Source organism: Pyrus communis, chromosome 1 (genome assembly GCF_041283825.1).
Source record: "Pyrus communis isolate YQ-2024b chromosome 1, ASM4128382v1, whole genome shotgun sequence".
In the NCBI taxonomy this organism is placed as follows: domain Eukaryota; kingdom Viridiplantae; phylum Streptophyta; class Magnoliopsida; order Rosales; family Rosaceae; genus Pyrus; species Pyrus communis.
The window spans coordinates 8,759,502-8,900,762 of record NC_142565.1 but is presented as its reverse complement, the minus strand read 5'-3'; the positions used below and the strand labels follow the sequence as shown (position 1 = coordinate 8,900,762).

General features: G+C 37.0%; 11 protein-coding genes, 4 long non-coding RNA genes and 1 pseudogene across 25 annotated transcripts; 10 read left to right on the top strand and 6 right to left on the bottom strand.

Annotated features, from left to right (window-relative positions):
* Window positions 1-11,499: 11,499 nt before the first annotated feature.
* Window positions 11,500-14,472, top strand: LOC148699100 (uncharacterized). 5 transcript variants are annotated; one of them, XR_015963792.1, is made up of 3 exons: window positions 11,500-11,904; window positions 11,990-12,230; window positions 13,206-14,472. It is a non-coding gene; the product is annotated as an uncharacterized LOC148699100 (long non-coding RNA). The 5 variants fall into 5 exon arrangements; XR_015963793.1 differs by having other exon boundaries at window positions 11,990-13,552; window positions 14,174-14,472; XR_015963794.1 differs by having other exon boundaries at window positions 12,044-14,472.
* Window positions 14,473-15,293: 821 nt separating this feature from the next.
* On the bottom strand, window positions 15,294-17,347 carry LOC137721176 (isoflavone 3'-O-methyltransferase 4). Its single transcript, XM_068460282.2, has 4 exons — window positions 16,848-17,347; window positions 16,159-16,469; window positions 16,002-16,066; window positions 15,294-15,822 (listed from the first exon to the last, which is right to left on the bottom strand). The coding sequence occupies exons 1-4, from the start codon at window positions 17,285-17,287 to the stop codon at window positions 15,526-15,528; spliced, it is 1,113 nt and encodes a 370-aa protein (XP_068316383.2). The 5' UTR covers window positions 17,288-17,347; the 3' UTR covers window positions 15,294-15,525.
* Window positions 17,348-41,605: 24,258 nt separating this feature from the next.
* On the bottom strand, window positions 41,606-46,052 carry LOC137719498 (protein DMR6-LIKE OXYGENASE 2-like). The gene is made up of 4 exons (XM_068458548.2): window positions 45,622-46,052; window positions 45,239-45,486; window positions 44,574-44,895; window positions 41,606-42,028 (listed from the first exon to the last, which is right to left on the bottom strand). The coding sequence occupies exons 1-4, from the start codon at window positions 45,829-45,831 to the stop codon at window positions 41,771-41,773; spliced, it is 1,038 nt and encodes a 345-aa protein (XP_068314649.1). The 5' UTR covers window positions 45,832-46,052; the 3' UTR covers window positions 41,606-41,770.
* A 2,730-nt stretch (window positions 46,053-48,782) lies between these two features.
* Window positions 48,783-50,413, bottom strand: LOC137719374 (protein LATE ELONGATED HYPOCOTYL-like; annotated as a pseudogene). Its single transcript, XR_015953733.1, has 2 exons — window positions 49,170-50,413; window positions 48,783-49,073 (listed from the first exon to the last, which is right to left on the bottom strand). The product of XR_015953733.1 is annotated as a protein LATE ELONGATED HYPOCOTYL-like (transcript).
* A 4,104-nt stretch (window positions 50,414-54,517) lies between these two features.
* Window positions 54,518-56,448, bottom strand: LOC148699099 (uncharacterized). Its single transcript, XM_088699793.1, has 3 exons — window positions 55,765-56,448; window positions 55,484-55,563; window positions 54,518-54,560 (listed from the first exon to the last, which is right to left on the bottom strand). Exons 1-3 carry the CDS (start codon window positions 56,446-56,448, stop codon window positions 54,518-54,520), a joined length of 807 nt encoding a protein of 268 aa, XP_088555919.1.
* Window positions 56,449-59,617: 3,169 nt separating this feature from the next.
* LOC137720306 (isoflavone 3'-O-methyltransferase 4-like) lies at window positions 59,618-73,050 on the top strand. The gene is made up of 6 exons (XM_088696164.1): window positions 59,618-60,085; window positions 60,780-61,090; window positions 61,307-61,371; window positions 61,468-62,158; window positions 62,801-63,426; window positions 72,846-73,050. The coding sequence occupies exons 1-4, from the start codon at window positions 59,682-59,684 to the stop codon at window positions 61,762-61,764; spliced, it is 1,077 nt and encodes a 358-aa protein (XP_088552290.1). The 5' UTR covers window positions 59,618-59,681; the 3' UTR covers window positions 61,765-62,158; window positions 62,801-63,426; window positions 72,846-73,050.
* Window positions 66,691-69,170, top strand: LOC137720307 (isoflavone 3'-O-methyltransferase 4-like). Its single transcript, XM_068459357.2, has 4 exons — window positions 66,691-67,264; window positions 67,958-68,268; window positions 68,521-68,585; window positions 68,682-69,170. The coding sequence occupies exons 1-4, from the start codon at window positions 66,861-66,863 to the stop codon at window positions 68,976-68,978; spliced, it is 1,077 nt and encodes a 358-aa protein (XP_068315458.2). The 5' UTR covers window positions 66,691-66,860; the 3' UTR covers window positions 68,979-69,170.
* A 16,296-nt stretch (window positions 73,051-89,346) lies between the features above and the next one.
* On the top strand, window positions 89,347-96,855 carry LOC137721155 (protein LATE ELONGATED HYPOCOTYL). Of its 2 annotated transcripts, none has more exons than XM_068460264.2 (9): window positions 89,347-89,716; window positions 90,070-90,101; window positions 90,327-90,534; window positions 90,667-90,778; window positions 91,027-91,088; window positions 94,216-94,449; window positions 94,542-95,834; window positions 95,960-96,169; window positions 96,276-96,855. In XM_068460264.2, the coding sequence occupies exons 3-9, from the start codon at window positions 90,496-90,498 to the stop codon at window positions 96,687-96,689; spliced, it is 2,364 nt and encodes a 787-aa protein (XP_068316365.2). In that variant the 5' UTR covers window positions 89,347-89,716; window positions 90,070-90,101; window positions 90,327-90,495; the 3' UTR covers window positions 96,690-96,855. The 2 variants fall into 2 exon arrangements, with proteins under 2 accessions (XP_068316365.2, XP_068316366.2); XM_068460265.2 differs by having other exon boundaries at window positions 89,440-89,716; window positions 90,330-90,534.
* Window positions 96,856-98,232: 1,377 nt separating this feature from the next.
* Window positions 98,233-103,231, bottom strand: LOC137720730 (serine/threonine-protein kinase ATG1a). Of its 2 annotated transcripts, none has more exons than XM_068459842.2 (13): window positions 102,463-103,231; window positions 102,246-102,363; window positions 101,868-101,926; window positions 101,655-101,722; window positions 101,025-101,115; window positions 100,853-100,933; window positions 100,544-100,655; window positions 100,322-100,376; window positions 100,008-100,168; window positions 99,586-99,926; window positions 99,097-99,388; window positions 98,929-98,999; window positions 98,233-98,817 (listed from the first exon to the last, which is right to left on the bottom strand). In XM_068459842.2, exons 1-13 carry the CDS (start codon window positions 102,706-102,708, stop codon window positions 98,581-98,583), a joined length of 1,932 nt encoding a protein of 643 aa, XP_068315943.2. In that variant the 5' UTR covers window positions 102,709-103,231; the 3' UTR covers window positions 98,233-98,580. The 2 variants fall into 2 exon arrangements, with proteins under 2 accessions (XP_068315943.2, XP_068315942.2); XM_068459841.2 differs by having other exon boundaries at window positions 98,929-99,002; window positions 102,463-103,230.
* Window positions 103,232-110,203: 6,972 nt separating this feature from the next.
* On the top strand, window positions 110,204-112,330 carry LOC148699098 (uncharacterized). The gene is made up of 4 exons (XR_015953712.1): window positions 110,204-110,420; window positions 110,526-110,640; window positions 111,448-111,520; window positions 111,964-112,330. It is a non-coding gene; the product is annotated as an uncharacterized LOC148699098 (long non-coding RNA).
* A 480-nt stretch (window positions 112,331-112,810) lies between these two features.
* On the top strand, window positions 112,811-116,029 carry LOC137719995 (probably inactive receptor-like protein kinase At2g46850). Its single transcript, XM_068458985.2, has 3 exons — window positions 112,811-113,666; window positions 114,662-114,745; window positions 114,844-116,029. Exons 1-3 carry the CDS (start codon window positions 112,886-112,888, stop codon window positions 115,914-115,916), a joined length of 1,938 nt encoding a protein of 645 aa, XP_068315086.2. The 5' UTR covers window positions 112,811-112,885; the 3' UTR covers window positions 115,917-116,029.
* Window positions 116,030-116,778: 749 nt separating this feature from the next.
* LOC137721331 (soluble inorganic pyrophosphatase 1-like) lies at window positions 116,779-119,925 on the top strand. The gene is made up of 9 exons (XM_068460430.2): window positions 116,779-116,850; window positions 117,215-117,353; window positions 117,480-117,508; window positions 117,600-117,665; window positions 117,773-117,880; window positions 118,713-118,778; window positions 118,877-118,997; window positions 119,124-119,205; window positions 119,666-119,925. Exons 2-9 carry the CDS (start codon window positions 117,215-117,217, stop codon window positions 119,706-119,708), a joined length of 654 nt encoding a protein of 217 aa, XP_068316531.1. The 5' UTR covers window positions 116,779-116,850; the 3' UTR covers window positions 119,709-119,925.
* Window positions 119,926-124,999: 5,074 nt separating this feature from the next.
* Window positions 125,000-126,234, top strand: LOC148699097 (uncharacterized). Its single transcript, XR_015963781.1, has 3 exons — window positions 125,000-125,139; window positions 125,582-125,697; window positions 126,117-126,234. It is a non-coding gene; the product is annotated as an uncharacterized LOC148699097 (long non-coding RNA).
* Window positions 126,235-126,600: 366 nt separating this feature from the next.
* LOC148699096 (uncharacterized) lies at window positions 126,601-127,044 on the top strand. Its single transcript, XR_015963780.1, has 2 exons — window positions 126,601-126,739; window positions 126,885-127,044. It is a non-coding gene; the product is annotated as an uncharacterized LOC148699096 (long non-coding RNA).
* Window positions 127,045-128,215: 1,171 nt separating this feature from the next.
* LOC137721244 (soluble inorganic pyrophosphatase 1) lies at window positions 128,216-130,939 on the top strand. 4 transcript variants are annotated; one of them, XM_068460347.2, is made up of 9 exons: window positions 128,218-128,351; window positions 128,866-128,986; window positions 129,239-129,267; window positions 129,400-129,465; window positions 129,571-129,678; window positions 129,813-129,878; window positions 129,960-130,080; window positions 130,188-130,269; window positions 130,394-130,939. In XM_068460347.2, exons 2-9 carry the CDS (start codon window positions 128,872-128,874, stop codon window positions 130,434-130,436), a joined length of 630 nt encoding a protein of 209 aa, XP_068316448.2. In that variant the 5' UTR covers window positions 128,218-128,351; window positions 128,866-128,871; the 3' UTR covers window positions 130,437-130,939. The 4 variants fall into 4 exon arrangements, with proteins under 4 accessions (XP_088552258.1, XP_068316448.2, XP_088552255.1 ...); XM_088696129.1 differs by having other exon boundaries at window positions 128,238-128,351; window positions 128,870-128,986; XM_088696142.1 differs by lacking the exon at window positions 128,218-128,351 and adding an exon at window positions 128,591-128,721.
* Window positions 130,940-131,396: 457 nt separating this feature from the next.
* LOC137720049 (endoribonuclease Dicer homolog 1) lies at window positions 131,397-140,992 on the bottom strand. Its single transcript, XM_068459050.2, has 20 exons — window positions 139,422-140,992; window positions 139,189-139,302; window positions 138,338-138,548; window positions 137,818-138,212; window positions 137,507-137,738; window positions 137,225-137,397; window positions 136,982-137,104; window positions 136,723-136,883; window positions 136,288-136,521; window positions 136,049-136,199; window positions 135,784-135,966; window positions 135,506-135,667; window positions 135,332-135,427; window positions 134,593-135,224; window positions 134,034-134,134; window positions 133,740-133,939; window positions 132,752-133,663; window positions 132,425-132,589; window positions 131,937-132,307; window positions 131,397-131,752 (listed from the first exon to the last, which is right to left on the bottom strand). The coding sequence occupies exons 1-20, from the start codon at window positions 140,541-140,543 to the stop codon at window positions 131,575-131,577; spliced, it is 5,916 nt and encodes a 1,971-aa protein (XP_068315151.2). The 5' UTR covers window positions 140,544-140,992; the 3' UTR covers window positions 131,397-131,574.
* Between the last annotated feature and the right edge of the window lie 269 nt (window positions 140,993-141,261).

Here is a 141,261-nt window from a genome sequence, read left to right as displayed (position 1 = left end):
GTGAAGGATAAGGTTGAAGAGATAAAGGGGATGAATCAATATCTAGGATAGGGGAAACTGTTGATGAAGTCACAGCCGTAATAGGAGTGGTTTCTTTAAATGGAAAACACTTCTCATAAAAAATAACATGGCGAGAAAGAAAAATGCGACCTGTGGACAAATCTAAACACCAATATCCTTGTTGGTTTAAGGAATAACCTAAGAAAACACATATTTTGGATTGAAATTCAAGTTCGTTTGTGTTATAGGGTCCAAGATATGGAAAACAAGCACAACCAAAAACTTTTAAAAAATCATATTGAGGAGGTTTTGAAAACAATTTTTGAAAAGGACTCTCATCACCTAAAACGTTGGTTGGTAATCTATTAATTAGGTAAGTGGCAGTGTGAAACAACTCATCCTAAAAAGAGGTGAGGACAGAGGCATGAGCAAGTAATGTTAATCCGGTTTCAACTAAATGACAATGTTTTCTTTTGGAAATTCCGTTTTGCTCAGGGTGATGAGGACATGTAAGACGATGATTAATCCCATGATTAGCGAATAATTGTTTGAAATGATTGTTTACAAATTCTCCTCCTCCGTCAGATTGAAACGATTTGATGGTTGTGTTAAACATATTTTCAACAAGCTTTTTAAATGACACAAATGTAGCAAACACATCCGATTTTAATTTTAAAGGAAATAGCCAAGAGTAACGAGAAAAATCATCAACAAACACAACGTAATACTTAAAACCATTCATTGAATAAGTGGGAGAAGTCCATACATCAGAGTGAATAATTTCTAATGGAAAAGAGGAAAAAGAAGTAGACAACCTAAATGGTAACTTATGGCTTTTACCCATGGGGCATGAGTGGCAAAAGTCAGGAGTTACATTACCACTAATTGGTAATTTATTTCTATTAATTAAAAACTTCAAAACATTTGATGATGGATGCCCTAATCGAGAGTGCCACATAGTATTTGACACTCTACTTCCCACAAATGCATGGACGTCACTGTTATTTGATGAGACATTTGAAAAAGGGTAGAAACCATTCCTACTCCGGCCATGGAAAAAGGTCTTCCCCGTGTGAAGATCCTGGACATGATAAGAGGTAGGGTAAAGTGTTAGGGAGCAGTTGTTATCATTGGTAAATTGATGGATTGAAATGACATTGGTAGAAGCATTAAGGCAAAGTAAGGTATTTGGAAGGTTAAATTTACGGTGTGGTGTGTGAATGCAAGAGGAACCAATATGAGTGATACCCAAACCTGTTCCACCCACGACTCCATTAACATGATCTGTACCATTGTAAGGGCGTGGATTACTAACTTGTCCAGGGTCATTGGTGATGTGCGCATTTGCACCGGAGTCAAATAGCCAATTTTGAACTGTAGGAGCTAAGGCAAAAGACAATGGTGCAGCAGCAGCAAATGCTTGGATTTTGGGTGCTAGGACACGTCCTTCATAAGCCATGTTTAAGCGATGGTAGCAGTTAATCGCAGAATGACTAGGACGGTGACAAATTTGGCAGTGTATACGTCCAGAAAAATTACCAGGAAGAGGAAGAGCACCGAGAACTCCATCATTGACAGCACGGAACTGAGCTCCAGGGTGATGACTTGGATTGGCAGGCCTGTACTGATTTCTCATATTTGATGATGAGCCACGTCCTCCACGAGAAGAGGAAGAGAACGTTCCATGACCACGACAGTTGTGGCTGCCACCACGACCACCTCGAGTGGCAACAAGAGCTGTGGTCCAATTCCATGACCACGTGCATCTTCTGCCTGCATTCAGCGCCTAGGAGAAAGGCTTTAAGTGCACTGTAGCTAATGGCTTCCTCACGAGCTTGAGTAGAGGAAACTGTACTTTCATATGTTGGGCTAACATTGTTAAGTATAACAGCAACTAAATCTGAATCGGATATAGGAGCACCAGAGAATGACAATGTATCGGCAAGACAATTTATTTTATCCAAAAATTCAGAAATGGAATAATCACCTATGTGAGTAGTCATTAACTCACTACGAAGCTGGAGAACACAACCGGTGGATTGAGAGGCATATCTCTCACGAAGAGTGGTCCAAGAAGAATAGGAACTAGTCTTCCCAATCAAGGCTGCTAGTATAGTAGGGTGAACGGACGAGTTGATCCATGACATTACCATGGCATCCTATTGTATCCGGATGTCAAATTCAGGATTCACCAAGTCGGTGACGTTGCCAACATCATCTTTCAGGAATGCAGGCAGGCACTTGCTTGTTCCATCCACAAAGGAAACAAGATTTCGGCTTCTAAGTAAGGGTAACATCTGGGCATGCCAAAGGGGATTAGTTCGTATGATCTAATTTGATCGTAAGAAAATTGGAAGCATTGGGTAGAATAGGGAGAGGAGATTGGGTTGCCATTTGAGTGAGGAGAGGAAAAAAAAATTGGATCAAGATTGTCGTATGACTTTAGCTCTGTGATACCATGAAAGAAACTAAACTAGGGTATGAAGATTTGAATTGCATAAGCTCAACTTAGTTAATTATAAGTGAGTCATTGACTTCATATTTATAGAGATTACATGAATATGTTTGTTACAGATTACAAGTATTTCAGATTTACAAAACAACTAAACAGATTACAAAGAGATATGTAGATAAGCTAGGATTGTTCAGATATCATTTGACTGATATTTGAACTGTGGCAATCTGTTTGAATAGCGGGAGCTGGGATTTCAAACATAAATGACCCGGATTGCTAACTTGGCACACTTTTCGACTTGTACGGCTAACATGGTTTATCAAGAAGATGAGGTTAAGGGAGTCAGACTCCACAATAACTTGCTCCCTTCTCAACGTAGGCCCATAAGGCCTCCCTAACCGCCATAGATTCGATGGCTAAACTGGAGGCTGCCCTCACTCCACCACTACCTCCTCCCAATTGGAACCAACCACTGCTGTTTCTAATCACCCAACCCATACCACCAATCCCCGTCTCTTCTCTCTATGCACCAGCATAATTAAGCTTGCATCAACCAAATGCCAGTTTCTTCCACACAAATATCTCCCTCCTTGTATTCTTTTCCAGGGTGACCTGCTCCTCTACACCCTTCATGCATCCTGACGCAAAATCTACTCCTTCCATGGGAGGTCTAGACTATTAACAGCTTCAAATGGGATAAGTTTCTTGTTTATTAAATTGAATTTGAAAAGTAATATTTTTAGTTTGTGGGAAATGTGGAGAGGAAAAATGGAAGTAGGGACGGTGGACGCGAGAGAGGAAAAATGGAAGTGGAATGACATGGGTTTTAATTGGGATAATGGTTTGCTGCTAGAAAAAGAATTGAAAATTAAATTAATTTTGGTTTTAGTTGACATTATGGGCTTAATGGCAATTTCGTAAATAATGCGAAGTTGTATTATCAGAAGTGGGTTAACTTCTGTCAGGGGCAAAACTGGAAGAAAGATTTAATGCTGCATGTTGGGCTTTGTTTCAGCCCGTGGGATTTAATTCATTTCGGCCTGTTTTATTTAACTTTTGTCCTTTTTCATTAAATTCCAAGCCCTTTTTATTAAATAAAAGGTGTAGATGCTTTTTGGTTAAGAAAAGGTTAGTTCAAACCTTTTTCGTTAAAACTCCCTAAAATATATAATGTGGTTGTTGATGAATGAATTATTACTTAAACATTGATTAACGTACTTAATTTCTTTTGATGACACATCACATGATTTGCAATTATAGTCTAAAATTTTGACCTACCGAGCATTACTCATGTTAATGCTTTGTTTACTTCATATCAATAAAATTTTGGTCTGAGTCGCAACACAAAATATAAACAGGTCACAACACAAAACTTATGTCTATATAACTACTGAAATTAATTAGCTACTAAAAATCCCTTCAAACAACACGCAAAAATATCATGTAGAAATAGACTTTTTATGTATTTAGCAAATTCTTTTTCATACATATCAATGTAAAAAAAATTGGAGGTCAGAAAACATTAGGGTCCCTCTTCGAAAGCTTGTTTAAGGCTCCCAAATTCTCAAGGCCGGCCAAGTATCACAACGACTACAACGTTTTACGACTACAATTCAACACCAAATAAAATGAACAAAATGTGAAAGGGAAGAGACCAAAAAATAAAGTGTGAGAGGCAAGAGACCAAGACTGATTTCATGAAGATTGCTGCCGACTTCAAAGCCGAAGGCAGAAGCCGGCGGAAGAGAGTTTTCTATTCTCAATTTCCAACTAGTCTATTTCAAGACTTCTTACATTGAAACAAATTTTATTTTTATCGAGTGCGTTTACTTTGTGCCACTGAGATTTGAATTTTTGTTTTAGTTCCTCTATTTTATACGCACGTCTTTTTCATATGTCACCATAACCCTGTTTGAATACAGTTCAATATTCATGCACTCAAACTTGCCAATATTCACCGCACCAAATATTTTTAATTATCTACCTAGAATATGTAGCACACGGTGATGCAATGCGAATTTCTTTCAAAAAAACAAACATATAAAAATCTATAAGTGGGACTCCTTAGAATTCTACCAAACGTTTGTTAAATTCCCATAGACTCAATCAAACTTCCACCTAAATCTACAAGTGCAATTCTTATAGAAGTCTGAAAAACTCTATCCGGAGTCTCTTTTTTTTTCTTTTTCTTTTTTTTTTCTTTTTTATGGGTCAAAAGTCTACGTGGACTCTGCGGAAACATTCAAAGTCTATACAAAGGTTATAGAATTCCATATTTAATACATGATCAGATATTTGTTCTACGAACAACTACAAGAGTTGTGCGTCGGTGATTCTCAATCGTGGATACATGTGGTGACACACCCCGATCCGAAATGACCACATGGATATCCAAATCGTAATGTGCTGACCAACACATGAAAGGTGACGAAGCCATAAAGTGTAGTGAGGTGGAAAATGTGAAGAAATTAAAACCTAAAAGTAACTAATTTAGAGTGCGCATGTGAGCGGGATTGAACTCATATCACACAAGTGATGTCAGAGCATAGATAAGTTGCAGTAAAAGAAGAGTAAGAACATTTATACCAAAAGCAGAAGTCTCCTGCATAACAGCTTTTACCAACAATCCTTGTCTCATGAAACCTCTGCCACTAAAATCCGGGAAATGGTGAAAAAAAGGGATGAGTGGGTCTAAAAATAAAAACATTTTCGAAAAGTGTAACCCTTCGCTGTAAAACAAGTATGTGGTTTCTTAAAAATATTATAATAATAGTACGTGGTACGTACCTTGCAGCAAAAGTGAGTCAAAGATGTAGGGTACAACAACAAGGAATCTCAACTTTAAATCTCAAAAAATTATTATAACAAAATCAATGCTCATTAATTTATGTAGGCACACAAGTCCACCACAGAGGTATTCAAACAATGGAAGAGGCTAAGTGTAGATTTTACATTCTAGTACTACATCACGTGAGCTACGTTAGTTGCCTCACATACGAGTCCAAAACATCACACAAAAGGACAGGCTAACACCTAACTATGGTTCCAAAGCAAATGTAAATGGTGCATGTGCACTACACGTGAAACTAGTCCTTGACCCAAGATAGTACAAATAACTAAGAGACACCGTGCAAACATGTAATCATAAGCAGGCAAAACGCAAGGATGTCATGCCACAAGTTTATGCTCACAAATAATATTAAAAACATAAAGTGTACGGAAAGTATATTTGTAAAGCTAAATATGGCATGTCACATCATAGTATATATAAGCAGTTGTTGGGAAAAATCGCATATACATATATATACGTAAAAACGAAATGACGCACTCATAGTTACTTGCAATGTCACATCCTTTTGAGTTAAGAAAGTCAGAGTCTCTGATAGTAATCACACCTAAGCATAATATTGGGACCCATTAGTAAAACTCAACTTAAACGATCAAATTTAAGAAAGCGGAGTGCGGATTTGAAATCAGAGTGTCGAAATACACTAAGAGAGGTCCTGGGCGAATTTTTGTAAAAAGTCAACAAAAAGTCAAAGATCAACCCTAAAAGTCAACCGAGACGCTTTGGTGGTCAACTATGTTAAAACTTCAGAATTTTCCAAAATGGACTTGAGACATCGAAATTAGCCTAGGAGGGTTTTTGAGAAAATTTCGTAAAAGTCAACACAAGGAATATTCCAAAGAATATTCTAAGAATATTTCAGGATGCATTTTAGAATTAGGCCAGGTCGGGTAACAGCCCAAAGGTCTAGGCCGGTTATCGGATCAGGATTTTTTTTCTCGGGTCGGGTTGACTCACTAGGCTCGCGGGTTGAACCCGCCGGACCAAGAGAAGAAGAACACCGTAAATTGGGAAATTTAGCTGAAAAACTTCCCCGGCTCTGTTTAGCTTCAAATCTCAACTAAAACTAGCAACCCAATATATCACATTGAAGCCCAGGAAACAAGGAATCGAAATGTACCATTATGTTGCTTGGTCGTGGCCGAAGTTGGTTGGGAAAAGCCTGCAAAGGCTTCGGGTCCGTTGGAAAATCTGGGAAAATTTTTTGTCCTCATTGTTTCTGCATCCCAAACTCACCAAAACGAACATGTCGACTTAGAAATAGAACTAAGCATAAAAATAAAATAAAATAAAATAAAAATAAAAGAGAAAAGAGGAACCTCAAAGCTTATCTAGGCCGGGAATGGCGGAGATTCATTGGGAACGGTGATGGTCTCAGCATCTCAACACCATGAGTGCAAAGAAGGTGTGGGAGACAGAGGTTTAGGTAATGGAGAGTGACAAGAGAGAGAGGAAGAGATGTGGTGATTGGGTGGAACTCGCCGAAGTTGACTGGGTATGGTGGTGCTTGGTGCAGCTCACCGAATTCTAGGAAATAAGAAGCAGTATGCATGCATGTCAAACCTTAGTAATTTTCAGCTAAAAAAAACACATGCATGAATATATTTAGTTACCTAGGATCAATTCCAAGCGAGTCTGAGTGCCACCACTCACGAACTCGACGGAAGTTTTGCCGGAATTTTAATGTCAGGGTTAGGCATGCATATGCAGAGGATGGGCTAGGAACACACAAATTAAAGCTCAATCCAATAGAAACTTCAATTCCAACCCAGATAGGAACCCAGAAATCAAAGAGAAGGAAATAATCTCACCTGAGATTGAAGGTGAGAGCTCAAAGCTCTCGAGTCTAATGGGACCACACTTCACAGTGCTCCGATGGCGCATGCAAGACCATCACTAGGTTCCCCGTGTCCCAAAGATTAAGGTTTCATGATTTTGGAGTTCGATTTGTGAAAGGATTAGGGTGATAGTGTGGGTTCTCTCTCTCTCGATGCTAGAGAGAGTGTGAGTTCGATAGTGCACAGAGAGAATGGAGAAATAAAGAGTGATTTCAGTTGAGGGAGAGAGAGTGTGTGAAATAAAAAAATAATAATAAAGAAAGCTAAAGAAATAGGTGTGAGATAAGAGTGTTAGAGTAAGGATGAATATAATAATGATTGAGTGTGTAAGTAGAGAGAAAATAAGGGGCTGGCTGAAACAAGGCAGTGGTGCACACTGCAGGAGGATGATTTTTAAAGTTTGAACCTATCTTAGGTGAATTTGTATTGTTTCGAACATAACTTATTTGTTATAACTCCGAATTGAGTTCCATCTGCTGCCACGTGTTCGTAAAAATGAGTACTATTCAAAAATAGTAAAATAAGACTAGAAAAGTGAAAGGAAAATTGAAGTCCACATGGAAGGTCAACGTGGCATCTCAGGGTTCTTTTGATAATTTCACTACTACTGAGAATAAAATATGATAAATCTCAGGACGGGATGTCACATGTGGCCTTTATTAGAAATCTATGGTCATGAATTATTGTTTGTGTGTCGGAGAATTGTCATGAGAATCAACTAAATATGACAAGTGACTAGTTAACAATTTTTTTTTTTTTTGGTTACTTTAACTGGTTCTGAAAGTGTTTGTAGAGAAACTTTCCGTACTTGGAAAAAAATGTACATGTATGAGGAGTGCACATCTAATAAAATTTTTGGAGTGTCAATACTATAGCACCAAAAGTACAACTTATGAGGGTTGTTTTATTAATTGACTATTTTAATTTTAAAGACAAATTCCACCAAATTAAGAGTAGGTAGAGTTATGATGCATGGTTCATAAAATTCTTCAATATTTTCTTTGTATGCATCTATTTAGGGGAGTGCTACCAGTAGTACAAAAGCATACTTACGCGACAACAAATTGTGCGACAGAGCAAATTGCGTCGCACAAAGTATGTTTGCGCAATGGTAACAACAAAACGTCACGCAAAGACATTTCACGCAACAGAACTTTGCGCGACGAAGATCGCCATCGCACAAAACAGCTTCGTCCTTCGTCGATCAATGTTGGGAAAAAAGAGGTAAAGGTCTTGGTTTAGTCGACGTAGGTGCACCTATGTCGCGCAAAGTAGTTTTGTGCGATGACAGTCTTTTTTGCACGACGAATGCACACCTTCACCGCGCAAAGTCAATGACTTTGTGGTATAACACAAGATTTTGTGGTATGTACTTCTATAAATATTTTAAATTGACGATCAAATTAGTTCATTATATTCATATAGGATCAAGGAGTGTAGTTGTAAAAAAAACACCAAAATCGAAGTTAAAAGAACCGTAAAATCATGATTTTTCATTTATAACCATCAAAAAGTTTTGTCCAATTACTTTATCTCTGAATGTTTGTTTTTTGTGATTTTTGGCGTATGCGATCTTGAAGTATATACAAACATGTTTTTTGGTTGGATCGTTGAAACTAGTTTCATAGAATGCGTATCCTATCAAAACAACAGATTCACTAACACTTAAAAGTTTATTTATTCTTTCATTAAGTATAACATAAGATCTTGTATCTACTAGTGTAAATATTTTAAATTGACGATCGAATTAGTTCATTGTATTCGTATAGGATCAAGGAGTGTAGCTGTAAAAAATCATCAAAATAGGAGTTAAAATAACCATTAAATCGTGATTTTACATTTATAACCGTTGAAAAGTTTTGCCCCTTACTTGATCTCTAAATGTTTGTTTTTTACGGATTTTGGCATATGTGATCTCGAAGCATATACAAACAAGTTTGACAGTTGGATCGTTGAAATTAGTTTCGTAGAATGCGTATCCCATCAAAACAATAGATTCACTAACACTTGAAGAGTTTATTTACACTTTCATTAAGTATAACATAAGATCTTGTGGTATCCACTAGTGTAAATATTTTAAATTGAAGATCAATTTCATTCGTTGTATTCATATAGGGTCAAGGAGTGTAGTTGTAAAAAATCATCAAAATCGGAATTAAAATAATCGTTAAATTGTCATTTTTCATTTATAACCGTCGAAAAGTTTTGTCTCGTTACTTGATCTTTGAATGTTTGTTTTTAGCAATTTTTGGCGTATGCGATCTCGAAGCATATACAAACAAGTTTGACAGTTGGATCATTGAAATTAGTTTCGTAGAATGCGTATCCCATCAAAAGAATAGATTCACTAACACTTAAAGAGTTTATTTATACTTTCATTAAGTATAACATAAGATTTTTTGATATCCACTAGAGTAAATATTTTAAATTGAAGATCGAGTTCATTCATTATATTTATATAGGGTCAAGTAGTGTAGCTGTAAAAAATTATCAAAATCAGAGTTAAAATAACCGTTAAATCGTGATTTTTCATTTATAACTGTCAAAAAGTTTTGTCTCGTTACTTGATCTCTGAATGTTTGTTTTTTGTAATTTTTGGCGTATGTGATATCGAAGCATATACAAACAAGTTTGACGATTGATCGTTGAAATTAGTTTTGTAGAATGTGTATCTCATCAAAACAATAGATTCACTAACACTTAAAGAGTTATTTATACTTTCATTAAGTATAAAATAAGATTTTGTGGTATCCACAAGTGTAAATATTTTAAATTGAAGATTGAGTTCATCCATTGTATTCATATAGGGTCAATGAGTGTAGTTGTAAAACATCATCAAAATTGGAGTTAAAATAATCATTAAATCGTGATTTTTCGTTTATAACCATCGAAGACTTTTGTCCTGTTACTTGATCTCTGAATGTTTGTTTTTTTGTGTATGCGATCTCGAAGTATATAAAAATAAGTTTGACAGTTGGATCGTTGAAATTAATTTCGTAGAATGCATATCAAGTTCAATGGTGTGTATATATATATATATATATATATATATATATATATATATATATATATATTTATTAAGTAGTTCTAAATTTATTTATTTTGTACGTATAACACTTAAGAAAATAAATGGTATGTATCTTTACTAAGTAGCTTTATATTTATTATTGTAGTTCAGATCGAGTTTTTATTAGAAAAATATATTATTGTGCGAAAAAATGCTTGGCGCTAAAATCTTGTGCAACGCATAGGCCGAGTCGCGCAAACGTCCTTTGCGCCACGTAGGTGCACCTTCGTCACGCAAAGTCAATGACTTTGTGGTATAACATAAGATTTTGTGGTATCCACTTGTGGAACTATTTTAAATTGACGATCAAATTTGTTCATTGTATTCATATAGGATCAAGGAGTGTAGCTATAAAAAATCATCATAATCGAAGTTAAAATAACCGTTAAATCGTGATTTTTCGTTTATAACCGTCAAAAAGTTTTGTCCCGTTACTTGATCTCTGAATGTTTATTTTTTGCGATTTTTGGCGTATGCGATCTCGAAGCATATACAAACAAGTTTGACGGTTAGATCGTTGAAATTAGTTTCGTAGAATGCAAATCCCATCAAAACAATAGATTTACTAACACTTAAAGAATTTATTTATACTTTCATTTAGTATAACATAAGATTTTATGGTAGCCACTAGTGTAAATATTTTAAATTGAAGATTGAGTCCATTCATTGTATTCATACAGCGTCAAGGAGTGTAGCTGTAAAAAAACATCAAAATCGGAGTTAAAATAACCATTAAAACGTGATTTTTCGTTTATAACCGTCAGAAAGTTTTGTCTCGTTACTTGATCTCTGAATGTTTGTTTTTTTTTTATTTTTTGCGTATGCGATCTCGAAGCATATACAAACAAGTTTGACAGTTGGATCGTTGAAACTAATTTCGTAGAATGCATATCACATCAAGTTCAATGGTGTATATATATTTATTAAGTAGCTTTAAATTTATTTATTTTGTACGTATAACACTTCAGAAATTGAATGGTATGTATATTTATGAAGTAGCTTTATATTTACTATTGTAGTTCGGATCGGGTTTTCGTTGGAAAAATATATTATTGTGGGAAAAAAACATTTTAAGTCTTGATTTGGCGCTAAAATTTTGCACGACGCACAAGCCGCGTCGCGTAATCGTCCTTTGCACGATGTAGGTGCACCTTCATCACGCAAAATAACTTTGCGCGATGACAGTCTTTGTCGTGCAAAACTGTTTTGCACGATGAAGATGCACCTACGTCGCCTAAGTTGTTAAAACTAAGGTGGTCCAATTGTAAGAAGTAGGCGCTTATTTTGAATTTTCCCCAATTACATGGACAAAATGGAAAAGAGACCTTCCTCCTCATCCTTCTCGCTCATCTCGCCATCTCTCTCACTCTGTCTCGCATAGCCTTCCTTGCGATTGCACCCAGCCAGCCTCCTCCTCATCCTTCCTCCTTATCCTTCTCGAATGCTGGTTTACCTCCTGTGCACACCCACCCACCTCCTTTTTCTGGCATGGTTACTGTGAGCGAGACTTCGATTCGCGAGACCGTGGATAACAATCTCCAGAGTCGCGCAGCTGCTTCGTTTTCTGCAACAACAACAAACCTCCATAGACGTATTCGTTCATTCCAACAACCCTACCTCTATGCTCTTCTAACTTTCAGCTTGTTCTCACCATATGGGCTCCACTTCCGCCATCTCTCTCTGGTCTCATCCCAAGGTACTCTCTCTCTCTCTCTCTCTCTCTCTCTCTCTCTCTCTCTCTCTCTCTTACTTGAATACTAAAACTCCTATTCGGTTCTTAGATTTTACTGCGGTCTCAAAGGTTTAGGAGTGCTTTTCTGGGCTATCGTGGGCAGGGCGTGGTTTTACTTGCTATCCTACCGCGAAGGAGGAGATGCTTAGCGGTAAAAGCCGCTTCTAGGCCATCCGGTGTTCGAAGAGTGTACAGAGAATCGCAGAACGGAGGCTCATTGTCTGTTGCTCCTGTCAAGCAGCTTGCTTCCTTCGTTGTTCCCGCCGCCTCCTTCTTGGCCGTCACTTTTGGTACTGCTTTTGCTTTCAATTCCTTCTTGTTTTACCGTCTCTTAGGCAAAAATTTAACTTGGTTGAATGTTGGATAGAAATTAGAAAACTTTATCATGGTTAAAATGTGGTAGAAATTGGAAAATTTCAATTTGGTTGACTGTTGGATAGAAATTAGAAAACTTTATCATGGTTAAAATGTGGTAGAAATTGGAAAATTTCAATTTGGTTGAATGCTGGATAGAAATTAGAAAACTTAACTTGGTTAAAATGTGGGGTAGAAATTGGAAAACTTTAATTTGGTTGAATGTTGGGTAGAAATGGTATTGGATTTTGCAGTTTATTCCGGCATATCATACTGGTGTTATTGTGATCATGTATGAAGATTTCTTGACTGATAAATGTGGATGGGTTAATTGGTATCTTGTGGGAAAATTTGTGAAGAAATATTTTTATACATTGGAACTGTTTGAGAAAATGTCTGAGAAAGGTAGTGAAGACAAAATGGAAATATCTCACTAGAGAGACCTCTACAGTTTCGAGAGCACTAATTATATCTGGAATCCCTCTGGTTGCACAATTATTGTTGAGCTTTTAGTAAGTAAATTTCAAGGAATCTCTGCTACTTTTCACCAATATGCTACAAGTATACCACCAATTGCCTTTGCTATTCCCTGGAAGCCAACCCCAAATTATAAATACAAATGGAATGAGCTTTCCCAATTTCAAAATGTGGAGTTTGATCATGTTGCGAAGGCAATTGAGAATGTGGGGGTTAGATGGATAGTACTACCAACTGCTTCAATCTTATTTCTCTTGGTTGATGAAAAATCTAAGAGACAAAGTGAATGCACTATGGGCACCTATTTTGATTTAGCATGCTCTCTCGAAGGTCACCTAGAAGCAATTTTGGTGCCTTGGCTATTGATTTACATGCTGATTTCTATCTTTGGTTCACTCATAACCTTGATTTTTGGCCTATTTGGGATCCGGGAGATGCATCAGAGAAAGCTGTCAAACTGATAAGCTATTTTTAGTACACGGAGGTCAAGCAAATGGGTGTTTTTGTGAATCTATTTTTCCAGAGGGAACTACCATTAAAAGGTATTGATGTTGAACGGAGGGCAATGATTGCAGTTGAACTGAAAACATGCCTTTTCACAAGTTCTCTGAATTTAAGGATTGAGGTCGAGCTTTATGGGTAAGAGAAATCGTTGATGGATATCCAACTCAGAAAGAGGAATCCACATCAGGTGAACAGCAGTTGGAATACCACAGGCAAGCATTTTCATGTACAGCCCATCAAACCCTCCAAAATCTTCAAATAGCATTTCAAATTCCTGGTATGAGAATTTAAAAATTAGAAACATAATTAAAATAGCTATTTGTTGCATGCATAATCTGTTTATCTTTCTTTAGCTACATGCTTGCTTGAGAGTTATCAGATGAGGGGTTTTGTCTCGTATTTGCAATGCGCCTATGTCGTAAGATACACTTTTAGGATTAATAATTGGATTAAGGCAGATTTCCAATATATAAATCATGTGCCAATTGCCAACTATGACGACCTCTTATCCTTTTGAACTTTCTCTCTACCTTAGCTGGCAAGCTATGAACTTGATGATATTATCATGATGTCAATCAATTTAATCATTGAATTACTGCTTTTATTTCAAATGGTAGCTACAAGCCAACCTTATCTTCCATGTACTTAAGCTTTCAATTTGCATTGAGAACTATTAAATGTAACGAACTTTGGTATTGCCTTTGTTCCCTTAATTTGCATATTATCTTTTTATCCTATATCTTCTCTGCAACCTATTGGAGTCTAAGTGAGAAATAGCTCAATTATTACATTTTATCACATCGCAGCTCATATTTAGAACAAAGAGGGTGTGTGGTTTTGGTGTATTGATATTTGTATTGTAATTAAACTTGTGGTTGTGTGGTTTTGGTGTGTTGAGATATGAGGAGTGATGAAGGAGCTACACAAACTGTAGCGAGCTGCATGAAGTAGTGAGATACATGAAGGAGCTATGTGAAGGAGTGATGAAGGAGCTACATACATTGTATGTACAAAAGGGAAGATGCTTTTATCTACACATCTTCGAAAGAATTCAAGTTTGTATTTTTGGAGTTCGAGGACGTGTGTTAATATGTTCAAACACATATCTTAGGTTTGTAATGAATGTATTGGCTTTACCACATTGATCTTATATACGTTTGTTTTTATTACTGATAATACAAAATATTCTTTAAACAATGCTCAGTGGAAATTTTACCAAAAAGCATATATTTTTTGCCTCAATTTCCATTGGTATATTAATTATTGTTTAGAATTTAATTACAATATTTATTAAAAATTAAATAAAAAATATTTTTGCCAAAAAAATTAAGGGTTTGTGCGACGAAGAAGTAACTTGCATCGCCCAAAGTGTCTTTGCACGACAGATAATCTACGTCACAAAAAGTAGTTTTGCGTGACGTAGGGACATGTGTCTCACAAAGACACTTTGCACAATGTAGGAAAATGCGTCGAGTAAAACTACTTTGTGCGATGTAGGTTACTTCTTCGTCGCGCAAACCGTGCTTTCATTGCCTTGGCGCGACAATTGGTGTGCAACGAAGGTTTCGTTGGCCTAATTTTTGCGCGACGGTTTTTGACTTTGGGTAACGAAGGACTTGCGTCGTGCAAACTGTTTTTTGCACTAGTGTACGAGTACTATTTACTTAAATTATGTTCTGTAAAATATATGATGTGGTTGTTGATGAATGAATTATTACTTAAGCGTTAATTAACGTACTTGATTTTTTTTTGGTGACACATCACATAATTTGCAAATATAGTCTAAAATTTTGACCTATCGAGCATTATTCATCTATTAATTAACAACTAGACAACATATATTTTCAATCAAAGGTTATGACACTAAATTTCCAACAGAAAAAATAATCTTTTTTTTTTTGATAGTGCTACAATATTTCAGTCCAGGGTTGGTTAACTCTTAATTACCTTCGCGACGATGTTAATGCTTTGTTTACTTCATATCAATAAAGTTTTGGTCTAAGTTGCAACACAAAATATAAGCAGGTCCCAACACAAAACTCATGTGTATATAACTACTGCAATTAATTAGCTACTAAAATTCCCTTTGAACAACACACAAAAATAGTCCCCTTCAAACGTCACACATACATAAAAATGTATTCTTATTTTGTATGACAGAAAATAAACTTCAGAAGAAAAAGAAAAAGATGGGATTATTAGGTATTTGCGTGTGGGATTATCAGGACCATGAACCTTAACAACACTCCTCTACTTGTAGAATTCCATGATCCAAAGATTAGCAGTGAAACATTCATATCTGATGCCACTAAATCCAGCAGCAGTTGCTAAGGCCATGAATTCTTCTTGGCTCCTCTCCATCCCTCCAGGGGTTTGAGTCATCATATGCAGATCAAGTTGGCCGTTGGTCCTCACAGATAGGTTAGAATCTGGCTTAATTGGGAGAAGTGCCTCCACCACGATCACTTTTCCATTGTCTGGAATTGCATTGTAACAATTTTTCAATAGCTTTATGCAGTCTTTATCCAACCAGTCATGAAGTATGTACTACAAAATAGTCCCAACAAAAATGGAATTATTACTTAAATAGAAAAGCTTCGGTTAATGATATTCATTGGAAAAAAGCTTCTCATGGTATAAAAGATCAAATAAAGAGAAAATTCCAATTTATATTACTACTTTTCTCAGGTCAAACAAAAATAATGCATGAGGAGTTTAAAATTCACCTTCAAAAAAATGGCATCCCCATTTGGAATACTTTCAAACATGTCTCCTCCTACATTTTCAACACCTGCAAAATAAACGACTCCAATCTCTTATTACGCAGAAAAGATAGAATTCAAATTATATATAGGCCATAATATTATAAATTTAAAGTCATACCAGGATAAGAGGATGCATGTTTTATAACATGAGGTAAGTCAAAATTGATGCCCTTAATATGTGGATATTTAGAAGTGATTAGACTAATTGCCCCTCCCAAATTACCACCAACATCAACAAGCTGCGTAACGTGCTCAAAACCTTTGTAGAGCTTGAGAATTCTCTTCATAATTAGGGTGCTATGGTTGAACATTGCCTTGTTGAATATTTCATTAAACCTATGGTCGACACTTGGATACTGAAAGTGGTGCATGCCATGAGCTCTGTCAAATGCAATTCCTCCTTCAATAACTGCATCTTTCACCTTACGCCTGTCGATGTTCACAAAATTAGAGTTAGCTATAGCTACTTTAATGTTGTATTCTTAGATCTAGACTAGGGGTAGTGCTAGTTAGATTAGGAATTTTCGATTCTACCATTAAAATTTCTGATCAAATATAAACCTTTCCATAAAAGAGAGAACTCCAGTTCTAAAATAATTTAACAGTTTCGGATTTGGAAATTTTGATCGGACAAAAATTTTGGAATGAAAATCGTAAACCTTATTTCCGATCTTATCCTTGAACAAATATGGGACACATTCATGTACATACGAAGCTGGGACACATTTTGATCCTCTTCATACATACATGAACATGCCCAATTTTCAAAATGTGGTTGAGCAACAAGTCTGGACGAAAAAAACATACCAGCCTTTTATGAAGGCCTCGTCTTGAACCATAGTCAACACAGGGGCTAAGGAAACACCATCTTCATTAGTCACAAAGTGCTTGGACACAGGGGTAAGGCTGTAGAGCCTCCGGAAACACTTGTCAAGTTTACCGTTAACAACTGTGCAGTCGAGCACGGAGTTGCTGGCCAGGACAGCTAGAAGGCGATCTAGCATCATGGGTCCGTCAGGGGTCTTGGTTCCGACGTGAGCTGCGATCTCAGCTGAAGAGAGCTTGGCATTTGGACCCTCTTTTGCTATGATGTCAAAAACGCCAAGCTCAATTGCTGACTGCATGGAGAAGGACAGCACCGAAGAAACCACCAGCTGCAGTGCATGGCAGTAGCTCTCTTCTTCTTTCCTTGCTTCATCGTCAAGAGGAATGTCAGGAAGGCCTTTTGGTTCCTCTAGAGAAGCCATTGGATTAGTGCTTGTGCATCTAGCTAAGCTGTCTACATTGATTTATATGCTAAAAAATCTTCGATTTATTAGGTTAAGTGTTCTGCCATTTTCATTGTTTATTGTTTTATTTTTGACTGGATTTATTTTATTGTTTTATTTTCATACTTGATATATTATAGCTAACAAGTTGGGATTAAACAAAGTTGTCTGCGGGCATGGATTCCTTGAATAGTCAAATTAAGTAATGGGAAATAATTTTGAATGACAGTGAGCGTAGAGTCTATTACATGAACACCATACAAAGTTGGGATGAGGATCCTATCCGGATCCCTTTTGTAGGGATCCTCACATCATGATAGTTTATTGATACTATTTGTGTTTAATCTTAAATAAAAAATTTAAATAATTTTTAATCGTACGATATACAATAAACAGTTAGAATGTGAGAATCATTAAGATCCCCTCAACTTAGAATTGAATGAGATCCAAATCCACAAATTTGAATATTAAATTGAGTGTTTTTTCAGAGCAGGAGTTAAAACCATTGGTCCAAGTAGCAAACTAAAAGTCTCCAACAACCACTTCAATTAAAGTTGCTGATGAATAACTGATTCATTTGACTCTCTGTACCAATGAATGAAGAGTCGACCTAATGATGCGACGAGTTTTGTACGTTGTTACTGATTGCAAGTTTAAATAAGACAAACGTGCGAATCTTTTAGCTATGGTTATCTTTGGTTAAAATGATGCGCCTTTACACTAATACTGTAATTTGGACTAAATCAGTCAAATGATTAGTCATACTAAATTCTTATTAAACTTATTATTTACAAAATTTGAACTCAACATCTTTTATTAAACTTATTATTTACGAAATTAGAACTTAACATCTTTTATTTATAATAAGTACAACTAAATAACAATATCAAGTGACGAGTTAAATTTATTTTTTTATATTCATGAGACCCGAGAAATTTATTATCAAGCAAGAAGAATTTTTTTGGAAGTTACATTCAGATTATTTATCCAAAAAGGTGTTTATAAGAAGATGGTGGACGTCGTTCCGATTTCATGATAACTTTTGATAAGACATTGAAACTCTCCATAATTCACCAAATTTGACTCCGTTGTTGCTTACGAATTCGTAGAGAAGAGCCATGCATTTTTCAGTTATTTACAACCTTGAATCAATTAAGCCCATACCTGTTGGAATTATTATTTTTCATCAAATCAACGGCATGATTGTTGCTATCTCTGAAATGGTCGGACGCCCTTGCGAGTTAGCTCAAGTGGTTAAACAAAAGGTTTCGATTTACTTACACCACTGTAAGCCAAAAAAAAATAAAAAATAAAAAATATTGATCCAACATCAGTATGACCATATATATTATGAGAAGTTGATCACTTGATCCTTTATTTCTTAAATATTTGATAACAAAGACACAGTACTGGATTAATTGTTACTGTTAACTAGAAGCTCTGAAATGTTGAACATGCAGCATCGAGAAATTGAGGGGTAACAGATGAAATCATTAAGCAGAATGAGAAGTGGTCTTAAAAATTAGAAAAAGCGCACACATGCAGTTAGCGAAGGTTGAAGTTCTACAATGGGAAAATATATACGGTTTCTTATATCGGAACGGCCGGAACCAGCTTATTCCTTGGAGCAACACCACCCCCTCACAATTCCCCTTGCAATTGGGTGATGCAATCCTCTTACCCCAACAAAAACTGCTCCAGCCCACCCAAATCAGTGGGGCCATTCAGTGGCCCAACACCACCCCTAGACCAAGCAATTGGGTCATTCTTGCCCCTTTGTCCGCTTTAGGTCAGTCCAGCATTAGTCACGTTTTAATTTTTTTTTTTTTTTTTGGGCATCATGTGCGTGGCCTTTATGCACGAGTGGGCAGAGTGAGATGACCAAAAAGTGTTGGCAGGACCTGCGCTTAGGCACACTCAGTTTCTGTTCAAACATGGATGGTTGAATTTCTTAGATTTGACGGTTCACATGAATCTACCTTTTTTAACTCAAAAAAAAAAAAAAAAAATCTGAAAAATAGTTGAGCCCACGTGGTACAACATGGGATGTTGAAGTGCACAAATTGTAATCCAACAGTCTATATCATTCATTTGGAACAAAATTAAAAAATGGAAAAAAAAAAAAAGGAATAGAATTTGAAATTAATCATAATATTAAAAAAAAAAATAATGCCAATTGCCCGGGCAATTTATTTCTAATAGAGATGTCCTTAGATAATTACTGTTCATTAAGCCAGTAATTACCTAATAGCACGAGCAATTATCATCCTAAAGAGTAAAGAGTAGAGTTGCTCTTAATAGCTCAAGTTTTCCCAAAAAGTTCAAATCAAGCGTAAAAAGGATAAAGATATGTTAATGCAGCTCAAAATAGTTATAAAGCATTATTGAACATTATTTGTAACTGTGCGCCATTATTAGGAGAGTGAATTATATACATCTGTCCGAATAGTAGTGTTTTAAGTAAATATACAGTGTCATGTTTTTTATCAATACTTCAGTACGATACTGTATTTGTGAAACCTCGCTCCCGGATTTCACTGTTATAATCTACGCATTGTTATTATTGAAATTTTATGTTATTTTCAAGAATTTATATTAATTTATTTGAATTTAGATTTTAATTAAACCAGTTGCGAAGTTTGAAGTTTAGAAATTAATGATTTAAAATCCGTAGATCTTTCGAGGTCACAATTTATATTTCTGAATAGAGCTCGATCCCACAAACGTATAGGCGAAATCCGTTTGCGAGTTTGAATTATAATGGTATAATTATGGACGTTTGAAGTTGGTTATTTAAAGGTAGTTAAATTATTTGAACTCCCACCTTGTGGGAAGACTAACTAATCAGCCTTAAGTAAAGAGAAAAAGGGACCAATCAAATAAAAAGGGGATGGAGGACCAATGAGAAATCAGAAAAGAAGAAGAAGAAGAAGAAGAAGAAAATAGGGGGGGGGGGGGGAGGGGGGAGTAGCCTTCCCATCGACCCACACCCACCGCGAGCTCCCATTTTCCAAGGTCGATTCCGGCCAACTTCGGTGGACATTTTCGACGCCACCACCACCATCTTGAAGCTCTCATTCCCCTCGACAAAACCCACCCATGAACCACCTTGATTAACCACGATATATGGTAATTTGAGGCCACGAAAGTCAACGAAAATCAATAGTACTCCCAGGAGAAAATCCCAACCAACCTTGACCCTGTTGGACCACTGTAGACGACGAATCGACGTTGGGAAGTTTTAGGCACCTGTCGGTTTTGTGGGCAAAATTGACTCTCTTCCGTCCACTTTTGGACTTTGTGGTAGGTATGAAAGTTGTTCATCTCTTTGAGATCTTCATTTCTGTAAATTTTGGTAATATTTGGAAATAGTTGGATTTTTCCGATCGCCACCCACAGTGGTGCGTGGCTAGGGGGCCGTCGATGTCACTCTTAGGCTAAATTAGATGCCTTAAGCTCAGTTTTGATAATTGTATGACATAGGTTGATGGTTGGAACCTAAATTCTCTACGATACGTTAATTGGTAAAAGTATGAATCGACGATCTGATCGTTGGATCGTCACCAAACTTTAATATATGTGATATGGTTATTACCTTGATTTCTTATATTGGTATCACCTGTGAATATGACTTGGTTTTATAATGTGATTTCTATTGAAATGTGATTTTATATATATATATATATATATATTTAGCCATAGACCTATGTTTATTAAATATGATTTGGCTTGTGTACTGATGATGATCGTGATATGTGATTTGACGTGCATATTCGAAAGGTGGTTGATTTACATAGATGGTATGATATGATGAAATGTGAGTGACTTTAATATATGTGAATATGAAATGGTTTTATATTTATGTTTCCTATAAATTGTTAATTTTTATATTTAGCCATTGATGTAGTTATATGAAGTGGGATTTGACGTGCATATTGGAAATATGGTTTGTTTTGTATGATTGTCTTGATTTGATGAAAGGTGAGGGCTAGTGGTGGACCGTTAACCCATTGTCATGGGGTTTGTTGCTTCGAAACATTTTTCAACGCTCGTTTCATTATTTCATTTCTTGTTTCGTTGAGCTTTTATAACTTGAGTAACTTGATTCATGTGTTGTTTCATTGATTGGTTATTATGCATTGTGCTCCACAATTTCGTTGAGTGATGGTCTGTAATCCTTCCTACTCCACTCCGCGATTCCTTTGAGTGATGATTTTTGGATTCCGTTGAGTGATGGTCCGGAATCTTCCTACTCCACTCCACGATTCCGTTGAGTGATGGTCCGAGATCGCATCCCCCTTGGGTTTCATTGAGTTTGGATTGAAATAGTTTCAAAGATGTAGACTTCGACCGAACTTTGTCGCTCTAAGGATTGAAATAGCTTCAAAGATGTAGACTTCAGCCGAACTGTGTCGCTCTAACCCTACTTTTCATTGTGTCTATGAGAATATGGTTGTGAGATGTTGTGATTGTTTCAGACGAACCGTTGGATGTTTGGGTGACTCCTTTGGAGTTTTTAAAAGTTTGGTATTGATTTCTTATGAATGATTTATATTCAAGGTTTATAAATTATGATTGATGGCTGGTTTTATTATTGTATCACATGCTTATATTATTGTCACTCACCCGCGCCTCGCAGCGTATCTGAGTGCCTGAATTGCCAGTGCACCAATCCCATAATGTAGGCATTGACTTTACATATAATAGGTCTGGGTAGATTACGAGAAAACCGCTTGATATTTTGGTTCCGTTGAGTGGTCCGGAACCCGATGTTGTTGGATTTCGTTGAGTGGTCCGGAATCCTTGCTCTTGTTCATTTCCTTAAGGTGATCTTAGAATCCTAAATTCGAGTGGATGAGAATTATCCACAATAGATATTGTGAATATAAATTAGAATTACCATGTTTATTACTCATAATCCAAGTGGGGAATTATATAGAGTTCCTTGGTTAAGCTTAGTCTTCTTTCTTGACTTTATTTTTCCTTATACGATCAAAACAATCTGAATTGTTCAAAGCCACTTTATAATGATTGCATTTTCATGCTTGACTAGTACCGCAGTCTATGCATTGTCTTTTATCGAGAGAAAGACCAACCATTAGTCACGAGATTTCTTGTTCTAATGTTTAAAACGTGCCAATTAAACTACTAGCAAGCACTCGGATTCTTTTGATGTGCAACATTCTACATATGAAAGTTTCTCCCTTAACAGGGGTGTCGTAAGATGCCTCTTTCTACTCATCCACCCAAGTAAGATAGTTCATTCACTTTATCTGATGAATAAAAAAAAAAAAAAAAAAAGCTTTCTAGGATGGTGGATCCACAGGGCTACTATAACTATAAGATATAATAAGTAGAAACAAGCCTACTTGGAGCATGTTCATCTTCCTCTCATACGTTCATGATATTGCTTTCGCATGGCTCTTAAAGGCTCAGCTAAAGGAACTCTATTGGCTAAAAGTTTGCAACTACAAGCGGTCTACTTCTACTTTAACTAATAAAAAAGTGTTTGAATGTATTTTTGTTGGTGGGGGGGGGGGGGTGCAATAGTGCTTCATTTTAGTGCTGCTTTAGTGAAGACAATTGAGCCACTACAATTGTTGCAATAGTCGGGCAACAAGCACTGGTCCTAGCTTGGCAGAAGCCCTTTTCTCATCCTTTTTGGGACCCTTTTGCAATGCCTAATTCTTTTATTCATTATTTTTATAGTCAAACGAGTGAATTTGTCAAAAGGAGAAATTTTCACATAGGTGGTTAGGTCTCTATGTGGAATATGTTAACTATTTACTTAAAAGCAAACTCAGTCTGCAAAAATAAATTGTTTCGCAATAAAGACTCTACTAATTGTGTAAAAGTAAAAGTATTTCAGCAATAAAGACCAAATTATTTTTGCAAAATGAAAATATTGAACCCTATTTGAACAAAAAGAAGTAGAAATCTGAGCCCTAAATATACACAGTTGATTTTTAGTAACCATAAATTGACATAACCTCGAAAGACTTTAGAGGGTTTTAGAGTCGATATATATATAACAACTGTGTGCTGTTTGTGGATTTCCAAACACTTTAGAATTGCATTAGGAAGACAGAACCCACACAGTTTTATAACCAATTGCGTGCTGTTTGAAAACCTCAAAACACTTCAGACTGGTACAAGTACCTGGTTTTAGGAAGTAAACACCCGCTTAGTTGTCACTAAGTACTACGGTCTAGTGGTATTCCTCTTCATTTGTAAGTGAAATGGCTTCGGTTCGATCCTTGTCATAGGAAAATTTGAACCACATTATTGCAAGCCCATTGTGAGGTTGAGTCACCCCTTCCCTAGTGTAGATAATATTTTTTTTTTTTTTTTAAAACACCCGCATAGTTGGTTTTTTTAGTAGCAATAAATTGTCGTAGCCTTCAAAGACTTCAAATACTGCGTGCTGTTTGTTGAACTTCAAACACTGCAAAATTGTACAAGTAATTGTTTTTAGGAAAAAACACCCGCGCAATTGATTTTTAGTAGCCATAAATTTATGTAACCTTGAATGACTTTAGAGGATTAGAGTCAATGAATATATGACCAAATGTGTCTGCTTGCGAACCTCTAAACACTTCAGAATTGTATGAGTACATCTTTTTAAGGACGAGGAAAGAAGAAAAACAGATTCCAAACTATAATTCTTATTACATTGATCAAAACAAAGAAGAAGACTACAAATTGCCAAGACGACTACATATTAAAACAACCACATTTTTCAAGCTTTATTCCGCTACTAAGTTATGAGATACATTTATAAGCACCTAATTATTAGTTCATCAGATATGTACGTAAACATGTTGCCATGACAAATCTCCTTGTGGTTTTAAGAAAAATACTTTCTTGATCATGCTCACATACATAGGTGTTTTTGAGAGCAACTCCAGCGGGAGCTGGAGCCCGATGGACTGGCGACTTTGAAGACGCAATAGCCCCAGCAACAACCTCCAGCCCATGCGGACGTTTGGGGAGGGGGGCCCGAGTGAGAGGTTCGGCTCGAATTGGTGGCCTGAGAGCTCGAGGGCTAGGTGATGCAACGCTGACGTTAGGGTGGCTTTAGCCACTATTTAATTATTAGGAAAACTAATGAAAAAGACTTCAATACTTTGAATTTTAATAAAAAAACCATGTAATAACTTTATTTAATGATTAGGGAAAAACACAATATCAAACCAGCCCAATAAAAACTGGCCCAAATAAATAATTTATTGAGCTTCCAATTTTACCCTACCGTCAGTATTGGCAGTTTATGTTCTCCGTTTCCATCACGGGTGTTCTTCTCATCTGGAGATCGTCTCCTCTCTCCCTGCCTGCACTCCTCCTCCTCCTCCATGTCCGCCATGACGTCATCTCAGTACCTCATAAACCCACCGTCTCTACAACCACAAAAGCCATCCACGTCTTCCAAGGCGCTCGCATTCACCATCTCTGGCAACCTCAAGATCAAACTCAATTTCCTGATATCCACAAGCTTTCATCTGTCGATGATGGCGTTATATTTCAGATGCCGCATGATGCTTTATAGCTATATGGACGGGTGGACGGATCCATGGTTGAACTAAAATCACGTTTCGAGAAGACCCCGTCAGGTTTAAGAGCACAACTTGTTTTAGTGATTATTATTATTTCTCTTATATATGTCAGTCCACCATCAATATCTAAAGTTCATCAATCTTTCCTATGGCCACCAAAATTGATTGAAAATTCAGAAAACCTTATCAGCTTTGCCTTTGGTTGTGAAGTGTGAACTGTTATCTCAAAATTGCCAAGAGCTATTTGTGTGAGGCACGGCTCTGCATTTTGTTTTTTGTGTTTTTCTCTCTATTTGCGGCCTTTCGAGTTATCGAAATCGAAGTTTTGAGTTTACATGCATTAGGGTGACAAAGCTTTTGCTTGATTTTATATATTCTGTCAAGCTTAAGTGAAACTTTAACCAAATAACTATTATTCTTTAAGCTTTGGTTTGGATATTTCTTATTATTTCGAGTTTAGACCTTCAATTAACTTCGGTTCATCTTGCTAATGTCATTGCATTTAGTAGTATTCATGTTTATTTGTAAGTAAAAATTACGTGCAACAAATATATTATTTTAAAGGTCTCAATGGTGCAATAGATAAATTATCATGTGTTTATATAGTACAATTTGCCCATTATGTACTTATCAAGTAGTGTCACCGATTACAAGATAGTTTTCTTGACTCTTATAATATTTTGGTTGTGAAATTTTTTTTTTTGGCTGTTTGAAGTTTCGGTTGAAGTTGCCAAGAGAGGAGGTTCATGTTATTATAAACTTTGATTTTTATGTGCATACATTTTATATTGATAGTACCAATATTCAGTTTCAGAAATAGTATATGACTCGAGTTCAGTTTCATAAATAGTTGGCTTCATAAATAGTATAATACCCCTATTTAGTTTTAAAAATAGTGTAGTACCCACAGTCAGTTTCATAAATAGTTAGATTCATAAATAGTGTGGTACCTGTGTTCAGTTCCATAAATAGTGTGGTACTTGTGTTCAATTTCAGAAATAGTATAGTACTCGTGTTCAGTTTAAAAAATAGTGTAATATTCGTGTTCAGTTTCAGAAAAAGCGTACTACCCATGTTCAATTCAGAAATAGTCAGTTTCAGAAATAGTGTAATACTCGTTTAGTAACTTTTTTAAACCCACAACAATCTCAAACTGACATTGTAAATAACTTAAATGAAATTTATATTAATCTTATTTTGATTCTATTATTTCAATAAGCATTTCAACACGATTTTGATATGGTATTTTATGGTGGATGCACATATATTTATAGGCCTGATTATAGTGCTAATAAATTAATAATTAAAATACTAATAGTAGACTAATAATTGGGGATGAAGGTTATAATTTTGGAATGAGGATCCTCGCCTGATTAAACTTTCAATGGCAGCATCATATATTTCTTTACCATTTAGCACAAAGACGAGGTTAAGGAGTCAGAAGATGAGGTTAAGGGAGTCAGACTCCACAATTACTTGCTCCCTTCTCAACTTAGGCCCATAAGGCCTCCCTCACCGCTATAGATTCGATGGCTAAACTGGAGGCTGCCCTCACTCCACCACGACCTCCTCCCAATTGGAACCAACCACTGCTGTTTCTAATCACCTAACCCGTACCACCAATCCCCGTCTCTTCTCTTTATGCACCAGCGTAATTAACCTTCCACCAACCAAATGCCAGTTTCCTCCACACAACTATCTCCCTCCTTGTATTCTTTTCCAGGGTGACCTGCTCCTCTACACCCTTCTTGCATCCTGACGCAAAATCTACTCCTTCCATGGGAAGTCTAGACTATTGACAGCTTCAAATGGGATAAGTTTCTTGTTTATTAAATTGAATTTGAAAAGTAATATTTTTAGTTTGTGGGAAATGTGGAGAGGAAAAATGGAAGCAGGGATGGTGGACGTGAGAGAGGAAAAATGGAAGTGGAATGACATGGGTTTTAATTGGGAGAATGGTTTGCTACTGGAAAAAGAATTGAAAATTAAATTAATTTTGGTTTTAGTTGACTTTACGGGCTTAATGGCAATTTCGTAAATAATGCGAAGTTGTATTATCAGAAGTGGGTTAATTTCTGTCAGGGGCAAAGCCGGAAGAAAAATTTAATGTTGCATGTTGGGCTTTGTTTCAGCCCGTGGGATTTAATTGATTTCGGCCTGTTTTATGTAACTTTTGTCCTTTTTCATTAAATTCCAAGCCCTTTTTATTAAATAAAAGTTGTAGATGCTTTTTGGTTAAGAAAAGGTTGGCTCAAACCTTTTTTGTTAAATCTCTCTAAAATATATGATGTAGTTGTTGATGAATGAAATATTACTTAAGCGTTGATTAACGTACTTATTTTCTTTTGAGACACATCACATGATTTGCAAATATGGTCTAAAATTTTGATATACCGAGCATTACTCATCTATTTATTAACAACTAGGCAACATATATTTTCAATCAAAAGTTTTGACACTAAATTTCCAACATAAAAAATAATCATTTTTTTTTTCTGATAGTGCTACAATATTTCATTCTGGGGTTGGTTAACTTTTAATTACCTTCGCGACGATGTTAATGCTTTGTTTACTTCATATCAATAAAATTTTGGTCTGAGTCGCAACTCAGAATATAAACAGGTCCCAACACAAAAACTTATGTGTATATAACTACTAAAATTAATTAGCTACTAAAAATCCCTTCAAACAACACACAAAAATATCATGTAGAAATAGACTTTTTATGTATTTAGCAAATTCTTTTTCATACATATCAATGTAAAAAGAATTGGAGGTTAGAAAACTTTAGGGTCCCACTTCGAAAGTTTGTTTAGGGCTCTCAAATTCTCAGGACCGGCCAAGTATCACTACAACTACAACGTTTTAAGACTACAATTCAACACCAAATAAAGTGAACGAAATGCGAAAGGGAAGAGACCAAAAAAGGGAGTGTGAGAGGCAAGAGATCAAAACTGATTTCAAGACGATTGCCGCCGACTTCAAAGCCGAAGGCAGAGGCCGGCGGAAGAGAGTTTTCTATTCTCAATTTCCAACTCGTCTATTTCAAGACTTCTTACATGGAAACAAATTTTATTTTTATCAAGTGCGTTTACTTTGTGCCGCTGAGATTTGAATTTTTGTTTTAGTTCCTCTATTTTATACGCACGTCTTTTTTACATGTCACCATAACCCTGTTTGAATACAGTTCAATATTCATGCACTCAAACTTGCCAATATTTTTAATTATCTAGCTAGAATATGTAGCCCACGGTGATGCAATGCGATTTTCTTTCAAAAAAACAAACATATAAAAATCTATAAGTGGGACTCCTTAGAATTCTACCAAACGTTTGTTGAATTCCCATAGGCTCGATCAAACTTCCACCTAAGTCTACAAGTGCAATTCTTATAGAAGTCTGCAAAACTCTATCCGGAGTCTCTTTTTTATTTTTATTTTTTTTACGGGTCAAAACTCTACGTGGATTCTGTGGAAACATTCAAAGTCTATACAAAGGTTATAGAATTTCATATTTAATACATGATCAGATATTTGTTCTACGAACAACTACAAGAGTTGGGCGTCGGTGATTCTCAATCGTGGATACATGTGATGACACACCCCGATCCGAAATGACCATCTAGATACTCAAATTGCAATGTGCTGGCCAACACCTGAAAGGTGACGAAGCCATAAAGTGTAGTGAGGTGGAAATGTGAAGAAATTAAAACCTAAAAGTAACTAATTTAAAGTGCGCATGTGAGCGGGATTGAACCCATATCACACAAGTGATTGTGTGAATGTTGGGTTCGCACTACTCATGACCCGATTACGGGTAATGAGATGGATAAGCGAGAAATGTGGAGTAAAATTACGAAATCGTTCAACGATGTACATGGAAAAGATGCAAGATCTAGTCAAGGTCTTCAAGGTCGTTGGAAAAAACTCAACGCATCCTTTACTTGTTGGAAAAACGCCCTCTCTCATGCTTCTGGTAATTTGCGTAGTGGGACAAGTTTAGCGGATGAGGTAACAATATTTTTATTTATTTATATGCATTCCACCCACATCAATATTTTAATTTATTTAATTTCTTATGTAATTTTTATGTAATATGCATTCCACAATACTTATGTAATTTTTATGTAATTTTTATAGACACTACAAGCACAAGCATTCTACAATGCAAAGAACCATAACAAATCATTCAACAAATGGGAATGTTGGCAAATTGTCAAAGATTGCCCTAAATACCAAATTGTGGCAACCGGTCCAGAAGTTGTCATGCACGGTATGGGTCTATACAGTTCGCCAGTAGCAGACACAGCCGAACAAGAAGCCAACACATTTGAAGACACGGAAGGGATGCCTGAACAAGTGCCAGAGACCCAACCGACTCGTCAGTCCCTCATGCCTCAAGGTAAAAAGGCATCAAAGAAAAAAGGTAGTTCTTCCAAAAATGACTACACTAAATATATGGAGGAACTTACTCGTCAAGGTGAACTGAACATGGCATGGGAAAAGACTAGAGATGAGGAAAAAGCTGCTGCTATGGCATCAATTATTGCAGCTACTGAGACTCGTGATGCGGCGGCTGAGAGACAAAGAGAAATAGTTAATCGAGAGAACGAGATGATTAGAGAAGCACTTCATCGAGAGAATGAGATGCTTAGAGAAGAAAGGATGGCTCAAACAGATCGTGACACTATGAACAAGTCTCTAGTAGGACTGTCTCCGAATTCAAAATATTTTTGGACATCAGAAAAAAGAGATGTCCTGCGAATGAGGCGTGCAAGAGATGCCGAAACAAGTCAAGGGGGTTCCAGCTACAGAAATCCTAGCAACCAAGATCCTAGCACCACATATCCTAACTCTACAGACTTTATTTAATTTCTTATGTAATTTCTTATTTCTTATGTAATTTCTTATTTATTTTTAGAACTTTATTTAATTTCTTATGTAATTTCTTATTTATTTTTAGAACTTTATTTAATTTCTTATGTAATTTCTTATTTATTTTTAGAACTTTATTTTATTTCTTATGTAATTTCTTATTTACTTTTAGAACTTTATTTAATTTCTTATGTAATTTCTTATTTACTTTTAGAACTTTATTTAATTTCTTATGTAAACTTAAAACACCAAATAAAATTACATAAAACACCATTTAAACTTAAAATTACATAACCTCACCATTTAAACTTAAAACACCATTTAAACTTAAAATTACATAACCTCACCATTTAAACTTAAAACACCAAATAAAATTACATAACCTCACCATTTAAACTTAAAAAAAAAAAAAAGCAAACACACTAAATAAGATTACTTAAAAAACAATACACTTTATTCTTCAACCACAAGCCTTATTTTAATTATCTTCGCCTTCGTACAATCTCCACTGATGGTCAATCAAGTCATTCTGGCAGGCTATGTGCCAGTATGGCTCTTGCAATGAAGTGTATCGTTGAACGATCAATTCATTGTAACATCCATCTCGTTCCAACGGCTCGTGTTGCACGGGATCTTCGATCCGGTCATGAGCATAGTAGATTTGTGTTCTTGAGTTGTTCATCGGATCCGGCTCGTATTCATCGACGGCATCATAATCATACTCGTCTTCAACAATCATGTTGTGGAGAATAATACACATCATCATGATGGATCGAAGAGCCTCGACATCAAACATTTTAGCTGCAGCCCTGACAATGGCCCAACGAGCTTGCAGGATACCAAAACAACGCTCGACATCCTTCCTACACCCTTCTTGACACTTTGCGAAGTGTTTCTCTTTTTCATTCTGCGGGTGTGGGACTGTTTTGACAAATGTTGACCACCTTGGGTAAATACCATCTGCAAGGTAGTATGGTCCCTCGTATTTATTACCATTAACCCAATATGTGCATCTCGGCCCACGCCCTTGTAGCAGTTCGTCAAACACTGGAGATTGGGCAAGGACATTTAGGTCATTCTGAGCTCCTGGAACACCAAAAAAAGCATGCCAAATCCATGTATCAAAAGAAGCCACCACTTCCAGAATGATGCTTTTGGCTTCTTTTCTGTCGCCATAAGCTCCTTGCCATGCACGACAGTTTTTCCATGTCCAGTGCATGCAGTCGATACTTCCAATCATGCTAGGGAAGCCTCGCATCTCACCCTTCCTCAGAAGCCTTCGCATGTCCCTTGTCGTGGGTTGCCGAAGGTACTCATTGGTGTAGAGGGCTTCAATTGCAGAGCAAAACCGCATCAGGGACTCCAGAACTGTTGTTTTTCCCATCCTTGCGATCTCATCCACTTGATCTGCAGATGCTCCATATGCAAGCATTCGCAAGGCAGCCGTAATTTTTTGCTCAGGAAGAAGACCTAGAACATGAAAAGCATCTTCTTTTTGCACAAAATATGGATCATGGTTGCAAACATCACTCATGATTTTAGCGAACAAACTTCGTTGTATTCTAAAACGACGTCTAAAAACATGATCAGGGTAAACGCTGTTGGGAATAAAATAATCTTCCAAGAGATCTTTACCTCGTCTTTCCCTTCTTCTATCTATGTTTGCCGCACGTCCGGGTTTGGCTATCTGACCCATAGCTTCCATGATACGGCGGGAATGTGAGGCCCTCCGCCTTCTATGGTGATCATCCTCATCCTCCTCCATTGCGAAGGCCTCATCTCCACCTCCACCTTGGTCAAGATTGACCAATTCTTCCTGTTGTGCCAACAACCTTTTCTGCTGCTCTTGCAACTGTTTATACGCTCTCCTTGAAGAAGACATTGTAAGAACTCAAGATTTGAAAACGATAAAGAAGAATTCTGAGCTAAAAAAAAAGATTGAGTTTAGTGTGAGGATGGATGTAGGAATGTAGGGTTTATATGGACAAAAAAAAAGAAAATGAGGTTCTGGACAATGCCACGTGGCACTACGTGATTGGTTGAAAATCTTAGCGGAAATCTATTAAAAAAATATTACGTTCGGATAATGACACGTGGCGTGACGAGATTGGTTAAAAATCTTATCGAAATCTTGCCTAAATTATTGTAAACAGGAAGTGACACGTGGGTTGTCGGGATTGGTTGAAAATCTTAGCGGAAATCTATTCAAAAAATAGTACGTTCGGATAATGACACGTGGCGTGACGAGATTGGTTAAAAATCCTATCCGAAATTAAAACTATTTTTTTTTATTATTTTATAAAAAAATTATTTAATATTTTAAATAGACTGGGTGCCAGCGCATTTTGTAGGGGTGGAGATCGTTTGTGCCAGCGCATTTTTAGACTAGGTGCCAGCACATTTTGTTTGGGGTGGAGATGCTTTGGCCTATTACTGTTCATTGGGTCTATTACTGTTCAATTAAGTGGATAAATGGGCTGGGTGCTAGCGCAAAGTGGATAGGGGTGGAGTTGCTCTAACAAGCCACTCAAAATGTCCTTCTGGGCAAGTAAAAGTTGTCCACTAAATTGATTCTTCTGCTAATCATATTTGCCAAAATCCTGATTTACAATCAAATTTGCTAAAATATTTACTCTCTTGAATTTTATTTATGAGCTTATCTTTATTTGGTAATTTATAACTATCTTCATATGTATTATCATTTAACCTCTTATAATTATAAACTATTCTAGCCTACCTCTTTTTAATTCTGAATGTTTTCTTACAATAAATGTTGTTGATCTATGTCTAGACTTGGAAGGTCTAATTGCTTTTAAATTTAACAACTCTTTTATTTGCTGCTCAAACTCTTGTTTATCTGATAAATTACAAGACATATCAGTTGTCTGGATTAATTATATCTACTTTTGCTAATATTTTATTTTTATTCCAATGCAACTGAGGGTCTTCTCTTATAATTCTAGTTTGTTCTGCTAATTGTAATAATTCTTCTAAACTCTTTGGTGTATCTAACTATAATATTTCTATACGAGTTTTTTCTTCTAAAATCGGATATTCATGTTCAAATATTTCTTCATCAAACTCGTCTATATCATTATGCTCATCATCCTCTTTTGAGTTTTCTAAATAATAACCATCTTGACTACTAGGTTCTTCTATACTTATACTTTTATATGCTTTTACAATATTACTTTGGTCGGTTATTGTAATACCTCTTTTGAAAAATGTTATGCTAGGACTCATAAATAAAAAACCTTGTAAGCTTTTCAAAAAATTCAAACCTAAAATGAATGGGTATAATCCTACTGGTGACACAAATGTTAATGGTAAATTAAATTGTTGTTTTTCGACTTCAATAGACTCATTGTTTATGCAATGTGTTAAGTAAACTGGTTTCTCATCAAATTGTGTTATTCTTACTGGTTTTGCTAATTTTTGTCTATATTTTTCTGGTATTAATTCTTCTCTTATGACACTCTTTGTACTCCTGTATCTATCATAGATGTTGTTTGTATCTTATGTTTTTTTGCTAATTCTATTTCACAATTTATGATAATTAAAGAACTGTTTTTTGGTTTTTCTATACTATAAACAATATTTCCTAATATTTCAGTATTTTCTTGTGATTCTGCTGAATTAACTTCTAATAACCTATTACTATAACACTTTTCATAAAATATTGAATATGTATTATAGTATTTATTTGCAACTAATTTACTACACTTATGACATTTTTCTAGCCAACCTAAATTAATGTATTTATACTCTTCTTCATGTTGTTCTTCTAGGAATGCACACATATACTCTTCTAAATCGCTATTTATGCTACTTGAATCTTCATAGTCTGAATCTATCATATTTATACTTTCTATACTATAAATACTCTCATTATCACTTAAATCATCTAAACTGTATATTGACTCTTCTTCTAACTTAAACAACTTCATTAAATGTACTTTTTCTCTCGGTTATTTACCGAATTTGGACATTTAGATCTAATGTGTCCAGCTTCTCCATATGAATAACATTTACAGCTATTTTTATCCTTTGGTGCTTTATATTTTCTAATTCAAGGTCTACCACTTCTTTTTCAAAATTGTTTTGGAATATATTTTCTCTTCCTATATGTTCTTGAAGGTTTTATGCTGAAATTCTTATGCTGTTTGTATGGTTTGTATGATTTATATTTCTTTTTGTATGTTTTCTTAAACTTATTCTTCTTATGACAACCATATTGTTGTGGTAAATCTATATTTTTATAACTCATGTAAAATTGTTTCCTAATTTTTCTCTTAGCTTTTATTTGACTACACTCTTGTCTAAGTATATCATATACATGTTAAATTCGAGGTCCTATTGCAGTATCATTTTTCTTTGTATGCTTTTGCCATTCATTCCAAATCTTTTCACCTATTGGTCCTTTAATTTTTGTCATATAAGTATCTAATGAATTAATATCACTAATTCTCCTGTTCTTCCTAAATATTTAAAGAAATCTGTGGTATATTCAGCTATATACTATAAATCACAAATTTGTAATTGTTTTAAATTTCTAATTGCTCTTTTTTGTTCTTGTTCACTTCTGCCATCTAACCTATTATGGTCTAAAAATTCTTGTTTAATCAAATTAACAAAACCATCAATATTAAAATGTGTTTTACCTACCTGATGCTGTTCTGGATTTTGGACTTTCCATGACTGGAAATAATAAAAAACTAAACCATCTAAAGTATGTTCAAATTTATCTAACATATTTTGTGAATTACTAAAATCTAACATTAATGTTGCATGTACGCAACCTTTTTCCCATCTCTCAATCGTTCTTTCTCAATCTTGTGGATCTACACTATCTAAGTTTAATATATTACCTGCTATATTAATTTGTTCTAAACCTCTCAAATATGGAATCCTATTTTTTCTAGGCTTTATCATGCTTTCTTCTATGTGGTCTACTAGTGCTCCTTCATTATAGTGTTCATTTGTTGGTCTCAAAAATTGTTGATCAGTTATACTTGCATGTCCTGGACTTTCGACTCCTGATGTACTACTTTCTTCTGCTGGATTACATTCTACTTTGAATTCTGCTCTTAATTCTAATAAATTATTATATTCTTTTGGTCCTAAAATATGTTCTATTCCTATTTCTAAAATTAAAGTTTTCATCTCTTCATTTGAAATTCTATGTAGTCCTAAATCATATGTATTATATTTTTCTAAGTATTGTTCTTCATCAAAATGGTCAATATCTTATATAAGCTTATCTACAATATGATCAAAAAATTTCTCAACTAAATTAATATCTAAATTATCAAAAGTCATATGAATACTCTCATTTTCGAATTCGCTTTCATCCTCTTCTATTTTTTCTAGTTACTTGTAATTACTAAACCTAATTGTTGCTTGACCTGTACTAGTTTCATATATTTGTACTTTATCTGGTTGTCTATTTTTTGCTACTTGTAAATTAGGTAATGCCCACTGAATTCCTTCTAAAAAGCTATTATCTACGGGTTTTGCTTCTATCATATTTACATGTTTACTACCAAATGTTTGAACTAAATTTTGAAATTCTAAATTAAACTTCTGATTATATCTATCAGACACTTTACCAATATCCATTAAGCTAATACACAAATTTTTATACTTTCCTTTCATATTATAATTTTTTGTTCCTCTGCTTACTTTAATATATTTACTAAATTCATTTATTGTCATAACATAATTTTGAATACAACCTATGATTGCTAAGTTTGAACTTAAATTTACTTCAACTGTTGCTATTGCTGCTTGTTGTTGATTATCCCATTTATCGTCATCTATGTATACTAAAGCTTTTGTGCCTACTTGTGCCCTGGTCAATCCTACTATTCCAATTAATATTGTTCCTATATGAATTTGACTAAATTGTGATTTTCTTAAATAAGTAACTGCTTCCTTACTAATTAAATTAAGTGTAACTTCTTTATCAATATAGTTAACTTCATGTTGATTGATGCTACTTACAATTCTGCTTCTATTTTCAAATAAACTTAATTGATACAAATTATATTTATTTTTCTGTGTTCTCTCAAAATGACACACCCCGATCAAGATCAGGGCATGCTGGCCGTCACGTGAAAGTGACATAACCATGTGCACAGTGCGGAAGCTAATAAAATAATAATAAAAGTACGAATAAATAAAAACCAGCTTTACACACAGTAAGAACATACATGTGCAAGCGTAAGTGTGAAAACAAAGTTCAGAGCATAAAGACCTAATGCAGTCCGGGAGAAACAACACTACATAAACACACCCAAAGGTGGTCCTACACTGGTGATAATCTGTCAGATATGCCGGGAAAAACCTCTGGGGAGCCACCAAAAGTGTTAGAACCTTGAGGGGCGCAAAACAAAAGTGTGAGTGGGCAAAAACAAAGCTTTTCAAAAACCATTTCATAAACAAGATTCTAAACCATCGCCGTAAAACCTATATACTTCCCAGAAAAATAGAATATATACATATATATAAATCATGCTCGGAAATATGCCATGTCAAAGGTCTCTAAATAGAATGCAAGTGCTCAGGGAATGTCAAATCAATGCCATGTAATCTGTCAGCCGGAGTCACCTAACGTGACCTGTACGACTGAATCTAGAGCTCAAATCTCCAACTCACTAACTATACCTGCACACGAGTAGGAACCACCTAAAGTGGTCTGTACGACAGGACTAGGTGTATAATAAGTACGCTTAAGTGCTACGATCACGTGAAGGCTGGGCGAATAATCGCGGGTCACCTACGAGTCGGAGCCACCTAAAGTGGTCTGTACGACAGGACTGTGCACCTAACTTGGATCCAAGATGAGCGTGTGGTGTGGGAGGTGAACATCACGTGAAGGACTGTGCCCAACTCTGGGCGGGAGCACTAACACCGGGGGTGCAGGTTATGAGCTCTCTATGCATCTCAAATCACTATTGAACATAAACATAAATCATAACTCACCTGGCACTTACTTGTGCGTCCGCAGCACCAAACACATATACATATGCGACTAATAATGCGTAAATAAATGGCAAACAATAAGCATGGCATATAAACGTATAAACGTTTCATTTCACTTTCTGGGAAAAGTATAAGTATATAGGTATATACGGAAAACCAAAAGCCCACTCACTGGTATGTAGAAGGGTCGTAACCCCCTTGCCTCGAGTGACCGCGCTCGTCATCGGGATAGGTCTCACCTATATGCGAAACAACTATAAAAACGTTAATTTTAAAACACATAACCAACATCACGAAATAACTTCTCATACAATGCTCAAATGGGGTGTATGAATACACCAACGTGATCTACTCAACCTCAGGAACATCCCTATATTTTAAAAATAATTTTTCAACGCCGCACGCGCCCCCACGCGCAGGCCAAGGCACGGCCACACGCGCCGCCCACGCGCAGGCACGTGCCTGGCACACTGACGGCGTCAGTTAACGTCGTCAGGAATATTCTGTTAAATCTGACGGATTCCGTTAACGCCGTTAGGAATATTCCGTCATCTTCTTCGGCCAAACTCCGGCGCCGGAAAACCGGGAAAACTTCAAAACCTTGTATCTTCTTCGTTTTTCAACCAAATTTCACAAAATTGGTACCAAAATGAAGCTTACAACAAGAGGAACAAATCCATACCACTTTCAAGCACTAAAACCCACGGAATCTCGCCGGGAAAACACCACCAACTCCGGCCAAGCTTGAAACTCACGATCCCGATGTCCAAAACCTTCAAACGAACCACCCCGAGCCTCCTAAGGACCTCACCAAGCTTCCTACAAGCTTGAAATTCCCAAAAACACAAGAATTAACGTGTGCATGAACAGTGACCAAATCGCGGTATCCCAAGTTCGACATGAAAACGAAGGTATCCTTACCTGAAATGGGTATGGTTGAACTCCTACGGACCTCACGAGCATGAATATGTAATTTGTTTCCTCGATCTGTGAAGGTTTCAAGGGTTTTGGTTGTGTCCGTACAAAAAGAATAGGAATGGGAGAGAGAGAGGGCTCGAGACAGGGCAGGGAAAGAGGGTGAGTGAGTGTGGTGTGTGTCCAAAACCAGCCAAGCAATACCCAAAAACAACCACACAATGAAACAACCATAATAGGGGCAAAATCGTCATTTCACCCCTACGGTTCGAAAATCCGGAACGGGCTGTCACACAAAACCTCTTCTAATAAATTCTTGTGCTTCTTCTTCATTTGGATAAATATCTTTGGCTCTAACTACTTCTTTTCCTTTTTTCCTAAAGAGTTCCATTTTCTGTTATCAAAAGGATTTAGCTTAGGTCTTCTATTATTATTTGTACTTAAAGTTAAATTTTCTAACTTATCTAACAAAGATGGCGGAAGTGATGAAGATGAGTTATGTAAAACTTGGTTTATTTCTGCTATTTGTTCTTCAACTTGATCTAATTTTTCAGCCAAACTTAAAAATAATTGAATAATTAAATTATTTTTCCTAATGGGAATATTACTATTGGATACTTGTGTTGAAAAATCTGTTAAACCTACTGGTTCTTTGTCTAGCTTACTAATTTCTTTCAAAGCTTGGATATATTTTCTGCTAGTTCTAGAATCAGTCATTAAACTAATAATTTATCTATTTTATTATGTAACTTATCTACTTGTCACTCAACTCTTTTTGTACTAATTAAATTTTTTGAACTTCTAATTTTAGCTGCTCAACTATTTTTTGAACATCTAAGTTTAGCTTGTTATCTATGAGGTCAACAAACTCTTTTATCTCTCTTTTGCTAGGAAACTTTTGAATATTTTTATTATTATCTTCTAACTGAGATGTAATATAGTCTAAATTTTGTCTAATTGTTTATGGAATTTTTCTGAAAATACTCTAACAACTGGTTTAACAAATGATTATGCTTATTATTTTCTAATTTTATATTTTCTGCTTGACTAATAATAAGATATATAATACTATTGGCTTGTGAATTTTCTTCACTATGCAACATATGATTATGCTTTCTTAATGGAAAATAACAAACTAAACTATTTTGGTCTAAGGTTATTTTTCTTTTTTGAGGTTCACTAATTTCTAAATTAAGGTAATCTACCATAAACTACAATCCACCTTTCTTTAAAGTGACTGCTAACTGGTTTCTTAGAAATTCTCTTTCTTCTCTCAAGGTCTCTAAAGTTTGATTTGTTGCTCTTTTTGCTTCTAAAACTTTATGATGCACTTCTGTGTTATTATATTTACGAATAAATGAAGGATGTTCAAGATAACCAAGATAAAACTTTTGCTTCTTCAAAGTCTTGCTAATTCTTTCGGATATGTATGCTAATCTTCTCTTTATGCTATTTATAGTGAGGTGTCTGGAACAATAAATACCTGGTGGTTGTGGTTGACAAAATCTACAAGACAATAATATCTGATGTTCATACAAAATAAACAAGTGTGATATCAATTGTATTAATGACTTTCGTCCTCAAGGTACTTTACTATTATAATTATACTATTAAAATGCTAAACTTGGCTTTGATACCAGATTCGAAAAGCGAGCCCGATTAAATAGTTGGATGACCATTATAACAACTAGACATAAAACCTTGCACATGGAACTCGACATGTTTCAGCATGACGGCTACTCACAATGCAGATATAAGGCCTTAATGGCTGAACTCAGAGGTACAAAGAACTCAGATCCTGATTAATGTCCAGTTATTTGTATGGCTAACATTCAACTATAACAAAGTGCTCGAACAAAGTATGATCGTCAGTTTAGCAGGTTAATAATATAGCTATAATAGTGTTTCCCTATTTTGGACTAAAAGTCTAATTAAACAAACACACTAAGGAAAGAAAAGAAAGCTTACTTAAGGCTTGGAGATTACTTGAATATAGACACTTGAACTTTTATTGATATATAGAATGTTTACAAAGAGAAGTGTTTACAAAGGATGCTAGGAAGGTTTTGAATGCTTAAGTGTATGAGGATTTAAGGCTAGTATGAGTATGGTGTATCTCTGCTGTGTTGGTTCGTGTGTATTGCATGGGAGGAAAAGCTCTCTTATATACAAAAGCTAGTTCCTAAACAACAAATAATTTTTCAATATTTACAACTTTTTGGATAGTGACAACACATTATTTCTGAAAACTGTCAGCACTGTTTCTGAAAGCTGATTGAAAGTCATGTGAATCCATGTTGTCTTGGTTACTGCAATGTTTGCCACCTTTTCTTTTGCATGTGAATGCTCTCTGAGAATGTTTCTAAATGTGAATACTCTCTGGGAATGTCAGCTTCTTTTGGATGTATTTCTTGGTGAAACCACATGGACTTTGCAGAATACTGACCCAATCTTGTATGGATGTTTGAAGGGTACGATCGGCATTTTCAAAAACTTTTGTCCTGATGATTAAAAAAAATTTTTTTTTGGGTTTTTGGTTAGTTTTCCCTTAAACAAAGTTATCTGCGGGCATGGATTCCTTGAATAGTCAAATTAAGTAACGGGAAATAATTTTGAATGACAGTGAACGTAGAGATTATTACATGAACACCATACAAATTTGGGATGAGGATCCTCTCCAGATTCCTTTTGTAGGGATCTTAGAGATCCACACATCATGATCTTTCATTGTAAATCGTGTCGTCAGTTTTCGTTAGGTACTATTTATCTTTAATTTTAAATAAAAAAATTTAAAATGATTTTTAACCGCATAATGTACGATAAATGATTAGGATGTGAGAATTATTAGGATTCCCACAACTTAGAATTGAATGAGATCCAAATGCACAAATTTGAATATTAAATTGAGTTTTGTTTTGTTTTTTTTTTTTTTTCAGAACAGGAGTTAAAACCATTGGTCTAAGTAGCAAACTAAAAGTCTCCAACTACCACTTCAATTAAAGTTGCTGATGAATAACTGATTCATTTGACTCTCTGTGCCAATGAATGAAGAGTCGATCTAATGATGCGACGAGTTTTGTACGTTGTTACTAATTGCAAGTTGAAAGAAAGACAAACGTGCGAATCTTGTTGCCTATGGTTATCTTTGGTTAAGATGATGCGTCTTTACACTAATACTGTAATTTGGATGAAATCAAACATATGATTAGTCATAATAAATTCTTATTAAACTTATTATTTACGAAATTCCAACTTAATATCTTTTATTAAACTCATTATTTACGAAATTCGAACTTAACAACTTTTCTTTATAATAAGTACAACTAAATCACAATGTCAAGTGACGAGTTAAATTTATTTTTTTATATTCATGAGACCAGAGAAATTTATTATCAAGCAAGAAGAAATTTTTTGGAAGCTACACTCAGATTATTTATCCAAAAAGGTGTTTATAAGAAGATGGTGGACGTCGTTACGATTTCATGGCAACTTTTGATAAGACATTGAAACTCTCCATAATTCAACAAATTTGACTCCGTTGTCGCTTACGAATTCGTAGACAAGAGTACTACACACGAAGGTAACTTAATTTGGATTTTGGTCCCGTTGTAATTTCGTAAATCGGTCGCTATGTATTTTTCAGGAGAAACTCCTCAATCTTAAGGAGCCAGACTTTTCTCCTTACTTGGCTCCCTAACCAGCTGACACGTGACAATCCTTTTCTAGCTATTTAACTTAGAGATACAAGAGCCATGCATTTTTCAGTTATTTACAGCCTTGAATCAATTAAGCCCATACCTGTTGGAATTATTATTTTTCATCAAATCAACGGCATGATTGTTGCTATCTCTGAAATGATCGGACGCCCTTGCGAGTTAGCTCAAGTGGTTAAACAAAAGGTTTCGATTTTCTTACACCACTGTAAGCAAAAAGAAAAAAGAAAATTGATCCAACATCAGTTCTGACCATATATACGATGGGAAGTTGATCACTTGAGTTGATCCTTTATTTCTTAAATATTTGATAACAAAGACATAGTAACACTACACAGTACTGGATTTATTGTTACTGTTAACTAGAAGCTCTGAAATGTTGAACATGCAGCATCGAGAAATTGAGGGGTAACAGATGAAATCATTAAGCAGAATGAGAAGTGGTCTTAAACAAGTCCAAAGAGGATCGAGTGTTAAGGCCACGGTCCCAGAATTTTTCATAGAACTCAGCATAAGTGAAGCTCCTGTAGAGGGGAGGATGATGATCATCAATCAGTTGTGGGGCTGGTTCCATCACAGCATCGTACGATGGGCAATAGAATGTCGGGATGGAGATCCTTTCTTTGTTGCAATTCACCACCGCCCGATGGAGTACACTCTTGTAACGATCATTGCTAAGAACCTGTGAAATAAACAATTAGAAAAAGCGCACACATGCAGTTAGCAAAGGTTGAAGTTCTACTATGGGAAAAGATATATGGTTTCTTAAATCGGAATGGCCGGAACCAGCTTATTCCTTGGAGCAACACCACCTCCCTCACAATTCCCCTTGCGATTGGGTGATGCAATCCTCTTACCCCAACAAAAACTGCTCCAGCCCACCCAAATCAGTGGGGCCATTCAGTGGCCCAACACCACTCCTGACCAAGCGATTGGGTCATTCTTGCCCCTTTGTCTGCTTTAGTGGATCGGACGTCAATCACATTTTAAAATTTTTTTTTCTTTGTGCATCAGATGCTTGGTCTTCATGCACAAGTAGGGAGGGTGAGCTGACCAAAAAGTGTTGACGGGACCCGCACTTAGGTGCACTCAGTTTCTGTTCAAACGTGGGTCGTTTGATTTCTTAGATTTGACAGTTCACATTAATCTGCCTTTTTTAATTCAAAAAAAAAAAAATCTGAAAAATGGTTGAGCCCACGTGGTACAACATGGGATGTTGGATTGCACAAATTGTAATCCAATAGTCTATGTCATTCATTTGGAATAAAATTAAAAAAAAATTATTAAAAAATAGAAAAAAAAAAATTAAAAGGAATAGAATTTGAAATTAGACATAATATTTTATTTAAAAAAAAAATTAATGCCAATTGCCCAGGCAATTTATTTCTAGTAGAAATACTCTTAGACAATTACTATTCATTAAGCCAATAATTGCCTAATAGCGCAAGCAACTATCGTCCTAAAGAGTTGCTCTTATAACTTAAGTTTTCCTAAAAAATTCTAATCAAGCGTAAAAAAGATAAAGACATGTTAATGCAGCTCAAAATAGTTATAAAGTATTCTTGAGCATTATTTGTACCTGTGCGCCATTATTAGGAGAGTGAATTATATACATCTGTCCAAATAGTAGTGTTTTGAGCAAATATACAATGTCATGTCTTTTTATCAACGCTTCAGTACGATATTGTATTGTTGTCTTGAAACTAGAGTGTGACATGCATAGCGTGCGTGTTAGAATAGTATTAGCACGAGTGAGGGTTAAGTACCAACCAGTGGGCGTGAGGTACGACATCACACTCACAACAAATGACACTATATAAGTTGGACCAATAGATCGACACTTCACATATTTATGCACTGCATAGACTTGGTAAATTTGTATTATATTTCAAACGGTAGATTCTTCAAAACTGACTGCGTGCAGTATCTGCAGGCTGTAGGCAGCACTGGATCATTGGCGGTCCAATTAAAAGGTTGAAGATGTGTTATATGGAGCAGAGATTGTTGAAAAGAACACGTTTCTGTTGTTGAATTTCGGATCGATACTATTATGTGTCAGGATTCATGAAGACCTAATCAAATATGCACATCGGCGATGATCTCACCATATTTATGCCAACATCATTTGACAGAAAGCAATTTGAACGGGCGGGATCTCGGCTAGTTTTGTGCTTTTTTGTGGGTCACGTAATCTGCCACCTATTGCCTAGTCCTTACTCTAAGGGCTGGTTTGGTATTGTTGTGCTTTGAAAAAAAGTTGCTTCTGCTGTGCTGTGAGAATAAGCAGCTGTGAAATAAAGCAGCAGAGTGTTTGGTAAACTTTTTTGTAAAAGTGCTTTTGAAAGAAAAAAAGCAGTATTAGAGTGTTTGATAAACTTTTATGTAAAACAGATGTGAAAAAAAGCCGGTTTTTCAAAGCTAGGTTTTGCAGCTTCTTGTTTTTGGCTTTTTTTCATCCAAAACTGTGAAAAAAAGCTGAAGCTGAGTGTTTACCAAACACAAAAACAGCTCCCAGCTTTTTTTGATAGCAGCTTTTTTCAGAATCACCTCAGTACCAAACCAGGTCTAATACTTGCCACACTTGTCAACCATGCAAGTATGGTCCACGCTAAGAAATTTTTGACAGACTAGCGTTAGAGAGATTAAATTTTTCATAAAATTTACAAACTAAATGATATATTATTAATAGAAAATCATGCAAGATGTAGGCCATGTTAAGACATATTTCTTTGTAGGATAATGTTAGAGAGACTAAATTTTAAAATAAAGTTTACAACTAAATGATGTGTCACCAATAGAAATGAGCATTTTTATCTACAAATTTAGTTTTCTAGCATTACCCTCAATATTATTATGTAACAACGAGTGACAATTATCTAAACCGTCGATATTGAAGAAAGTTAAGGTTTCACTGTAAAACCAATTGATAATACACGTGGACAATACAACTGGATGACGTGGAGTGTGTGTGACCGGGATGACGTAGAGTGCGTATAACCATTTGGCTTCATACGATAGACAACCTGCTCTAATACCATGAAGAAAGTTGAGGTTCTATCATAAAATCAATTGCCAATATAAAAAGTAATCTAACTTACTTATAAGTCCATGTAAATCTCTTCTCCTTTCAATCAATGGAGGATTCATCCTCAACTAACGTAGGCTCATATTAGAACGCATTTTTAATTACCTTCATTTGATTTAGACTTACGAGAGAGTTAACTGACCTGGATTTGATCAGCAATGTTGACAATGAAAGTATGTGGGATGGGTTTGACAGCCACCCATTTGCTATTGTTCAGAACCTGCAAGCCTGCTACGTCATCTTGAAGGAGAACAGTGATGACATTAGGATCAGCATGACCAGGTAGGCCATAGGTGAGCTCTGGCTGAGGACAAGTCGGATAGTAATTGATTGCCATGTGCTGTCCATGCTTCCCCAGTGCCTTGTTCATGTAATCCCCTTCTAACCCTAAGCTTTCTGATATGGATTCGAGCAGTCTCACTGCTAATCCTCTCACATTCCTGCAATACTCAGCCACATCTTCTCTGCAGAAAATGTTCTAATTAAGTTAACATATTGTAATTGATTTAATAAGGCTCTTAATTAGCCAGCCAGATATTTAGAATTCTGCAGAAGTTTGCCAAATGAATGATACAAATTATTAACAGTATGACGATATTAGTTAACATGCATATCAAACTGTATAATAAGAGGAAATTTTCTCAAAACTTGTATGTGTATAATTGCATGTTAAATATATCCTTTCCTAAGGTTATTTAAACAATTAGAACCGTCTTATATTTTAGGTTATCAAATCGAAAACCGTTTGGTCATCTTAAACGTTCATAAAAACACGATAATTTGTTAGATAAATGTCATGAAAATTACCTGAAAGATGGAGGGTTGGACGGCCATTCATGCATGTAGTCCTCTAAAGGGTAGCAGTGGAGCCTTAAGTAGTCTCTCCAGCTGGAGACCTCCTCAGTTTTGACATTGAAACTCGTCGACAGCCTCGTGGTTTTAAGTGGATCATCGGAGAAACTCTTTAACCTCTCACTTTCTGGCAAATGGAAAAACTCCTTTGATACACTCAGCATGTTATCGATCACGGCCTCTTCAATTCCATGGTTTTGGACCTCCATTTTACAGGGAAACAAATTAATTAAAAGAAAGAAATTAAGTTAATATATACTTTCGTTTGAAGGAACTATATATAACACATAATCTCGAAAATTCATGTATGTTTTTTGGGACGTATTTTAATTTTGTACCTGAAAGAAACCGTAATCTTGGCAGGCAAGGCCTATCTGTTTGATTGTGTCCGAGCGCCTAGAATCCTCAAGGCCTTGGAGATTGATGAGAGGAATGGAGTGATCGGAGGACTGGACCTGGTCGAGATTCGGACGATCGTGTGCCGGTCGGACATAGTTAGAGGGAACATGGGTTGCACCAGACACAAGGTCAGATAAAAGTGTAGCCATTGTAACTCTAACAAGGACCCTGCTGGTGCTTGTGCTTGATTTTCAAATAGTTCTATAAGTTGGGGCGGTGGCCCTTTGTGGGAGCAAAGCTTATCAATTTACAATGTCATCAGTGCAGCATAACTGCAAACTAAAAAAAGTAAAAGAAGAGAAAATGGAAAAGGATAAAGAGAAATAAGTGTAGGGTGTAATTACAGGATCCTTTTGTGCGTGTTTTCTGTATTTTCAGATCTAATGGTACGTATTACATTTACAGAATCCTCCATGGATTTTAAAATAATATTTGACTACTCAAATATGAGTAGGAATTTCAACTTAAAATTTCTTAAATTGTTCGTTATCAATTTATAGAATTTCGTGTTTATAATCAAAATCGTTCATATTATAAATTACCATATAAAGATCGTCTCCGCAAAAAAATCAATGAAAACTAAGGTCGTTTAGTCATCAAACTGTTTAAAAACAAATGAATAGTATTAGTAAAAACATTTCGAATTGTTTATGTATTTGTCACAATAGATTAACTAAACGACCTTAGTTTTAATTTATTTTTTGCAGATATGATCTTTACAGTGTGATTCATAGTATGAACGGTTTTAATCATAAGCACAAAGCATTGTGATTAAACTACTAAGAATTTTAAATAGGAGTTCTTACTCATCTTTGAATAGCCAAGTATTATTATGGATTTTATACCTTTTGCATTAACATTTTGCATATGTAATAAAAGGGGTACTTTGATCCACTTCAAAAAAATAAAATTTCTTAATTTATGCGAAATTTTAATTTAAATATGAAAATCTAACTACGTACATGGAAAAATAATTAAAAGAAAAATTTTATACATTATCATATATGTTACACATACCGTTATGCTCTTTAAGAGAAGAGACTTCCACCTTTACTTCCACCGTTTTTTTAAATTCCGTATTTTTCAATAAATAGAGATTGATTGTGAGATCCACTTCACATCGAACTTTAATAAATCAAATCATTTATTTTGTAAGTCTCGATTCATAGATCATTCTTGCAAAAATTCAATTCACTCCGAAATCATTTGCCTATTTAATTCTCACAATAAAATTTCAATGTTTTTTAGAACATAATGTTCGTCAATTTCTTTGAACTCAATTAGATGTCTCAAGTATTTCCGATTTGGCTAATATTTTGTAAGAATGATCTATGAGGTGCAACTTAAAAAATAAATGATTCAAATCGTTGAAATTCGATATGTTGTATATCTCACAAAAAAAATGAAAGTCTCTTCCCTTAAAGACTACCCATACCATAAGTTGATAAAATACATTTAATTTGTGGTAGCAGCATCTACGAAAATAATAAAAATTAATCTGCCCATCATCAGTTTTTTAGGAAAACTAACGAAAAATTCAAAAAAAAACTTTAGTTTTAATGAAAAATGACAAAAAAATATATATAATGAATAGTACAAGAGAAAGTTAAAAAGTGGTTTTTCGTTAAAAGTGAACAGTACCATGAATGTCTCTCTAGTTTTTTATTAGGCACTTAATTGTATCTACCTAATTAAGCACTTAATCGCCATTAGAGAACTTTCCAATAACACAATTTTCTTTGGATACATTAACTTATCAGAAGAACCTTCCATTCAAAGCTTATTTCTTCTGTCGTGTCAAATTCGATTCTTCTAAAAAAGTCACCAAAGTAGTTAAAAATGAATAGGGTAAAATACAAAAAATTACCTCAATTATTGATGTCATGACACTTTCATATCTCATCTTTTAAAATTGACAATGTCATACCTCATCTTTAGAATTTGGTCCAATGTTATACCTTCCGTTACTTGGCCGTTTACTTTTCAGTTAAATGCTGACGTAGCTTGATCCGGGATCCACTTTCTATTAAAAAATTAATAAATATTATTAAAAACTAAAAAAAAATCATTTAATAATTTTTAAATATTAAAATAATAAAGAAAAGTTATTAAAAAAAAACCTTTTGTTCGTACCCTTCCCCCAACCCCCCTCCCCCCGCGCGGCCCCTCTTCTCTCTCTTCTCCCCCATCTTCATCTTCTTCTCCCTTCCAGTCCCCTTCCTGCAACCCAGAAAAAAAAGGATGGAGAAGAAGAAGAAGAAGAAGCCAAAAAAAAGAAAAAGAAAAAAAAAAAAAAAAAAAAAAAAAAGGAATCTGCAACCCAGAAGAAAAGAAGAAGAATGAGGAAGAAGGAGGAAGAGGAAGGAGGAAGAAGGAGGAAGGAGGAAGAAGAAGAAGGAGGAGGAGGAAGAATAAGAAGAAGAAAAAAAAAACCCCCCAAATCTGCAAAAGAAGGAGGAAGACGGACGAGGAAGAAGAAGAAGAAGAAGAAGAAAAGAATAAAAAAAACCCGAATCTGCAAAAGGAGGAGGAAGAAGGAGGAGAGAAAAAAAAAAGAAAAAAACCTAGATCCCATTAAGGTGGAATCGGGAACCTTCGTGACCTCCTTCTTCTTCTTCTTCGGGCAGGGGGTTATTGCTGAGGGTTTATTTTTTTTAATTTTTTTTACTTTTCTTTTAATATTTAAAAAATATTAAATAAAGTTTTTTTAAAATTTTTGATAATATTTTATTAATTTTTTAATAGAAATTAGGCTCCGAATCCAGCCACGTCAGCATTTAACTAAAAAGTAAACGGCTAAGTAACGAAAGGTATAACATTGGACCAAATTCTAAAGATGAGGTATGACATTGTCAATTTTAAAAGATAAGGTATGAAAGTGTTGTGACACCAATAGTTGGGGTAGTTTTTTGTACTTTACCCAAATAAATTTTACATATTTTGCTGATATGGTGCCATATCTAGAATATTGAATTTTTGTAGACGGTTGAATAACATTATACAAGAATGGTACAGAATCCACGTCCCCAGCCACCTACTGCATGAACATTTTTCAACTTTCCTTATTCTTTTGATAATTTACGCATCGAACTTTTTCTCATTGGTGACAAATTCCAACTCTGATCATTCTTTATTCGAACGATATTCTAATATAACTCAAACTATGAAGGGAGATTTGAACTCTGGTGCAAAGCAGACACAACTGAAAATATGGCCAGGACTGCAATTCAACATATGGCCTTGGTTATACCTAGTAGTTTTACAATTGAAAATTTTGCTTTTCTTCTTCCATAATGTCCTTCTGATGCCCCTTATGGTTGAGGTCATGTGGAAGTGAAAAAATCTGGGGCAATACCTCTCGAGAGAATAGTGCTTGAAGGGCCATCCGCCCCTGACAGAGGAAGTTAACACGATAAGAGAACAATGAACTCGAAAAACAGATTATTCAATAATCCAATCCGATTGCAAAACATATATGTTTGAATACCTCTTCTGAGACCTCTTTCCATGAACCATTCGTGTTGTTGACAGTTCTACTGCAATGATCACTAGACGTGGCAGATGGGTGATTTATGTCAGTTTTTTTCAGCTCTTCCTTCCCTTTCTTACGCTTCTTTGACGCATCTGTCTCTACTCCACTGCCGGAAGGTGTGTTGGAACCATATGAGGAATGGTAGACCTGCTTTCGTTTTTTCTTTGATAAGAAGTTCTGAAAATAGATGAGAAGTATAGAGTAAACCAATCAATGTTGAAGGAAACCTGTTTTCTTTCCATTGTTTGAATCGTGAATTTCTTCAGTTGATGCAATGTCCATGTCATCATCGCTATTAGGCATCGTTGGTGATTTCAAAGCTGAATGGTGAGCTTCCACAGCTTCCGAGTGTTTTGGGTCCGATTGTTGATCCCGCAAAGAAGGAATTCGAAGAGAATTCTCTCCTCTCTCAATTTTGGTCGGTGGAGCTTGACCAGAATCCATTAATGGAACAGGTACCCTGGTCATGGACACAGGAGGACGCAGGCCATGGGCAGCCCACCATGCAGTTGCAGCAGTTACAGTGGCAGCAGCAATTGATGCCATACTTGGAGGGTCTTTCCTATCTTTTGCATTTGCCTAAGGCCAAAATGTGACCGCAGCATGAACTGCAGGATTTTGTAGCAGAGAAGATACAATAAGACTTGAAAATGTAGAGGAACTGCAGGGAAATGATTCGAAGTCCTCTAGATTATAGTGGAACGGACAATTCTGATGACCTGCTTTCTCACCTTGAAAAAACTTCTTATGGAAAGCACTATTAGTGTTCCCTGACTCTAAGGCTTCACTTGTGCCATTATCTTCAGCTATCCTTTTGGCATACATTGTATGCATATGCGGATTTTCTTTTCGTTTCATAGTGACATGAGATTCATTTGTTGCATGCTGAGTTATTACCCCTTTCACCGAAGGCTCAAACTCCCTATACGTACCAGGATTTCCGAGCGCTACCTGTGAAGGTATGGCATTATTATTTGCGGAAGAAACAGAGGAACTGTGATCTTCTCGGCGCAAGGTGAAGACATCTGAGGAATTGCCATCCTGATTTTCTGTATTTTTTGACACTTCTTTTCTCATAGGTCTCTGACAGTAAAGAAGTCGTAGGTCAAGTGACTTACATGCTTAAAGAATAAGCATGAGCACAAGAAAAGGCTATTTATTAGTAATGTTACTAACGTATATAATAAAAACAATAACCTCATGAATGTTGGAGAACAATTTAGAGACAATAAAATAATAGAAATACAGAACCGAAATACTTATATTTTATTATTCAAAAATACTTGCAATACAGAATGCAATTACACAATAATTACAAAAAATTAAAATGATACTAACTTGAATGAATTGAAGGTAGAGGCTAGCGCAAACGCTATGTCCTTCGAACAGTATTTCCATCTCACTCGTGTGCTTGTGGTTCTACAACGTCTGCTCGACCAGGATACAACTACCTAATTCTACAACCCGCACTGGATTATAGGACTCTAGCAAATTGCTTTGTGTGTTTACTCTCTGGAAATTTTTTACGGAAGACAAGGAGGAAGAAAAAGAGATTTTTGATGGAACTGAGGACTCCTTCATACCTCCAGTTATATAGGCTCTTTCATACCTCTTCGAACACCTTTTGGATGTATCTAAAGCTATACAACTCTTTCCAAAGAGTTGTGTCTATTAATCAAAACGTTTTTAATTAATTTCATTAAAAACTTAATTCGAAATTAAAACTAATTGATCAAATCAATTTTAATTCCTTAGCCCCAAGGCCCTTGTCTTGATTAATTAATATTAATTATATTAATATTATAGTATAATCATCAAGCCTAATTCACACAATTAGTGGCCCAAACCTCAATCCTCATTCCAAATGGTCCAAGTTCTAATTGCTAAGAAGAAGGAATAAGCCTATATAAAGGCTAGTGAAAAACCACTGTTGCCCGATGTGGGACAAGAGGTGTCTCAAAACTCCGACAATGAAGTGGTTTGATCTCCAAGTCCACTACTCGTTTACAGTGTGAAGAAGATGCAGATGATAAACTTCTTCCATCCTTTGTTCCCGCATATGATGTGGCCCATGTGGAAGGAGCTGAACTAGACTTCCGAGGATAAGGATTGCTTGGTTTTCTACTGGGGCGTGGAGGTGGAATATCTATTCCAATTGATTGTCCTATCGAAACACCACTAGCTTGTGCCTCCTTCTCCAGCTGGTAGTGAAACCTTTTCTTGTCAGTATTCATGTTTACAGGTGTGATGCCAGACAGAATACAAGTGAAATATCCCAAATACTCTGATGAAACTCGAAGATCTCAAGCCTCGGTAATTCAGCCTATTTGTCTGAAATTGTACTTTAAAGAAAAAGAATAATGATCTCATCGTATAGTCTAGGATTGTTGATATGAGTATTGCGGCTGGAAACTGGTAGCAGTTTCCAACATTAAATGAATAAGCCATTGAAATAGTATTACACTGAAAACTCCTGAATAAGTGTAAGAAGCTTTTTGCTCTGAAGTTCCGGGAAAGACTATTGTGGAACCACCGACCATTCCAATTGCATAAGCTAAAAGAAAGATTCCTATTGATATCCTCAAGAACTTGTGCACAGTAACCCTCGCTGTGACTCTCACTATATCTTACCGTTGAGAGATAGGTTCCCAATGAAGTGCATCCATAATCATTGGAACTTGATCGCATCAAACATAATACTCGGAACCAGAATTTACTGTTGTTGACTTACCAATTAACTTTGTATACGAAACAAATGGTGACTTGAGTTTCATAGCAAAGATATAACATAAAAAACAGTAAAAGAAAACCTGTAAGTGCAAATTAAAGAATTGATCTTGTCGAAAACCAACCAATAGGAAGCGCAAACACACATCTCAAATGATCATCATGTGATGAGAAGGCACTTACCTTTGAAAAGAATTTCTGAGCATGGCTTCTGATTTGCGCCCCTGACGTAATTGCCAAAATGATATACTCAAGTACTCCATTTTTTGGTATTCGTTCTCCCAAAAAAAAAAAAAAAACACACACACACACACGCACACGCACATATTTGTATTGATGAGTATTTGGAAGCTTGGATTATGTTTTCATTTGTCACGTTTTAAGCGTGTGACTAAATTATTTTAGAATAGACCATCCATGCATTTTTCATTTGTGGATAATAGCTGTTCAACCATATTTAGCATTCCTAATTAGTATTAAGTTTATTATTTGGTTGTGTTATTCTTTTATCTGCTGTAATGGCAGTTGGTTGTTTTATATACATCTTACACACACGCATGCAATAAACAAATGTTGTAAAGGTGGCGTGCTTGCTGCCCATGCTGCAACACATCAGAGCACATGAGCTGAAACCATGTGGTAGTCTGCTGACAAGGAATATTGTACCCACGTGCAGTATTCCTTCTGTCCAGGTTAGTGGGGCAAGTTCTCTCAACACTCCCCCTCAAGTTTGGAATGAATGTTGATTATTCCTAACTTGCAAAGCAAAGTCGTAAACTGGTATAAGCTCAGTGGCTTTGTGAAGATGTCGGCTGGTTGTTTCATGGTTGAGATGTGAGATGTCTCGATCATTCCACTTTGAACCCTTTCTCGTATAAGATGGCAGTCAATTTCTATGTGTTTGGTTCTTTCGTGAAAGACCGGATTCGAAGCGATGTGAAGTGCCGCTTGATTATCACAATATAACTTGATTGGACGTTTATGTTTGATACCCAAGTCTTGTAGAACAGATTTCAACCAAGTGACTTCACAACAAGTTGCTGCCATTGAACGATACTCCGCCTCTGCACTAGAACGTGACACAATATTTTGTTTCTTGCTTTTCCAGGAGATCAAGGATTCTCTAAGAAATACACAGTATCCGGTGGTAGAACGTCGTGTGTCTCGACATCTGGCCCAATCCGCATCATAAAAAGCATTCAATTGAATTGGACTTCTTGCAGAAAGAAAAATACCTTGCCCTGGTGTGTGCTTAACGTATCGTAAGACTCGCTGGGCTGCCTCCAAGTGTGGAGTTCGAGGCTTCTCCATAAATTGACTAAGAATATGGACAGCATACACCAAATCAGGGCGCGTGATTGTCAGGTAGATTAGTCTCCCAACAAGTCGTCGATAAGAGGAAGGATCAGTAACCCATTGTCCTTCGTCCTTTCTGAGTGATAAGTTTTGCTCCATAGGATAGGTGGCTGGTTTTGCGCCAAGATGACCTGCATCCTCAAGTATTTCAAGGGCATATTTTCGCTGTGATAGGGTGATCCCCTTGCTAGAGCGAGCAATTTCAATGCCCAAGAAATATCTTAATTGGCCAAGGTCTTTCAACTTGAATTGCTTCATAAGAAAAGACTTGGTATCTTCAATTGCTTGTATGTTATTTCCTGCCAAGATAATATCATCAACATAGACAAGGAGGGCAGTGAATTTACCATCATGGTTTCGGACGAACAATGAATAATCTGCCTTGGATTGTTGATAACCGGCCTTTCTAAGAGCACAAGAGAGTTTGATAAACCATTGACGAGAGGCTTGCTTAAGCCCATACAAAGATTTATGAAGTTTACAAACTCGTGTCTCCCCCTTTCGTCTGAAACCAGGAGGCAAGGACATGTAGACATCTTCTTCAAGATCACCATGGAGGAAAGCGTTATTAACATCAAGCTGGTGGAGGTGCCATTGTTGGACCGAGGCAACAGCAAGGAGTAGACGAACTGTAGTCAATTTTGCAACCGGAGCAAAGGTTTCTCGATAGTCTAAGCCTTCAATTTGGCTATAACCTTTGGCAACCAAGCGTGCTTTATATCTCTCAATGGATCCATTGGATCAAAATTTGATTTTGTAAACCCATTTACATCCAACCGGCTTCTTGCCAGGGGGCAATGGTTGCAGAGACCATGTCCTATTCGCAGCAAGGGCTGCCAGTTCTTTTTCCATAGCGAAACGCCAGTGAGGGTCGCGTATAGTTTGTGAGAATGAGCTCGGTTCTATGGCAGCTGAAATGGAAGTGGTGAAAGCACGATGTCGAGCAGATAAACGATCGTATATGAGGACATCAGACAAAGGGTAAGGAGTACCTGGTACTTTGGTCAACGCCGAGTGAGATGAAGGGACGGACCGAGAAAGGAGGTTGATGTCGATGTGATATTGTTGAAGATAACCAGGTGCATGAGTGGGTCATTTAAGACGAGGTGGTGAGGTGGAAAGAAAAAGGAGATGAAACCGAAACAAGACTCACCGGCGAAGAAGAGGATGGATCGACGGAATCCTGCTCCAGTAGAATGGACGGATGAATGATGGGATAATCATAGGCAGTATCTTGAGTATGTGGAAACACAAGTGGTGAAACTGCAGCAGAATATGAAAAAGGGAACACATGTTCATGGAAAATAACATCACGGGAGATAAAGATTTTACCTGTGTGAAGGTCGTAAACTCGATATCCCTTTGTGCCATATGGATACCCAAGAAAAAGACATTGTGTGGCTCTTGCATCAAATTTTGTGGGACGATGGTGGTGGGTGGAAGAAAAACATAAGCAACCAAACACTCGCAAATGTGCATACGCTGGCTGTTTGTGGTGAAGTATTTCATAGGGTGATTTGCCTTGAAGAAGAGGAGTGGGAGTCCGATTTATGAGATAAGTGGCAGTGAGGATTGCATCACCCCAAAATTTCTTAGGAAGATGAGATTGAAAAAGTAAGGCTCTAGCAACATTGAGTAAGTGGCGGTGTTTGCGCTCTGCTACCCCGTTTTGTTGGGGAGTAGAGACACAACTTGTTTGATGGAGAATCCCTTTATCTGAAAAAAATTGGGTCATAGAAAATTCTGGACCGTTATCACTACGAAGAACCTTGACTCGTCTGGAAAATTGTGTTTCAACAAGGTGGATGAAAGTGATGAGATAAGATCGTGCATCTGATTTGTGATTCATTAAATAAACCCATGTGCATCTTGAGAAATCATCCACAATAGTTAAGAAATATTGTGCCCCTGTGATAGTGGGAACATGGTAACCTCCCCAAATGTCAACATGAATTAACTCAAAAGAAGCCTTTGTGGTGATAGAACTCAAAGGAAAATGAGCACGTGTTTGTTTGGCTAATGGACAGATCAAACAATCATCAATGCTACAAAAATTCAAATTTTTAATGCAAGTAGAGAGATGCCGTAAGGTCTTGTTGGAAAGATGGCCAAGGCGTTGATGCCAAAGCTGAGAAGAAGAAGAAGAAGAAGAAGAAGAAGAGGCAACAATTGACGCTGAATTGCACCTGGTTTTCATCACATTATCAAGGTAGTAGAGTCCTTCTCGTTCAGTTCCCGTCCCAATCATCTTCCCCGATCGTTGGCCCTGAAGTAGACACATTTTATCAGTGAAGATGACAAAGCAAGATGAGGTATTAGTGAGTTTGCTGACAGAAATTAAATTCAGTTTAAATGATGGAACACAAAGCACGTTGTGAAGGGTGAGATCATTCGAGAGATGAACTGTGCCAATATGTGTGACATCGGCAAGTGCATGATTGGGTAAGTGCACTTGTTGATTGTATACCGGAACACTTGTGATCATTAAGCTTGGTGAGCAGACCATGTGGTCTGTGGCGCCTGTATCGAAAATCCAGTCTCTTCCCTTATTGAGAGCAGAAGCACAAAAAACTCTACCTGACAAGTTATTCATAGTAGAGGTGGTACCGACATGATTAGATGTGGAGTTGGATTGACTCTTATCAAGGAGTGCAAGCAGATTGTGATATTGCTCGAAAGTGAGGCTGTAGGACGAAGGAGATGTTGCTGGAGGTGTTGGCTGGGTATCAACATGATTAGCCTTGTAATTGGAACCCCTGCGATCCTGATAATCTCCCATATTGCTGTTGTGTTTCCCTTTTTTCAATTTGCGGCATTGATCAATGGTGTGACCTCTCCAATTACAGTAGTCGCACTTGAGGTGTGCACGACAGGTATCTGAAGTGTGTCCAGTTGCATCACAACGACCACATTTTAGATGGGAATTTCTTGGAGAAAAATTCCTACCAGAGTTTCGCATGTTATCCCGCACGGCGAAAGCTGCGGTATCGATGACTGAGGACCTTTCAGGAGCATGCATTGAAACTGTTCTTTGCTTCTCATCTTGAATAATAAGTGAGAAAGCTTTGTTGACAACAGGGAGGGGATCCATAAGTAAAAGTTGCCCACGAACCGCAGTGTAGGATTCATTGAGGCCCATGAGAAACTTCATGGTTTTCTAACTTTGCTGAAACTGCATTAATTCTTTTGCAGCTCCACATGTACAGGTTGGGAGAGTGCACATGGCATCACGTTCATCCCAAAAACTTTTCAGTTTGGTATAATATGCACCAATGTTCAAATTTCCTTGAACACTTCCATGTATCTCTTGTTCAATATGGAAGAGATGTACACTGTTTGTGTGAGAGAAACGTTCCTTCAACTCATTCCAAATATCAGCTGCAACATTGTTGTAGATGACACTTGCTCCGATATCTTTCGAGACAGAGTTGAGCAGCCAGGATTTCACGAGGTTGTTGCAACGAGTCCACTGTTGGAATTCACTTGTGGATGCAGACTCGGGCCTTTTAATGTATCCATTGATGAATCCTTCCTTGTTCTTGGCATTGAGGGCCATGGCCATGGCTCAGCTCCAAGTGGAGTAATTTTCGTCATTCAAAAGGTGTGTGACGAGGATCGCTCCAGGCTGATCAGAGTGATGAAGATAAAAAGGATCGCTGGGATCTTCGTATTTGGTGTGTTTGCTGGAAGAGTCAGTTGCCATGTCGGCAGGCAGTGTGCAGTGGCTGTGCTTGGCTGTGCTCTGCGGCTGTGCTTAATGGCTGTGACAGGTAGAGCAGCGACGATGGCTGTGTAGCAGCTTTGCGACGGCAAGGCAGCGAGTGTGCAGCTTGCAGTGCACTGGTTGCTGCAGTAACAGATGTCGCTGTTCACAGTATAGCAGCGGAAGAGTGAAGGCAAAGCAGAGCAAAGGATTGCCTGTGCTCTGATACCATATTAAGTTTATTATTTGGTTGTGTTATTCTTTTATCTGCTGTAATGGCAGTTGGTTGTTTTATATACATCTTACACATACGCATGCAATAAACAAATGTTGTAAAGGTGGCGTGCTTGCTGCCCATGCTGCAACACATCAGAGCACATGAGCTGAAACCATGTGGTAGTCTGCTGACAAGGAATATTGTACCCACGTGCAGTATTCCTTCTGTCCAGGTTAGTGGGGCAAGTTCTCTCAACAATTAGCAATGTGCAAAATGAGCTTAATTGAGAGTTAGATTTAAGCTTATCACTTCAACTTTTATGCTTTACATGTGGTTAGGTTTTCCTAATTGAAACCGTAAAATCAAGATGAAAGGTTGAACAAAGAGCTATCCATTTTGGTTAATTCCTCATGGTGGTGACCATATCAATTTGGTGGGTATCCAAGATCCTTTGTCACATGAACACCAAAGCCCTTCCTAAATTCAATTAAAGCACACAATACATGGCCGCCTAACAACCTAACGGCTGCGATCGACTCCTTTTACATGCACGTCCATGATTTTCCCAAAATGTAAGGGACGTTCGATTCTCAAACGAAAAAATGTGATTAAACCATAACCCAACTCACCGTATGGGTTGGGTTATGAAGAGGAGTCAAGAAGAATTCATGGCCTTAGCAACTGGTGTTGGATTTAGTGGCATCAGATATGAATGTTTCATAGCTAATCTTCAGTAGTTATACACACACATAAGTTTTGTGTGCGACTCAGACCAAAACTATATAACATAAGTTTTGTCTTGCGACTCAGACCAAAACTATATACATAAGTTTTGTGTTGCAATTCAGACTGATGTGTTTGAAAGTGCTTTAAAAATGACTGAAGACGTTTTTAATGAAAGTGCTTTTAGAATCTTCACACAAAAAAAAAAAAAAAAAAAAAAACAAAAATGCTTTTAGAATCAATCCTTAGTTAAATGCAAGTGAATCTTAAAAGGGAACTTAAATACTTCTTGCAAGAAGTACATAATTAATGATTCTTCCAAAATTCACTTTCAATGCTTTTGGAACACAAAAAACATTTCCCAAAAAAACGCTTTCAGTTATTTTAAAAGCATATCCAAACATGTACAATATTAATCGTTGCATGATAATCTTGTCATTTATACTCTTAATTTTAATAGGGAGAATCAACAAAAAAATCTAAACACTAACACATAAATAAGAGGTAAGATAGAAGATAAACAATAAAAAGTTATATACAACAAGATAGATTTTACAAATCTTATAGTTGCCGAATTAATTCAAATTTTGGTATTTGACTATATATATGAATTTGAATTTTGGGCTTTGACTATATATATGAATTTCAAAGAAGAATAGCTTTCTAGACTTGGAGTCCTACGTCTGGGTTGCACCGTGAAAAAGAAAGATCAAAGTAGATTTTTTTTTAAAATTTATAAGTGAAGGTTTAATGTAGATTTTTTTTTTTTTTTTAATTTATAAGTGAAGGTTTAATGTTAAGGTTGTTTATAGTCATTTAGTACTACAGTCTGATGATATTCCTCTTTATTTGTAAGTGAGAGGTCTTATGTTAGAATCTCGTAGATGGTGAATTCAATACCAAACTAGATTGTCATTGTATGGCTTAATCGAACTCCCCCCTGCCATTAGTGTAAAATATATTTGTTGTACTAAAAAAAAAAAGTAAAGGTTGTTTATCAAATGCCAAAGATTATTAATTTTATGTCATATAAATATTATAATAGTGGTGGGATGTAACCAGACATGGAAGTTGGCATTTGGAATTAGGAAATAATATGTTTAAATTTGTTGCATTGTTGACAAATAAGAGCATGACTGTAAGAATATGTTTAAATTTGTTGCATTGTTGACAAATAAGAGAAAGACTGTAAATGAATGAAGCATGATAATTGGAGGAGTGTTGAAAAGAAAAAGTCAGGATAGGCGCCCTAGGCCAATCCTTGTCTCGTCGTCCCTCCGCCATGGTGTAGTGCCGTGAAGGGTAGAGCAACAACAAAAATTTCTTAATTAGTCACTTATTTTAATTGATTCTCATGACACTTCTCCCGTTTTCAATGCATTATCATGTATTGAATGTGGAATTCTATAACATTTGTAGAATTTGAATGTTTCGACAGACCCCACATAGATGATAATAGAGCACTCCGACTACTATCAAGATACAGAGTAAGAAAGAAAAGATCAATAATATTAGTATCTATTTCTACCTCTTTTATTTGTCATCATCTTGTGCTATAGTTATAGTGTAATATTTTACACCTGCTTTGCTCTTGTCACTAATGAAGGTTATCTCTCTAACTTTGATCTATTTATAACAAAGCGCGAATTGACCAAAAGGAAGTTCTGGCTTTATATATAGAGAAGATAAGTAAACACGTTCAGGTGGCATTAAGTATCACAATACAAATATAGACAGTCCAATGGCCCTGCAGCTGGAAGAAGAGGAAAACTTCGGCTGTGCCATGCAGCTGGTGTTTTCTTCTGTGCTGTCCATGTCTATGCAATCAGCAATCGAGCTAGGCGTTTTTGACATCATAGCGAAAGCTGGTCCTGGTGCCAAGCTGTCTTCATCAGAGATTGCAGCCCATATCGGCAGCGGCACCAGGAATTCTGAGGCACCGATGATGTTGGATCGTATTCTAAGGCTCCTAGCCAGTCACTCTATTCTCAGCTGCTCTGTCGTTGCTAATGAAGAAGATGGGTCTGATTCTCAGAGGCTCTACAGCCTTGGTCCTGTGTCGAACTACTTTGTGACTAATGAAGATGGTGTTTCTTTAGGTCCCATGATGGCATTGATGCAAGACAAGGTCGTCCTAGACTCCTGGTCTGTTTAGTACTACTCTCTTGCCCCTACTAATTAACTATTGTCTTAACCCTTTTCTCTTTTTATTCATCTATATTTTGTTTTAGTAAAATTATTAGAGATAATTAGGGCAATAGTTCTGAATTTTAATTCAATTGGAACCTTGGTCTTTAAATTAATTATCTCTAAATATCGGTCTCTAAACTTGTTACAATGGAAAACAATAATTTTTTTGAATAACTCCATTCGAACTTCGTCCCTTTTTGGCCCCTTTAAACCTTTTATTCTAAAAGGAAATTACCAAGAATGTTATTCAAAAGGACTATTGCTTCATATTATGGCAAGTTCAGAAAGCAATACTCAAAAATTTTTAGTTCAGGAACCAAAGCTCAAATTGTGCCAAAATTGCTCCAATTTTTTCAAATTATTACGAAAAAGAAACCAATATAACTTGAAAATAATTTATTATGCATGAATCACTATAAACTCATTTGGCAACTTTTCATTTGTTTCATTCTGGAATCACTTACAAGTTATTTATTCACAACAAATTAGAAATGGCCACATCAATCATTGTAGAAAAGAAATTGGTCTCTCTAGCTTTTATTTTCTAATTAACCTAATTAATGGTAATTATCTTGTTTCAAAAAAAAAAAAAAAAAAAGTAATTTATCTTTTTAACTCTGACTTGGTTGATACACATTGACATTGATAGGTCCCAACTGAAAGATGCAGTTGTTGAAGGAGGAATTTCATTTAACAGGGTCCATGGCAAGCACTCTTATGAGTACCTAGGTTTAGACCCCAGGTTTAATCAAGTTTTCAACACAGCAATGTTTAACCACACCACTATTGTCACCAAGAAGATTCTTCATCTCTACAAGGGTTTTGAGAAAATTACCCAACTTGTTGATGTTGGTGGTGGTTTGGGAGTCACTATTAGTCTAATCACTTCTCAGCATCCCCATATTAAGGGTATCAATTACGACTTGCCTCATGTCATAAAACATGCTGCTTCATATCCTGGTAAAGATCACTTTAGTTAATTTGATTCGTAATAGTTAGTTGGAACATGATGTTCGCACACTCACCATTTTCCTTTCCCTACACACTTATGTTTTAGCTTTAGGTTGAATAAATCATACAAAGAATCAAAAGACATGCGGGAATTATTTTTCTTCTTATTTTTTTTATCATGCACAAGCCCTGCAACTTAAAATAGGAATTAATTTATTTTTGCAGGGGTGGAACATGTTGGAGGAGACATGTTTGCAAGTATTCCATCTGGGGATGCCATTTTGTTGAAGGTTATTTTTCATTTTCCCGAGCATTAATTTTGTTTTCCTCTTCCGTTTGAGGTCATACGAACAAGGGTTACAACGTATCTTTTGATAAACTTGTAGTGGATACTTCACAATTGGAGTGACCAACACTGCCTAAAGCTGTTGGAAAATTGTTACAACGCTATTCCAGACGATGGAAAAGTGATTATCGTGGAAGCACTTCTTCCAGTGATGCCAGAGACTAGCACCGCCGTGAAGAGCACCTCCCTACTTGATGTGCTTATGCTGAGTCAAAACAGGGGAGGAAAGGAGCGGAGCCGAGAAGAGTTCATGACTCTGGCAACTGGTGCTGGATTTAGTGGCATTAAATTTGAATGTTTTGTCTCCGGCATTTGGGTGATGGAGATCTTTAAGTAAACACCTATGTATGTGAAGATGATCAGCAAAATAGTGTTATGCTTGATTATCATTTCTTTGAGCTATGTCTAGATGCGTGTATAAATAAAAATAACTCCGGCTCCTAATTGGGTGTTTATGCTCACCAACTTTCCACCTTTGTCGCCGTTTAATGATTTGATTACTCGGCTCCTGGTCTTTGAATCCAAGCACGCTACGAATCCGGCAGGTTGTCTTTGTGTGTTGTCTTTCAAGACAACTATTAAATAGGTCATGAAGAAGTTGGATTAGTATAAACATATTGTTTATAACCCTTTTGCGAGCTGTCTGTTTTCGATGCTCATCTGCATCTTCTCAGTGGTAGGTATGGTTTCCCACCTGCAGTCATTTTGGATTAGCGTTCAACCACGCAGTGGTAAGCCCTCTTTTCTTCATGTGCCTCTTTTTTCATTTATTTTTCAGTTTTTAATTTACAAATAAATTTTACGTTTAAATTCTCATTTTGGCATCCTAAAGATTTTATCTTTGTAATCAAATGCTTCATATTGCTGTCTGGTTTTGTTCTTCTTCATTTTCAAGAACCACAGTTGTTTATTGAAGGTATATAATCCGTTCAGCTATTTAGTTCTCAATGTATCAAATATTTTACATTGTTAATTTTCTGTTACTTGCGTTGCCCAAATCATCCAATCCACATTTACTAATGAAACAATTGATTGTTGACAATTTGACCAAAGCACTTCTACAAAATACCTATGCATAGACCACTACCGTAATCCGTTCTCAATGTATACAATTTTTGTTTTTCCTCTTGAGCCTTTTGTTTAACAAATTTTTTGGTCTGCAGATACAACTTTTGTTTAAATTTTGGTTTTTTTTTTTTTTTTTTTTTTTTTTTTTCAAATTTTGCCTGTTTGTTTATGTGTTGAGATGCCCAATTTTCCTACGTACTATTGGTAAATGACTCCTCTAACTCCCATGACAAATATTCAGGTATTGCATATTGGATTTCTTTTTGGTTTTCAGAAAACAGACAAGTAATTCTTTGTTTCTGCAGGTGAAGATAATAGATACGAACAGAGTATTCCTACACATCTGAATAACGCGTCAACTCCAAACTAGCAACCAACAGACTATCCCTAACCCTCACAAAGTCACACGGGCCACTACCAAACCTCTACATCAGCGTCCAAGTAAATCCCACTCCTGCTTTGCTTCATAAGTTCATTGTTATTTTCCGTAATATATTCTGATTTCTAGAACTGTAAATTCGCATTTGGAAATGAATTTTCTACAATAGTTATGAACTACAATTTGTGTTTGGATGGCCGTGATTCATGTTAAACGATCTTAGTGATTGGATCTTTTAGATTGGATTTTTGTGGTTTTGAATTTCTGGGTTTTTTTAGCTTTTGAGTGTTGGGGATTTCTGTCCCTTTCGAACTAGCCCTCCCTCGCTCTCAATTTCCTCCCCTTCACTGATCATCTGAAACCAATGATACTCAGAGTTCCCCATCACTGAACTCCATTCGAAAACCTTATGGAACGACTTCTCCTCACCAAGCAGCCATTGTGCTCCATATCTTTCCAGTTGAAATTCCTCTTCTTCACCCTTGCATGTTGAATTTCACATCAACATTGGATTCGAGTTTTCTGATGATTCCGGCGATGCCCACCATCGAGGTTAGTCTAAAAGGATTCTTATCTTATGGCTGTATTGCATGTTAAAATCTGTTTCGAATTTGTGATTTAATAAAATTAGGCTTTAGAAAAAATTTCATGATTTTGTCTAATTGAATTTAAGGATTAAATTTTTTTTCATTAATGTTCTGGGTTTGTTGGGGGGAGGGGGCTTTTGAATGTGATGTACAAAACTTGGTTGCATGGACTACACCCCAGAGATTAGCCACGGGGTGCTGGTTGAATTGGTCGAACACATAAAGGAATTAGAGAAGACAAAGTCTGTTCATGATACTTTGACCATCCGGTAGTTTTCTACTTTGGTTAATTGGTCAAATTTTATTTAGGTCCTAGAAAGATTGGGAGAGAAAGGGGGACCGGCGACAACAAAGAGAAAAAGAGAGAATAGGGCTCAGGGAAATTGTAGATATGTTTTCCTTGTGCCAATGCTTTTAGTTATAATAAACCACATGGGAAGAGATACTTGTTTTCCAAATAATACAAAACCTAACAGGATAGAATCACCAGATTTATAGGAATTCTAAACCAAATCTATTAAGAATTTGCACAATGACATATTAATTGCAACAATTCTTTGGTTTATTTAATTAAAAGATCAACATGAAAAAAAAGATGACGTCCAAAAATCACTTCTCAACCCAAACCCTCAAACAAATCTTGGATTTCAAGAATGGAGTTGTTTCCTTGCCCCTGACGTAATTGCCAAAATGATATACTCAAGTACTCCATTTTTTGGTATTCGTTCTCCCAAAAAAAAAACACACACACACATATTTCTATTGATGAGTATTTGGAAGCTTGGATTATGCTTTCATTTGTCACGTTTTAAGGGTGTGACTAAATTATTTTAGAATAGACCATCCATGCATTTTTCATTTGTGGATAATAGCTGTTCAACCATATTTAGCATTCCTAATTAGCAATGTGCAAAATGAGCTTAATTGAGAGTTAGATTTAAGCTTATCACTCCAACTTTTATGCTTTACATGTGGTTAGGTTTTCCTAATTGAAACCGTAAAATCAAGATGAAAGGTTGAACAAAGAGCTATCCATTTTGGTTAATTCCTCATGGTGGTGACCATATCAATTTGGTGGGTGTCCAAGATCCTTTGTCACATGAACACCAAAGCCCTTCCTAAATTCAATTAAAGCACACAATACATGGCCGCCTAGCAACCTAACGGCTGCGATCGACTCCTTTTACGTGCACGTCCATGATTTTCCCAAAATGTAAGGAACGTTCGATTCTCAAACGAAAAAATGTGATTAAATCATAACCCAACTCACCGTATGGGTTGGGTTATGAAGAGGAGTCAAGAAGAATTCATGGCCTTAGCAACTGGTGTTGGATTTAGTGGCTTCAGATATGAATGTTTCATAGCCAATCTTCAGTAGTTATACACACACATAAGTTTTGTGTGCGACTCAGACCAAAACTATATAACATAAGTTTTGTCTTGCGACTCAAACCAAAACTATATACATAAGTTTTGTGTTGCAATTCAGACTGATGTGTTTGAAAGTTCTTCAAAAATGACTGAAGACGTTTTTAATGAAAGTGCTTTTAGAATCTTCACAAAAAAAAAAAATGCTTTTAGAATCAATCCTTAGTTAAATGCAAGTGAATCTTAAAAAGGAACTTAAATACTTCTTGCAAGAAGTACATAATTAGTGATTCTTCCAAAATTCACTTACAATGCTTTTGGAACACAAAAAACCTTTCCCAAAAAGCGCTTTCAGTTATTTTAAAAGTACATCCAAACATGTACAATATTAATCGTTGCGTGATAATCTTGTCATTTATACTCTTAATTTTAATAGGGAGAATCAACAAAAAAATCTAAACACTAACACATAAATAAGAGGTAAGATAGAAGATAAACAATAAAAAGTTATATACAACAAGATAGATTTTACAAATCTTATAGTTGTCGAATTAATTCGAATTTTGGTATTTGACTATATATATGAATTTGAATTTTGGGCTTTGACTATATATATGAATTTCAAAGAAGAAAAGCTTTCTAGACTTGGAGTCCTACTTCTGGGTTGCACCGTGAAAAAGAAAGATCAAAGTAGATTTTTTTTAAATTTATAAGTGAAGGTTTAATGTAGATTTTTTTTTTTTAATTTATAAGTGAAGGTTTAATGTTAAGGTTGTTTATAGCCATTTAGTATTATAGTCTAATGATATTCCTCTTTATTTGTAAGTGAGAGGTCTTAGGTTAGAATCTCGTGGATGGTGAATTCAATACCAAACTAGATTGTCATTGTATGGCTTAATCGAACTCCCCCATGCCCTTAGTGTAAAATATATTTGTTGTACTAAAAAAAAAAAAAAAGTAAAGGTTGTTTATCAAATGCCAAAGATTATTAATTTTATGTCATATAAATATTATAATAGTGGTGGGATGTAACCAGACATGGAAGTTGGCATTTGGAATTAGGAAATAATATGTTTAAATTTGTTGCATTGTTGACAAATAAGAGAATGACTGTAAATGAATGAAGCATGATAATTGGAGGAGTGTTGAAAAGAAAAAGTCAGGATAGGCGCCCTAGGCCAATCCTTGTCTTCTCGTCCCCCCGCCATAGTGTAGTACCGTGAAGGGTAGATCAACAACAAAAATTTCTTAATTAGTCACTTATTTTAATTGATTCTCATGACACGTCTCCCGTTTTCAATGCATTATCATGTATTGAATGTGGAATTCTATAACATTTGTAGAATTTGAATTTTTCGACAGACCCCACATAGATGATAGAGTTATGCAGACTTCAAGTAGAATTGCACTTGTACATTTAGGTGGAAGTTTGATCGAGTCATGTAAAATAGACTGGCGTATAAAATAGAGGGATTTAAACAAAAATTCAAATATCAGCTAAGCTAACTTGATAAACTAAAATTTGTTGCCATGTAAGAAGACTTAAAATATAAAGCGTGTTGATAACATTGGCAATGTTGAATGCAGTGTTGAAAACATTGGCAATGTTGAATGCAATATTGAAAACATTGGTAGTGTTATGAATGCCCACACAAAGTGATATTGATTTGGGAGTTGAAGGAGGATCATACTTTCAAAGATGTGAACTGAAAATTTCAAAATATTTGTCTGGAGTTGCTCTATAAATAGAGCACTCCGACTACTATCAAGATATAGAGTAAAAAAGAAAAGATCAATAACATCAGTATCTATTCCTACGTCTTTTATTTGTCATCATCTTGTGTTATAGTTATAGTGTAATATTTTACATTTGTTGAGCTCCTGTCACTAGTGAAGGTTATCTCTCCAACTTTGATCTATTTATAACAAAGCGCGAATTGACCAAAAGGAAGTTCTGGCTTTATATATAAAGAAGTTAAGTAAACACATTCAGGTGGCATTAAGTATCGCAATACAAATATAGACAGTCCAATGGCCCTGCAGCTGGAAGAAGAGGAAAACTTCGGCTGTGCCATGCAGCTGGTGTTTTCTTCTGTGCTGTCCATGTCTATGCAATCAGCAATCGAGCTAGGCGTTTTCGACATCATAGCGAAAGCCGGTCCTGGTGCCAAGCTGTCTTCATCAGAGATTGCAGCCCATATCGACAGCGGCACCAGGAATTCTGAGGCACCGATGATGTTGGATCGTATTCTAAGGCTCCTAGCCAGTCACTCTATTCTCAGCTGCTCTGTCGTTGCTAATGAAGAAGATGGGTCTGATTCTCAGAGGCTCTACGGCCTTGGTCCTGTGTCCAACTACTTTGTGACTAATGAAGATGGTGTTTCTTTAGGTCCCATGATGGCATTGGTGCAAGACAAGGTCGTCCTAGACTCCTGGTCTGTTTAGTACTACTCTCTAGCCCCTACTAATTAACCATTGTCTTAACCCTTTTCTCTTTTTATTCATCTATATTTTGTTTTGGTAGAATTATTAGAGATAATTAGGGCAATAGTTCTGAATTTTAGTTCAATTGGAACCTTGGTCTTTAAATTAAATATCTCTAAATATCTGTCTCTATACTTGTTACAATGGAAAACAATAATTTTTTTGAATAACTCCATTTGAACTTCGTCCCTTTTTGGCCACTTTAAACCTTTTATTCTAAAAGAAAATTACCAAGAATGTTATTCAAAAGGACTATTGCTTCACATTATGATAAATTCAGAAAGCAATACTCAAAAATTTTTAGTTCATGAGCCAAAGCTCAAATTGTGCCAAAATTGCTCCAATTTTTTCAAATTATTACAAAAAAGAAACCAATATAACTTGAAAATAATTTATTATGCTTGAATCACTATAAACTCACTTGCCAATTTTTCATTTGTTTCATTCTGGAATCACTTACAATTTATTTATTCACAACAAATTAGAAATGGCCACATCAATCATTGTAGAAAAGAAATTGGTCTCTCTAGCTTTTATTTTCTAATTAGCCTAATTAATGGTAATTATCTTGTTTCAAAAAAAAAAAAAAAAAAGTAATTTGTCTTTTTAACTCTAACTTGGGTGATACACATTGACATTGATAGGTCCCAACTGAAAGATGCAGTTGTTGAAGGAGGAATTTCATTTAACAGGGTCCACGGCAAGCACTCTTATGAGTACCTAGGTTTAGACCCCAGGTTTAATCAAGTTTTCAACACAGCAATGTTTAACCACACCACTATTGTCACCAAGAAGATTCTTCATCTCTACAACGGTTTTGAGAAAATTACCCAACTTGTTGATGTTGGTGGTGGTTTGGGAGTCACTATTAGTCTAATCACTTCTAAGCATCCCCATATTAAGGGTATCAATTATGACTTGCCTCATGTCATAAAACATGCCGCTTCATATCCTGGTAAAGATCACTTTAGTTAATTTGATTCGTAATAGTTAGTTGGAACATGATGTTCACACACTCACCATTTTTATTTCCCTACACACTTATGTTTTAGCTTTAGGTTGAATAGATCATACAGAGAATCTAAAGACATAAACATTCAAAGATATACAAAAGAAGCAAACGACATGCGGGAATTATTTTTCTTCTTATTTTATTTATCATGCACAAGCCATGCAACTTAAAATAGGAATTAATTTATTTTTGCAGGGGTGGAACATGTTGGAGGAGACATGTTTGCAAGTGTTCCATCTGGGGATGTCATTTTGTTGAAGGTTATTTTTCATTTTCCCGAGCATTAATTTTGTTTTCCTCTTCCGTTTGAGGTCATACGAACAATGGTTACAATGTATCTTTTGATAAACTTGTAGTGGATACTTCACAATTGGAGTGACCAACACTGCCTAAAGCTGTTGGAAAATTGTTACAACGCTATTCCAGATGATGGAAAAGTGATTATCGTGGAAGCACTTCTTCCAGTGAAGCCAGAGACTAGCACCGCCGTGAAGAGCACCTCCCTACTTGATGTGATTATGCTGAGTCAAAACAGGGGAGGAAAGGAGCGGAGCCGAGAAGAGTTCATGACTTTGGCAACTGGTGCTGGATTTAGTGGCATTAAATTTGAATGTTTTGTCTTCGGCATTTGGGTGATGGAGATCTTTAAGTAAACACCTATGTATGTGAAGATGATCAGCAAAATAGTGTTATGCTTGATTATTATTTCTTTGAGCTATGTCTAGATGCGTGTATCAATAAAAATAACTCCGGCTCATAATCTGTATCTCAGAAACACCTATGTATGTGAACATGATCAGCAAAATATTTTTCTTAAAACTACAAGGAGATATATTATGGCAAAATGTGTACGTATATATCTGACTAGGGATGAGGCCTTTTGGCGGTAAGAATTGGGTGTTTATGCTCACCAACTTTCCACCTTTGTCGCCGTTTAATGATTTGATTACTCGGCTCCTGGTCTTTGAATCCAAGCACGCTATGAATCCGGCAGGTTGTCTTTCAAGACAACTATTAAATAGGTCATGAAGAAGTTGGATTAGTATAAACATATTGTTTATAACCCTTTTGTGAGCTGTCTGTTTTCGATGCTCATCTGCATCTTCAGTGGCAGGTATGGTTTCCCACCTGCAGTCATTTTGGATTAGCGTTCAACCACGCAGTGGTAAGCCCTCTTTTCTTGATGTGCCTCTTTTTTCATTTATTCTTCTTCTTTTTTCAGTTTTTAATTTACAAATAAATTTTACATTTAAATTCTCATTTTGGCATCCTGCAGATTTTATCTTCGTAATCAAATGCTTCATATTGCTGTCTGGTTTTGTTCCTTCACTTTCAAGAACCACAACTATTTATTGAAGGTATATAATTCGTTCAGCTATTTAGTTCTCAATGTATCAAATAATTTGCGTTGTTAATTTTCTATTACTTGCGTTGCCCAAATCATCCAATCCACATTTACTAATGAAACAATTGATTGTTGACAATTTGACCCAAGCACTTCTACAAAATACCTATGCATAGACCACTACCGTAATCCGTTCTTAGTGCATACAATTTATGTTTTTCCTTTTGAGCCTTTTGTTTAACAAATTTTTTAATTTGATTTTGGCTGGCGTTTGGTCTGCAGATACAACTTTTGTATAAATTTTTTTTTTTTTTTTCAAATTTTGCCTGTTTTGTTTATGTGTTGAGATGCCCAATTTTCCTACTTACTATTGGTAAATGACTCCTCTAACTCCCATGACAAATATTCAGGTATTGCATATTGGATTTCTTTTTGGTTTTTAGAAAATAGACAGGTAATTCTCTGTTTTTGCAGGTGAAGATAATAGACACGAACAGAGTATTCCTACACATCTGAATAACGCGTCAACTCCAAACTAGCAACTAACACACTATCCCTAACCCTCACAAAGTCACACGGGCCGCTACCAAGAAAGCACCCTCCAAACCTCTACATCAGCATCCAAGTAAATCCCACTCCTGCTCTGCTTCATAAGTTCATTGTTATTTTCCGTAATATATTCTGATTTCTAGAATTGTAAATTCGCATTTGGAAATGAATTTTCTGTGCAAATTTGGATATTTCGATGATGGTTAAAATTAGGGGAATGACTCCGATTTTGTTACTCAATTAATTTACTTTTTTGTGTATCTCAACCTTCTAATTGATTTCCTGCATCATTGCTTAGTTTTACTCACTGAAACTTGAGGAGTGAATTTTTTTACCTTATGACCCCATTTGTGATTATCAAGTCCATGATTGTCTTTTGATCAGTTTTCCGTTGAAGTGAATGCCAAACTGCAGAAGTTTTCAGCCTTTTTGCAGCTATGTTGTTTTTTAGATTCAACCCAAAAAAAATCTTTGTCCAAGAGGTGAGTAAACTTATTTGATGGACCTGTTTGATTTGTATAAATTATGGGAGAGAATAGGCAAATGCATCTAGACAGGATGTTTGGTGTTTAAAAGACTTTGAAAGCTAATTTACAAGACTTGGAATGCATTTACGTTATCGATCGCAGATGCAGTATATTCTTGCATATTTGTTTATTTTAGTTAGTATATGCAGATTTAAAGAAGGAGCATTATATCACTATTTATTCAGCTGTTACATATCTAGTCGTATTAATCCCTGCAAAGCAATGTTCACTGTTCTAGGCAACCTCTTAATTTTACAATCTATTACAATTTCTTACCTAATGCATTAAAATAGAAATGTAAAGAATAAAGCCAATTTGAAAACCTAATATGTATTTATGTGCTTCATTCTTTCGTAAGATTTTTTGTTATATGAACAAAATAGATGCATGCTCTATCCATTATGCGAAAAAATGATATACAACAATGTAACACCGCAGCAACGCATGGGCAGGATAGCTAGTATATACTAAAACTGGGTTAGGAACGGCACTGTTCATTAATAGTGTCAGGACGGAAATGCCCATGATTTCTTCTTTGCTTGCCGTGCTGTTTTCACTTTTCTACAGTCAAAAAGTCGGTTTTGCCCATTTGATCCATGCGTTGATCATCGCTGGGTTCTCTCTTTCGACTAGGTTGCTTGCTTTACCTTTCATTTTCACTTTGCATGTTTAGCATCTTTCATTTTCCCTTTCCTCTTCTTTTCTCCTCTCTCTCTTCGTCTGTATTTGCCTTTTTCCATCTCTCTATCTCTTTTGTTTCGATTCCGATCCGATCGTTTGCGAGTGATCAGTATTGGCAGTCGCAAGGACGCGATGGATCTGCAAGTAAGAGTTCTACTCTGTACAATAGTTATGAACTACAGTTTGTGTTTGGATGGCCGTGATTCATGTAAAACGATCTTGGTGATTGGATTTTGTGGTTTTGAATTTGTGGGTTTTTTAGGGATTTCTGGGTTTTTTTAGCTTTTGAGTGTTGGGGATTTCTGTCCCTTTCGAACTAGCCCTCCCTCGCTCTCAATTTCCTCCCCTTCACTGATCATCTGAAACCAATGATACTCAGAGTTCCCCATCACTGAACTCCATTCGAAAACCTTATGGAACGACTTCTCCTCACCAAGCAGCCATTGTGCTCCATATCTTTCCAGTTGAAATTCCTCTTCTTCACCCTTGCATGTTGAATTTCACATCAACATTGGATTCGAGTTTTCTGATGATTCCGGCAACGCCCACCATCGAGGTTAGTCTAAAAGGATTCTTATCTTATGGCTGTATTGCATGTTAAAATCTGTTTCGAATTTGTGATTTAATAAAATTAGGCTTTAGAAAAAATTTCATGATTTTGTCTAATTGAATTTAAGGATTAAATTTTTTTTCATTAATGTTCTGGGTTTGTTGTGGGGAGGGGGCTTTTGAATGTGATGTACAAAACTTGGTTGCATGGACTACACCCCAGAGATTAGCCACGGGGTGCTGGTTGAATTGGTCGAACACAGAAAGGAATTAGAGAAGACAAAGTCTGTTCATGATACTTTGACCATCCGGTAGTTTTCTACTTTGGTTAATTGGTCGAATTTTATTTAGGTCCTAGAAAGATTGGGAGGTTTATGAGATATGTATTCATGCTGGATAAAGCAATTGAGGACAAGAAAAGGCAATATCTGCTGCGGAGAACTATCTAGAAGATGTTTTGCATTCAGCTCTAGCCACTTCAGAGTAATGTACCACGAGACTTTTGTTATATGATTGTGTCTGTAGAACCATGTAGTTTTGTTTGCATTATTAAAGAACTGGTAAATCAAACTCCAAAAGGGTATTAACAAGGCTTACTTGATTCAAGGGGTATTAAATATAATTGTCAGAAGACATATTGGAAGAGTTCTTTGTCATTATAATTTTTTTCGTTTAATATAAAGTTATAAATCTATAGCCTTTAAATTTTGAGATAAGTGGAAAATGAATTTAAGGGTAGCTGTAGACTATTCAGTGCATTTGATACATATATTATATGCATTGTTTATGTTGTAGGATCCAAGATAACTGCAGAAGTACATAGAACCATACTATGGTCGCATCATTCTAACTTATGTCATTTTCTGTAGCTTTCTTCCTTGCTTTCGGATTTAGGACTTAACATCTGTGAAGCACATGTCTTCTCGACAACCGATGGCTACTCTTTAGATGTATTTGTGGTGGATGGATGGATGGATGGTCTGTTGAGGTAGTTTTCTTTTATTATGTAACGTGTTTATCGTCATTCACTGTGTATTGGGTTTTGTTTTCCAATCAAAAGAGTTCTTTTATCTTTGTTGTATCTTTTGTCAATAATTTTAGTTCTTTTCATACATTCCATGCTTTAATCATTAGTCAGTGGATTTTACCTCTTTAATTTCTCTGATAATGGGGATGGTTTCTGACACACTCCAACCGAAATCAAGGCATGTTGGCCGTCACGTGAGAATGACGTAACCATGTGCACAATGCAGAAGCAAAATGCGAATAAATAAAAACCAAACTAACTAGAGCACTAAATAAGATAAGGTGCAAGACGAAAATAAGTGTGAATTCACAACCAGAGCATAAGTAGCCTAGGTGCAGTCCAGTAGGACAAATACTAATTATACAACACCAAAGGTAATCCTACAATGGTGATAATCTATCAAAGCTGCCGTGGATTCCTCGCAAGCCACCAAAAAGCACTCCTAACTAGAACTTGGAGGGGCGTAAAACAGAAAGTGTGAGTGGGCAAAAACAAAGCTTTTCAAAATCATTTCATTTATCAAACATTGTAACCACTCGCCGTAAAACCTGTATAATTTCCTAGAAAATAGAATACATATCTATACCACAACCATGCTCAGAATAGCAAAATTTACAATATGCCATGTTGAATATCTCAGCATAAAAATATGTAAGCCATGTGATATAAATCAATGCAAATAATATGTCAGTCGGAGTCACATAACGTGACCTGTACGGCTCAAATCCACATCTCAACAAATATACCTGCACACGAGTCGGAACCACCTAAAATGGTCTGTACGACAGGACTGGGTGTAAATAAATATGCTCAAGTGCTACGATCACGTGAAGACTATGCGAATAATCGTGGGTCATCTACAAGTCGGAACCACCTATAGTAGTCTGTACGACAAGATTGTGCACCTAACTTGGATCCAAGGTGAGCGTATGGTGCAGGAGGTGAACATCACGTGAATGAATGTGCCCTAACTCTGGGCGAGAGCACTAACACCAGGGTGTAGGTTTATGAGGTCTCAACACATCTCACATAATCATCAATTCACATAAACAATTTATAACTCACCTAGTACTTACCTGAGCGTCCACCGCGTCAAATCACAATATGCACATATCATTCAAATTCATAGTCTAAGCATAAATCAATAGGCATGGCATTTCAAACATAATTTCATTTAAATCGATTTTCTAGGAAAAATCTCAAGTATATAGGTATATACAGAAAACGAAAAGCCCACTCACTGGTAATTGGAAGGGTCATAGCCCCCAAGCCTCGATTGACTAGGCTCGTCCTGAGGATAGGTCTCGCCTATATGCGAAACAACTATATAAACGTTAACTTAAAGCACATAAACGAAACTAGCTAATATCTTCTCATACATTGCTCAAATGGGGTGTTTAAATATACCAACGTGATCTACTCAACACCATGAACATCCCATATTTTTAAAATAATTTTTGGACCATCCACGCGCCGGCAAGGGCACGGTCAGACGCGTCGGCCACGCGCAGGCATGTGCCTGGCACACGTACGATAACCCAAACGACGTTAGGGAATATTCCGTCCAAAAATGGAATATACCGTTATATATACCTGACGTCGTTAGTATATTCCATCAAAGTGGACGTAAAATTCTTCGTCTGCTCTGGTGATCCTCGCCAGAGCTACCGCCAGCCGCCGTCTGCGTCGCCGAAAACTGGAAAAACTTCTAATCGCCATATCTTCCTCATTTTTCAACCAAAATTCATGAAATTTGTACCAAAATGAAGCTTACAATGAGTAGAACAAAATCTTACCACTTTTAGGACTTAAATCCAACGGGATCTCACCGGAAAAACCTACGATAATCTGGCCACTACTGTAACTCGATGAACTCGAGCTTCCCGACGTCCAAAACACTTCAAAATTACTCCCCGAGCTTCGTGAAGACGTCCTAAAGCTTCTTAGAACCTTAAAACTCACTAAAAAATCCACGATCACAACTGCATGAATAGTGCACCAAATCAGGAATTCTTGGTTCTCGGGTTTTTAAAGGCTTCACGTCCAACCAAGGGTATGGATGAGTTCCTGGGCTTGCTAGGAGTCCAAAACCAACCTTCAAATCTTCGATCCGTGCATGAAATGATTGGTCCAAGGTTTGTCCGTACAACTGTACAGAATTTGCAAAAAATTCGAAGCGGAGGAGAGATAAGGTACACAAGTTATGGGAGAGTGTGTGTGTGTGTGTGTGTGTGTGTGTGTGTGTGGTCCTAGTTTGGGCTACCAACCAAAACAAACAAAAGCTTAAGTCCTAAATGGGTCCAAACACTTAGGAAAGATTTTAATTGGTCCAAATCCTTAGCCCAATAACACAGACCACCACCAACACGCTCAAGGGCAAAATAGACATTTCACAATGTCGATAAAAATAATTTGGGACGGGCTGTCACAGTTTCGATGACATCTTTCGAGGATACAAATAAGCAAAGCCATTTAATTGATCAAATTGGGTTTGAAAAATCAAATTTTGGTTGTGGTTGAGGTAAACATGAACAAAGAGTGATAGAACACACGCATTCTCTTCCATGGACGTTTCCTGACTCCAAATGCTTTTATGCGTATTTTAGTCCTTGGTAATTAAGATTTGTGGTTTATCTTCACTGCATTTTATATTTTTGTACCTTTTTTTTTTTTTTCAAAATCTAATGAAGCAACTAGAAAACCCAACTGTTCAGACCTTCAAAATTCAATAATAGTACAGAAAATAAGAAACAACTGACCTTTTCTATATGAAACCTCAATAGCACGTTCATAGCATGTGAACCTCAATTTTGCTTGCAACTATTAGAAGGCTAAGAGTTAAAAGGAATTCCAAGTTTCATATAAAACCATTAAGTCTCTCTATCTCTCTCTGTGCGTTGATTTGTTGCGTCTGTCTACTTTGCTTATTACTTACCCTTCTCTTTTCCATTATCAATAAAATTTTACTGATTGCAATTGTTAAATTTTAATAGGGTAAGAAAGGCATCACCGATTTGAAATCAGCACTTCAAATAAACATAAGAAAGAGATTTTTTTTGCACAAAGTTAAAAAGGATTTAGCAGCTGTGACGGACTAATTTTTGGAAACGTAGACGAGCATATTCACCTAGGGTGAGTGGACTCTCATGCTTTTGCTTTTTCTTTTGCTTCTCTTTTCATACCCGTGTGATTTCGAATCTCCCTATGCCTATAGTTGGGATATTTTTTCCGATCAGCTTATAATTAGAAAGTTCCCAATATTTGGCCTCTGGATAATTGAATTTGGAAGCATTATAAATGTTTGTATTTGAATAAAATTGTAGCAATTGTGAGTGATATAATTCATGTCCTTGGAAGAGATCTTTTTATAGTTTTTACAAAGCTTTGGGACAGATTCACTTTTTCATATGATGTGGGGTATTTAGAAACCTATTCTTGGAAGTGACCATTTTATGGTTTTTCACAAAGATTTGGGACATTAATATCACTTTCTCATACGGTTCTTTACTAATAAGAATATGTAGCGTAGGGTATTTGATAAGCATCATAATAGATTCATTTGACATCTAATCTCTCATCTTTTGTTTCTTATTGAACATAAATATGTAAATAAATTTTGATATGGATGTAAATAGATTTTAATATATTTCACACGTTTAACACAATTTTAAAACCCGCAGCATCGTGCGGACTCAATTGCTAGTAAATAAACTAAAACGGGAACCCAAATCCCTAATTTTCGACAGTAGAAAGCAGCGTCCGCCATCGTCACCACCATGGAAGTCTTGCCAGCAGTTACCGAAGTAGCAACACTAGAGAAAACGACCGAGTGGTGAAAACGAACAAAACATTGCAACACACAAGTACGTAACCCACACTAAGAAGCACACCACATCCAGATTTCTTCACTGAAGATGCAGATCCAAAAGATAGTCACCAAATCCAAATTCCATTCACGAATCCTAGCAAATACGTACAAACACAATAACACATGGATAAAAGGTGAGGCTAAGGGGTATGTAAAATACCCTTACTTTGGTCAAAGTCTCAGTACACTTCGCCTCGATGGAAATCCGGCAAGCCCTTTTGGGGGGGGGGGGGGGATAGTGAGGAAGGGAAATAAGGTTGGCAATCATATTCGGTCTAGAGTCTACAGATCAGAGCAAAGGATAGGGTGGGGATGATTTATGGGGGGGGAGGCAGAGGGGAAAAGTGAGGAGAAACAGAGTTTTGGATTTGGAAAAGAACTGCCAAAGGAAAGGGAAGGGTGGAGAGGATGGACATAAGTCCAAAAGTGAGACAAACTCACGGAAAAATTTGAGACAAAGCTCAAGGAAACTGAGAAAAATCTCAGGAGAAAATTGAAAAAGAAAGAAGAGGATCAGGAGAAAGAGGGAAAGAGGAGAACAAGGAACTTGGACAAGGATAGCCACCAGCACCCAAGGCAAAGGCTGGGGCCGACGGCAAAGGAGTTTGCAAGGTTTAGAAACTAGATAGAGAGTCTCATGCGTTTTCTGGTAAGAGAGAGAAGGGGAAGGGAAAAAGGGATTTAGTCACGTTTCAAGGGTATGACTAAATTATTTTAGACTAGACCACCCACTTTTTCTTTTTTCATAATAGCTATTCATCCATATTTAGCGTTCCCTTAACTAATATTTGTTCACATTTTTTTTAAACAAATGATATTATTTACACTAAATGGGTGGAGAAGAGCTAAGCCTTACAAAGACCTAGTAATAATGTGGTACAAATTCGTTTTTGAAGAGAATCGAACCTAAGACCTCTTACTTACAAGTGAAGAGAATTATTGCTAGACCGTAATACTAAGTGACAATAGCTGTTCACATTTTAAGGGTGTGAATATTTCATCGCGCAAACTCGTATTCTTCGTCGCGCAAGGTGATACGGTTTTCAAAACCAAAATAACTCCTCCACAATTTTTTCAATGTCTTTCTCTATTCTCTTACCTCTCATCTCTCTCTCTCCCCAAATCCGACCCTCTTTCACAATCATTCCTCTCACTTAGTCTTTCTTCTCTCTCTCATCTCTATCTCTCACTCTCACTTACTCTATTTTCTCTATCTCTCCCTCTCACTCACTCTCTCATCTCTCTCTGTCTCACTATCTCCTCTCTCTCTCACACTCACTCCTCTCTCTCATTCTTACTCACTCTTAATCTTGCCAAAAGGTAGTTTCTCCCCAAATTTTAATTTTTTCATTAATATGTGTTGTTGGAGTTAATTAATTGGGTTTGGTGTGGGGCGGAGTTTGGCGTATGCCAATTTTTTTGGTATTATTTTATATTGTTTTTTGGTTGTGTGACCATGTTTGTTTTGTTCATAGGGAATCGTCAAGACTTTGAAGGCGAAAATTGAGGATTAGGACGCTATCGGACCATATCGCCCACCACTACCACCACATTAGACTTGTATTAGAATTTTATTATTGTATTTTCTTAATTTATGTGTACATTTTTAATATAATATATATTATGGATAATTTGATCACTATTTTTCATATGTAATTTTATTTTGAATATGTCAATTTAAATTAAAGTAATTAAGAAAATAAAGATACAATTAAATTAAATTCAAAAAATAAAAATACAAAAAATCTTGCGCTACCAAATATTTTATCACGCAAACAATTACTATAACTAAATTAAAATAAGAGAAATAATAAAATAAAAATAAAATACCTTTCGCAACAAAATATTTCGTCTCGCAAACAATTAATTTCGTCGCGCAAAGTAATAAATTAAATTAATTAAATAAATAACCAAAAACTTTGCGTGACGAGTCTTTATTTTTGTCATGCAAACCCTATCGTAACGAGCTTTGCGTGACAAAAATTTCGTCTCGCAAGATTTTGAGCGACAAAATCATACTTTGTGCAATAAATCTTATTTCGTCGCGCAAACTGCTTTTTATAGTAGTTTATATTGTGTCACTGTGATTTGAACATGAAGATTGAACTTTATTTGGAATGTGATTCAGTGCTCATGTTACGAATGGTGACACACCCCGACCCGAAAAGTCCACTTGGACTCCAAATCGTGTTGTGTTGGCCGACACCAAGAGGGTGATGAAGCCATCCAGTATAGTGATGTGGGAAAATGTGAATCAATTTAAACCTAAAAGTATATCAACAGTAAATCCATAAATATACCACAACACAACATCTCATAAGCAATATAAATAATCATGTGCTCAATAAATCATGCTAGCACATAAGTCAGAGTTGCCCTGCAATCTGTACGACTCATAGGCAACCTGTACGACGGTGTTGGAGTTGCCTATCATTGCAACCTGTACGACAGTGTCAGAGTTGCCTATATAGCTCATCTACCAATTCCTACACACGAGTCGGAACCACCTAATATGGTATGTATGACAGGCTGGGTGTAAATAAATACGCTTGAATGCTACGATCACGTTAAATCTGTGCGAAGTATCACAAGTCACCTACGAGTTGGAACCACCTAATATGGTTTGTACGACAGGCTGACACCTACCTTGGATCCAAGGTGAGAGTGTGGTGCGGGAGGTGAATGAACACGTGAAGGTTAGGCCCTGTCCTCGGGCGGAGCATTAACACGGAGGTGCAGGATAATGAGCACTAAATGCATATAAACATAACCATACACACTGCAATCATTATCAACATGTACTCACCTAAAACTTACCTGGGCGTCCGCAGCGTCATTTGGCATAACCACTTTAACGTCCCAAAAATTCTTAGTCGAAACTAAACCCAGTAATAGGCCAAAATAAAATCATGGTTAATCTCTACGCTGTTAACCATCATAACTTATTTCCTTAAAGAAATCAAGTACCATGTTAAATTTGGATTGTTTTATGGCTGCATCTAATTGTCTTGTTAAACTGCCTACGTACCCTCAAACGGGATCAAGCCATTCGTAGTTCAACTTAGTACTTCAAAGCATTCACAGTAATTATATGCCGATAATATAAAATGCATAGAACAATTTAAAAGCATTTGTGGAATTATCAGTCATATCCATATACGATAAAAGGAAAAGACCCACTAACCTGAGGTCCGCGCTACGACTCCCTAACACGAAAATCGAGACATCACAAACCATCGTCACTTGCCACGAAGTCCAAAAGTGGACGGAAGATAGTCAATTTTGCCCACAAAGCCGGCGGGTGCCTAAAACTTCCCGACGTCAATTCGTCATCTACGGTGGTCCAACGGGGTTAAGGTTGGTTGAGGTTTTCTCTTGGGATGATGGGCTACAAAGCCCAAGTGGTGGCATCGGCCATTGCTTTGCTGATTCGCCGGAAAATTGAAAATGGTGGCTGGAGCACCGCGAGAACCGTCGACTTTCATGGTCTCAAACCGCCTCATACAGTGGTTAATTAAGGTGGTTCTTGGTTGGCTTTTGTAGAGGGGAATGAGAGCTTCAAGATAGTGGTGGTGGTGTTGAAAAACTTCACTAGAGTTGGCCAGAATTGACCTTGGAAGATGGGTGGTCGCAATGGGTGTGGGTGCGTGTGAAAGGCCACGGGAAGGCTGGGAGCTTTCCCACCCCCACCCCCCTCGCTTTTTATTTTTTTTCTCTTTTCCTGATTGGCTCTCACTCTCCTTCCCCCCAAATCAGATTGGTCTATTTAACCCATATGTTGAATGGTTCTCAATCCTACAAGGTGGGAGTTCAAATAATTTAACTACCTTTAAATAACAAACTTCAAACGTCCATAACTATACTGTTATAATTCGGACTCGTAAACGGCTTTCGCCTATGCTTTCGTAGTGACGAGTATTACTTAAATACGCTAAAAGAATAAGTTATACGTTTCTCTAAACGAGGGTTAACGGAAGTCAGTCCTTGCCTCTAGGGCATTTTCGTCAATTCACGCTTTTAAAATTTATAAAAATGTAAAATTAGGGACGGGTTGTCACAATCTACTCCCCTTAAGAAAATTTCGTCCCTGAAATTGAAAATGAGTTATGACACGAAACTCAAAGTTAAGGAAGCATAAAATATATATACTTATGTCCCGTTGAAAATATATATGTAATAACATATGGTTTAGAGTAGTAGCATTGATACTTAAAACTGGAAATAGCATTTTCAACTACGCAATCGAAAGTTGCGAACTCTGAAAGTAAGCACATAATATCCTTGCGTTGAGCCCAAGTAATAAATAGGTAAAATACAACAAACACATAAGTATACACTAACGTTAAAAAAAAAAAAAAAAAAAAAAAAAGAAAAAAAAAAGACCTACATATTTACTTGCTTAACTAATCCAACGAATAAGTTCTTGATATTACGGTTTGCAGCCCACGATATCGACAACTCACTGTTGTCATGCTAAGTAAGTAACAAATTCCTGAGGTTGCAATATTACCATCATGCCCCCCTTGGGAAATACACAAATAACATCTAGTCAAATCTCTACCGCGCTCACGCACTCCCCCTCCTTGGATAACAACAACAATAGGATAACATTTTTATAATGTGAACTCTCACAATTGAACACTTGTTCATAAAACTCCTCAATCAAGCAAGTGCTAAGCAAAGAATCTCCATTCTAAATCTCCATCATGTCACAACAAGTACCAACAATTTTTAGTGAAGAGTTACAAGCATTTCTAGTGAAGATAAGTATCAAATGTGATCATACTACAACTATAAAGCAAATAAACGTAACACACCAAGAAAGTCTGGATAGTCCATTCAGGCTGGTTGTTAGTTTGACGGAAATATATAGTCAACTACAACTTACTACACGTAGCCTTCAAGAAGGCTTCCCAAAACACTTGTAAACATGCATCCTGATAAGATATAATAGTGACATACTTGTTATGTAGTCGAGCTAACATAGTCTGCAATGCTTTAGCAAGAAAATTCATGATGAAGTTCCCTTGAACTTAGTGAGAAAGTGGCTACGTCAAGAAGGCTAGAAGAATACTCGAGAATTTGAGAACCAAAGCAAGTCCATCAAATTTAGAATAAGAGATAACTGGACTAGATGCATAACATCAAAATACGACAATAGCTTTCGAGATATTCGATCACCACAGTAAGATTCGTTCAACTGAGCATTTATTGGGTGATTAAGTAATTAATAGTTACTACTACACTTTCAACGTCAATGGTTTTTCTAGACAATGCTTTCGCTTTAAGGCAATACAAAGTGCAGTAGGGTAGACACCAACCCAAAGTTAACTAGAAGACCTTCCAGCACCAAGAAGTGAAAATGTTGTCCTTTTGAACCAACGGAAGGTGAATTGACTTGTCACATCAATTGACAATCACCATACATCACTAAAATCTCCACAGAGAAGTGTCATCTAGCTTCCGAAATAAGATGATGATTGTTGACCTTAGATCATGAATAAAATGGTTCTTTTCAAACGGTTCTAACCGTTGGGAAATAAAAGCAAAACTCCATCATGTTGCCTCTACAAAGTCGAAACATCCAAAGAACACGTCACACTGGATTTTGAAATGATCACAGTCAACAAAAGGTGTAAAATAGGGGTAAGATGAGACAACACTTCAGTTGTCAGAAACTTTAATCATTTCCAACAACCCACTCTAATTTAATTTTCCTCGGTCGTGAGGAAAACACTATAGCTAAAAGGTTTAAGGTTCCTATGATAAAGTGTTTAGTCCCTGGTTGGGTAAATTCCTAATTGGTAAACTTTGTAACCAAGTTTCTCAATGACGTCAGAAACATTTGATATGAAGCAAGGAAAATTGGTGTAATACTAGGAAGTGGGTCGATGATGTACATCACTTAACAATTTGGTGGTATCCCGGTAAGATTGGGATACGACGCCAAAAGTAGACGTCCTTGAAACGTACAATACTACTAACCAACTCTACGACACGAACTAAAAGGTCCACACGGTTTCCTCGACTCTTAAATCACTCTAACAGTGAGATATTATCCCGTAATTCGATTCTACTATCTACCTATGGAAGTGATCGAGAGGTGGCTAGTCGAAGAGGTTTCGTTTACCTAGGTAGGTGATAAGGTAAAAACAACCATGAGTTAACTATTCTAATACCAAGTTTGTTCCTAAGCTTCCATGATCCTAGTTTATTCGACTCAAGCGAAGTAGTTCATTGATCCTAGGAGGATTTGATGACTGCTTTTCGGATTTCTACTACTCCTAGGATATGACAACTTACACTCGCAAGCCTATTCTCACTCATTTAATAAGTATAACTATAAAAGCAAAATCTAAGAATTAGCGTTGGTCGAAAAATTCCAAGGCTAGAAAAAAGGAGAAAAAAAAAAAAAAAAGGACCTTGCTAAAGATCTCCTAAAGATCCAGCATGAACACAAATACGTTTGAAGATATTAGTGTTAATAGGGACCAAAAGTAATTATCCCTCAGATGATCTTCCGTGAAATGCTACTAAGAAATCAAGACTAGCTGAGATTTCCAATCTCAAAATGATCAATACTAATGGCGGAAGAATAATGATAGAATTATTTGGTAAAATCTCTGGTGATACTCAGTTATTAATATATTAACTTAGGCCATCAACTTGCCTCAAATCTACACCTTTCCTCCACAAGGAAAATCTTCGTTTTAATTCTAAGGACATTGCCAAAATGATCTTCTAAAATGTCGTGAAGACAACATAACTGTCCAAAACTTAGGAAAAGCTAGCATATTTTTCCTTATTCGACAAGGTGGCAAGATTCGAACATTAGACACAAGAACCAAGAATGCTTACTTCACACGTGTGATGGACGCAATACTGCCCAAACTTATGCTCTGATACAAAACTGACACACCCCGACCCGGAAAGTCCACTTGGACTCCAAATCGAGTTGTGTTGGCCGACACCAAGAGGGTGACGAAGCCATCAAGTATAGTGATGTGGGAAAATGTGAATCAATTTAAATCTAAAAGTATATCAACAGTAAATCCATAAATATACCATGACACATCATCTCATGAGCAATATAAATAATCATGTGCTCAATAAATCAATGCTAGCATATAAGTCGAAGTCACCTATAGTGACCTATACGACTCATTCATATCTCATCAATCAATGCTAGCACATAAGTTGGAGTCACCTATAGTGACCCGTACGACTCATCCATATCTCATCAATCAATGCTAGCACATAAGTCGGAGTTGCCTAATGCAATCTGTAAGACTTATAGGCAACTTGTACAACAGTGTTGGAGTTGCCTATCATTGCAACTTGTACGACAGTGTCGGAGTTGCCTATATAGCTCATCTACCAATTCCTGCACGTGAGTCGGAACCGCCTAATATGGTATGTACGACAGGCTAGGTGTAAATAAATAAGCTCGAGTACTACGATCACGTGAAGGCTGTGCAAAGTATTGCAAGTCACCTAAGAGTTAAAACCATTTAATGTGGTCTGTACGACAGGCTGGCACCTACCTTGGATCCAAGGTGAGCGTGTGGTACGGAAGATGAACGATCACGTGAAGGCTAAGCCCTGTCCTCAGGCAGAGCACTAACATCGAGGTGCAGGATAATGAGCACTAAATGCATATAAACATAACCATACACACTGAAATCACTATCATCAACATGTACTCACCTGAAACTTACCTGGGCGTCCGCATCGCCATTTGGCATAACCATTTTAACGTCCCAAAAATTCTTAATCGGAACTAAACCCGGTAATAGGCCAAAATAAAATCATGGTTAATCTTTAGGCTGTTAACCATCATAACTTTTTTCCTTAAAGAAATCAAGTACCATGTTAAATTTGGATTGTTTTATGGCTGCATCTAATTGTCTTGTTAGACTGCCTACGTACCCTCAAACGGAATCAAGCCATTCGTAGTTCAACTTGTACTTCAAAGCATTCATAGTAATTATATGCCAATAATATGCATATAGATATACCATAATGCAATCTAAAACTCAACCATACCATAGTATTGTAACACACACACACACACACACACACACACACACACATATATATATAACATGGCATAAAATGCATAGAACAATTTAAAAGCATTTGTGGAATTATCAGTCACATCTATATACAATAAAAGGAAAAAAACCACTCACCTGAGGTCCGTGCTACGACTCCCTAGCACGAAAATCAAGACATCACGAACCATTGTCGCCTGCCACGAAGTCCAAAAATGGACGGAAGATAGTCAACTTTGCCTACAAAGCCAGTGGGTGCCTAAAGCTTCACGGCATCAATTCGTCGTCTACGGTGGTCCAACGAGGTTAAGGTTGATTGGGATTTTCTTCTGGGATGATGGGCTACAAAACCCAAGTGGTGGCATCGGTCATTGCTTTGCCGATTTGTTGGAAATTTGAAAATGGTGGCCGGAGCACCGCGAGAACCGTTGACTTTCGTGGTCTCAAACCACCTCATACAGTGGTTAATCAAAGTGGTTCTTGGTTGGATTTTGTAGAGGGGAATGAGAGCTTCAAGATGGTGGTGGTGGCGTCAAAAAACTCCAACAGAGTTGGCCGGAATTGGCCTTGGAAGAGGGGTGGTCTTAATGGGTGTGGGTGCGTGTGAAAGGCCACGGGAAGACTGGGAGCTCCCCCCTTTTTTTATTTATTTTTCTTTCTTTCTTTTCCTGATTGGCTCACTCTCCCTCCCTCCAAATCAGATTGGTCCCCTTAACCCATATGTTGATTGGTTCTCAATCCTACAAGGTGGGAGTTCAAATAATTTAACTACCTTTAAATAACCAATTTCAAACGTCCATAACTATACCATTATAATCCAGTCTCGTAAACGGCTTTCGCCTATGCGTTTGTAGTGACGAGTATGACTTAAATACGCTAAAAGAATAAGTTATACATTTCTCTAAACGAGGGTTAACGGAAGTCAAAATCCTTGCCTCTAGGGCATTTTCGTCAATTCACGCTTTTAAAATTTATAAAAACGTAAAATTAAGGACAGGTTGTCACAAATAGTGTAATGCTTGAATATTATTCATATCTCAGAACCACCTATGTCTATGAGTATGATCAGCAAAATATTTTTCTTACAACTACAAAAAGGAGAGATATTATGGCAACATGTGTAAGTATATATTTGATGCAGTAAGAATTGGGTGTTTGTTTTTTATTTTTTAGTACATCAATATTTTTACACAAAGGGGAGAGGGAGTTCGGCGAAGTTACACAATGGGCAGCTTAATTTGGTATCGAAGTCACCATTCATGAGTTTCGAACCTAAGACCTCTCGCTAAGAATTGGATGTTTATAAATACACCTTATAACTTAGTAGAATAAATTGTTGAAATATCCCAAATCGATTATATTTCTGTGAAAAGAAGAGTTTAAACATCTCAACCCCGCTCCAACTGATACCGAGGCTTTTTGTGATAAAACTCCACATCTAACGCATTAAAATAGATTTTTTTGCTTGTATTGATAATGAGCCTATTATGCTATGCTTTTCATGACATAAAACCTCACCTACACCAATTACAACTTGTTTGTATTGATCATTATGAACTTAATATTGTCTACTATGTCTTAAATGTTTGGTTGTCTAATATTTTTTGGGACCTTTTGCCCTTTTCATCACTTTCCCGTCCTTCAATTCCTAATTTCGTCACTGGCTGTGATTAAACCCGTATTGAAGTACCTTTCTTCGCTGCCCTTCATCATCTCTTCTTACAAGTAATTTGTCACTAATTATATAAAAACAACTAAAAATTAGATAATTATTAAAAAAAAATGCTCTTGGTTTCAACTTTTTCCAACATTTATCCATCATTCAACCAAATATATTGAACGATGTATTAGTTGAGAATGATAAATAAGAGAGGACAAAGAAATTAAGAAAGAGGATAAGGGCCTCAAAAGATTGGTAAATGTTCTTAATTCTTCTTCATACGTATATATTTGTTTAACAAACGATACTATCTACGCTAAAAGAGAGGATGGTGGGTTTAGTCTCATAATGGGTTATCAATAATGTGATTGAAATTCACTTCTTACGAAAATCAAACCTAAAACATCTCGCTTACAAGTGAAGAGAAATATCACTAGACTGTAATACTAAATTTTTCTTCATACATAAAATTGTTCCAATGTGATCATACGTACTTTTGAAAAACATTAAGCAATAGGAAATTGAAACATTTATTTCAGCCAACCAGAAATTGACATATTATGTGCCTTTACAAATTTTGGCAATGAATGTAACAATTTGTTCCTATGGGACAGAGATCCTAGCCGGATCTCCCCTACCAAGTCTTAAGAATTCGAAGATCCGGATCATTGAAATTTGGTCCAACAATTACAATTATTATCACTTTTAGAAGAGTCTCCTTATTTATAACCGTTGGATCAAATTTCAATTTCAATCCTTAAAATTTGATGGGATGAGATCCACCTGGGATCTCTGTCCGTTCCTATGTTACGTCCACCACTATTTCTTTTTTAATTATCTTTTGTTTTTAGTAAACAAGTTATTTGAGGCTGCTAGGATTATTATGCCACGTGTCAAATCGTTTGTGGCTGAGTTCATTTCTTTTGGCTGAGTTTGTTTTTCCCCCAACACATGCCCTTTTTAGTTTTGTTTATTATTTTTATTTTTCACCTTCGAACCTCATCCACAAACTCTTTCTTCCGAGGTTACGTTCATATTGGATCGAGAGACACTCATGTCCGTGGACCGAGCACTTTACACTCATATCCGTGGATCGAGAGACACTCATGTCCGTGGACCGAGCACTTTACACTCATATCCGTGGATCGAGAGACATCTATTAGCCTATTTTATTTATCCATTTCACACACAATTTCTCTTCAACGTCCAAATATATCTCTTTTGAACGATTTAGATTTCTCTTTACAATCGCAGACAATGGTTTTAATCTTTATTTTATGAATGACCTATTCTATATTAGAAAAACAAAATTTGTCTCATTTTTTTTGGTAAATCTGCTACGTTCAAGTCGTAGACTTACTTCACGTGGCATGGCTTTTCCTTGTGTATTGGAGAGCAATGCTAGACTCGTATTATTGTTACAATGTTATTTACAAAAGCAATTTTACACATTATATTACCCCATTAGCACAAGTCAAGAAAATACTAGTGTATATGAGTTATGAAATCTTTTTCCATGTATGAAAGGAAAAAACCATAACATGTAAGGAATTTCTCACAAAAGAAAGCTTCACGCAAATTTTTATTTTGGTATACTTTAATTTAAGTTTAATGTGGATTGGCGACTCTATTGGATGATCCTTTGGAGCAAACCGGGCAAGACAATGAGACACTCTATTGGATTGGCAACTAACATGGCCAAAACAAGTTCCAGAGATTCGTATCTTGTGTATCTAATAAATAACATGCAACTTACGAATTATTAGTCAAGACATTTATCTGAATTAATAACTTCATACAACAATGTGAAAATGATCATGTCGCAATAGATGACGCTTTTGTTTCATGATATTCAAGTTTGAAATTTGGAAATTCATCTTCTGTATAATCTTATGGGGTTTGATTAACATCTTATTCCGAAAGTAATTTTTTATGTACTGTATTAAGATGAAAGGTTGAACAAAGAACTGTATCAATTCGGTGGCTGTCCAAGATCCTTTGTCTTGTTTCTCTCTCATTTAGAGCAGGGAACACGTCGGCGGCCTAGCAATCTAACGGCCACGATCAACTCCGTTTACATGCACGTCCCTAATTTTTCTAAAAATGTAACGGACCGTTTTATCATCAAACGAAAAAAAGGCAACCGCACCCTCGTGGAGGATCCGAACCGTGAGAACCTTAACCTGTGAATGGTCCATTCTATGTCCACGTGGCAGCTTGCCCAAACCCGCGTTCGATGGTCTGTACTGTATACGAGTCACCAATCCCTAACAAAATCCTCTTTGTAGGATCCGGATATTTATGAATCGTGCATGTTTATCATATATTTCGTAGGTGTTGTTTATATTTTATTTTAAATAAAAAATTCAAAATGATTTTTGACTTGCACAATGTACGATGAACGGATACGATTTACGAATTCGGAGATATTCAAAAGAGGATCTAAAGAAGATCCGGACCCAACCCGCGACGGACCCGTTGCCCGGTTTTGTTTCCATTACCGACTCTTCAAACGCTACGTCATCGGGGGGCCCACAGCGCACAGCTGGAGGCGCTTTTACGGACGTAGCAGGAGGATGAGTTTGTGGATGAGAATCCAGGATTAAAGAGGGAAAAAAAAAAAAATTAAAAAAATGCGAAATAGAAAAAGCAAAAAGTGGATGTGTGGGCTGGGAGCCTACGACGCACTGAGCCGCTAAGTGGTCGACACGTGTCGTGATCCTGAGGCACGTCGTGGGAAGGAGGGAGGCTGTGAGGCTTCGGCAGCCTCAAAAAAAAATTAATTAATTAAAAAAAAAGAAAAAATGGGAGGAAAATAATTAGTGGCTGAGATTGCTCGTTGCTCGCAACAACTGGAGCTTCTGGGAGCTTTGGCGTTAGGTCTCTCTGACTAAGAGCGCTTTCTCTCTCCTCACCCATACTCTCACTGTTTCTCTCTCTATATTATACTCTTCTGTGGAGGCTCTTGGATTTGGTTTTTGGTTTTTGCAATTGAGTTTTCAAACGGTTCGGATCCAGTCGCCATTGCCGGAAACTATGCCTTATCCGGCGGGATTCCGGTGAGTTACCGGACTCTGTCAGTCGCTCTTCTCGAATAGAAAGCTCTGAATCCGCCATGGATGTCTCAGAAGGTACGCTTTCGTTTTCTTTTGGAATCGGCCTTGTTCTTTATTCTCCGTTTGGTTGCTGATGAGAAAATTCAACAATTTTATCAAAATTAACGAATGAAAGATGAGCTTTTGAGCTTCGTTTTCGATTGAGAAACCGACTCGGAAGTTCATCTGAGTTGAGGAAGTGATGAATAAGCTTCGATTTTGAACAATTGAGCTGAATTATCTGGCTTGATTTGATTAATTTTCTCGGCAACCAAACAGATGTGTTAAGATTGGAGAACAAGGTCCGAGTCACTATAGAAATGGCCTGTTTATTTACTGATCGAACTTTCTCTCTCTTATTGTTCGCCATGTTTGTTCTTGCTTCGTAGTTAAAGGTTTTGGCGTGTACCGGTTCGTTTTGGTGAGGATTCTGAATAAAGAAATTTATTTTTGTACTTTCGGAGAAGCGTCCATCTAGCTCTCTCCGTGTTGCGGTGGAATCTGAAATTTTAATTCGATCACTTGTGCTTTCGATTCAGTTTTCGGTTTCTTTTACTTTCATGTGAAAATTGGACTGCTTAATTCTACTGCTTTAGAACCAGAGACGGATCTCTACCGATTGTTGTGCCTTATTTTTCTTTTGCAGTAGCTGTAGGAGTAGAATCGTCGCTTTCTCGGCTTTTCTTTAGTAGTACAACCGAGACGGCTTTACTCGTAATAGCTCTCGGTGCTTTTACAAATGAGAGAAGGTCCTTGTTCTATCCATTGCTCATCAGGGAGGATTTGAAGCAGCGCGAGCTACCTGGGTCCGGTAAATGGACACAAACTCATCTGGAGAAGACCTTTTCATCAAGGTAACATAGACTGGAGTCTGCTTTGTTGAAATTGGAAGTATATTAGTGAGTGCTAAGTAGATGAATCATTGGATTTGAGTGTGTATTAGTGAGTGCTAAGTAGATAGATTATCGGATTTTTGTTAATGGTAGGCACGAAAGCCTTATACGATTACCAAGCAACGAGAGCGATGGACAGAGGAGGAGCATAATAGGTTTCTTGATGCCTTGAAGCTCTATGGCCGAGCATGGCAGCGCATTGAAGGTTACAATTCATTAGCTTTAATTTTGTAGTATCCCTTGAGTTCATTTCTGTACTTATAGCTATTGGGAAGGGGCTGCAAATGGATTGATTTTTATTTATGAACTGTATTTCTTGTTAGTCTCGATCTCAGTCTGCTAAATATCTGTTGTTAGAAATGACTCGAAACCTTATTTTTGACATTTTTTTCCTTATTTGAGACATCATCTTTATCCTCTTCTCCCCCCTTTTCTTCTGTTTTTGTTTAACAGAACATATTGGAACGAAGACTGCTGTGCAGATCAGGAGTCATGCTCAGAAGTTCTTTTCAAAGGTTAATGGATACCTTCTCACCTTATGGTTATTTGATATGTACAATTTTTATTCCGAATGCTTGGTTTTCCAAAACATGGATCCTTTAATTTGCACTACTAGGGTTTTATAAAATGCAGTTGGTAATTTATTTTATAATAACAGGTGTCACATATTTCCGTTGCTGTGACTATAATCATCCTGTCATCTCATTTAGCTATGAAATACTTATGAGGACCGTTACAGATTCTTGTAAATGCTACTCTAGTAGAGTGCATTTGTTCATTCATAAGCTTGCTAGCCATACTAAATTTGATAAAAAGGATGGACCAGTGCATATGGTTCCCATCATTATGAGGTCTGGAAAGGGTAAGATGTAGCTGCCCGTACCACAGTTTTCAGTGATGTTGTTTTTCCATGACGCAAACCCTCAACCATCAGTAGTTTGGGGCAAGCCATACATTGGGTGAAAATGTTATCTTTGCATTTTTAATGCTTATGCATGACATATCAAATGTACCGTGACTAGACTGAAATAAAATTTCAAACTTGAACAAAGACGGCTATTAGTTTTTTGAGTTTTGAGGGTAAGGGAATTTAGTTTAGCTGCATAGTTTCTTGCTCATTCTCACTCTTTGTCAAGAAATTCCTCTACAATAGTTTATCTCCAAAAATAGATCTTAATGGAAAATTTGGAAAGAAACTTTTGTTAAAAATGGAGGCCAATTGTTATGATGTTGTCAAGGAGATTTCAGCACTATACGATAGGTCTTAGATATAACATGATAAAGTCTTTATCGACCGTCTGACTGTCCATATTTCATCTATAGTTAGGAAAATATCGGTGGATGGATTGTGTTTTTTTAATACCCTGAAGATGGTAGCCATGAAACCAAAAAGTAAAAGATGTCAGTTAGCACCTTAGTGAACGTTTACTAGTCATCCACTCTAGGGGAGGGCCTGACCTTATAGAAAAGGGCAGCCTTGAAAGTTGGGAAAGCTATATAGGTTGGTCTCACATCATTATACCTATGCAGCCATTTGTACAGATCAGTAACTGGGAAGTTGCAATATATCATTTATGTCAAAAGACCACAAGAAAATTATGGACTATGATGTGTACACTGATTATTCTCTCTGCATACTCAGAGTGATGTTTGCTAACTAAAAACTGAACACGAATTAGCTTAGATTGACTGGTCTACTACGACTTTGATTCATGCATAAGCCTTCTAGGATGCTTATTACGTATGGATAGAAGGGCACACGATTTTTTTTCTTACTACAGTCCGTTCGAAATTTTGGCTCAACTACAGTGGTTACACTTAGGCTTCAATGAAAGAAAACTTTACTGTTAGGTTTAAAGGTGAAACAGAGAGTACAGTTTGGGGAAATATATAGGTTTTTGGTCTTTTATGGGTATAGATGTACAGTGGGAGTAATATGAAAAAGTCGCTATGGACCTTATGACTCTCCCCTCCCCTTGGAACATTTTGTTAGAAAACGATGTAATACGTGATCTGCAGTTTGGAAAATATCAATTAATGGATTGTGTGTGTTTTTTTGTTCATGCTGTGAAGATGTCTGTCATGGTCCTTACTGAGCGTTTTCTAGTCATTCATTTTAGGGGAGGGCTTGACCCTAGGGAGTTTGAAAAACTATATAGGTTGCTCTTACATGATCATACTAGTGCAGCTATCCGTAGTTCGGTTACTTCCATACAGATCAGTGATTGGGAAGCTGTTGCAATATACCCATTTATGTGACAGGCTAACAGGAAAATTTTGGACTAGAAAGTGATGCACTTAGTAGATGATTAGCGTAGATTGTTCTGTCTACTAGGACTTTGATTAGGTGATTGGAAGCGCACACGATTTGTTTCCAACTACACTTTGGACAAGCTTTAAACTTAAAGACACGGTAGCTCAATTCATCAGGCAGCAGAGATAAACAGAAAAATGTTTGCTCCAGTACCTCCATCGTACTTGGGGCTGGTTTGGTATTTCTGTGCTTTGAAAAAAAAGCTGATTCTACTGTGCTGTCAGAATAAGCGGCTGTGAAATAAAGCAACAAAGTGTTTGGTAAACTTTTTTGTAAAAGTGCTTTTGAAAAAAAAAAAAAAAAAAAAAAACAGTATTATAGTGTTTGGTAAACTTTTATGTAAAATAGATGTGAAAAAAAAGCCGATTTTTCAATACTGGGTTTTGCAGCTTCTTGTTTTTGGCTTTTTTTCACCCAAAACTGTGAAAAAAAGCTGAAGCTGAATGTTTACCAAACACAAAAACAGCTCCCAGCTTTTTTTGATACCAGCTTTTTTCAGAATCACCTCAGTACCAAACCAGGTCTTGGTCTCATAGCCACCCGAAATCTTGTTGAAACCGTGAATATGATCATTTACTGTTTCTAATGCTTATCTGTACTATATGAATATTTAAGTTTCCATTTGTTTGGAATCAGATTTTAGAAGCTACAAGGGAGAAACAAATATCGTATACAAATTTATTTGGTAGGTAAACAAAAGTAAACTCTGGGGGACCATGTTAGATGTTGTCGTAAATTGGTCGGTCCCAATGAATTAACATGCCATCAACTTCCTCTTATTATTGTTGTATGCTCAATTGGAACTCATCTCTCATCTGAAACATAGAGTTCAATTTATTGAGGGTATCAATGGAAGTCACCCTTTTAACTTTACAATGGAGTTGTTCCAGAATGGTCTTGATCGGAACTTTAGGGCAAAAAGCTTCTGCTCTTATTCAAGAGTTTCCAGTGTCGTACATTTTAGCCGCTTACTCATGGATAGTTGAAAATGACTTAAAGTTTCAAGCCATCGTCCTCTTCATATTAACACTCCTAGACCATACCATGAGGTCATTATCCTCTTTCTTTCTCCTCTTCCGCCTAGAGACTAGAGTACACATTTCTTAAGCATTGTTACACATTACTTTGATATGCACTAGTTTTTTCTGGGTCTACAATTTCTGTACGGTTATCACATACATATTTCAGAAAAGAAAAAAATGGGTTAAATTTTTTATTCTCGAGGTCTTCCAAATTCACCTGAGTAATTGAGGCATTTCGCTCCATTCCAATAATTCTTATATCAAACTTTGAATATGAATACTGACGCAAAAAGGTTTTGCTTTCAGCTGGAGAAGGAGGCACACAATAAAGGTGTTCCAATGGGACAATCAATTGACATAGATATCCCGCCTCCACGTCCCAAGAGGAAACCAAGCAATCCTTACCCTCGAAAGTCTAGTTCAGCTGCCACGACATTGACCACTCCGCATGTGGGAGCAAAGGATGGAAAACTTTTATCTACAGCATCTTCTTCACACTGTCCACAAGTAGTGGATTTGGAGAAAGAACCACCTCATGAGGTTATTATTTATATATCCATTTTTTCGATCCAAAGACTTTTTATGTTCTCATGGTTCATGTTATAGTACTTAATATGCAATTTCCTTATCAGAGACCTACTGAAGAAGAAAATCCGAAAAATGGAAAGGAAAATCAGGATGAAAATTGCTCAGAAGCCTTCACTTTGCTCCAAGAACATAATTGTTCCTCTGATTCTACTGCAAACAAAAATTCTATACCTACACAGGTGGTGCTGAGAAACGCTTGCACTTTTCAGGAGTTTGTGCCTTCGCTGAAAGAGGTAATAAGTCAAGATGTAACAACTGAATCTTATGTTACTATTGAACTTAATGGAAATCAGAATATGAAGAAAAATGATGCCAAAAAGATAGTTCAAGTTAATGGCACAAGTGGAGCCTCAGTGTCAGAGAACACTAATGCTCTTCATAAGAAGTTGGTTCAAGGTGAGAAAGCAGATGATTTGAATTGTGCATTGCCAACAGATGGGATGCAAGGCACTCAGAACTACCCAAGGAATGTTCCTGTACATGTACTGGATGGCAGCATAGGAGCGTGTAATCAAACTACACCTGCAGATATGTCATTCCCTGACTCCGGTTTCCATCCTATGGGGAAGGTTCATGGACAGCCTAACCTGTTTGCAAATCCAGCTGCATCTACTACTACTGAACATGAAAGTAATGCATCAAGATCTACTATTCATGAAAGTAATGCATCAAGATCTACTATTCACCAATCGTTTCCAGCTTTTCACCCTCCCTTCACACCATTCCACCATGGTCAAAAGGACTACCAATCATTTCACCACATTTCCTCAACATTCTCTAGCCTTGTTGTGTCGTCTCTGCTACAAAACCCTGCAGCCCATGCTGCGGCTGGCTTTGCAGCCACATTTTGGCCTTATGCAAATGTGGAAAATACGGAAGACTCTCCTGCATGCTCCTCTGCTGGAGGTTTTCCACCGAACTCCCCTCCAAGTATGGCAGCAATTGCTGCTGCCACTGTAGCTGCTGCAACTGCATGGTGGGCAGCCCATGGATTGCTTCCCTTGTGCGCTCCTGTTCAAACTTCTTTGAGCTGCCCTCCCATGCCCATGACTGGGGGGGTTCCGTCAGTGAATACTGATCAAGATCCTGCAGTGATGACAGAGAGAGGTGAGAATTCTCTTCAAATTCCTTCTGCAGAGGATCAACAATTGGAGCTGGAACACTTGGAAGCTGTGGATGCTCAGCATTTAGCTTCACAATCACCAAACAGGTCATCATCACACTCTGATAATGGAGGTGCAGAGCCTAATACAGAATTGAAGTCTGCTGATGATGAGAAGGCTGTGGCATCAACTGCTCAAGTTAATGATTCAGACAATGCAAAGAGTAGAAAACAGGTTTTCTTTGATATCGTTCAGTTGCATAGTATTGACTACCAGTCCTCCTTTCAATGCTTTGTACCTTTCACGTATTTTCAATAAAACGTGTGTTTCTTATTATTAAAATAATAAACAAATGTCAGGTTGACCATTCTTCGTGTGGCTCCAACACACCTTCCGGCAGCGAAGTAGAGACAGATGCATTAGAGAAGCATGAGAAAGGCACAGAAGAACCAGAAGAACCTAAAGAACCAAAAGAACTTGATCTAAATCTCTTAGCATCTGATTCTAATTATCGTCGCTGTAGAAGTATCAGCAACATGAATGATCCATGGAAAGAGGTTTCTGAAGAGGTAGTTTAACATATATCTGAAGCAATCAATTTTGATCAATCTTTTGTGTTTTTTTTTTTTTTTTTTGAATCAATTAGTCTCTTATCATGTTAAATACCTTTGTTAGGGACGGATGGCCTTTCAAGCGCTATTCGCAAGAGAGGTACTGCCCCAGAGTTTTTCACCGCCTTCACACTGCCTCAAGTTTAATGAGCATCAGGATGCTACAGAAGCAGCAAATCAAAATTCTGACAAGAAAGATAGAGATGCATCTGCATCACATTTTGACTTCTATTCGTGGATGTCATTTCCGTATCCTCCAGAAGCGGAGAAAAGTGTGTCACCAGCACGAGGCAGCAACACAGAAGGGCTACTGACACTAGGACTTAGCCAAGGGAAACTCAAGGCCCGTCGAACAGGATTCAAGCCTTACAAGAGGTGCTCCGTAGAGGCCAACGAGAACCGGGTGGCCAATGCCAGCAGCCACTGCGAAGAGAAGGGCCCGAAGAGGTTACGCTTAGAAGGGGAAGCTCAAACTTGACATTCCATATTGTGTGCAAAATCAATGGAAACCTTTGTTTTTGCACGCAGGTTGTATTTTCCGCTCCTTTATATAGTTCGTTTGTGTTTTAATTTCGATTCCAGCAGATCACAAACTTGTCTTTGGCGTGTGTACCATAATCTATTTACATTTGATCGTTTCACTATCTCGAACCTCTTCAACTGCAGTTGTAGGCTCGCGTAATTAGACCCTCGATAAAGTACATTCCAAGTGTTTGATTGATGGACCTTGATGATTACATCTTTTATTTGTATTATTGAGAGAAATCCTTGATGCACAAGTAATTTTTCGGAGTTTATAGACTTGTTTTGACGATTTTACTCATCATCGCTATTGAAATGCAGCCTGCAAGGTTGCCCGGAAACCCTCATGTTCTTGCGAGTTCAATGGAACACGCATTTTGTCATGTCATGTAAGGAGCTTTTGGACAGACATGTTTTCATAGCCATTTCAAGTCTCTATGCCAAATTGCTGATGCCCTAACCCTAACATTAGATCCCTTATCCCTTTACCCCTTGTGTGTTTTTTCAGCTCGTTTTATAGTTGTAGAAAATGGGTTGTGGGTTTACATGTTGACTTCAATCCCTTCGTAAGTAAAAATAATATGTTTTATACTAATATTATGTTTCGGGCTAACTACATTTAACGCCTTTTAAGTTTAAAATGGTTTTCATAATGAGTTACGTGGTTCCTCTTTTCTTACTTTGCATTTGCACAAGGTTTTGGAATTGTATCAATTTATTCATTTTGTCCATTTGAACATCCAATCTTTATTAAATGGATGAGTTTCTTTTCTCAAATGTGGAACAAATATGGCTTACGTGTCAACTCAGAGTATCTCCAAAGAAGTCGTCAAATTTTAAATATAAAATTTTATTTTGAAAGGCTATGTGGGTAGTCTGATGTTTTTTAAAATTTTTCTTTGTAGCCGATGTGTCAAATTAAACTATTATTTATTATGTTATTTTCTTTTTATAATATAATAAATATTTTTAGGAAAAAAAATAATTAAAATGGTAAAAAAAACATTTAATAATTAAATAAAAATGAATTTGAGATCTACTACTGGATAAATACCCTTGGCAGCTAATCCTCTTGATAGTAAAGTAGTAGCATCTAAATGTGCAAATATCGTGGCTGGAGTAGGATTGGTCAATTGTGTCAATTTTGGCAGCCACCACTTTGCTGCCAATCCACGTCATGTCATTGCCACATTGAAATTGACATTTCAATTGAAAAACATAATTGTAATCCTTTTTTAATGTTATTGTCATCTCTTTTGAAAATGCTCTTCCAATTGAGGGTTGCACGCTCATCTTGTCATCTCAATTTAATGAAAGATCAAATAGTCCACTAAACTAAAGACTGTAATATGAAACAATTAAACTTAGACGACCCATTTTCAAAAGCCCTCGTGAAATGCAGTTAGCCCTTGTATTTAGTAAAGAGGAAAGAGCAGGAATAAACAGTAGTAAAAATTAAAAGGCGTGACTTTTTTTTTTTTTTTTTTTGGGGAAACAACTAAAATGCGTGAAATTTGGCATTTACTTTACAAGGGAGAAATTACCTCCATTCCATATTTACAGTTGTTCTGTTTCCATATAAAGAATAGAGAACTTAATTTACATAAACTCATGCAAAAAAGGCCATCTCCTTCCACATTTGCCTTCCCTGCACAGGCTATATTATATACAGTCCCCTATCCAGTAGATATATGTGTGTATATATATATATATATATATATATGTCTCACTATCATCCCCCCAGAGTTCAAAACTTCCCTCCGATCTGACCACGATTTACCCCCATACCAGTAATATACAAAGAAAAAGCCGGTTTGTCAATAAGGGCTGTACAGACGCAGTCATATTTACTTTGCCGAGGAGCCGCGGGCTTGCACAGGAGCAGGCTGTGATTTCAGAAAGTTGATCCGACGGGACTCCAAGTTCTGAATATATTGTTGGATTCGCTTCTTGTTGGCAGGAGTTAGGGAAAACGGAGGTGTTAGTGGCAGAGACGTTGCTTCTCCTGCAATAAAAGAAAGGAGAAGCATAGCCTTGGAGTACAATGCTTCGACACTGCCTTTGTTCTCCATGTACTCGTCTACCTGGAAACACATGGGCAGAATCTAAATGGTCAACGATTGTGCAATCAGCAAACATTATTAGAGATGTAATTTGAAAAAGAAAGAAGGGGGCACTTGTGCAAGTTTACTTACAGCACCACTTGTGCCAACTTTGAGCGCTTTTTGGTAAATAATTTCCATGGCATCCGGCAATTCAGCAGCACCTGCTATATATATATATATATATATATATCACTTAATCAGCAGAATATAAGCAGAAAACTAAAAACTGTGATCACAGACAGTTTCTGACACACTAACCATCCATTTCTTGGATATGATAGGATAGCCTCTCTGCTCGATCAACAGCAACAATGAAACCTTGCTCTGCCCACATCAAAACAGATGAAGGCCGGCTAAAATCTACATTTTCTGAGGCTTTTGTTGATAAGGCTGCACCTCCCTGCAAGGATTCATTCGCTGAGCTACCTTCAGGTGATTTATCCTCTTTAGATGATGCCAGCCAAGTGCTGCAAATTTGAATAGATTTCTTCCATATGGCCAAAACAAGAAGTTGAACCGAAAACGAGTCTAGAAATAGTCCTGCATTGTCCTGCAACCAAAAGTAACAATTACTTTAATACAAACCCCAAAAAAGTCAAGAGTTTTGTCTAATCATGCTAATATAATTAAGTTCTTTGATACACTCCTGTAAATAAAACATACTATGATACTGAACTAAATACATGATATCCAGTGCAACAAAATGAGACGAGCACATTCCACAATGTATAACTGTAACTGACGCACCTTTTCCTGCGACAAGTCTGCAAGAACCTGAGCATACTGATGTAAAAGATGGAGCCTAGTAGAAGGATGCAGTATAGATAGTCCTTGCACTTCTAGTAACAGTGTTGATTCACAAGATGCTGGTAATTTAGCTGATCCGCTAGTTTGTGAACTTTCTGCACCCACAGAACTAGCTACCTGCTCCTTGGTTTTCACTATAACTGTTTTATCACGATCTTTCTGCTTTGAAGCCCTGAGAGAAGCTCCCGTTGTGGAATGAAGGGGCAGAGAAGATTCAAGGTAATGAGAGAAAGAATCGACCATAACATAGTCCTTCTCGATGGACTCCATTGAATCAGAAACTGGACAAGCAAGGAAAACCAAAATAAATAATTCAAAAGACGCACAAGGATAAATAGGGAATCCCAAACACAATTACAGACCTCGAAGCTGATCCTGCGAGTTTGGATCTCGGGTAATAGATGAGTTGGTAGTTTGCCAGAAATGCATTTGCAGCATATTGTCGGAGACAGAAGAACTAGGCTGTTCGACCGTGGATTGAAGCGGTGGAAGCATTGAAGGGTGACCAACATCCACTTGATACCTACAGATTATAATATAAGAAACTATTGTAATGACTGCATGGGTATATAGTATAAGATATCTTCCTTACTGGATATCCAACTTGTACAAAATGTCAAATGTACTATAACTAATAAATCATGCGCTTTGAAAGCTATGAAACCAAATGCTTTACCTAGAATCTCTGAGGAATTTGTGATTGAAGAACTCCGTAAATGATAGTCGCTCAGCTGCAAATTGAAGTATTAATTTTTACATGGTTGCTCTGTCGAAGGGTTAAGTAAACTCTTGATATTCACACGACACTAGCAGTGAACTCTCACTTTCTTGACTCTGATTATAAATTAGTTAAACTACAAGCATAACAAAAGAAAATTCCTTATATAACAATCATGACCTGGCTTTAGACGTAACAAGCTTCTGCAGAGATCTACACAATCTGGATGCAATTCTTCTAAAGCACCATCTGGAAACCTCAGCTCAGTCGATGTCAGAATATTTTGGAAAAGCTGTACACAGTAGAAATCATTAAAATAAACAAGATAACACTTCCAAATCTAACATACATGTAACATAAATTTCATATAGTCAGCCCTTACCTGGGTAGAATATGTGATGCAAATCCTAAAATCTTATGACCGAAAAAAAAAAAACATATATATATATATATATATATATGTATGTATGTATTCAGATTTCCACAGACCTGAAAATGATTATTCCCATCAAATGGTGGCTTCCCGGTCACCAGCTGAAACAAAATTGCTCCAACGCTCCACAAATCGGCCTGCAAAGACCATAATAACAGATTAAAGATGAATAAAGAGGGCAGAGATTCCTACAACGTTGTCAGCAATGTCAGTTTCATATTCTATCACCTTTTCATCATACTTTTGGTTCAGAATAATCTCTGGAGCCATGTACAGTGGTGAACCACATAGTGTATCAGCCAAGCCCTCAATGAGGAATCTGCACAGGAACATCAAGACAATGACCAAGTGCAATATACATTTAGAAATAATTGTCACCGATGTTTTATTTTCGTATATTGTCAACTGAAGTTGCTTCAGATCATTTTTAAAAATTGATCTTCAGAGAGGAGGTGGTGAAAATTTAATAAATCTCTCTACGTACCATCGAAACAGTTCATGCCATCTCAAATTTCCACAAATTACAAAATATATCTGCATCTCTCAGTAGTAGATGTTAATTTCATAAACCACAGGTTATGAATGGAAGATTGGGATAACAGAGGGAACTCAGAAACTGATGTACAACAAAAAAAAATCCTTCTTAGCAATATAAGTAAACGACACAAAAATAATTTATCCTGCTTATCAGAAAGCCAAATAATTGGGATGGTGCTGAATTCATATTGGTTGGATAAACTATTGTCAAAGCATGATATCATACAAGCCTAATAAGTAAACTTTTTTACTCAGGTTGCAGCTATAAATTAAAAAACAATGTGGAATAGGGAAAAGTCGAAAAGAATATAAGTCGTTTACCTTGCAAAACCAAAATCCCCAATCTTCAACAGTGGGGTATCTTCAACCGTCGTTGACAAGAGTAAGTTCTATAATTTCAGCCAGAAATCAACAAGTCACGAACCAAGAAAAACAAAATCCAATTTTTCCAACAGTAATTGACAAAAATCTCAAACTTCATAAACACACACTCTCAAGAATCATGACTCGCGACAAAACAAAAAAGCGCAGTACCTGCGGTTTTAAATCCCTATGAATGAGGTGCTTTTCTTGAAGCACTTGCAGGCCTGCAGCTGTTCAGGAGAATCCAAATCAAACATGTCAAAATTCCCACTTGCAAAAAAGGAAGAAAACAGCTAAACCATCAAATTAAGAACATTCCCACCAGCCTAATTAGCCTAATCATCCAAACATTATTTCCATATCTAACAAACAACACAAACCAAACTGGCCACCAATTCAATAACCATTCAACTTTAATCCATCTAAAGAGCCCGAATTTAATCCGAAAAGCGTTGGAGGCAAACCCAATTATCTAAATCCCCCAAAAATATGAACTTCCATTAAAAACTTGGATTAAAAGTAGAATTGATCACAGAACAAGAAAAATACCCAATTGCCTCATAAAGTGCCTGGCAACAGTTTCTGAAACCTTCCCATGTCGGCGAATATAATCCGCCAGGTCGCCGCCGTCACAGTACTCCAGCACAAGGTAGATTCTGTCCTCGGTCTGCCAAAATCCCCAAACCACCAACATTACACATACATAAATAACTCGGAAAAAATAAGGAAACAAAAACAAAACAACCTCGGAAAAAAGGAAAACAACCTCGATGGCCTCGAAAAGGCGAATGATGTTGGGGTGGTTGATGGTGCTGAGAATGGATATTTCTTTGAGTACGTTGTCGCTGACTTTTGGGCTGAGCGGCTTCTTGTCGATTTCTTTGACGGCAACTTCAGTGCCGAGTTGTCGGTGCCGTGAGCGCCAAACAACCGCGAATGAACCCGACCCGACTTTGGGGCCCAGTATGTAGTCTCCGATGAGGCGGGACTGGTTGGGGTAACGGTGATCCATATGCGCCGCCGCCGCTGGGGTGGTGGGTCTAAACTCTAATCGTCGTCGCTGCGAGAGAAGATCATGGGTCAATTTTTAAAATTTGTGTGTTGACTAAAGCTGTGAACTTGAGTGTGGGTTTTGGGGAAGCAGGTCGACGGTGGCGATGACGGTGGCTGTTGCGTAAGTGAGAGTGGTGGTTGTGTTTTGTGAGGATAAAAGAGGAAGCAATGGTCATATCGGAATTCGGAAACAAAACCCAAAGTGAGAGACTTTAATCACATTTTGTGTGTGTGGAAAAACGACGCCGATTGTCAATGCTCGCTTGCCCAGGAGAGGGGGAGAGGGGGAGAGGGAGAGAGAGAGAGAGAGAGAGAGAGAGAGAGAGAGAGAGTCCCAAAGCAAACACTTTCGCTGAGAGAGGGATGTTGAGTGGAATGGATAGCCTAAAAATCTAGAGGCAAGAGCAGAGAATATAAAGCTAAATTCCTTGATAAGTCTCCTTCACTGGTATGGTTTTATGTTTTTAGTTTGATTTTGTTCTTGTTTATTTTTGTATACAATAAGGATTTATACCAAAAAAAAAAAAAAAAAAAAACAAACAAAAACAAAGAACCAATGATTACAGAGTATTGGTGTGATCATATTCTCCATCCAGTTTTAGCAGTCATGGCTAGCTTAAAATTCATTAGATTTTAGAACTTCAAACCTCCACGTGATCATTGTCAATTGACTATAAATAAACATAGATTGTGTATGGTTTTATGCGAGATATCTTTGTCCAAAAACCATTATTAATGATGGTCTAGTCCTAATGCAGATGGGATTAGGACACTGGCCCAGATTGGAATTCCCTTGATCGTATGGCTAAAGCGATGGTTAGCGCACAGACGGAGAATAAGGGGGACTGACCTGATTGAAAAGCCCTTGATCATATGGATACACACAGAACAGGCTTTGATTTGATGTGAACTTACTGCACTATTGCCCAAATATTAGACAAATACGAACTCAAGGGCCCACCCACAAGTAACCGAGGCTTGAAAACGAACTTCCAAGTTTGGTTTTCTGTTGTGTACCCGACTTAGGACTTATGGTATCAAAGTACTTATTTTATGAGAAGAAGAAAAGAAAATAGAACAAGTTGTAAATCATTAGAGCATCTTTAATGGTGCCCTAAAAACAGTCCATACCATCATATGTCTTTAAATTTAAGGACTTGGTGGTTTCTAATCAATGTTCTAAAAATTGCTAGACCCTAGTCGGGCAGTGGGAAGGGGCACCTAAAAAGCTAGGCAGGGCCTAGGCAGGCGGCCTAGACGGATTTATGTAAATTTATTATATATATTGTAAATAAGTACTCATTTACACCTAAAAAAAAAACTATACTTGTATAGATAATAAAATAATGATAAAATACAAATTAGGTATGCCATTTCCATAAGTATTGGATGAACTTGTAGTAAATTCATCATTTGCAAATTAGGTACACCATTTCCATAAGTATACCACCATGAAACCAAAAAAGAAAGAGGCACACAATTAATAAAAAAATATATATATAAAAAAAAAAAACACTGCCTATGACCGCCTAGGGCCGCCTAGCTCTCCACCTAGGCGGTCGACTAGCTTCCAGCCGATTTTTCCAAACTCCTTGCCCAAAATCGGGGTGGGGCTCCACCGCCCAGTGCTTAGGCGCCGCCTAGGCTGATTTTTAGAACAATGTTTCTAATGGGCAGAGCTCCAATCCCTACAATAGAGGGACTTCTCGCAGCCCTAAAAAAATTTTCACAATTGAGGACTATATAAGGACAACCATGATGGAGCCCATTGGGATTTTGAGTGGGAAATGAGGCCCACCCACATGAAAGCTTACATATAACTCTGGAGCTACTTTCTCCAAACGCGCGTTGTCCTACTAATCGCCAGATAGCTACTGACTCAGCTACAACATGGGCCCTGCAATGCACATGCTTTTTTTTTTTTTTGAGAGTTTTAATGAAAAGCCCACGGTATTGTTCACTTTAACGAAAAACCACATTTTTACACTAAAAAGTCAATCATGCTACTATTCACTTTACCATTTATTTTGTCATTGTCATTAAAATTCAAAGTTTTCAAGCCCTTTTCATTAGTTTTTCTTCTCTTTTTTTTTTTTCCTATTGCAAATCAATGTCTAAATTTGCTCTGGGATTTTTATTATATAAACCTCAAATTTAGGGTATATACTATAGAGACTTTTGCATTGGAGATACTGTTCTTTTAGGGAATAATGATTCTCTTTAAGTTCCTAAATAAGTCCTTAAAGGTAGCGGTGGAAATCCCTAAATAGGGGCTTCCATTGGAGATACTCTTAGTGACAACGTGTGTCGCATTCTTCATGTCCAAATGAATTTGTATGTCAAACCTATCACCTATAATGTGTTTTAAATTTTTTTCACAGCGATGCATTGAGTGCAATTTGAGTTGGTTCAACTCGGAAACCAACATAAATTTCAACCCAATTTTTTTGGAACAATCTTTAATAAAAATGCAAGTGAATCCTGAAAAAACACTTGAAGTGCTTCTTATAAGAATCACATAATTGATGCTTCTTATAGGAAACATTTTAAGTGTTTTTGAAACCCAGAAACATTCTCTAAAAATGATTTCAGTCATTTTAAAAATTCTTCCAAACGAGCATTTTAAGTGAAAATTGGCTAATCTCAATCAACCCCAATCCAATTATTTTTTAAGTGCGGTTGGGTTGATGCCTTACCCTCATAAACCGGACCCACTCATATTTAACTCATTTTATTGGGAAAATCATAAACAATTTTGGGCTTTTACATTTTTCTTTTCAAATGTGGTTTAAAGCCTAAGAGTAATATCACTGTATTAAAAAAAATTAATTTCATTTGTTTTAAATGGTTGTTCACTTATATTAGAGATATTTGTTGATTTTCTTCTCGAACTTGTGAGGAGCTGTTAATTTTTTTTCATGAATTTTAATGTTAGTCACTTACCTTCCTGAACTTTTATAATTGGCAAATTTTTCATAAATTTTAATATTATAATTGCAAAAAAGTAATTTTATCCCTGATATGAACAATATATATTTTTTCTTCTTCTCCTTTTCCTGTGTTCACTCTGTACATTTTTTGTTTGAATTTTAGGTTTAGTGGGAAAATTGACCAATTATAAAATTCAAAGGTAATCGACTAACATTAAAATTCAAAGGAGGAATTGACCAATTGTTAAATTTCAGGGGATAAACGGTTTAAGTTAAAATTCATAGGAGAAATTTGCAGTTTTTTACAAGTTCCCAGGAAGGGTGGACAAGAGGAGAAATCGGCCAATACCACTTTATTTTATTAAGGCAGAAAGTCTTATGGTTCACTATTAAAGAAACTTCAAATTGCTAAGGTTTATACCTCACACTCTAGAATGCATCAAAATCAACAATTTTATTAAGATATAAATAAAATATGAACAGCTTCTAAAACCTTTCTCCAGGTACCATACACACAATATGCTATGTGTTTGTGTCAATGATTTTTATTTTGAGTACGTCAAATTTGATTACATAAATCTCTCTTTTTATTTCTGCAATTTTATAGTTTGCAAGACAAGTCATGTGGTTAGCAGTTTTATCAATGTTGTAATTCTAAAAAAAGTACATGGCTTTAATTTGAAGATATGCAGATTGTTAACTTCTTAATATTCTATTCATGTATTTTTCTTAAGTGATTATGTACATAAAATGGCTCGGAATATGAATGGGGTAATAAAACAATTTAGGAAGATTTGTTGGAGGAGGAAGTGTCACATCCCGGCCCGGGGCGGAACCCTTCCCAGGCCCGCTCCACCACCGTAGCACGATATTGTCCGCTTTGGGCTTACCATTCCCTCACGGTTTTATTTTTGGGAACTCACGAGCAACTTCCCAGTGGGTCACCCATCATGGGATTGCTCTAGCCCCCTTCTCGCTTAACTTCGGAGTTCCTACGGAACCCGAAGCCAGTGAGCTCCCAAAAGGCCTCGTGCTAGGTAGGGATAGGAATATACATTTAAGGATCACTCCCCTGGGCGATGTGGGATGTCACAATCCACCCCCCTTAGGGGCCCGACGTCCTCGTCGGCACATACGCGGCCAGGGTTAGGCTCTGATACCAAATTGTCACATCCCGGCCCAGGACAGATCACTTCCCGGGCCCGCTCCACCACCGTAGCACGATATTGTCCGCTTTGGGATTACCATTCCCTCACGGTTTTGTTTTTTGGGAACTCACGAGCAACTTCCCAGTGGGTCACCCATCATGGGATTGCTCTAGCCCCCTTCTCGCTTAACTTCGGAGTTCCTACGGAACCCGAAGCCAGTGAGCTCCCAAAAGGCCTCGTGCTAGGTAGGGATAGGAATATACATTTAAGGATCACTCCCCTGGGCGATGTGGGATGTCACATGAAGACACTGAGGAGAAATAGGAGATGCATAAATTGACGAAGATGAACAAGACAGTGAAATGAAGGACGAAAAATTAGAGGAATAATTGAATTTAAAGCTTGCATTCCAATGAGTTCAATAAAGATTTCTCTTAAAAATAAAAAATAAAAAAAACGAATTGCCCAATAACTCCATTGGACTCCATAAAAATCCACTAAACTTCGTAACAAAATTCATAATATTAAACATTCGTCTCACAAATATATTCCACGCAGGTGACTCTCCTCATATTTCACTTGTGAAATCCAACTTTGCCCTGACTGCCATTCTTTTTCTTGAGCTGCCAAAAATTCAGCAGCCCTAATACGATCAACCTTCATCACGCAGCACCACACCCACCCCGGCCCAAAAGGATTTTAGTAGACCAAGAAAGACATATAAGCTGCATTAGCATATTGATAAGCTTCATGGCCTGGCTGTATTAAGCATGAATTTGGTGATAGATCTCATTGGCTAGCTAGGTTAAGGGGGGAATTTGATCTCATTGCGGTTTAAGATACAAGTTTTTTTTAGGTATTCACACCTTGTTACCTTTTACTGCTAAGGTTTTAGGCAACGATCGAAAGAGAAACTTGTCCCATACAAAAGACATTTTAAAAATGTGTTGGACCCACGCAACCCGCTTATTTTGTGAGTGTGTAGCCGCATGGGGCAACCCTACTCAAAAATTTCTCCTATGACAACATACCAAGGAATTATTGAACTCATCTTTGGAGATGCACTTACATGTCTCAAAATAACTTCAAGACCCCTTCAATTACAAGAAGTACTAATTTCAGCAGCCTCCAAAACTTTTGATTCTTTGCTCAAACCGAAACATAACTGAGCTGGGAACATGTAAGATTGAGCCACGTAACCCAGGCCAAATTTGGCATCCCAACATACATTGAGTTCGGTCACAACTCACCACTCGCAGTAACATTATCAAGATTGCTAAACCCCAGAATTAAATTAAATTAAATTTGTCATCTCATTTGACCATAATTTGAAATTAGGGCGAGAGTGAACTCAACTCAACTGTGAAATATATTACAGATGTCACAGTCTTGTTGCAACAAACGCGGCTATGAAAACCCACCAAGCGTGGCGTTGGGGTTAGAGAACAACTTGATTGCATAGTATATTGCAGCAGATTATATAATGAGGAATGCTAGAAATATTTTCATTTGAACTTTTTTTGTTTGTAATATTGTATGATGATTCGAACTGCTTATTTTCTAAATCACTCTTTTAACCATTTTTTTTTTCTAAAAATAAACTAAATTCAAAATTTCGTAGTTATCTAAATTGCTTTTATCTAATAAATAGACGAATCATGTTCTTCAATTAAACAATGAAATTTTAACAACATTAATCGAATGGCTAAAGGTTCCTGATTTGGATAATTTGTTTTACAAATTTAATTTTTAATGTGCGTCCTAGAAAGTAGATGGTTCCAATCATTATGAAATATTAGAGGATGAAAGAAAGAGTCGAAAGTACAAGTGATATTTTACAATAATGTACATTGAAGGGAAGAGGTAAGGTTTGAACCTGTAACACAATAGTTTAAAAAAAGATCTTAATTAACCATTAAGACAATCCAAACGCAAAAATATTAACCACCTTTTTAAGAGCAAAGATAACATAATTTTGTGTGTGATAATATTGTGTAGATCTGACATTCCGTAATTCTCAAACTACGTAACTTAATCGTACGTTATTGCATTATAAATACCAAATCTCGATGCCCATGCAAAATAAATAATATGTATGTGGACATATAATATCAACGTTTGGAGTGAATCGAAAATCTCACACTTCGGCCACGCCCATAGCATGCACGGCATTCCATATGAATATACGGTATGAAATGTAAGCCATTCCACAGACCATAAATCGTCTCCTCTTTTTCGAACTCCCAAGCTACCCTCCTTCAACATCCAATTGCATTCCTCACCTTGCTAATCACCTAGCTCTACACCATTGTGGGGCTCGACTCCACACGAGGAAATTGTATCATGTGGTATTAAAATATCGTCGCGTGGTATAATCATTTTACATGTTATAATGATGATTATCGTGAAGCATAAAGGGCAGAGGAAATTGGAAAAAAATATTTCAATATTTTAGAGTTTGCATATTATCATTGAACCACACAACGATATACTTTAGAATACACATATTATTAATAAATCAAACGACGATATTTTTATATTATACAATAATTTCTTTAAGGAACACTTTTGTTGTCAAGTGAGTGCTAAGTGACACTAGCTAATTACAACTCAATTAAAACTCTCATGTATTTTGCCATGATTTTTAACTAAAATGTTAAATATGACAATGTTTTGAGAAACAATAGGACATTTACAAAGATACCTACGCTAATGGGTCGTGAACCCACCCTCAACAAATACAATAGGCCACAACTTGATACTAAACTCACAAGACATGTATTGTCATTGGATTTATGCAAGTCAAATCTGAGACTTCATTCAACTAAGTAGAGACCGTATGCCATTAGACCAACTGATCTTGATCTTGTGTAAAGATGACAAATTGAATAGCATACGATTTTTCAACTGAATGGAAAGGTTATACTACTCAGCAGTGCCACTTGAGGAGATAGCATCCCCACACAAATACTTCTCCTATTTTACATGGCAATTCATGACCTTCACCTTGTATTGAATCCATGTATGAGTCATACACTACTAGAATTATGCTCATTACATACCATTTTTTGCCCACCATTTACAATTGGTGGCCATAGATATAAAGTTGCTACTCTTACTATTTTTTGGTGGCTTTACAATGGGATGCCATTGATATCAGTGGCCCAAAAAAATCAGCCACCAATATTGATGTCTGTTAACTAACTTTATTTCTTAAAAATACTTTTTTGTGCATTTGTGATTAACTGGGCACCAATACAATTTATTGAACACCAATAAAACAAATAAAAAAACCATTAAACCTCTCTCCCCTTACCAAAAGTCCAACTCATCCCCTTCATTCCCTCCGCTTTCATTCTCTCTCTTCTCCCTCCTGTATACTCTTCTCTTTCATGCAATAGCGGCTCCATCCTCCGATCACCAACGAGCGTCAAACTATACCTCCAGAATCCTCTTCCCTTCCTCTTTCCAACCCTCTAGTTAGTTTCTCCAAATTTGTAGCCGAATTTTCTCAATTTCAGATCTAAGAAACGACCATAGGTATTCCAACCAATTTCCGGCGAAGTCTGCCTGAATTGGACCTCAACCAAGAGGTAAAAATGATCCTCTCCTCATGGTTGTTCCCTAGTGTAAGTGATTTTTTTTGGATGGATTCTAGATTTCAAATTTTAATTCCATTTTCTGTATGCATGTCGAAGATTGGGGACAAGGAAGGTGAATCAAGGTTGTTTCCAACATGGGCCGAGAAGAATGGAAGCCTTGGAAGGTTGTGGGTGAAACTAAGGTGAAGAGGGTTCTTCTAAAAAAATTAAGGTGAACAGGGTGATTTTCTCCTTAACCACAACTATCACATTTTATCTCTTGCTTGGAATTTTTTTTAAAATTCCCAGGATCTGCAGTTGCAATATTTTTTATGGACAAATTAAAAAAGAAGCAACTGCTTTTATAAAGCTTTTGTAGTCTCAAGCATGGTAAATATATTAGCACTAGAAAGTGAGGAAATCCACTTTCTTTGGTCAAGTTGGATTCTCTACTATGACTACCATTTTTATCTCTAAACAAATTTTTAATGGTATGTATGATATAAAAGGGTAAATTTAACTATTTTGGTTTCTTTTTTCTCACGCTTTAGTGCCTCGAGTTTTAATTTTTCATAGCTGTGTTGAGTTTTTTTCTAGTTACAATTCGGGAGCCATTGGCAACTTCTAGGGGACCAAAATTGTTTTCAAGTCAAAATACAGGAACCAAATCGTAACTAGACTAGGAGATTACATTACCAAAGTAGGAAAGTTTTGTCTTGATTCATAGTTTGGCAACATAATATGTATGTAGGATGTTGTTTTAGAACCGCTTGGTAAGTGTTAAATACATCCTATAACATGACTGACTAACAAGCATGGTCGTTCAGATATACATGCAATTGAGATCACTGACTAAATCAGATTTCTTTTATATTGAAGCAAATCTTGCCTATTGGGTGTTTGTGAAAATTCCCCAGAGAGTTAGAAACAAGGATATAATGCAAATCTGAATGTAGGCTGTTTTGATATGTGTGTGTACGTATAGGTGTGTTATATTGATATGACATGCTGCCTAATTTATCTATTTTTGGATTGCTAGATCAAAGAAGGAAGTTCAATTTATCAAGGATCAAGGTTTGGACTGCTAGACAGCACGTCGCCTTCGGTTTGAGGTATGGAATTAGTCTCGTGCTTGAAATCTGGCCGCTTACGTGTTTAAATTTCTGGTTTATCAATATGCTTAAGATTTGGTTAGCAGGTAGTTATGCAAACAAATTAATGTTCCTTTAAGCATATGGTTGGTAGTCTTGGTGCCCTCCAGATTTGTGTAAAAATCTAGAGTCATCTGCATGGTCCTATGCTAATGAGCTGCAAGTAAAACTTCAGTAACAATGTGTTTTTGTATTTCTTTCTAGCGATCAGCTATTTGTGCTCGAAATTTGACGATCATGACTTGCCTTTGATTTTATTCAGTGCAGCAGAGTTTTGCATCGATTTTTTCATCTTCTTCCAGATTTATGTTCCTTTTTTTTTGTTTTATATTGTTTTGGGATATGTGAATGTAATTTTTTGGGTATTTCTTTGCTTCAATTCTCTCTAATTTTTTGCTGTTTAGTTTGAACTCCCATCGCAGCATCATCATCATCATCATCTGTTCTTGCTGCTGCTGCCTTTGACTGGTATTTCCCTATTTGCTGCCCAAACAACAGTCCTCTTAGATACTACTTGCTCTTAGATACTACTTGCTTGGAGTACCATATACCTATATAGTAGTTTGAAAGCTGACCTGGTTTGAAGAAACCTAGCTCAAACAACCCACCTGGAGAGACAATGGTTTGATTGCCAAAGAGAGATTGGCATGACATGATTAAGCTCTTTGGAAACAGAGTGTTCAAACACTTCTCAAAGTTTGAATCCCAACATTTGTTCAAAATTGTATTAAAGATCAGTTATGCAAATTTGTAGTATATTCTTATATCAAAGATCTTACAATTTGTTTCCTCACCAAAAAATAAAAAAATAAAATAAAAGGAAATATTCCTATTCAAATCTGGGTGCCCACACAGGGCATCCTTTTTTTTAATATTATTTTGCAATTTTGCCACCGATGTGAATAAGGGTGGCACTGCAGGAAAGGCACCATTGCAATATTGGTAGCCATTGTTACAATAGAGTCCTCTACATAGGCCACACTCTTTAGTTTAGTGGGTACTTGGTGGCCATAGAGGTTTGCCACCAATGTGAGTGGCAACACTTGACAATAGCCACTAAATGAAAAGGGTGGCTTATAGCCAAATTTCTAGTAGTGATATTACACTACTTAAACCCTCTCCCACTTGCTCCTCCCAAAATAAAAAAAAAAAAAAAAAAGAAGAAGAAAAACCCTCTCTCACTATTCTATTTCACTAGCATATAAGCATAGGCAACAAAAGGGCCAAGTACTTACTAGGTACAGTCTCATCAAACCTGCACTCCTTTCTTCTTCTTTAAGCAGATATTTCTTTCCAAACATTCTCTCAGTGGTTTCAGTACTGGCAATGTTACCTCTATTTTTACCTTCCTTTCTCCTCCTTGGACTCCTTAATTCCTTACCATTTTCTCATTCCCTCCATGATCAGCAACAAAATCTAGAGCAACCCAATTCACTTCCCGACCAGCTTTGCCATGAAAAATGTGGACAACTTCAACTTCCCTTCCCATTTCACTTGAACAAGTCTTGCAGTTCAGTCTCTGATGCTTTCCACCTCTCTTGCCAAAACTCAACAACTCTTTTCCTCAACATTGGTTCCGAAAGCTACCGCGTGCTAGAATTCTTCTCAGATGGTCTACTAGTGGACTTTCCGGGCTTCTCTTCGTGTAGCCAGTACAACGACTTGAACTCTTTCGATTTCTTGGGAAATGACCATTTAGGAGTCGCAGTTGAAAACGTGGTTGGCTTGTACGATTGTGAGGACTCTTCTTTGTGCAAGACAGATTGTGAAACAAATGACTTGCCTGGTTGTGATGGCAATGATAATGGCTCTCCTGCTTGCTGCTACCCCCTATCTGATCATAGCGTGTGGCATCTCGGTGACAAGTTTTCGGTTTTCGCCAAGTTTGGATGCAGGGGTTTTTCCAGTTGGGTTGTGGAAAGAGGGTCTAACTTGGGGAAGAGGGGGATAAAATTGGAATGGGCAGTGCCAAAGAACTCATCCAAGGGAGTCTGTGATAGCAATGCTTATATTGCTAATGCAACAGTGGTTGAAGGAGGGGTGAGATGCATGTGTCCAGATGGGTTCCTTGGTGATGGCTTTGCAGCCGGTGCAGGATGCTTGAAATGTGAGTAATTTATGATAATGTTTTAAATATCTATTTTTCACTTTAAAAATCATACTTTGACTATTAATTGCATCTAAGATTGAATTACTGAGCACTTCCGAGCTCGTCGAGTCATTATTGGTGCATTTTTGGAATAATCATATCAGTTCTCAGTTTTTTATTTTTAGTTTTAATTTGTGCATATGATTATCTCTGTCAAGTCCCAAACCGGCTCTGCCGTAGCACGATATTGTCCGTTTTGGACCACGCTCTCACAGTTTTGTTTCTGGGAACTCACACGAGAACTTCCCAATAGGTCACCCATCCTAGAAATGCTCTCGCCCGAACTTGCTTAACTTCGGAGTTCCAATGGAACTCAAAGCCAAGCTCCCAAAAGGCCTCGTTGTATATGGAGGTGGGCATGTATATATAAGAAACAACACCCTCTCTCCGTTGGTTAATGTGGGATGTTACAATCTCTGTGTATACCATGATTGCTTTCATGATGCAGACAACTCTAAATAATTGGAAGAAAAAAAAAAAAGTTCATTTTCTTTTTTCTGCAGATTATTCATTTCCTTGTTTATGTGGTCTACTGCAAATCTAACATGTTCTTTCATAAAGATAAAGAAGTTCGATGTTCTTTAATCAATTGCATGCCTTTGAAGAAAATTTTACTTTATTTTTAGGAAAATAAAAAAAAAAACTGACAACTATGTCAGCGTGTTCAATTGGAGAACAATTCTTCGACTAACTATTTGTCATGTTTTATATGATTCTTAGCTTTAAAGTTCCTTTGGTGCCCCTCTTCCGTTGAAATGTCGCCACGGTTTATTATTTCTTTTATGAAGTACTGAAATTGAAATGTATTTTTCTACGGTGTAATGTTATCATTTATATAGGCCTCTATGTCAAAAGCCCTTTTATTTTTTCACGTTGTTGGTGTTGCGCTGTAAACTTTAAAACCTCCACTAGATTAACCATGGCATTACTTACAATTGACATGCCTTTGGCAGCATGCATCAGGGACAGACAGGAAGCATATGGCAGTGATTGCTTAAAGAAAAAGCATGGTGGCCGGAAACTTGTAATTTTAGGCGGTAAGTGACGGAAGAATAAAGAAAATAAACCAATGTCGGCATTATTAAAGCTTCCTATTCATTGTTGTGGAATAATATCATGAGATGTTGAACTGCAGGAGTTCTAGCTCCAGTTTTCATCATAGCCTCCTTGATTGCACTTTTTTATATACTAAAGCGGCCTGCTAAGCCGGGGACATTTGATCCTGCTCAGAAAGTCCATTTTCACAACACAATATCATTCCGAAAAGCTAGTGGGATGCGGTTATTCACTTACCATGAGCTGGAGGAAGCTACGAAAGGGTTTGAGGAGGGTCAGAAACTTGCACATGGAAACAATGGCACAATCTTTGCCGGGGTTCTTGGTGATGGATCGCACATTGCAGTGCACAAGGTGGAATGTGAAAATGAAAAAGACCTAATTCAAGTCCTATCACAAATTGAGGTTTTATCTGCTGTTTTGCACCAAAATATTGCGAGACTCATTGGATGCTGCACTGACTTGGCCTACACTTCACTGCTGGTATACGAACATCCTGCGAATGGTACCCTCGAGGATCATTTGCATCAAAATGGAGGACAAATTGTTGCTCTTGACTGGTACAAGAGGCTGAACATTGCCGCTGAAACAGCAAGTGTTCTTGCCTTTTTGCAATACGAAATTTCTCCTCCCATTTTCCACTGTGATCTTAAATCTGCCTGCATCTTCATTGACGATAACTTTTCTAGCAAAGTTGCCGGATTTGCGCTACTGAATTCCAGTCCTGGAGATGGTTCTCAGTCACACAATTACGAAGGCTCGCGCTTTCAGCGCAATGATGTTTATGCCTTTGGTATCATGCTATTTGAGATGATTGCAGGCTCAAATTGCTTGGACTTGCCGGCAGTAGCTCTGCAAAAGATAAGGAGTGGGAAGGTGGAAGAGATTGTGGATCCACTTCTCTACTATCACGAGCAAGCTTCACACATGCGTGAGCAGATAGAGGTGGTTGCAGACCTTGCCATGAGGTGCCTGTTGTTTGGTGGAGATGGGAAGCTGGGCATGTATGACGTTGCGCGCGAATTAGTACATATTAGAAGAGACAGCAGTGATGGAGGGAGCAGGAGAGGGCCTGGACTAGAGGAAACATTTTCAAACTCGAGCCTGCTTCAGATGATTTCCATGTCTCCTGATTCGAAATATGTGCCTTGAATTTGTTATGACTGGTAAAAAAAATGTGACTGCAGCTCAACAAAATTTTCTGTTCATTTCACTTTCCATAGAAGTTTACATGCATTTATTTGCTGCTTTTATGTGTTGTACATCAGCGGATCAGAAGTGAATTCAAATAGATCAAAACTTCAAAACTTGCATCTCATATAATCATGCCTGCCTGCCTGTCTATGTTCATCAAACGAAACTCTCATGATGGATTACGGAGTTGAAAAAATGTTGTAACCCTCATGATATAAACTCACTCTTTCCATGAGTTTTAAATCTAATGCAAATTATAATAGTAAACCATAATTTGATGCAATTCGAAATAGGTAAATTGTGTATCTTCCTCTATAGCCGAGAAATGTTTTAGTGTGACACATAAAAAAAGAATTTCCTAAGTTCATGAAAAAATCGACCTTCTCTCAAATTAGTAACATCACTTGGAGGTCGATTAAGACTTTTATGGACAATCTTCACGAGTCTTTAAATGCAGTGGATTTGGATATGCTAATAAATTTACGTTATTCATTTGTGAGTTGTCAAATGATGCAATTTAAATTGTTAATCCTCCTGTGCATGCACCTGAATTTCATTGAAATCTTGATCAATATATTGGCAGTAAAACCAGCAATATTAGAGGCCTCATCGCCATGAGTCTGAGAAAATTAAGCTAGGATATCATAAAACCAAACTTCTAGGGTTCAACCGTTACAGATGCGGTTTGCTGCTACCTTCTCTCTGAGACTGACACGTGGCACTGCCTCAAATTTTTAACCAATCCCCGCCTTTCTCTCTCTGTCCCTCTCCCTTCCCCTCCCAATCTACTATAAATATGAATGTCATGCGAAGACTAAATATATTCTTAGCACTTATTTCTTATTAATCTTTGTCTTTCTAGTTCCTATATCAACCCCCAAACGTCCTTAAGGTGCGTATGCTTTAATCTAATCTTGTAAATCAATGATCTTGTCTTGGGTTTGATAGCTCCAATCCTTACTTCTCAGTTATTTTGCTGACATGTTTGCATGCGACTATGCGAGAAAGGATGTTAGTTTGATATATATTGTTGGGTTACTCCCTGACACTTCAAGCTTTTGAAGTCCAAAAATCGGTTATAACCTTTTCTTGTTTCAACATGTCAGTGATGTTGAAGATCTTATAAACTGAAATGTTTACCGAAATGTGTAAATTATGACGGCCTGCGTAGTGGCATATGCTCAAAATTTGCTATTTACATATCAATTGTTCATGTTTTATGATTAAATGCATGTTTTCTGCCTATGTTTAATTAGATGGCTTCTGAAGATCAAAGTGAAGAAGCTAAAGCAGCTATTCAAGAACACAAAAAAGCTCCTAAGTTAAATGAGAGGATTCTTTCTTCTCTCTCAAGAAAATCAGTTGCTGCACATCCTTGGCATGATCTTGAAATTGGTACTTATATATAACTGTTTCATCATGATATATATACACATATTGATAGATCTTGAAATTGGTACCTATATATAATAATTTCACCATGATATTGAGACTAATCATGTTGCAAATTCTTGTCTGCAGGACCTAAAGCTCCCCATATTTTCAACGTTGTATGTATCGGCTCGTACTTTTTCAAGTAACTAGGAACTAGGGGGATTTATAGAAGTTTTGCAAATTGAATTGTTTGACGGATTGTTACAGGTTGTTGAGATCTCAAAGGGAAGCAAAGTCAAATATGAACTTGACAAGAAGACAGGACTCATAAAGGTATGAAAATTTTCAGAGTTCTCTTCTAAGATCATTACTTTCTCCCTATGTTTTATACTTATCTATATATGTTAAGATTGTTCTTACTGCTTCCGACAATTTCTCAGGTTGATCGGATTTTGTATTCCTCAGTCGTCTATCCTCACAACTACGGTTTCATTCCTCGCACATTGTGTGAAGACAATGATCCCCTGGATGTCTTGGTTCTCATGCAGGTGACATGCTTAATTTTCATATCCATCGATTCCGCAAAATATCTGTCTGCCAAACTACATCGAGTGGTGATGGAAGTAGAACAGAATCAGATTGCCAAATAGGCCAAAAACCTGGCAAACGAGTCGTGTTCATGTTGATTTCGTATCAGACCAGTTATTTTAACGGGTCGTGTCATGGCACACGAATTATCTTAACGGGTTTAAGAATTCAAACCCCAACTTGACCCATTAAAATTAATGGGGTTACCTGACCTGTCCCGTTTGCATCATTAGGAACAAACTTCATAAGTTTCTTTTGTTTCGTTAGTTTCTTTTGATTCAACAATAGGACTACAATTTCATTAAGCACTTCAAGTTTAGATCTACATTCCACATAAATATTACTTCCAAAACATATCATATTACGTGAAAAATGTAGAACAGGTTGAATACGTGAAATATAGAACGAGTATAATGCGTGAAGTATACATAGGTACATATATAATACGCGTATTATACGTGAATTTACGTATACTATGCTTATGAGAGAGCTAGAGCTTTTAGTTTAACGGGTTCAAAAGGGTTACCCGCACGTAGACCTAAATCAATACTTTATTTAACTTGTTCTTAATAGGTTGACTCGATAACACACCTAAACCCCGAAACCTATTATATTCGTGTTGTTTCATTTTGGGTTAGCAGGTCGTGAGGTAAAAAAGGCACCATAATATAGCCAAAATGCTACATGTTCCTTGAGCAACAAGTTTCCATTCTAGTATCATTACTTAGCCAACTAGTCCATCATAATTTCGTATTAGCAAGTTGATTTATCTAAATCAGTGAAGTTAAACAGGAACCTGTTCATCCGGGCTGTTTTCTGCGAGCCAAAGCGATTGGAGTAATGCCCATGATTGACCAGGTACTGCTTCATAGCTCTCTAGCGAATTGAAACTCTACCACTACTTTCTGCTTTTATTTGTTTTCCCTCACTTTTATGGCTTTATGCTTTTAATCCAGGGAGAGGAAGATGATAAAATCATTGCAGTCTGCGCCGATGATCCAGCATATAACCATTACACTGACATCAAAGAGCTTCCCCCTCATCGCCTCACTGAGATTCGTCGGTTCTTTGAAGACTGTATCCTTTACAATTTTACTTTGAAACTTAACGCATTCCTTTAGATGTATATTTGAATGTTATTTTGGAGGTTATAACATTTTGAAGAACAATTGCAAAGTGGTGTTGCTTAACACATTGTTATAGACAAGAAAAATGAGAACAAAGAGGTTGCAGTTGACCAGTTTTTGCCTGCTCCCAATGCTGCTACAGTTATCCAGTATTCCATGTAAGTCTTTGCATCTAAACACAACCAACAGGATCCTCTCCCGATCCTTTTGGTGAGGATCTTGGGAATCCGTGAATCGTGTCCGTTCATCGTATATCGTGTGGTCAGTTTTTGTGAAATACTATTTGTGTTTAATTTTAAATAAAAATATTTAAAATGATTTCTGACCACACGATATAAGATGAACTGATACGATTCACGGATCTCCGGGATCTTCACAAACAGGATCCAGTGAGGATCCGTATTCTAAACACAATATCAACCCACTCACGCGGGGATCATAGCTCGCGTCAATAAGAGTATTTACCCCTACACCTGAATTTCTATGTTTGCTTCCCCTCCCTAAATATTGCTCTTACAAAATAAAAAACAAAATCAAGTCTTCCAATTACGCCAAAAACATAAGAAACATTGAAAGAACACCATTTCACTCCCCTGACTTGTAATTTTGTTGGCGCAGGGACCTTTATGCAGAGTACATAATGCTCACTTTAAGGCGATAAAGTTACATACAGGTGGCTACAATATTTACAATAAGTCATTTCATCAATGATATAGCTGAAGATTTCAGGCTAAACTTCAAGTTTTTTACTTTGTTGTATTTCGGATTATGATTATATAACCTTGTTCGGTTGATTAATCATATCACCGGAGAATGTTTGTTAAACATCACGTGTTTAAGGTTTGAGTGTGTTATAATAACTTCCCTTTTCTTAATAATCTGCTTCAATTTGGAGGGGTTTGTAGTTATGTTGGAACTATTAGTATTTTAGGTATTATATTAGGGAAATTTTATTTGAACCCACATAACCTCTTCCTACATTCAATTTAAATTATAAATAAAGATTATCTTTTTTACCCTATCACATAATTACCATCAAGTACAAGATGAAATTAACATTAAAACTAAAATTTATCAATAAACCCACCCCTAATAATCACACTCTATCACCACTTTTACAAAACACTATCAATACTGACAATAAGCATGGACAAAAACACTGAAAAAACCTTCAAATGGTGGTCCATAAAGGATTTGAACTATTGAGCAAGTCGAAAGCCAAGCTGATCGATTTCACGAGCCATGTAGATTTGATGTCCCAAAACTAGGCCACTACATAATATACTGGGAGATCAAAGGATAAGTTGAAGAGAGAGTTCTTAGTGAATGTTGTAGAGAAATGGATGCAACATTTTTGGATCATGGCTATGTGGTCTCGAGGAGAAGCAATTCGATCCGGTCTCTTGAGCTTCGAATTGTGGAGAAGGAAATTTTCAAGAAAATTTTGGAACAATTCAAGTGAAAAACTGATCAAATTTTCAAATTATTAACATTCAATAAGCCAATAATATATAGAACATTTTTGTATGTACCCAAATTGAAGCTAGTTAGCTATAAGGGGATTTTTTTTTTTTTTTTTTTTCCCTGTTAGATCTAATTTAATTTGAGATTTTATTTTATAAATGGGTATAAAGATAATTTTACACTTTGAATTGGGTTTGGAATGGTAGTTTAGGTAATAAATTTGGGTTTAAAAAGATATTAATTCTTTAATTGCATATAATATGAGTGTAGATAATAAGTTGGGTGTAGAAAGATGCTACATGGGTTCAAATGAAATTTCCCTTTATATTATTTGGGTTTTCTTACAAGTTTTGTTTGGGTTTTCTTATCAGTTTAGTTTGGGCCTAGCCTATTAGTATTAAGGTTAGGTTTGTTCGCTATAAATATAATATGTCGTACCTCTGTAGAATAAGTTCATCACAATGTAATCTCTTGAGGTTTTATAGCTGTTTCGTCATTCTAATTTGTTTAATAATATTCTTATTATTGTGTAGTATGCACTATGATATTCAACTTGGTTGATCCTTTAAGATCTATCTACCCTTGATTCGTATCAGTTTAGATTGTCGTTGGTTTAGTTTGAAAAAAAAATTATAAAAAATGTCGTCGCCCTGAGCCGCCGGAGCCGCACCGCACTGGAGCCAAGCCAAAACATAACGTACGTAACCGAAGCCACCGCTCGCACCAGATCCTGCCCAGAAACCGCTCAGCTTGCACTTGCTCTGCATCTGCACCAGTTCGAACCACCTCCTGCCATTGATCAACAATGCCGCACCACCACCAACCCACTGCAAATACAAACTAGTTTGCTGCAAACCTTCCCGCTACGCTGCACCAGTGCTTAACTGTCCAATGCAACCCGCCTGTTGCCTGCATCCGCTGCCCCACCACCGCTGCTGCTCGATCCTGTACTCCGCTGCAGTCTTGAACCCACTGAGCCACCGCTGCAACAAAATCCCATCGCCACTGCACGCTGTCGTCACCCTTGCCGCCTGCAACCAAAAGTCTCCTCCATCGAATTGTTTGCACTTGCTGTTGCTTTTCAAATTCTTGTCCTTGCCTTTTTTGTCGTTGATTTGACGGTTGTATTGGAGTTCTAATGCAGTCTGAGGATTGCTGCGCTTGTCGGAGAAAAAAAAAAAAAGGAGAAATAGGAAGGAGAAAAGAAAAGGCAAAGATAAAAAGTTTTGAGGTTTTGAGCCCCACACGGGCAAAGAAAATGCGATGTATGCCCATTTTTGGTTTAAAGTGAGGCCCACACGAGTCATTGGCCTATTTGGTTTGTTTTGTAGCAGTCACTAGAGTGCTTGGATCAGCGACCACTTGAGTGATAATATTTTGTTTTTGTTTGTTCATTGCTACAAATGAGATATGAAAATCTCATCAGTTTAGTAATGGGTTCTGTCCATACTCTTAACAGTAGTTAGTTTGAATATGAATTAGTTCGCCAGTTCGGTCAGGTCAAGTCAAGTCAAGTTTGCATGTCTGCTAGTCCACATCTGCGTGTTTGCAAACCCATGTCGTATACCACCATGAGTTTGGCGGAGGATATTGGAAATATTAGTATTTTAGGTATTATATTGTTTGGGTTTTCTTATAAGTTTTGTTTGAGCCTAGCCTGTTAGTATTAGGATTAGGTTTGTTCGTTATAAATATAATGTTTCGTAGCTCTGTAGAATAAGTTCATCACAATGTAGTCTCTTAAGGTTTTATAGCCGTGTTGGCATTCTAGTTTATTTAATAATAATCTTATTATATAATCTTATTCGTTGTGCACTCTAATATTCAACTAGTTCAACATTCTCTCTTGCATCACAGATCGTGAGTTTGATTCTCCTCTCCCTCACTCGCTTCCTAAAAATAAATTTGATTCAGTTCTGATTTATAATAATGGTGTCTTATATCAACTTGGACATGAGAGAAAATGATGCCTTGCTTTATGAGAATGCATCTCGACTGGTTACATCAAATCAATGACAACTGAAGCTTGCAGAAGTACAAAAAGTTAGCAATCCATCTTTCCAGTCGACTCAATTGTTGGAGTAAAATCGATTTCCTAGCCCGATTTGGTTTCACAGTTTATTTAGGACGAGTAAGGTTAGAGATCTCTTAATAATTGAGGTTTCTTCAAACTCGTCAAATAAGATCATCTGTTTGGAACTGTCGAGTTTGAAAACAAAGAAATGAGTTCTCAACTTTTACAATCACACAACAAGAACCTTATTCACTTGAACTGTTCTAGAATTGGTAAAAATAAAGTGCAATGCATCAACTTAATGTGGTCTTTATAATGCCTAAACATTTTGGTTCTCTGAGACCAAATTACAAGAGATCGCCACATCAAATCATATCTAGGAGCCTAGCAGATTTGACAATAAACTAACACAAAAAAGCAATAAAAATCCAATATGTAACGACCATAAAAGGATTTTGAGCATCTTCACCCATTTCGAAATTGATTTTGCAGTTGTTAACACTGTTGAGGCAACAAGTAGTGTTGCAAACACTAACACCCCTTAATAACATCTCTTATTTCCTTGGCCTTAATAACACATGATATAGATCCTGAGAAGATTATTACACACAAACTAAGTGAGAGAGAATCAAGATATATTTTTTATTATACCCAAAATTTTCTTATCAAAAACGACAGGAAAAAAAAAAACACCGTCTTTTGGTATAGTGGTTGGTTCACACCCTCTTAAGCACATAACTAAATATTTAAATACATCACCCTTTTGGAAATGGAAACAATAGCAAGGTTGACCAATTAAATTTTCAAATAATATAAAAGCTACTAGAAACATGTTTATGGTCATTTCCACGTACTGAACTCTCCAGTGATAGAACCATAAACAACAAAATATTAGACAAGTACCAAATCATGAATAGTAATGCCAAAGTAATGGAATTAAATTATTATATTAGAATACCGTCAAAAAATTATTATATTACAAAGATTGATGTTGAGTTAGTTGAGATTTGCCCAAATAATCCCATCTGAATTTTTACTATCCAGGTGAGGTTCACCTATCTTGTACGTGTTACTATAGATTGAGATTTTCTCTATGTTTGACTTAGTTAATTCTTATCTATACTATTATCAAGAAAACTCTTTGTCAATTTTTTTTTTCTCTTGTTTTTTCTATTTTGTTCTCATTTTTGATACACACTATTGACAAAATGAGGGGAAAATAGTAATTTTGTACTTTTTGACAAAATGACAATCATATCCCTATTTTTCCTATTTTACCCTCTTTTTTTAGATAATGACAATCATATTTTTCCAATTTTACCCTCGTGCTAATAACAATTCCCTAAAAAAAAAATACACTTATTAAGAGAAATTGTTTACACACACAAAGTGTGTGCTCTCTGCTAATTTGTTATAATAAGAATAACTTTTTGGGTAAAAGGGGAGTTCAAACGTATGATCTAGAGAAGGATCGGAGATATTCAACTAAAAGGAGGCATTTTAAAAAATTTGTGTTTTGTTTTGAGACAAATCAAAATAGTTTTCACCACTTCATCTACGTTTGGTGTAATGTCTTGATCCGTTGCTTTTTTCTCATTCTCAAATCTCTCTTTATTGTTCTTTTTTCACGTATTGTGTTAATAGTCTTTTACTCATTTATACTAACAAGCTTAATATAAGGTTTTGCACAAGGAAAGATTGAGAAGAGGCACATGATCGGATGATACACACACACACACACACACACACATTTCTCTTAAATTTGATTGCAAAAATAATGCTAACTAACTGAGCTACAACAACAAAGCTTTATTTCATTAAGTGGAGTCGGCTAAATGAGTCTTAGAACGTCATTGCCCTCAATTTTGTGCCTAGTCTTCCGTTAGCTCTAAGTACTCTGTGTTTTTTTTTTCAAAATGTCTTTCCAAGCACTACAAAAAAAAAGGGCTTTGGATACAAAATTAAGGGCACAAATATTTATTTTGTGGGTATTGAACAAATTTTACACACAAAAAATTTTATTTGTTTCCTTTTCTATAAGGGCACCAACTAATGTGCTCATTCTCTACAAAGTAGGCACAAATAATTTTCTCTCTCAACTTTTTCAAAACAATGGATTCAAATATATTTATTTGTGTCTATATATTACTTCAAAAGACACAATTAATTTTTTTTATTATTTTTTTCTAAGACTTATGACTCACACCTTACTTTCTCTCCCTCTCTTTAACCCACCAACACCCTTAAACCAATCCATACCCCATTTTCTCTCTCTCTCTCTCTCTCTCTCTCTCTCTCTCTCTCCTTCCCTTAACCCACTCACCACACACTCTCTCTCCCCCCCCCCCTTAACCCACCCACCAGACACTCTCTCTCACCCGATTCACCTCCTCCGCCCAAATCCAAATCAAGCTCTCCGTCTTCCTCTATCCTCCCACATCAGTGGGATCACCCAAATTCGTCGCCTGAATTGTGACTCCACCGACACCAATCCTCAATCCTCAATCTTCACTTCGTGAATTCGTCCCCTGAATCGTGATTCCACCCACAGTCCACACCACCTTGCCCGAATCGAGCTCTCAATCTTAGTCCTCACTCCTCCTCACTCCACAAGGTAAGAATATCATGCAATAAACTCAACCAAAGTTCATGGATGTTGTTTTATTTTGAATTCGGTTAGTGATTTTGAATATGGGTTCTGAATCAGGGCTTTTGAAAACAGTCTTTGAATTAGGGATTTTGGATTAGGGTCTCTCTATACCTCTCTCTCTCTCTCTCTCTCTCTCTCTCTCTCTCTCACTCCTCTCATATCTGGGTTTTTCCTTTATTTTTTTTTCTTTGAAAAACACCAACACCACCCATGCATCATATTTGAGTTCGTGTTTTTTCGTTTCGAGTTTATATCTTATGAGATCTGACATATATATTTTGTATCTCGCCTCATTGCTTATGGATTTGAGTTTTGAAATTATTTTACATTTTTTTTTCATACTTGCCCGTTGCATGTAATTTTGGATATGAATATGATGGATTTTTGGTTAATTCACACTGTGAAGTTTCTTGGTGACTGGTTTGGTCGACCCGATCCAACTCATATTGGAGCAGTTTAGAGCCTTGTTCACTCTGTCTCCGCAACCTCAAAGGCCCTGCCCTTGTCACTCCCCCATTGCCGGTTCGTATTCTGTATTTGTATGGAAGAATTTCATATCTATTTTGGATCTTCAATTTTTGGAAAAGCGTAAGTCTTTTTATTGATTTATTAGGAGTTGTCTTGATTCCACCCCTCCCCCATTAATTATTTATTCATTTTCGACTTTTCTTTTATGGTGTGGTAGCATTGAAAGAAGAGGATTTAGTAATTGGATCTAGGTAGAGATGAAATCAGAAGTGAAATACAAAAAAATGTATTCAGATGTGAAGTTCTTAAGGTGCTAATGTTTAATCATGTTAGTACAAGTTTCATCATGGAAAATGCAATATCGTTATACTGTCTATGCTAACTTAAACAAATATTTACTAGGTATGTGATTAAAATAAGCAACTCACTTTGACCATAAATAATATACATACTTATATATTTCTGTGATTCAGGTGAGTCAGGTGACCATGAGCTGAATGTATTATCTCCAACCCAAAAATTGCTTTTACAACCCGAAGTGAGGAATTTGAATCTTTGAGATGGCAGATCTTTGTAGGTGTAATTTTGGACTGATTGTGTTTTGAATTCGACTATATTTGTGTTGGCTTCTGATGAATATTGTAGTCTATGTTAGCTGAGTGAGTCTTTTCTGACTGACATCAAGCTAGAGATTATGTCGGTCTTCAACATTATTTGGCCATGGTCGCTGTTAATAGTATTAATTCCATTTGGTCAATTTCTATGGTTTGTTACAAAATGTACCTTGGTCTTTGTGTTTGAATACTAGAATCAAAATGAAGATGATAATATTTCTGCACCAAATCTGAACCTTGAGCAATTAGCCATGTAATCTTATGTAGAGTGTGATGAGTCTGAACAATGTAGTAATGCACAGTCAGTTGTTATGGAGGGTGGACTTATTTTTAATACTTGTGAACTTATTTTTGATGAGGAATATTTGTATACTTTCCGCATCCATTGTTGGTTGTTCTGGAGGGTGGAGTTGTTATATAAGAATCATCTTAAAGGAAGTGGTGGAAAGACCCTTGAAGCAAATAAGAGTCCTCCCACAAAGGTATTCCCTTCTTACTTTCTTTATCCCTTCATTTTCTTTGCTCTTTTAAAGTGTGTGGTTTTTCTTTATCTTTGCATTTGTTATTCATGACTTCTGTGAGAGTCCATATACTGCATGTCATCTGATTAATTCGTTTATGGAGCAGCAAAGATTTGATGAGGTGCAAGGCCTGCTGGGAAGATGCATCTGTCCAAAAATGTTTGCTTTCAAGTTTTTTTTTTTTTTTTTTTTTTTTTTTGTTTGTTTGTATTAGAGAGAAAATATGTAACACTACAATATATGTTTGTGAGATTTATGAAGTGAAAGTTGGTTTCATGGTTGTAGGCTTTCTTCATTTCATGAAAATTTAAATTTTTGCATTTCGTCAATTTAGATTCAATTTTTCAAATTTTGATTTTTTTTTATTATTTAATTCATGTTGGCACAATTACAATATAAGTGCCAACATGGCTGAAAAAGCTGATCTGAAAAGTTGTCAGAACGGGGCACAAATGGGCTATTATTTGTGCTGGCCTCTCTAGCACAAACACCCCTATTGTGCCCTTTTAGAAATGGTGACGCCCATAGAGGGCACAGACATAAAGATAGTAGCTGCACTGTTGCTATTGGTCTATGAGCACAATTGTTAGTGCTTTTTGGCCTCAAAGGGCACATATAATTTCTTGTGTGCAGTGCTCATTTTTCTTGTAGTGAAGTCTTTCTTGGTTTTTCTTTACCCTTTTTTCCTAGAACCTGTCTCATAATCACATTTTATAACCATAGCATTCATAGGTAATTGTTTCACATATCTAAACCAGCTTAATTGATTTTCCCTCATTTTATCTTTAATTGCGGTCACTTCTATTTAACAACTAACATAGAAAGGTAAAAAATTAAACACGATCTCGATGTTTTTTTTTTTTTTGTCAAACGATAGATTTGTTAGATTAAAGAGTCGACGAAATTCGAACTCACACCATAGTAAAGGGCAAAACACGATCTCAAACTCACATATCTAAACCACCTTAATTGATGTTATCTCATTTTATCTTTAATTGCGGTTACTCTTATTTAACAAGTAACATAGAAAAGAAAAAAAATTAAACACGATCTCGATGTTTCTTTTTTTTGTCAAACAATAGATTTGTTAGATTAAAGAGTCGACGAAATTCGAACTCACACCATAGTAAAAGGGCAAAACACGATCTCAAATTAATGCAGGGTAAATAATATTCATTACAACGAGTTCAGACCCTTGTATGTTGAAGCAATAAACACATTTTCATTTCATTTTCTGAATCCTTTTTCATATTTAACATAAAACAAAAACAAACAAAAAAACGAAAACAAAAACAAATAATCAAAGTAAAAGATTAACCAACTTCGAAGGTTCAACGTAAGGGTTGGGTCTTCAGGTAGCTACCTTGTCTCGTAGGTAGACACGAGGCAATAATCCCTCAAACGTTTTGACCAGCCTCTTCCTTCTCTCCTCCTTTCCACCCAATATATAAATATTTTATGTTCATCCAATCACTCCAGCCTTGTAAGCACATTTGCTCTTCAATCCTCCTTTTCTTAGTTTCAAGTTTCTGCATCAGCAAAGTTCCCCAACTGCCCTTTTTGCACTTTCAAGGTGTTTATTATATTTTTGCTTCAGTTCATGACTCTGTATTATGTTTTATCATATATAAACCATGATTATTATCAAAACCTTTGTCTTAGTTCTGCTTTAGATCTTTGTTTAGGCTTCCTAATCTTGTAATTAACGATCTTGTCTTTTATCGGGTTGTTCTTGTTCATCCCATTTTTCACAGTAAAAACGTGTCTTTGACTAATCAACGGTGCTATAAATTGCAATGTCCAAAATGTATGAATTATGAGGGATTTGGATATAGGGATTTAAATGGGCTTGTTGATCTTTAATCACCATGTGTAATCCTGTAACATTTACGGTACCTCAAATCTCCTAGTCATCCTGTTATATTAGCTCAACATTTGGATTGGTAATTTTGGTTTCCCAGGCCATGATTTATTCGAGTGTGTTGATGGTTCACTCACCAATGTCCTATTTGTTGTTTGAATGTTTTTTTTTTCTACTAATAGCTGCAATGTGATGTTTTACCCTTTTACTTTTTACCTGCATATAGTTAGAGATGTCTGGAGGAGAAGAAACTAGAACTCAAAAAGCTCCCAAATTGAATGAGAGGATCCTTTCATCTCTGTCAAGAAGATCAGTTGCTGCACATCCTTGGCATGATCTTGAAATTGGTACCTACAGTTTCACACTTACTAGATCTCTCTAGCTTTTGCTTATACCTTTCTTTTTGGGTAGCGATTTTGACGCGCCTTTTTCAGCCCTCTGCACTCTAAACTGAATATTTTACTATTTGTCCCACGCTCACGGATGGAGTGCAGGAGGCTAAAGAATGAGCGTTAAAATCACTAGCCCTTTTCTTTTATTCTTTCTTTTCGGTTCTTTTTTGGAAGAAACTGATCATGTTGCGAAATCTTTGTTTGCAGGACCTAGTGCACCCGATATTTTCAACGTTGTATGTATCTGCTCCATCTTTATCAAATAACCAGCATTAGTTTCCGTTGAGCCAAAACAAGTGACTGCAGGAAATCATAAATGTTGTCAATAAAGTTGCAAATTAATTGAATTGTTTGTTGGATTGGTTCAGGTTATCGAGATAACAAAGGGAAGCAAAGTCAAATATGAACTTGACAAGAAGACAGGAATGATTAAGGTATGAAAAAAAATTCACAGCTCTGAATTACCTTGAGAATTACTTTCTTCGTATCTCAAGTATCTAAGTTCAGATTGTCCTTAAATGTTTTGCATAAACTCTCAGGTTGATCGGATTTTATACTCGTCGGTGGTGTATCCTCACAATTACGGCTTCATCCCTCGCACCTTGTGTGAAGACAATGATCCACTGGATGTTTTAGTCCTCATGCAGGTGGTTTTCAGATTTTCACAAGTCATCTTTTTGAAGAAATTTTCGTTAATCAAATCCATTCGAACATAACAAAATAATGAGTATAATTCATGAAGTATTGATGAGTATTTATTTAAATAAATGAATTAAAACAGGAACCTGTGCTTCCGGGTTGCTTTCTGCGAGCCAGAGCCATTGGAGTGATGCCCATGATTGATCAGGTTAAGCCTCTACCATCTTTCTATAACTGTTCAGTTTTGTGCATGAACTTTCACAATTACTGATTCATGTTTTTAATCCAGGGAGAGAAAGATGATAAGATCATCGCAGTCTGCGCCGATGATCCAGAGTACACACATTACACTGCACTCGATGACCTCCCCCCTCATCGCCTTTCTGAGATTCGTCGCTTCTTTGAAGACTGTATCCTTCAGTTCACATTCATACTTTAAAACTTAATGCATCGCTTTAGATTTTAAGACTTCAATGGAATTACAATGCTGCACCATTTTTCTTAACATACTGCACAGACAAGAAGAATGAGAACAAAGAGGTTGCAGTAAACGCCTTCTTGCCCGCTAGCACTGCTCTTGAAGCTATCAAGTACTCAATGTAAGTTTTATCTTTAGGATCCACAAGCTTCCGAGACATGGCGATCGAAGCTCTAATGTTTCTTGTTGCTTAAGAAAGAGATAAAAAACCTGATGCAGTGTCTGACTTGTATGTTTTGGTGCAGGGATCTTTATGCTGAGTACATAATGCACACCTTAAGGCGGTAAACATACAAACCACTAATTACAAATAAGTCATTTTTATCAATGGCAGAAGGAAGATTTCATGCAGAACTTCCCCAGTTTTACTATTTCTGTTCTGGATTCGATTGGTGATTGTTTGGTTGATTAGTAAAGTTAAGAGGAAGTCACTAGAGAATGTCGTTTCCATTTCCATTACGTGCGGTTTCACCGTTTGAAAGCAGTATCATCTTCTGGTTCGGATCTTCTTGCTTCAGTGGTAGAGCATCTCGCCCCTGTATTCACGACAAGATTTTGACTCTTGCTCTCTGCGTCCTTGGACTTTAAAATGGAAAAGATTACCTATCTTCAAAAATTCTTCGATTTAGAATTTGTCTAAACAATTATAACGAATTTCCTTCATTAATTTGCTTATTTATTTTTATCCAGCTGGGATGGAGGATGTGTTCCAATCCTAAATTAAAATGATGATTTGTCTTCAATTTGGACATTGAGAGAGGCAGTACAACTTTCATGAAAATTCACCTCAAGTGAAGAGGAACACTACTAGACCATAGTACAAAGTGGTTGTTCCCATTCTACAATTAGGTTTGATGAAATGAACTGCTTGTCTTTTAGGTCACTCTTTAAAAATACCATCTACAAAATATAAATCAAATTGAAAACTGTTTTTTCGATTTGGTTAATATTTTGCAAGAATAACTGTGAAGGATCACAAACTGACGGAGAATATAAAAGAGAAAGGGAGAAAGTACAAGGTACGTAATTACAAAGGGAAATGCTGCTACTAATTAGAAGGCCACCGGTATAAAAGAGTAAAATTTTTAAAATGCAGTTCGTTCATGAGACTAGAACTTGTGACTTAATCCCGATATATCAGATACTGAGTGTTACTAAACCAAATGGTCATATGCATATATTCGTGAGTTTGAATAGGTAAAACCACATTATATTTTGGGCCCAAGTTGCAACCAGCTAAACGAAACATTGTTAAAACAAATTCCCTGCTTTCATTGTCTACTTGTATTCAATTCGTTAAAGCAGTACATTTTAAACACTTGACGTCACTTCAGGTCTAAGTTACAGCTTGTTCTTGGTAAATAGCAATGCCGAGGCATTCACAACCAGAAAAATAGAGTTGCAAACACCAGCATCCGTCGTGCCATCACGAGTATAACTTATTTAAAAGTTCCAAGAGAAGAACTGCTGCCGAGTCCTTGGCCTTCTTAACACTGGGCATAGGCTCCCCGACACATTCGTCTGTCCATCCCCTGTCCGAGGTATTCACACGTACCGCAAATGTGAACTTCTTTGCATGTGCAGGGCCACCCTCATTCACACACCTAAACATGCAAACATATCATACGTTTTGAAACAGTCGAAAACCATCTAAATTTAAAACGTAGCACGAGCTAGAAATTTTTATCTCGAATCCCTACAAAACTATGACTTCCAAACTTATGTTTAATTCCACATACTTCCTCCCTAGTGATAGTAAGTGTTAATGATGTGTTCAAAATTTCTTACCGGTAAAACGGCATGGGCCAATTTTTCCGCAAGCATATGTCATTCAAAGTTTGTCGAGTAAATGTTTGGCTACCATTCTTCTTCTTCTTCCCATTCTCCTCCTTCTCTTTTGCTTCAGCTGTTTCCTTGTCTTTCAAAACAGCAAGTGCATTCCTAGCAGCCAGTTTCTGTGCCATCTTCTTTTGCGGATTCTGAGCAATTGCCATCTGGATGCCATCAATGAAGACTTCGACTGTAGCCACATTTCCACTTCGAGTGGCTTTGTATTCCAAGCCTTCAGCCAGTTGCTGGCATCTTTCTTGCAGCTCACGCACCGGATGCATTGGCAGTGTCTCTGGAGTAACCATTGGTTGCAGCAGAGGTTGAAAGACCTATGACCACAGAGATGGAAAGACCAGAAATTCATGGATTACTTTCCCAAACTCATCACCAAAAGAACATCAAAAAGTGAAAATGCAGATTAGCTATGTGCCTTGACAGAGATCTACCTTCCAAACAGCTCCGGTATCATGTCCACTGTCAAGAAATACGGCACCAGCAATAGATTCAAAAATGTCACCCAGAACCTTTGGAGCTTTGCAATCTCCCAAACCAAAGGAGTTGAACCCTGGCTTTGATAATTCATTTCCGACTTCCTTCACAAAGTCATGAATCTGTAAACAGAATCCAAAAACACTAAATTAGGATCTAGTCTCTGTGCTCGCAGCTAACCTGCCTAATCCGTAAACAAAATAAGATAATTATGGCAGACCATCAGCTCACCATTCAAGTATGAGAATCCAAAGTTTTTAAGTGTAAGAAAGAGACTTGAGTACCTGTTTTTCAAGGGCAGTCGACCCATGCCTAAGGTGCACATGGAGATTATGTTTCACAGCAACACGTGCAAAGTTTTCATTGTTAACAGCAGCAGCTCGCAGATCAGTCAACCTGCCTGGAGGTAGATTTGTGTACGTGAAGAACAAGTGCCTGGTAATGAGATGATCTAAGACGGCATCACCAACAAACTCCAGCCGCTGATAGCAGGATACTCCAGCAGATGGTCGAGAAGCATGACTAATGGCTTCTACCAAAAAGCCCCTATCACTAAATTTAAAATTCAGAGCACCTTCTAAGGTATCAAAGTTGACACTCCTAAGTACACTCTCTGGAACGCTAGATGGCTTCGGTATGCACTCTAGCCCATTGGGGTCAAGCTCTATCTCAATTCCAATCCACTTCATGAGATGGTTAGCAGCATTTTTCCCACCTTCAACATAATAAACTCCGATAAGTGCTTCGACAACATCTGCAAGTGTCTTGCTGGAAAGGACTCTATAAGAACTCGAGTCACCTTCAAGCTCCCCATCCTCCAGCTCATCATCCTCATATATATCACCAGGACGATCCATTTGCCCTACAGGGTTTTCCTCCTCGTCAAACAAGGATGATTCTCCATCGTTTGTATACTCATCAAAGACAGGTAACACCCCAGGAGCAGCCCACCGAGATGGAGAAAAGCGATCTGATTGGATATATGACTGAAGTCCTTTTTTCAATGCATACTGGTATAAAACCATGTTGCTAACCATTTGTTGCCTCATCCTAGTAAGCTGACCCTCGTGTTTCTGAGGGTATTTAAGAAAGAGAAATCGACTAACAACCCATTTCAGGTAAGCATCACCCAGAAGTTCTGCTCTTTCGTAGCAAAATGTCTCCTGGCATGAAGCGGCTGTCAAGGCTTCCAGGATCTGTAGATAGCAGGCAACACACATTAATCAAGTAGTTAATAGCCACTTAGAATAAGCACTTGAGATGATAAAATACCTTTGAAGCAGGGACAGAATAGTTTATCATATCTTTAAGTTCGACTGCAAGCAGCATGCTTTCAACCCTTCTCATTATTGAGGGTAGTCTCTGGGCACCACGGACAAGTGATCCGGGCAATGGGTGTACTAAACAAAGCTCGGGAGGGAGGAAAACATAGTACGTTTTGTCAAGAGTTTCTTCAGATTCACCATCTTGTTCTGCATAAAAGCTCCATTAGCTCAAAAAATAAATAAATAAATAAATAAAAAGGGTGAAATGTAAATTAATTTAAGGGTAAAGAATAGAGCATACCTTCCGTATGTTCAAATCGCGGAGACAGGAGATTCTTGCAATACGAGACACCGCGTCCTCTTATTAAAGGTTGTTGCTTATAGACCAACTCAACTCCATACCTATATAAAAAATATCAAATAGCCAAATGCACCCTTCACTGTGCAAGAAGAAAGAAGAAAGCTTCTCCAATCTGTAAAGCGTTCGCAACTATTGGCACTGGAAAATTTATTGGAACATTTCATTGATGAATCAAAATTTTCCACCTGACAATAGTTAACTACTTCCTTCCAGATTAAAACTAGGTGGTGTTTGGTCCGTTACTTGAATAAAATTTTCATTACCCCGACAAGTGCAAATGAAAATGTTTTCATTCACTTTCTAACAATTCTAAAAACAAAATGCTACTCAGGAACCAAGCACCACCTTTAGCTTTCCTCTTCTTCAAGCACATAATCTCGGGTGCATTGTAGCCGTCCATTAAGAATCGACTAGTTTCTAGGTTTAGGAGAATAAATCTAGAAAGGCATAATAAAATAACTAAAAAAACATCAGAATCTAGAATGGAAGTGTATCATACTTTTGCTTGTAATAATCAGCATATGAGCTGTACTCCACAGGGCCAAGGTAGCCTTCTTTCCGGGGGAAAGAGTTTTCTGCCGTCATATCATAGCATATTGAATCCACATAAAACCTCTTCCCTGAGTGAGCAGCTGTCACAATCCTCCCGACCAAGCCTTCGACACTGACACATGTAGGATCAGCCATAAATAACTTGTCTTTGGGCAAATCTACCAGCTTTCTAATCTCTAGGGCATCCCGATCAGGCATCAATCCGGAAGCTTTAACAACATCAAACTGTGCCACAGCTCCTCTGATACCATAGGTTGGATGGGATTTTTGTCCAAAAGCCATGCCATGACGCAATTTCGCGAAACCATACTCCCTTCTGTCTCCACCTAGCGTACGCTCACTTGTGCCAAGGGAAACATCAGGCCGAGCTCTTTGAAGGGGATTATTCCAAGCCTCTGCACCATTTATATTTTCAACCAGATCCCAATCTATTTCTTTCATAGGATCCACACACTTATCGCTAACCACAGGGACAAATAAATAAGCCTTTGCAGGATCCCAAGGAGTAGTGGAAGGTTTGACATCCACGTCCAGTACAATACTCATCAATCTTACATGAAAACTTTTAAGGGATGCCAACTGTACACAAGAAATTGAAAATTTGTTTAAAAATCTGTAGCCGAAAATCTAAACACTAAAACCGTAATAAAATTTATCACATTCAAGTGGGGTAAGAGACTATCAACCTGACTTTCAGTGATATATATTGAACCCCTGAAGACAAGGGATGCCTTTGTAGTCATGGTTCGAGCGATAAATAGATCCATCGACATCGATAACACCTATTAACAGAAAACCAGTTAGCAAAGAACAGGGAATGAAAAATAGATGTCATCACGCCCAAAATGGAAATAAGGTACCTCTGCATCCAGTTCATTTCCTACTAGAACTGCGAAATCTGAAACTTGATTCAAGAAAGGATCTTTTGAAGAGCCAGAGTTTACACATTTCACGCCATACATGTAAACATGAATCAATTCCGAGTCACGGCCCAAATCTCTTCCGGATAAGATCCATTCTCCCTGAATGCCAAAGAGTAAACAACGAGTACTGTAACACATATATGTAAAAAGCAGGAACCTTCAACCAAAGATCAGCAGAGATAAGCTAAAGCATATGACATGCAGGATGAACTTACCTTGAGAATATTAGCTACACCTTCGGGATAGAACTCCCTGTGCCTAGCAGTTCCAGGAAGTGGATCTCCATCATCATTCTGGTCAACCTGTTCTTTTTCTTCTCCGCTTCCCTTGTCTGGCAAGAGCATGTCGGTAAAGGCTCCCATCTCATGGAGTTTCTTGCAAGCAGCCAAGCAAACAGCCTGCACGATAAGGAAAAGATAAGCCCAAATCCTTGGATGATGTGAAGCAAAGGTATCATGATCGTAAAAAACAAAAGCATGCCTGCTGTGCAAGGTGCATAGAACTGGACACGGGACCCTCAAGTGTCTCAAATTGTGCGTTACAAGGGAGTTGAAGTTTGCATGAATATTCAGTGTGACCTCCTTGCTTCTCATGCCTCACCATAACAAACTCAGGACGAAGAATTGAGTACCTGAACAACAAATTTAAAGCAAAATCAGTAACATGGACATACAATTATAGATGTCATGGCATAAACATTACTCTGACAAAAGAAGAACCTGTCGCTGGGAAGCTGAGAGCAGTAGAAATGGATGAGTCCAACAGCAGAGTTTAAGCTCACAACAGCACCAGTTGACTCCACCTGGTACACTGTCCCTGGCGTTGTATCCACTGAAATTAACCTATCACTATCCTTCAGATGACTCAGGTCAGTTCTCTCTATTGCTTCCTTCCGTAAAGTCTCCTCACTATTCCTGGCATTCCTTAAGAATGCTTCATGCGCCAGATTTCCTCTACAGGGCACCCAAAAGAAGAAGAGAAGGTTTGATGTCAGTTATCCTACGAAAGATAATGAACTGATCAAAGTACAATGTGACAAATTTTTCACACAAAGAAACACATGAGTTTAAGTAATATTAGCCATTGTTATATGAAAAATCAGTGGTGACCATTACTGATATTAATGAAAATATGGAGCCCAAGCAACTAAGTACCTCTCCACCATTAAGATGTAATCAGACCCGGGTTTTCTAGCACGACCCCTGGACTGAATGTAAGCCAAAACAGTTTTTGCAAGGTCAAACCGAATAACGACATTGCACTGCCGGATATCAAGTCCTTCCTCGGCAACACTAGTCGCAACTAACAGTGTCACCTGCAAAGAAGTAAAAGAAAGTTTTAGATTGGAGAAGATTGAATCATGAAGACCGCCTTCCATTCAATTTAGTAAAAAAACATGGCGTTTATACATACACGGCCATCCTTGAATTTGGCAATAGTGTCCTGCATTTGGCAACTTCTCATTTCCTGACTATTGTTGTGGCCGATAAGGCTGGCACACTCTATAAAACCTAAAGAAGGAAGTTCTGCGAAGACCTGCATGTTTGGAAGAACACTAATGGGTGAGGAAATTGAAACAAGAAATAATAAAAAAAGACAAATAATATCTACGCATTCTTTAATTCGAAAAGAACAATATCTAAAAACAATTACTACCTTGGGAAGAACTAAAGCAGACACAACTCGCTCGACAAAGATGATTGCGCGAAAATCTTCTGTATGCTGATACTTGAGAAGTACTTTCACCAGTGACTGCACTTTTGGAGTCACCTTCCCATCAGCTACAGCAGCTCCCATTATCACATCTACATGCTCCCCGCCAGAGACAACTAACAGCACAGAGAGATAACTTTAGATGAAATGTCGATCAAATGAACTCATTAACTCGGGGAATGAATGATAAAGAGCATGCTCAAAAAAGTAAACAACCCGACTAACCATGACTATCAGGTAGCTCTCCTTCCTCCATCTCATCAGGGTCATTTCCATCACAAGAAATGCCATTTTCTGAATCTGCTACTTTTGTTTCCTTGTCTGAAACAGCTCCCTCTGATAGCTGACATTGTAAGAGATTTACAACTTTGCTCAGGTAGGATTCCTGAAACTTGACATCAAGCTGGTAGTTTGCCCTCTCGTCATTTTGTAAAGCTGTCAAGAAAGATTGTGCAACCTGGGAAAGAAACCACGTGAGCAAAAGTTTCATAAATGATCATATAACTAACTTTGGCAGAAATATTATTAAATGGTACCTTGTAAGCACACCACTGACCCAGTTCACCGAGCGCATAATTAATAGCCCTCAACTTTTGAATTAGGTTAACAGCCCCATCACTTTCTGTTCTTTCGGAAACACCATACACTTGGCGCAGCTCTTCCTTGGCCCCAGCATCTCTGGCTCCCATAAACTGCCATTTACTTTTTCTAGAGCTGAACTTTGCAGCCTCTTCAACTTCCATTTCCATCTTTTTTAGCTGCTCATGAAGGGACCATAAGCTAGCTCCTTTATCATACTGCACCACTGTTTCGGAAGGCATCGGAACATGCTTTTCAAGCTCCTTACGGTCCTTTATGGTACAAACAATGGAATCTAGTTTACTTTCAAGATTACGAATCTTTATTGCACAATCTATTTGGCTGGAAACACCTGAATGAAACATAACCATAAGAATCATCAATATATTTTGATTTAAAACGTCGCCTTGAAAATATAAGAGTTGAATTTAAGAAGCACGATCTTGAGTAATTTCATAACTCGACAAAAGAAAATACCTTTTAAATTAACAGGAGAAGCAGTCATCCCAAATACAGATGGTCTCTTCTCCTTTGGGGTTGTATGATAGAACTCAGACATCACCAAAGAATATGGATGTTTCTTCACAGCGTGATGACACTCGTCCAGAATCAAGAGATTGATTGCTTCCATTTTTATAATACTGTGCCTCAGAATGTTCAACAGAATTTGAGCTGTCATTACCAGAACCTGCAGGGGAAAATGTCAAATTGTAATCAAGGAACCGAGGACCGAGCAGGAACCATCCTAAGCTACAGGATTGATGGGAGTGGAGTAACCTATCAACCTTCTATTCTTGATACAGTAATGTATTGCTATCGGACGCAAAACCTTTTAGCTTAAACCCCCACAGGATTTTTCAAGGGAGCGGAGCATTCAGTTTTAGAAATTAATTCTACACTTTAGGGTTTGTTATTCTTCTGGAAAAATTCTTGCTCTTCTCCTTTTTCGTTTTAGATTGCTTGCTCTTCTCCTTTCTCGATTTCATTTCCTTGTATTTTCAAACTTAAGTTTGTTATTGTACACTGCCAGTGTACTTTTTGGACTCTCTCACTTTTCCCCTATAATACTATCACTCAAATGCTAATGTGCACTAGAAAACATCAGAGGGACAACTATGCGGACAGAAATTAGATGACGCACGCCAACACCAAGTACAGGTCACAACAAACATACATTATAAACGCATAAGAGAAGTCGAACAAGTAATAGCAAGTGAAATGACACCCAGAGTTTTACCAAAATATATCATTAGAAAGTAACAGCGTTTAGAACATAAGACGAGTAACAAAATATACGGGATATGTTCAACTAAAACGGTAAGACCTACCTGTTTCGTGTCGAATTCATGCTGCCATCTTCGGGTGTCCCAGAAATCTTGGCCCATCTCACCACAATAATGGCCCACTTGGAAACCAGTTCGCTCACGAATAACTTCAGCTTGCTGAATATGAACAAGACAAAAACATATCACAAACTCAAAAAGTGCAAATTGCAATGGATGGACACCGCATAAAGTACTTCTAAGCAGAAAACAAGCACTTCAACTCACACACACATTACCTGATAAACAAGGGGAACTTTAGGAACGAGAAATACAGCGAGCATCTTTTTGTTCTGCTTTTGCTGCATATCACTGCAAACACTTTGCATGAGAAGCACAGCAATGAGTGTCTTTCCGGCACCTGTTTCAAGAAAAGCTATTGTATTTCTCTTCTTTGCTTGTTCGAGCACATCCAATTGATACTTCCTAGCTTGTTCCTCAGGAATTTTTTCTTTAACCTCTTCCGGTTTCTTCTCAGCCTTCCCATTGAACTGCTGGTTTTTCATATCAGCTATCCTACACTCTTTGTTATGATCAGGTTCGTAAGTCCCTAATCGAAAAACAAGCTCATTCGTTCCCAACTTATCCCTCTCCCAATAACCCTTTGCCTCCCTATCTCTACCAACCTCCCTCCTATTGTAAGTACCATAGTTCTCTCTTCTCCTAATCCGATCTCTATCTCTATCTCTATCCGTCCGATCAATATCCTCGGAATCACGAGGCCTCTTCCTACCAAAACTCTTGTCCCTCATGTTATATTGCCCTCTGCCTGAACCATACCTCGCATTCCTTCCGTTATCCAAAGCAACCCTCTTGGAGAACCTCTCTTCACCATCCATATCTCTCTCCCTCACAACCCCATTACCCCTCCTCTTTTCAAACCTTTGATAACCATTCCGATCACCCTTACTCTCTCCATTATCAGCCTCCAAACTCCTCCCTCCACTCCGAACATTGGGTCCAACCGAGTCATCAGCATTCTCCCTATTCACAACCACCGGCGGCTCAATCTTATCGCAACCCTCAACAACAGCAATGCCAGTACCACCATTGGCATTCACATCTGAATTCGGACCAGTCGTACCAGGGAGGCCAGCACCGCTCTTGATACTGTCAAGAATGTGATCAATCCCCCCGAAAAAATCACCCACCAACCCATCCTCCTCCTGGTTGCAGCCATTGCCATTGGCCACCGCCGCCACCAGAGGAGGACCACAAACTGGAGGTTCACAGAACTCCACGAAATCACCAATCACATCACACGGTATGTCCTCACAAGCATCCAGCCAGTACGAAGGCCGAACCGCCTCCTCACTGGGAGCACCATTCCCAGTGTCCCCAGAAACCCTAGCCTCCTCCATTTCTAAACCCCAGTATATATTTCAGACTATATCTATATGTGTAACAACCTAGATAACTAAAATATTGTATAAAAATCTAAAATTCAGCTGAATCCAATCAAACAACAACAACAACAATTAAATCGAAACCGAAAGGCGAAGATTGTTAGAGGGAGAGAGTAAGAGAGGAGTGGATAGACCGTTCGGATACGCAGAATGAATGAACGATTGAAGAAACAATGGCGGCCTTTTATGAAGAAACCCTAATTAAAGACCATAACTTTTCTTCCTTTTTTTTTTGTGGGGATTTTTTTTCTTCTTTTCTGAGGTTCCCACGGTCTATCTACGCCTATTCTGCTCTCTATCTCTCTTCTTCTTCTTCTTTGACCGGACCCTCACGCTTCCTCCGTGCTCTCTCACTCTTGATTCCTTTCCTCTCTCTCTCTGCTTTCAGATTTTTAGAGAGAGAGTGAGAGAGAAGGGCAAATTTCAGACACTTTCCCTATATGTACTTTTGATATTCCTTTTCTACCCTTTTTTCCAACATCGGGAAATTCTCTTTTTCCCCTCATAGAGATTTTTTTCATTTTTCCAAAACACTATCATGTGGTTTTATCATTCTGCGTCTGATAATTTTTAGGCTGTGTTTGATACGAGAAAAGAGGCTTGGAGATGGAAAATCACTTTTTTTTCTTTCCATGTTTGATAAATTATCGCAAATAATCTAATATTCTAGTGA

What these genes read in the sequence shown, in the direction of transcription:
- LOC137721176 (XM_068460282.2), bottom strand. Translation starts at nt 17,287, where the DNA reads ATGGCTTCTCTAGAGGAACCAAAAGGCCTTCCTGACATTCCTCTTGAC. An exon ending in GAGGCCTTCATAAAAGGCTG is followed by an intron (nt 16,470 to 16,847) that starts GTATGTTTTTTT and finishes GAACATCGACAG; the next exon opens with GCGTAAGGTGAAAGATGCAG. An exon ending in GGGATGCCATTTTTTTGAAG is followed by an intron (nt 15,823 to 16,001) that starts GTGAATTTTAAA and finishes ACTATTTTGTAG; the next exon opens with TACATACTTCATGACTGGTT.
- LOC137719498 (XM_068458548.2), bottom strand. Translation starts at nt 45,831, where the DNA reads ATGGCTACACTTTTATCTGACCTTGTGTCTGGTGCAACCCATGTTCCC. An exon ending in TCCAACCCTCCATCTTTCAG is followed by an intron (nt 44,896 to 45,238) that starts GTAATTTTCATG and finishes CATTTTCTGCAG; the next exon opens with AGAAGATGTGGCTGAGTATT. An exon ending in ACATTGCTGATCAAATCCAG is followed by an intron (nt 42,029 to 44,573) that starts GTCAGTTAACTC and finishes TTTATTTCACAG; the next exon opens with GTTCTTAGCAATGATCGTTA.
- LOC148699099 (XM_088699793.1), bottom strand. Translation starts at nt 56,448, where the DNA reads ATGAAGTTTCTCATGGGCCTCAATGAATCCTACACTGCGGTTCGTGGG. An exon ending in TAATGATCACAAGTGTTCCG is followed by an intron (nt 55,564 to 55,764) that starts GTATACAATCAA and finishes TGTCTACTTCAG; the next exon opens with GGCCAACGATCGGGGAAGAT. An exon ending in GATAATGTGATGAAAACCAG is followed by an intron (nt 54,561 to 55,483) that starts GTGCAATTCAGC and finishes ATTCTGCTGCAG; the next exon opens with TTTCACCACTTGTGTTTCCA.
- LOC137720306 (XM_088696164.1), top strand. Translation starts at nt 59,682, where the DNA reads ATGGCCCTGCAGCTGGAAGAAGAGGAAAACTTCGGCTGTGCCATGCAG. An exon ending in AAGGTCGTCCTAGACTCCTG is followed by an intron (nt 60,086 to 60,779) that starts GTCTGTTTAGTA and finishes TGACATTGATAG; the next exon opens with GTCCCAACTGAAAGATGCAG. An exon ending in GGGATGCCATTTTGTTGAAG is followed by an intron (nt 61,372 to 61,467) that starts GTTATTTTTCAT and finishes ATAAACTTGTAG; the next exon opens with TGGATACTTCACAATTGGAG.
- LOC137720307 (XM_068459357.2), top strand. Translation starts at nt 66,861, where the DNA reads ATGGCCCTGCAGCTGGAAGAAGAGGAAAACTTCGGCTGTGCCATGCAG. An exon ending in ACATGCCGCTTCATATCCTG is followed by an intron (nt 68,269 to 68,520) that starts GTAAAGATCACT and finishes TTATTTTTGCAG; the next exon opens with GGGTGGAACATGTTGGAGGA. An exon ending in GGGATGTCATTTTGTTGAAG is followed by an intron (nt 68,586 to 68,681) that starts GTTATTTTTCAT and finishes ATAAACTTGTAG; the next exon opens with TGGATACTTCACAATTGGAG.
- LOC137721155 (XM_068460264.2), top strand. Translation starts at nt 90,496, where the DNA reads ATGGACACAAACTCATCTGGAGAAGACCTTTTCATCAAG. An exon ending in CTCAGAAGTTCTTTTCAAAG is followed by an intron (nt 91,089 to 94,215) that starts GTTAATGGATAC and finishes TTTTGCTTTCAG; the next exon opens with CTGGAGAAGGAGGCACACAA. An exon ending in GGAAAGAGGTTTCTGAAGAG is followed by an intron (nt 96,170 to 96,275) that starts GTAGTTTAACAT and finishes TACCTTTGTTAG; the next exon opens with GGACGGATGGCCTTTCAAGC.
- LOC137720730 (XM_068459841.2), bottom strand. Translation starts at nt 102,708, where the DNA reads ATGGATCACCGTTACCCCAACCAGTCCCGCCTCATCGGAGACTACATA. An exon ending in ATAGGGATTTAAAACCGCAG is followed by an intron (nt 101,723 to 101,867) that starts GTACTGCGCTTT and finishes CTGAAATTATAG; the next exon opens with AACTTACTCTTGTCAACGAC. An exon ending in ATGGGAATAATCATTTTCAG is followed by an intron (nt 100,656 to 100,852) that starts GTCTGTGGAAAT and finishes TACTGTGTACAG; the next exon opens with CTTTTCCAAAATATTCTGAC.
- LOC137719995 (XM_068458985.2), top strand. Translation starts at nt 112,886, where the DNA reads ATGTTACCTCTATTTTTACCTTCCTTTCTCCTCCTTGGACTCCTTAAT. An exon ending in CGGTGCAGGATGCTTGAAAT is followed by an intron (nt 113,667 to 114,661) that starts GTGAGTAATTTA and finishes TGCCTTTGGCAG; the next exon opens with CATGCATCAGGGACAGACAG. An exon ending in GAAACTTGTAATTTTAGGCG is followed by an intron (nt 114,746 to 114,843) that starts GTAAGTGACGGA and finishes GTTGAACTGCAG; the next exon opens with GAGTTCTAGCTCCAGTTTTC.
- LOC137721331 (XM_068460430.2), top strand. Translation starts at nt 117,215, where the DNA reads ATGGCTTCTGAAGATCAAAGTGAAGAAGCTAAAGCAGCTATTCAAGAA. An exon ending in CTCCCCATATTTTCAACGTT is followed by an intron (nt 117,509 to 117,599) that starts GTATGTATCGGC and finishes GGATTGTTACAG; the next exon opens with GTTGTTGAGATCTCAAAGGG. An exon ending in ACAGTTATCCAGTATTCCAT is followed by an intron (nt 119,206 to 119,665) that starts GTAAGTCTTTGC and finishes TTGTTGGCGCAG; the next exon opens with GGACCTTTATGCAGAGTACA.
- LOC137721244 (XM_088696132.1), top strand. Translation starts at nt 128,237, where the DNA reads ATGTTCATCCAATCACTCCAGCCTTGTAAGCACATTTGCTCTTCAATC. An exon ending in GCCCTTTTTGCACTTTCAAG is followed by an intron (nt 128,352 to 128,869) that starts GTGTTTATTATA and finishes GCATATAGTTAG; the next exon opens with AGATGTCTGGAGGAGAAGAA. An exon ending in TTGGCATGATCTTGAAATTG is followed by an intron (nt 128,987 to 129,238) that starts GTACCTACAGTT and finishes CTTTGTTTGCAG; the next exon opens with GACCTAGTGCACCCGATATT.
- LOC137720049 (XM_068459050.2), bottom strand. Translation starts at nt 140,543, where the DNA reads ATGGAGGAGGCTAGGGTTTCTGGGGACACTGGGAATGGTGCTCCCAGT. An exon ending in ATGAATTCGACACGAAACAG is followed by an intron (nt 138,549 to 139,188) that starts GTAGGTCTTACC and finishes TTTCCCCTGCAG; the next exon opens with GTTCTGGTAATGACAGCTCA. An exon ending in AGAGCTACCTGATAGTCATG is followed by an intron (nt 137,398 to 137,506) that starts GTTAGTCGGGTT and finishes CTGTGCTGTTAG; the next exon opens with TTGTCTCTGGCGGGGAGCAT.